Source organism: Talpa occidentalis, unplaced genomic scaffold (assembly GCF_014898055.3).
Source record: "Talpa occidentalis isolate TD23 unplaced genomic scaffold, MPIMG_talOcc4v2.1 talOcc4.8, whole genome shotgun sequence".
Taxonomy (NCBI): Eukaryota; Metazoa; Chordata; class Mammalia; order Eulipotyphla; family Talpidae; genus Talpa; species Talpa occidentalis.
Window position 1 is genome coordinate 82794995 of NW_023605194.1, and position 144179 is coordinate 82939173.

Below are 144179 nucleotides of genomic sequence, written 5' to 3' on the forward strand. Positions count from 1 at the left end.
GGAGAGGATATCAACGGGAATTCAGAACTCTTTGCCAAAACTCTTTATAGCATACATATACATAAGGCATTTTACATGTAATACTATAATTTGGGGGACAAATTAAAGATACTCAATTTGAAGTAAAACAATAGAAGTTAATGGTTCATGTATTACACCAATTAGATATTTATATTAATTATATATTACTGAGCAGACATTGAAAGTTTGATTGATCATGTTTCATATTCTTTAAATTGTGAGATGGAATAAAGTTTAATCAGTGACAATGACAGAAAGGCCACAAACAATTGAGTACATTGTGAACCAGGGTACACAATTGGTTTCCACCTCATTTTGCATGGAAATGACGTAGTTCCAGGTTCTCTTCTCTAAGGGTAAGCCCAAAAGAAGATACAGGATCCTTACTCTAGCACGAGACAGAGAAAAGTGCCACAGTCTTGGTTGTGTAAATAACATATAAGCAACTTCTAGAAACTTAACATAAACTCCATGGACTTATGTTCAAAATAATAAGGGGATACAAGACAGCATTAACAACACTGTGAGACAAAAACAGGTAAGAATTAAGTTTCCAATCTAAAAATGTTGAGTATATGTTAACCACTATACCTCAGTAAGTCTCACACGGAAACTATTAACATGCCCAGACAATCAGGGAGAGCAAAAGTTCTCACTTACTATAAGTGTAAATAAACACTTTATTTTTCACTAACTTTCATACCTAAGGATCATATATTAAAAAACTGTACTGAGTCCCTTGAAAATGTCTATTTTACTCAATGTTAGGGATCCAATTCTCACTTTCATAGGATTAAAGGAAGGCTCCCCACTTATAATCACTGATTATAACTCAACTCAGTTGGGAGGCATTTTCTGAACTCAAATGGCCCGGTCCTTCATTTTAAACAAAAAGGACAAATCAAATTGGAGAAAATCAAGTATACAGGATAGTGTGGCCCTGTGTTGGGTGTCAGACACAGGACAGTCACTCCATCTTTGATTTTTGAAAGAGTTTTTTAGAAGGCTTTGTATTTCTTTTAGGATCCATAAGAGAGAAAGTTGGTTCTGGAATTAACATCTGAAATTTCAGCTCAACTGATGGTTTCAAAGAGCAAATGACCAGTTCATACTAAGAATTACAAGGTAAGCGAAGGCATTATTACAGTATCCTTACAGTACTAAAAAGAACTGTGCCCCCTTTTAAGATAGAACAATTTCTGAAGTGAGTCAATAAGACCAGCTTTCATAAAAGCATTTACAGGTTTCATTACATGTCACTGTACTCTTAAAAGCCAGGATGCATGTAATGATATGCAAACATCTCTATTTCATATCAATGTCTTTGACTAAAAAAAGGGAATCAAAACTTGTTTGAGGGGTCAGATGTCTTGGAGGTGAACTTTCACAAGAACCTTATTCATTCACTGGTATTTAAATAAGTTTATAGGAAAGTCCTCTGAGCTAGAATTTGTTTTCTGCAGTCTACAGAAAGAAAGCTAGTCCACTGTATAAAGGTGAGTGTTTTCACTGATTTTTCTGGAGCCTTTGTCATATTTCACCAAAAAAAAAAAAAAAGAAAAAGAAAAAAAGGCATTGACTTACCAAGGGAAATGATTTTAAGAAAAGAGAAAATAGCCCTATTTTATGTCACTGGAAATCACTAAATTATTAAGAGACCACAGGCATAGCCTGACTTCCCAGCACCTATCACAACTCAGCTTCCATATGAACATTGATTGTCAGGAGTTTATGCTGAGCTGATTAAACTTAACCCATAACAATTCCTCTCTCAGAATCAGACTGAACAAAAGTTAATAAAAGTAAAAAATCTATTATTCCTGTTAGCTTGCCTCTCTGTTGTAAAGAAACTCTGCTCTCTAGAGCCCAACCTTACCCCAAACTTGCTGACTTTTTACATAAAATACACTGAAAAACAGATTTACATGTCATCATATTTGAAACTGCTATTTTTTATCTGTATGGAATATCCAATAAATTAATCAATCTCTAATTTAAAATGTATAGAGATTGCCCTTTTTAAAAGTATGTACTGATTCCTAGTCTATCCAGATAGAATCTCACCAACAGAGCTGTAAAGGGAAACAAATTTGCAGTAACGAGTTATTCTTTACCGATTGGCTGACCAGTTGACAAAGAGTTGCCCCCAAGCAACTCTGCCAAGTGTTCAGGAAGCAGATTGGACAAGAATAGTGCTGGTTTGAAGTGTATTATGCAGGAATGTGAGAGAACCAAAGTAAAAACTGATATGGATAGTGTTCTATTTTCTTCTTAAGTATTAAATCATCAATACTCAGTGCCTCACTGTGATGTAGGAATCATTTTTATGTCTGTTTTAGTTATGAGAAGACTGAGGGGAAGCAAAGTTAATTAACTCAAACAAGAGTAAGTGATGACAGTTAAGTAGTAGAACTGGGATTTAAACTCAGGGAGCAGACTTGGGAGACTGTGCTCCCTACCATTGTGCTTTACTGCCATTAAAAAATTAGAAAGTCAGGGCCTCCCCTAGTGGCGCAGCGGTTGGGCGCTGGGCTGTGAAGCTACCTGCAGCCTCTTCAGCACCAGTTCAATCCCTGGCCACCGGCAAGGGTCCCATCTTGCACGACAGACCACTCCTGCCACGCTCGCTGCTCCCCTCAGCAGTGTATTTCATCATTCTGCCTGTTCTGTTCTCCGCTCTGGCTCTGGTGAATTCTCTCACCCTCCCGCACTTCTGACTGTACCCAGTGCTTGTATAAATAAATAAATAAATAAATCTTTAAAAAAAAATTAGAAAGTCAGTAGTTCTTGGACTCTAAAAGACACTAGAATCAACTACATTATTCTGTTATAAACACTGCAAATTTGCTTAGGTCAAGTTCTTCTCCATTTTGAACCCATTTTATGTTTCTTGTTCTATGTATGACATATCCCAAACAATGAATGTATAAAAGGTGAAAAAAATGTTCCTAACATCTTCAACAGGTAATTTAAAGCTTCTGTCCATCATTTTTTTGCTGAAAGGATTAACCATAAAATAGAATACTATTCGGTAATAAAAAAGGAAATAGCTACTAATATATACCACAACAAGCACCATAGTGAGTAAAGAAGCCCAACACCAAGCTACAACAGTTCTAACACCTATGCTATAGGATTCTATTTATCTGACATCCTGCAAAAAGCAGAACTGTAGAGACAGAAATCAGAATACAGGGGAGAGGTTGATGAAGGGGAGTAATGAGAAATGGACACAAGGGAAATCTGGGCAGTGATGGAAATAATTTGTTATCTTGATTGTGATGGTGGCTCTTACTGTATTTTTTTTGTCAGAACTAGAAACTTAAAAAGAATCGGTGGCTCTTTCTATAGAATGTATCTGAAGAAAATGTTTCAAAATTAACAATTATATTCCAGGGGCTCCCTGGTAGCCTAGGGATTAATTCTCAGCGCTATCACCACTACTCCCCTCTGCAGTAAAGCAGCCTGAGTTCGATGCCTGGTCAGGGAGCTGACCCACATATGGTGCAGCAGACCTCTCCTGTCTCTCCTGCTGCTCTCCTCAGCAGTGTAGTTCAGTCATTCCGCCTCTTCTGCTCCCCACTCCATCTCTGGTGAATCCTCTCACCCCTGCACCTCTGGCATACACCCCAGTTCTTGTGTACAAAAATAAAAAAATAAAAATCTTAAAAAAAATTATATTCCAGAGTAGTTCCTAAATAGCCAAAATATTGAATATACACTTGTAATATAATACAAAAGTTTCCACTCTATGAACTCACATACATTTGACAAAGAATTTAACTGATTTGCAGAAATATGACTGAACTTTCATTGACCATCAGACACATTTGGCTGACTCAGCAGTTTTCTCTCACAGTATCTCCTTGTTCACAACAATGAAACAACAGTTAAGGAGTATTGGTCATATGGAGAAAGAAGCCTGCAGTTACATCTGTGACTGGAAATCATAGCCAAAGTTATATAAAGCAATTTTACTTCCTAAAGAAAGATAAGAGTTCATAAACAAAATAAGACTATGATTAGGCCAGGCACATTTAAGAAAGGAAAAGGTTGTGTCCATTTAGATAGGTTATTTTTAGTCTACAGCTGCAAAAATAAAAATAATCAAAAAAAGAAAAACTAAAATCATAGTAATATAAAACCACTACGTTTTATTATATATTCATCCTGCATCACCCATCTTCATCCCTCATAAATCTAGGCTAATGAGGAAACCATCATCCCAAATATAGCAGATGATGATGTCAGAGGGAAAGAGATGGGAAAGTCCTTAATAGATGTTTACTCTTCCAAGCATGCAACACACGTGATCTCTGCTCACATTTCCTTAACGAAGAAAATCTTGGTCAACTGCAAATTCAAATAAGCAATGTGCATTTGAAAATAATATATATTCTGGGTTTACTGCTTGCTTTTTTTCTCTCTCTAGCTCTTGCTGTATAGATATACAATATATACACTTATGTGTGTATATGTATGTACGTAAAATATATGTAATTTGATATTTATATATACTTATATTTTGATATATATTTTAATCAAGTTGGTTGACAGTGCTATTGAGATATTCTACAATCTTCGTAATAATATTTTTTTATCTATAACACAGAGAATTTAATATTAGTATCTTCAATTACCATTGTAATGTTTTTTTATTTCTTCTTTTATGTCATTGTGTTTTATTTTAATTATCATTATCCATTCATTTTATAGCTCTCCTATTAAGGAAATAAACATTCAAGACTTTTATATGTTCTGGATAAACTGACCCTTCCATCATTATGAAACATCCTTTTTTTCCTGGTGATTTTATTGTCCTATCTGCACGAGATATATTTTTCCATTGTTTTCACTTTAAATTTTGCCTTAATATTTAAAATATATATCATTTAAACTATACATAAATATTGTCTTGCTTCCTGGAAATTTGACTTAGAAATGTTTGGATTGTTTATATTTCTTGTTATTATCAATACAGTTGCTGAACTCTACTATCTTTGCATTTGTTTTCTTTTTGTCCATTTGGTTTTTCTCTATCCACTACTTTCCTGTTGTCGTCTAAAGTTACTGTTCATTAGTGTTCTATTTTATCTCTACAATAAACTGATTCCACTTTAAGTTTTTTTTCAGTTTCACTATGACTTACCATGGGTAACTTACCACATTCTGCCTTGAAATACTATTATACCAGTTCACATATAAAGTGAAGAGTCAATTAGACTAATTTTCCTCTTTCTGTCCCTTGTGCTATTGTTCTTGTCACAGCCTTTACTTATACAAATACTACAAAGCCCAAAAACATTAACATTTTTACTTTAAATGCTGAATTATATTTTTAAACATTCAATTATCTTTTAAAGAATTTTTTTAAAATTTAACCATTTTCCAGGGCTCTCAATTCCTTTGTGTAAATCCAGATTTCTCACTGATTTTCTTCAACATGCAGAATTTCCTTTAACATTACTTCTACTATGCATCTGGTGACAAAAAATTTCAGATTTTTTTCATGTAGAAAAGTCTCTATAACAAGTTTCATTCTATAACTAAGGTGTGAGACCTTTACATGTTCTCTAAAAAATGTCTGTGGTATTCAAAAAGGTCTCTTGACTCTGACTGGAAGGAACACAGATGTCTCCCAGGCTTATGTGAATTATGGTTTCATCTACGCTGTTCTTTGTTTAGCCTTTGGAATTTCCTTCCACTTTGAGGGCTTCTGGAGCTGTTTCTTTGTGTAGATCCTGTGGAACCTGCCAGAAGTCACATGGACTCCATCTTGTCTCTGCCATATTGAGCCTTCTAGGTGAAAATAAAGCAGACTGACTTAGCAAATCAGTAAGTACCCAGTAACAAGAGACCACCTTTGATGACGAAAAAGACCCAACACTGTAGCTTTCTGAATGAAGACCCTTGTCATTCAATCCCAGACAACAATACACTAGCACATCAACCTATATATAAAGTGTCACAACAAATAAGTTCAGACCACTCCATTGCCTGACCCTTTAAACCTCCCCTATGGCCTGACCATAAGGGTGCACGCACCTTGGGACTGTTCCTGGGTCAAGGACCCAAATCACGATTCCTATTCTTTCAGAAGCTCCTGATCATATGACAGCCTGATTATTTCTCTAGTGTTAACAATCCCAGTAGTCCCATATCAAAGAGATATTTCATAAAATTCCTCCAGTTTTCGAGGTGTTTAAAACATAAAACCTGGGTCTACACAGTTACATCCTCAGCAGCAGCTTGGTCCTTAGTATTTCAGTTCTTTGTGAGGTAAAATACCTTTCACCTTAAATCTCTTTTCTCATCATTGAACTTTTTCTCATGTAGAATATATATTTTCTAATTCCTCCTTTGGTAAATTGTCCCTCCTAGAAATAAATAATAAACACAAATTAAAATTTCCAACCTTTAGGACTTAGTATTTTTGCTCTTGCTGCATGTTTTAGCTCACACATTATGGCTTACATTAAATATCCAAGCACTTTTAAATATGAATATGCCTTCCATCTAAAACTAATAATTTGCTCCAGTTATATGTATAATCCACATTCTGTGCTCCACCAATAATTCCTTTATTTTCTTAAACCAAAATGAAGGAGTACAAATTTAATTTAATGCTCTGTTCAGTTTAGACACACTCTATTGAATTCCAGATTTAATTTTCACAGAAGTACTGCTAAAGCTTATGCTTTCATTAATTTAACAAACACCTTCTCACAATCCATGACATAGTACTGTCTATACATGATTAAAGGGATAGTCGACTGCCTAATTTAATCTGCAGTGAGCAAACAGAAAGAGGCATACATTCTTTCTTTACTGTGGAGAAGAATGTACCTGATTTTACTACAAATATGTAACTTTTAACTTAGTCCAAGGGAACTCACTGGCAACTTAAATCCTGCTCAGTAGGAGAATAACACTAACTGTCTATACCATATTATTTCATACACACAAAACAAAGTTGTTTAAGTGGAAATATTTTGTCAGACTCTATCATTATCAAAAGTCACTGGAGATTATCCTGTAGAAAATGATATTTTTCATAGCTATGTCTTTACTGTTCCAAAATCTAAGTTTAAAATATATGCATTTGCGCCAGAGTAGTGACAAGGGACTATCATCAGTGTGAGTTGACAGCTCTAATATTTTTTTCCACATGTCAAATGACACCCCTGGGGGGGTGGGGGAAGTTATCCATGCTTCTATTTCAACTATGTAAGCATGTTTTCTTGTGAGCAACTGTACTTTTAAGAAAAAAAAAAAAAAGCTACCTCACATTTTAAAAATAATTCTATAAATCTACTCACGTACATCTAATTCAACTCGGTAACTAAAAGACAATTTCTGCACAAAAAGAAATACTGCAAACAATGCCTCCTGCACTTGTTGGCAATGGACAATCACACTGGTGATAAAAGGGCTTGCACTCTGTGGCGGTGTTACCTCACTAGACCTAGTGACTGTGGACTATTGCATGTTGCAGGTCCAGGCTTCTTCCTTGGCTCCTTCTTGCACTCAACACTAATTCACTGTTTTTCTGCAGCTGACTTTAATCTATTTTGCTATGAGAAAGTTCCTTGTTGAAAATCAGAAGATCATGCAAGCAAAAATGAAATCATGTACATGAAACAGAGAAGGAAAATTTAAAAGTAGAATCCAAAAATTACTGTTGTCAAAGTCCCTTCTCAGATGGAAGCCCCCTAAGCTAATTCCATCATTTCTGACATTATACCATGATTTATTCCCCAGAAGGTAAAGTTTATTTCTACCATATCCCCATTTCTTCCTTGCAAATACAGAAACATTCATTTCCTCAATTGCTTATTGGATTTGTAGAAGCAGATATTTTTACCTACTATACAGGAGGGTGATATATGAAATCGAAATGATACTTTACTCAATAGTTTTTATAATAGTACTGATTCATAGAACCAGAAAATAATCATCTTTGGCCAAGAGACTATCAAACTAAGTACTTCTGAGGAAAAAAAAAAGAATTCAGAATTATTTTGTGAACACAGAATCAAAGCATGGAAAGGGGGACACAAAAATCAAATGTTTACTATCAGCCAATATAAAACCTCCTTCTTTCCATTTATACTGGTCATCAAAATGAGCTACACCATGCCTTGAGATCATTATATTCTCCCATAAGTTTTGTCATGTTGTATAACTATTTAATGTTCATGAAATATTTCCTGATTTTGATTTCTTTTTGACCCATTGGTTGCTCAGGAACATGTTTAATCTCCACATATTTGTCAATTTTCATTCCTTCTTATAGTTGGTTTCTAGGTTCATACCACTGGGATCAGAAAATATGCTAGATATGGATTTCAGTATTCTTAAATTTATTAAGACTTGTTTTCTGTCTTCATGTGAGACCTACTGTGGAAAATGTCCCATGTGTGCTTAAGAAGAATATGTATTCTAGGGGCTTCCCCGGTGGCGCAGCGGTTGAGCGCGGGGTTGCGAAGCTGCCCGCAGCCTCTGCAGTGCCGGTTCGATCCCCGGCTGCTCCCCGGCCACCGGAGGAGGGTCCCACATGGCGCGCAGACCTCTCCTGCCGCCCGCTGCTCCCCTCAGCAGTGTACTTCGGTCCTTCTGCCTGTTCTGCATCCTGCTCTGATTCTGGTGAATTCTCTCACCCTCCCGCGCTGCGCTTCTGACTGTACCCAGTGTTTGTATGAATAAATAAATAAATCTTAAAAAAAAAAAAAAAAAACATTAAAAAAAAAAAAAAGAATATGTATTCTATTGTTGGATGGAAGGTGGAGTATATGTCTGTAAGATCTATCAGACTGAACAGATAATTTAAGTCCAATGTTTCCTTAATGATTTTCTGTCTAGATGATCTATCTATTATTTAAAATGGAATGCTGAAGTCCTCTATTATTGCTTTGCACTGTATTTCTCCCTACAGATGTGTTAATGTTTGCTTTATACATTCAGTTACCCATGTTGGATGCAAAAATACAATTGTAATGCTCTCTTAATGAACTGACCCCTTATGATTATTATAATGACCCCCCTTGGTCTCTTTTTACAGTCTTTGGTTTAATGTTTTTTAAGTATAGACAAAATTTATAAGAACAAGCAAAAGCAGTTTTCCTTTTCTAAGGAAAAGGTTATGGTGATAAATACCCATATTAAAAAAATAAGAACGATCTCAAATAAACAACATTACTTTATACCTCAAGGATCTAGAAAAAGTACAACAAACTAAACCCAAAAGTAAGCCAAAGGAAGGAAATAACAAAGATCCAAAAAGAAACAAGTAAAACAGAAAACAGAAAAACAAAAGAAATGATCTATGAAATTAAGTGCTATTTACCTGAAAAGTAAAAAAGAGAAATCTTTTTCTAGAAAACCTAATAGAGAATGCAAATAAATACCATCAGAAATTAAAGAGGAAAATTACAACTAACGTCATAGAAAAACACAGAATCATAACATTACCATAATAATTACATGCGAACAAATTGGACAACCTAGAATGGATAAATTCCTAGAAACATGTACTGTAGCAACATGAACTATAAAAAAGTAAAACAGGATCTCCCTGGTTGCTCAGGCATTTCATTGAGCGCCGCACTGTGAGGCTGTCCACAGCCTCTGCAGCGTGGGTTCAATCCCAGCCGGCCGGCGAAAATCCCACATGGTGCAGCAGACCTCTCCTGTTGCTCCCGCTGCTCCCCTCAGCAGTGTATTTCGTCAGTCTGCCTGTTCTGTTCCCTGCTCTGGCTCTGGTGAATCCTCTCACTCTCCCGCACATCTGGCCTATACCCTAGTTCTTGTATAAATCAATAAATCTTTAAAAAAAAAAAAGTAAAACATATGAACAGACCTGTAACAAGTAATGAAATGGAATCAGTAATCAAAACTGCCCAACACAAAGCCCAGAAACATATCTTCCATGCAACTTTAATGAGGTCAGCATTACACTATTACCAAAAACAAAGTCACTACAAGAAAATGAAACTACAGGCCAACATACCTGGTAAATGTTCAACAAAATACTATTGAATTTAATTCAACAACACATTTCAATGATCATACACCATGATATAGGGGGATTTATCCCAGGAAAACAAGGATGGTTCAACAACAACAAATGGATTGATATGATATAACCATTAACAAAATGAATAAAAATCATCTGATGATCTCAAAGATGCACAAAAGTATTTGACAAAATTCAATAGCCTTTCATGATAAAAAAGCCTCTCAACAAAACAGGTATAGAACAAAAGTACCTCAACATAACAAAGGCCACAACTAACATCATACTCAACAGTAAAATCCTGAAAGCTTTATCAATATAAGATAATTAGTAATTATGCTCACCATCACCACTTTTGTTCATCACAGTACTATCAACAGAAGTCCGACTTAGAGCAACTAGGCAAGAAAAAGAAATAAGACATTCAATTTGGAAAAGAAAGATTTAAACTCTCTACTTGCAGATGACATAAAACTATATATAGAAAAAACTGAAGATTCGATAAAAGAACTATTAGAACTAATGAATGATTTCAGTTGCATTTCTCTACATCATTAAAAAACTATCACAAAGAGGAATTTAAAAATCCTATATCCAATAATACCAAAAGGAACAAAAAGTTAATAATAAAGTTAACCTATGAGGTGAAAGATTTGTAAACTGAAAATAACACACAACTAAATGGAAAGCTATTTTGTGCTCATGGATTGAAAGAATTCATATTTATAAAGTTTGCATTACTCAGTCATCTATAAATTTGATGCAATCCCTATTCAAGAGCATTTTTCACAAAAAAAATGAAAGATAATCCTATTTTGTTTGAAACTATAAAATACCCCTTAATAACAAAAGCAATCTTAAGGGGGGGAAAAAAAAGCGCAAAGCCAGAGGTATAAAACTTCCTGATTTCAAATTATATTACAAACCTACAGTAACCAAAACAATTTGGCATTAGCAAAAAAACTAAAAGACACAGTCCAATGGAACAGAATGAAGAGACTGATGCAACAGAAGAAAAATTAACTTACAAAAAAGGAACTAAGAATATTACAATGGAGAATGGATAGTCTCTTCAATAAACAGTGATAGAAAGTGTGGATAGCTAATAACACAATGAGAGTGAAAATGACCTCTACCTTATATCTTAGAGAAAAATCAACTTAAAATGATTAAAGATGTGAATGTTAGAGCTGAAAACATAACATTTCCAGAAGAAAACAAGTGGCTAAGCTCCTTGTTATCAGTGTTGTTGATTATCTTCTGTATCTGACACAAAAAGCAAAGACAACAAAAATAAACAAGTGGGATGATACCAAACTAAAATGTTTCTGCATGGCAAAGTACACTGTCAGCAAAATGAAGACATGGCATAGGAGAAAGTATACGCAGATTACATACTCAATAAAGAGTTAATCTCCAAAATATGTAAGAAACTTATATATTTATCCAAAATATGTGAGAAACTTTCACAAATGAATGGGAAAAATGAATTAAAAATGGGCAAAAAGGCCTACAGACATTTAAAAAAATGTAGATGGCCAGCAGGTATATTGGTCAGGTGTTCAACAATACAAATCACCAGGGAAATGCAAGCAGGACCACTCTAAGAAAGAGTGTGGAGAAAAGGGAACCTTTACAAACTGTTGGTGGGAACAAAAATTGGCACAATCACCAAGGAAAAGAGCATGGAGGCTCCTCAAGAAATTCAAAATAGAGATTCAACATGATCCAGTAATTCCACTTCTAGGTATATATCCAAAAGAAATAAAAATAATTATCTTAAAGAAATATCTGTACTCCCATGTTCATACCAGCATTATTCTTAATAGCCAAGTTATGGAAATAATCTAAGTGTTTATCAACAAATGAATGAAAGTAAATTGTGGTATGTATATATATATATATATATATATATATATATACATACATACATACACACAGTGGAATGTGTATGGAATCCAGCCTTTTAGAAAAGGAAATCCTATCATTTGCCACAAAATGAATAAACCTAGAGGCATTATTTAAGTGAAACAAGCCAGACAGAGAAAGATAAACACCACATGCCATCACTTACATGTGGAATCTTAAAAATAAATAAAAAACCAGCTCATAGCAATGGAGTGGGAAATGATTTCTAGGAACTGGGGTTTAGAAAAATACCTAAGTTTGGTAAAAGAGAACAATCTTTTAGTTGTAAGATAAATAAGCTATGAGGATCTAGAGTGTAAGATGGTGACTGCAGTTGATAATTCACTATTGTATAATTAAAATTTACAGATAGAACTTTAATGTTTTAATCAAAGTGTGGCTGGTACCCAATAGAACCTCGTACAGGATGATGGGTGCCTTGCTGGTGAGTGATACAGTCACATAGATCTGAAGGGGCATGGTCCTATACACCAAAATCATATATGGTGTTTAAACCAACAGTACATCAATAAAACAAAAAAGGTCAGAAAGAAAGAAAAGCCAGAACACTCTCTTCATATAACCCCTGAGACTTTTTGCAGTATTTTTTATTTCTTCATATTCTTTCACTGCTGACTAACCCTTTTCCTGAATGAGAAATACATGAGTTCTTTGAGCAGATTATTGCATTCAATGTACTTCAGTTTTAAATCTTGTTTTTGCCTTGAAAACCAGTCTGTTTCCTAAAGTTAATGGTGACTCTCTATTGTAATCCATTATATATTCATTATGTAATTTGACTTTCAAAAAAAAAGCAGCTTTAATTTCACATTCTTGAATCTTTTTTTCTCCCGCAAACATAACAGTGTATTCTGTTAAAAAATAGACACAATAAACTATTCACAACTTTTACCTTCCTGTCACTATCACAAATACTTGATTTCTGCAGGTGTAGCCCTGCTTCAAATTAAAAACAAGCAAAACAGAGATGTGTAATTCCTTGGGGATGTGTGTTTTTCCTGCTTGATTTGGGATTTAAGTAATTAGACATTATACCCAGGTATGATTTGACAAGGTCATTAAGCATTGTTTAGACCCAACTGACCTTGGGTGGGAGAATTAGTTTTAACAATTGGGAAAACATCGACTCCCTGAACATTTTTCACTGAAAGGGTTTCCTCTGGAGATTTTTATATCGCATTTTGGCGAACCAAAGTTTAATCACTCTACCTTGTTAAAACCAGCATTTTTGGTATTTGAAATAAATCTTCCAGGGAAGTGAAAGAGACACAAACCCTGTCCAAAAAGTCCAAGTATCTGGACCCAAATTCTACTTTGACCATTCACATGTGCCTTGAACATTCTCTCTCTGGTGACTGATATATACAGGATAAAGAACTTAATATATAATAAAAAACTTTTATTAGATGATAAATTTATTCAAGTTATTGAGACTATGCAATATCAATTTTAGAATAAAACTTATTGAAAAAAATCAAAAGCAGTAATAAACATTAGCAGGTTATAAGGAGAGAAAAATTATTTGTCCTCTTCCAATTTTTCATCTATTTGTTCATTATTTAATCAAAATATATAAAACTATTAAAGGAAGACAAACTTTTATTGTAAAGTAACATTCTTTTCCTACTCGTTCATGGTCAATGTGTGCACACTGTTACACATTTTTATTCTTACTGAGGCTACCCTGCCACCATCCATCAATCTCTACAATGCCTCCTTTCAAGGTCTCATTCCTTTAGTTAGTCTTTCTATGAGATTAAATTATAGTTAAGTGTTAAGAGGTATCCAGTCTGGCATATGAATTACAAATAAAAATCATGATATTTACTAATTTTCCTGTGCTACTGGTGAGTGCAGAAATATAATCCTAGTATATTTATATATGTATGTGTATATATTTATGCAATTGTAACAAAGCAGTTCAATGCTGAGAGAGCATACTGAAAAATGATTCTTAAATAACTGTATGACAATATCAAAAAAAATGCATCTTGACCTTTATCACACATACTAAGCAAAACTTATCTTAAAATCATTCATAGATCCAAAGACAGAAATTCAAATGTATAAAAAATATAGATGAGAACATACAAAAAAATTGCAACCGTGGGGATAACCAAAGATATTTTTGATGTGACATGGGAAGCATAAACCTTAGTAAAAAAAATGTTGATAAGTTTATCAAGATTTAAGTCTCTTCTATATACTGCTAAGGAAGTAAGAGATAAGCAAGTGACAAGAAGAAAATATTCTATAAATATCAAAGAATTTGATCTAGAAAAATATGAAAAACTCTTACATATCAGTAAGAAGATGAAAAGTACCCAAGATTAAGAGTGGAACATTTCAACAGACATTTTACAAAATAACACAGTGGCCAAAAGAATATAAAAAGTGTTCAAAATGATTAGTCATCACAGAAACAAACACTAAATCACGATGAGTTATCACTTATACACTCACTGGAAAGGCTAAAATTTAAAATCTGACAAGCATCAAGTGGTGGTGAGGATGTAGAGTGATAGAACTCTCTTACTTTGCTGGTGGCAACATTAAACAGTAAAAACACTTCAGAAAACAGCATGACAATGAATTATCAAGTTAAATATATAGTTATCCTTTGACACAGCCTATTGTAAAGTACTCCTTATAGACTTGTCCACAAATGTTCCCAACAACTTTACTGATAATATTTAAAGAGAGGGAACAATTACCTATCACAGGTGAATAGGTGAACAATGTATAGTTTATCCATACAATGCAGTATCACTTAGCAATAAGAAGCCATGAACTACTCACAAACACAATCTGAATGATCTCTCAAATATTATGTCAAGTAAAAACCTCAGACATAACAAGCCCCAGTTATGTGAGCCTCTAAGGAAAGTGCCACAATCAATTGTGACAGATTAGATCTCTAATGGTTGTTGAAGGTCAAGGGCTAGGATGGAGAATAACCCGGAGAGGACACAGGTACACCCTTCAAGGCTGTTAAAGTGCTCAAAAACTTGATTATCATCATGATTACAAAGCTATGCCTTTGTCAAAACTCATCAGAATCTACACTAAATATGAGTCCAGTTTATTCTTTGCACATTACACATGAAAGAGTTGTCATTCAACAACAAAAAAGAAACTAAACCTAATTTTTTAAAAAAAAATCTAATATGTAGAGTAGATATTTTAGAGACCAGGCTAGTCTAAACCCTTACTCTAAATATTTTTTTCATTATTTACTGACTACAGGAACTACATACCTTCAAAGAAATTCTGTCTTGAAATCAATTTAAGACCTTGCTATTTGTAATGATTAAAAATTCTATAAAGACAAGTTTAAAAGGTGATATATGTATTCCAACTGGTAAATAAGAAATTTATTGCATAATCTTAGATTTTTGTAGATATATAACATTTATTAGATAAATTATTAAATTTTTGATAATTTTACAGGTATTGTCACAGAACTCCAACTAAATAACCAGAGTGATAGCAGTAATTTCGTATACTAAATCTATGATTTAAGATAGAACAATTCTGAATATATTAACAAGCCTCATTTTATGTACTATCATATATATGGATATATATTACACCATAATAAATACCTTTATTTTTAGCCCATCACAAAAACCTTATTATACAATGCAGAATCCTCTGTTATTTAAAAATAGCAAAAATGAATCCTCTGTCATTTAAAAATAGCAAAAATGTATGTTATATTCATGTCATTACTTATAATGCATAGCAAGGACAGAAAAATATTGTTAAATATACTGAACTATTGCATCAGTTTTTATTGCTCTGTAATAGAAACCCCAACTATAGGCTGACAAAAGCCACCATTTCATTTGCTAATAAGTCTTTGGGTAAGCAACCTGAGCTAGGCTCAACTGAACAGATGTTTTGGTCTCGCCTACCGCAATTTGTACAATTACAATCACCAAGCAGTTCAACTGCAACTCCATAGTCTAAAATGACTTCAAGAACTTGCCTGCAATTAATGCTGAAGTTGAACTGGGCCTCTCTCTCATCATCTCCCACCTTCCAGCCTCTTTTATCCATATCCCTTCCTTCAATCTTAAAAATGACTTCATATTTTCCATTACTCCTACTTTCCCACTTATCTCCATGTCTGTGCTTACTCAATCCTCACATCTGGATTTTTTCCTTGTATATCATTTTCTCTGATCTTCTTTTGACCTCCTATACCATAAAGTTACTCCTTTCATAATAACTCAACATACAGAGTATGTATGTTACAGACTATTTTATAATTAAATATAAACATTAATCTATCTCTTTTTTTGAGAGGGTGTCCTTTTTATGTTTGTATCTTTTCCTTCCAACAAAGGATCAGACACATAAAAGCAATAAATGCTTAGTAGGTAAATGAATAAATGAAAGATAAATTTGTAAAACTAGACGGTGGCTCTCTATTTTTTATTGTAGTAGATAAATAGGAACAGACATCTAATAAAAGGCATAACAGATGTGTGAGATTGTAACAATCTTCTTAAAGAAATGGCTGTCTACATATGACTTGAAAATTCCACAGGGGGAAAAAAAAAAAAACAGTGAAGCAACAGAACAAGTTTATGTGACTCATGCAGCCACGCACTCATGTATTCAATTCTGTGTGGTACTATGGGTGGGTCAGGCACTGTCTTTGTTTACAAAGGCACATTATTATAATCTCAATAAAACTAATTCACATTTGATGACACCCAATGATTTTAGCTAGCAAGATCAATATTATTATCAATATTATTAATATTATATTAACAATCAATACTATTATTAATGTTGATAATAATATATTCATATATTAATAATGATGATGTTATCAATAATAAATCAAACAATATTTATTACTTTTTATGTTAAAGAATCACTTGTGAAGGTTCAAAGCCAGGGTTGACATTAATACCTAGCCAACTTATGCAGGACCATTGCAAATCCACATCTAATTCTAAAAGCTACAAAAGGGCCTCCCTGGTGGTGCAGCAGGTTGAGCGCCGCACTGTGAAGTTATCCACAGCCTCTGCAGCACAGGTTCAATTCCCGGCCGGTGAGGGAGCAACCCACATGGCATGGCAGACCTCTCCTGTCTCGCCCACTGCTCCCCTCAGCAGTGTCTTTAGTCATTCTGCCTGTTCTGCTCCCTGCTCTGTCTCTGGTGAATTCTCTCACCCTCCCGCACCTCTGTCTGTATCCCAGCTCTTGTATAAATAATCAATCTTGTATAAAAATCAATCTTTAAAAAAAAAAAATTTTCCACTCTTAAAAATAAAAGCTACAAAAGTACCAAATTAAAGCAGGATGTTTATATTATCTTTGAGAGGCACGTAAAATATCAACTTAAGTTCAATATACTCTAAAATTGAAAGGAATTTAAAATTTTATGGTTTATTAAATGGATTTCAATACATACATAGTTTCAGTCATTCTCATTTAAGCTCATCAAACTCAAGTGTATGGAAAAGAGATTTATCCAAATTCTTTAATCCCTGCAGGTTTTGACCACTGAGGTTTCACTGAGGAAATAAACCATGAAATATATATTTAACTCTTTACATTACATATGCAGAAAACTCAAAGCACTAAACCTATGATATAAATATACCACAAAATATTAACTTGACAGGTGTTTTATTACACAAAAAAGAGATCTCATTTCCAAAGTAACAATAAGGGTTCATTAACTCAGTAACAACAATTCCTTAATAACAGAAGTTACTAAAAAATTTAAAAGTCCACTTATTTCCTTTAATTTTATAGAATTGGTAAAGAATATTACTTACCATCAACACCAACCATTCTTTTTTTTTGAAGTTTATTGAAGTTGTTCATATACCTAGAAAATTGTTTTATTAGTTTTATCTCTGTTGAAAATAAACCAGAAAACTAGAATATTATTTTATCATCTAATAAGGAAAATAACAGAAATGCCCCAAGATTATGTAATAAATTATTTTAAAACACTGATTGTTCTTAAGAGATCCACAATGTAATGAAACCACATGTTCCCAAAGGCTAAAAGTCAAAATCAACAAGCAACTATAAACCAGAGACACACTGGCGGGGGCGGGGGTTGGGGGGGGAGAGCGGTGGGGAAAGGAAGGACTAAAGAAAGTTTTTGCAGAAACAAAATATCTAATGTAAATTTCATAAAGTACATAAAGATTTCATAGAGTCCCATTTAAAGAATATAAAATATAGGCTACAAGCAAAAACTGTCAATCTCCTTTAAATTTTGTCTAATGCTATATTGTTACCATCACGTTTCTGCAACATGTATTTTTAGAATCTACCTGACATCTGTAATGATTAAACAAAATCCCCCTTCTCCTAAAGTACTTAGCTTTAAATTGTTTTTGCTTGTTTGTTTGTTTGGGGTGAAAAGTTCTTTTGTTTAAAGAAACAGTCTTCTTCAAAATTAGGCAAAATCTGACTCCTTTTGGTTACTTCTGAATTTACTGTTGGTAGTTAGAAACAATTTACTCTATCTTTTAAAAAACATATTAAGGCAATTATTATAGCCCTCAATTTATTAGAAATCATAAAAGTGGTTTTCAGTTTTTCACAATTTTAATCATAATTTGCAGAGCATGAGTGCTTCACAAAGACTATCAGTGGTTTTAATTATATAGATCACATATACAATAGAAATATTTTGGATAAAGTTGTTTTCCATGCAGATGAAGCTTACTAATTTAGGTAAGGGCATCTGATGATTATATATGTTAATACTATAGATATATGTATTAAAATCTATTCAATACATCATGTTTTACATTATATTTCCTTTTATACAAAGTACAATGAACATAAACTGATTCACTTGAAGTGATAAAAGGTCAAACACTTCTAAACTGCTGCCCCTAGGAAGATGAATAAAAATATAGGAGGTGATCTATTTCCCATGTCTTACCCAATGGAACACACACTTTAGCCTTGATCTTAAAGCAGAAGACACTTATTCTATCAAAAGTGGTAGTAAATAGCCTTCAACATGGTCAGCCAATAGCCCAGATACAGAATAGAAAAAAAGGCAGTATTTTCAGGATTACACAGATAGAAAGTAAGACATTTTCAGGGATATAAAAATGGGAGTGGACAGAAGAATGTTGTGGAATACAGTTTAGACTGGAGAACAGATGACCTGGTTTGAGTCAAACACAGTCCTATCACCTTGAACATGTCACTTAGCCACCCTAATCCTGTCTCCTCATCTGAAGTTATTTTAATTTTGACATCTATCTGCTAGCATTGTGGTACTTAATGAGAAAATCTAGTGTATTTTATAATTGTTTTATATATGATTTGTTAATATACTCAACAGAGTAACCCAGTATACTTCTATTTTTTTAAGTTTTTTAAAATTTATTTATGCATATAAGAACTGGGGTGTAGGCCAGAGGTGTGGGAGGTGAGAGGATTCACCAGAGACAGAGTGGGGAGCAAAGAGGCAGATCTACTGAAATATACTGCTAAGGGGAGCAGCGGGCGAGTCAGCAGAGGTCTGCTGCGCCATGTGGGTCAGTCAGCTCCATGTCCAGGGAATGAACTCATGCCCCAATGGATGGCCATAGTTTGATAACACTGAGATTTTCTCCCCTGTACCACCACGGAAGGCTCATATAGCCCCATTTTTTTTAACATCACAATACACAATTTTCTATTTCCCCAAGTAAATGCTGAGCTTCTAAAAGGCAGGAACTAGGTGACATTCATGAAAATATCATAGTGCTTACTAAACATTTCCTGAATAAACTTGGAGTAGCTACTGATCTAGAGTACTAGAGTTTTCTGAAATAAGGAAAAAAAAGATTCTAAAAATCTACTACAGACCAGTTAGACAGTAAAAGTGTGCAATTCACAAAATTAACTCACATATTACTATGAATTTGTAGGGTAAATGGTTTTCAGGCTTTTCTGCCCTCCCACCATTAGGATTCCCCCTGCCTGATGGGGCACCTGTATTTGTTACATTGTTGCAAGCTGACTTGTTTACTTCTGTGGGCCATGGGAGAGGTATTGAGTTAGTCACCAAAAGAACCAGAAGCAGGAGCAGAGGCAGAAGAGAAGAGAGAGAGAAGGGGAAAGAAGGCCAGAGAAGCCTAAGGTGAAGACTTGCTGGATGCTTGGAGGCCTTGTGGCCTCCTGGCCCCCCAGCACCCCTGCCTGCCATGTACCTGGTTGTAGCACTACATATAAGAGCTCAATAAAAGCCTGAGAAAGCCACCCAGGACTCCAGGACTCTCCTTTACTGGGTCTATGGAATCATGAAGAACCTGACCCGTGCCCCTCCTGGCACTACAGAATTGAATCATATTTAATTATATCTGGTCCAAAGATTCATATCAGTTCCTTAATGAGAAGTAACTAGAAGTTAATGTCTATATTATAATATATTATTATTGAAGACATTTGCTTTTCCTCTCCCATCTGCCCACCCTGTCATAGAAACTCTCCCTGGGGGAGGATTCAACATCTCATGTTGTTCACAAAATCTGAAATGCACACATAATAGATGTGTGTATTTCATCACGTCCACTGAGCTGAGCCTTAAACCATAAAGATTATGGTCACCATTTTTTCCCAGGATGCCTTAAGACCAGCAATTGCCCTGATGGAAAACCCAGTCAGCACAGGTGCTGGAGTAGAGATAACATGGAGCAGAGAAAAGGCCAACCCATGTTAGACAGGAAGACAAAAATCTAGCCAGCCGGGGAGATTCCTATATGGCGCGCCAAACCTCTCCTGTCTTGCCCACTGCTCCCCTCAGCAGTGTATTTCAGTCAGTTTACCTCTTCTGTACCTTGTCTGTCTCTGGTGAATGCTCTGACCCTCCCCCATATCTGTCCTGTACCCCAGTTCTTGTATGTATAAATAAATAAATCTTAAAAAAAAAAAAAACTAAAACTTGGTGTGCTAAGCAATTGAGATTTTAGGGTTGCCTGTTTTCAAAGCATAACTTCACCTAAAATAACTGAGAAAATAGCAAAACCTCACTAAATATGATTTGTATGTACTTGTGTATAATTATGTTTAATTGTATGAGAAAATGCCTATAGTTTTCATTTCACAATGTGAGTTCATGCATTCTATGTTAGTCTTTCAGTTATTTTCATGAACCATCTTTTTTAAAAAGCTTCTGACATTGCCCAAAAAAACACATCTGATTGTTGCTAAACAGTTATTAGGATGCAGTGTGGGAACTGGGAGGGAAATCTATAAAGAATTCCCTTACAGAATTCAGTTAAGGAATATTTATCCTTTCTGGGTATTAATCCTCCATGTCAGTGGTATATGATTACATTTATACCTTATCTGGTTCCTGAAATGATTAAAAGAAGTTTATATATGGTAAATAGGACATAAAAGGTCACCATGTAATATCATATGTAAATGTGTCCCCTTTAGTAACATGTAAATACTTCTGACATCTGCAATATATATTTTTTAGTATTTTATAAATATTGTTGGGGGCCTCCCTGGTGGCACAAGGGGTTCAGACACAAGCTATGAAGCTGTCCGCAGCCTCTGCAGCACGAGTTTGACCCCCCAGCCGGCCAGGAAGCTACCCACATGGCACAGCAGACTTTCCTGACTCATGTGCTGCTCCCCTCAGCAGTGTACTTCAGTCAATCTGCCTGTTCTGTTCCCCACTCTGTCTCTGGTGAATCCCCTCACCCCCCACACCCCTGGCCTGTGCTCCAGCTCTTATATGCATAAATAAATAAATAAATAAATAAATAAATGTTGTTCAATTCATCATGAAACATATGCCGGTCTTGTCTCTATTTTCTCATTTCAAAGCAGAAAACCCAGCATTTTTGTTTTGTTAGAAATACACAAGAACAAAACAATTTTGGACTAAAAAAACCCTAATGATAATATATAGATATAATAAAGCAAATCAACACAGTAAATTGAATTATATGATATGGTTGAGAAGTGGAGAATTCCAGTTAATTATCTTATAATAATTACAATTTTGAAGTAAAGAATCAACATTATAAAGCATTTTCACACAATTAATTTGAATAAAGTTTTGTTTTTTTGATGACACTGAGTAAATTAATGATTTTTAAGGTACCTCTGAGATATTTTGTAAACATCGTTCATCATTGTACTTGTAAGGACACAAAAGTGCCAGTTACCACTGTGTGCTCCGAATTGATTAAAAAGCAAAATGAAAATCACATAAAAGTTTTCAATATAATAATTATTAATCAGTTACCATGAATATTTAGAAGCTCATATAACGCAGACTGTAATAATGGTCTCTGAGACAAGTTATGTATTTCTAAAATGTTGATAGTTCTCCATATAAAAAGTCAAGTTTTCAAGACTATGTTTTGCCCAGAATCATATCTTTTCTGCTCCATAAACACATAAAAATGAATTTGCTCCATTTCCCATTTTAAAAGTCACTGAAATTATAACGTCAGCAAGAATTGGGTGAAATGCTCTGGTGAGGGAACTTATAGTAATATGAAATCATTCAGTGAGTTGTTTGATATTTCACAATGATTCAATTTTATACTACTGGGTAATCCAAATGAGCACAGGAAATCTAGTATTACAGAATTTTCCCTGGGGCAGTTCTACAGTATCTGCATATTACCTCTTATTGCAGAATAAGAACTTGCATTAACTATTGAATCATATTCAAACATACTTGTGTGATTTTACTGATACTTCACTAATTTTAAAATGGGGAAATATTGTTATAAAATATTTTAATGATCAACAGGCAAATACAAATAAATTTTTGAGACTATTGTGAAGAATAGAACAAATCTAAAATTTTTCATCCAACTTCACAGAATTGACAAATTTCTTGGAAAATGTTCTTGGTTGATCTGTCACACATCACAGAAATCACACTGACACACTCCTACCCTGATGGTGGGAAAGCAAACTAGTCCAACCCCTATAGAAAGAAGTATGGAGGTATCTCAAAACACTAAAAATGGATCTGCCATTCGACCCAGAAATTCCACTCCTAGGCATCTATCCCAAAAATTCAAAACACTAATTCAAAAGGAAGCTTGCACTCCCATGTTTATTTCAGTGTTATGTGCTATAACTAAACTATGGAAACAACTTAAGTGTGCCATAACAGGTGAGTGGGTCAAGAAGATGTGGAACATACACAAATAGAATACTACTGAGGGATCAAAAAAGATAAACTCATGTCATTTGTGGCAACATAGACGGAGCTTGAAAGGATAATGCCGAGAGAATTCAGAAGACAAAGATAAATACCAGATGGTGTCACTAATATGTGGACTGTAAAATAACTAAATTAATAGTCAAAGACAAACTGAAAAACTAACCCTTTCATAGCTGACTACAAAACTGAAACACCAAGGAGATAGGGGAGAATAAGAGGGAAGAAAGCACAATTGTCTATGGTGGTGGGATATGGGTGAGTTGGTTGTGGGTTGTGGGTACAATATGGTGGTAATACCTGATTGAGGTTCCCCGATATTACCTCAGTTAAAAATAATTTAAAAAATAAATAAAAATAATAAAGAAATCACCCTGACTTACTAGCAAATGTCAACCTGCTTTCTACATTCATTACTGTAAGGAAGACGTACATTTTTAGACCATATCTAGGCAGGGCTATTGTTTATCCACCATGGAGTTATGTTTTCCTTTCCTCTCAGGTTATCACTTATGTTTTCATAATTCCTCTCAATTTTGTATCCAGCAAGACACAGAATGTGACCAAAGGGATTATATATTCTATCATATTCACCACCCTCTCTACACTAAGTTTTACTGTGTATGAAGTTAACACAATATTCCTAATGAATCAGAAGGCATAATGCATTAGAATCCTCTGGCAGAAGGGATTTTCTTTAAACAGCATAGTCCTCCCTCAGACTCTGATTCACTTCCCTGCAGGAGGATGATTTCTTCCTACTGCCAGTTAGAAATCTCTGTGACTGAACTCCATCTTTACTGATTTTTTTTTTTTTAATCACACTGCTCTTGTGTGTGGGGACAGAAAAAAATGACTGAGAACCACAGTTCAAAGGGAAGCTCATGACTCCTCTCAACCCACTCTCTGTCCCCATCCAATAGTCTGTCTCCAAGGAGAAAAGTGCTGCTAAGGTTGAACAGGTTTTAAAACATTCTCTGTGTCACCATGGGGAATTATTAGTCACATCAAGTTTGGATTGAACATGATCCTCAGATGCTTACTTTTTGTTCTCTAGCAGCTATCTGTGTTACTCCTGCATCCTAGATGAAACTGCCTTGAGAATAACCTCCTCCCCATTATCTCTGTTGACAACTAAATATTTAGCTCCCCAAAATTTTTCTGTTGAAGTCTAAGCCCCAATGTGATGGTATTTGAAAGTGGTGAGTTGCATCATAACAGTGGAGTTCTCATGAATGGGATCAGCGTCCTGTTAAGAAGAGGCTGGAGAGCTAGTACACACTCTTTCCACCACGTGAGGAGTCATGAACCTGGAAAAAGACCATCATCAGAACTCAATCATGCCAATACCTACCTTGATCTCAGACTTCAAACCTCCAGAATACTCTGAGAAATTTCACCCCATTATATTACTAAATTATAGCAGCCACAACTAAGAAAATCCTTAATCCAAGAAACACCTGGCACAGGTGGTGCTGTCAGCACATGGCCAAATTTCTCTTGATTTCTTATGTTACCATATGATGAATTCATCTTTCTCACACTGAAGCAATCATACCCAGATCTGAGATTTACATTGAAAATGCAGAAAGGAAGATCAATTTCTTAAGTCAGCTTTGCTTTTAAGCCATCAAGGTTGGCATTCCTTCTCTCCCTAGAAGTCGCATTTCTTCAAAAAAAATTTAGTTGGTCTAAGCCTTCCCCAACCACCTGATCCTCAGTGACCAATCCTAAATTTGGAATTTCTAGGTAAAATCATTTTTCATTTATTTGGATGTTAGTGCATACTATTTTTTATTTGTATATATAGACAAGTATATGTAGACTAGTACCTCGTGTCTAGGATATATAGTCTAGTCTACAACTAGTAGGGCCAAATCAGAATCATTTAATATCAAGCAACATCTGTATATGGACAAATTCATCAATATCTGCATAAATAATAATGACAACAATTTAATGAATATGAGGAAAATAAAAAAAAATCAATCATTTCATGTCTCTTGGTTCTATTATAAACCTAAAATAAGACCATACTTTATCCTCTTATGTATCATAATAGTATGTAATACTCAGCAGTGAAAATGTTTAGTCATTATGGACACACCAACTGGTCCATCAACCACAATTACAAAGATATAATGATTTATTCAACTAAAATTACTAACTCTATATCTGTGTTAGTTCTCTGATAATGAAGTATATCCTTATATTTTATACTTTCTACTATATAAATTTATTAATTTTAATGCTATACACATAAAGAATCTTGAATGGTGTAGTAATAAAATACATTTATTTTGGTGTAGAAATAAAGTAAATTCAATTTGGATATTATAGAGAATCAAAGGAAAAAATAAAATATATCCCTATAAGAATAAAATTTATGCAGTTAAAATTATTAATAGAATTATAAGCTACAATGATATTTAGAAATGTTTGATGGAAAGTTTAGTCTTATATTTCACCTCAGAGACACTATTTATTGTTCAAGGTATAGAAAATAATTATTCATTACCATATATAATTACACAATTCATATTATAATTACAGGTTTAAAAAATGTTTTTTTTACCAGATATTAAGATTTAGATTGAGTTTTTCTCTTTTGATATCTAGAAATAAACACAATTTTTATCTTAAAAAAAATCTAGGTGATAGTTGGACACTGAAAAGCCAAAAACAAATAATCTAGACTCAGACCTTGACACCCATACACACATAACAGCAAATAAGTTACTCCCATGACAACAAATAACTCCGAATGGATCACAAATCTAAATGTAAACTATGAAATTATAAAACTCTTATATAGGTAAAACCCTAGATGGCTTTGTATAGCAATAAACTTCTCAACTGATAAGGGACTGATCACAAAGATATACAAATAACTCACAGGACTCAACAAAAACAAAATAAACAATCCAGTCAAGAAATGGACAGGGCCTCCCCTTGTGGCACAGCGGTTGAGCACTGGGCTGCGAAGCTTCCCGCAGCCTCTGCAATGCCGGTTCCATCCCCAGGCCGCTGGCGAGGGTCCCACATGGCATGACAGATCTCTCCTGCCACGCCCACTGCTCCCCTCAGCAGTGTATTTCGTCAGTCTGCCTGTTCTGTTCCCCGCTCTGGTGAATTCTCTCACCCTTCCACACTTCTGACTGTACCCAGTGTTTGTATAAATAAATGAAATATTAAAAAAAAAAGAAATGGGCAGAAGAACTTAAAAGACATTTCTCCAAAGAGGAATGCAAATGGCCAACAGGCATATGAAAAAATATTCAACATCCCTTATCATCAGGGAAATGCAAATTAAAAGCACATAACCACACTGAGATACCACCTTACACCAATAAAAATGCACATATCAAAAAAACAAGCAACAACATATGTTGGCGGGATGTGGTAAAAAAGGAACTCTCCTACATTGCTGGTGGGAGTTTAAACTGGTCCAACCACTATGGAAAGCAGCCTGGAAGTTCCTCAGTCTACTAAAAATGGAGCTACCATACGACCTGGCAATTCCACTATTAGGGATCTGCCCAAAGGACACAAAAAACACTGATTCAAAAGAACACCTAGCAATAAACTTCAAGACACAACACTATGAAAGAAGTAACTGGTAAGTAGGACTTCATTAGACTGAAACATTTCTGCTCTGTAAAAGACAATGCCAAAAAAAAAAAAAAAAAAGAACAGAAGCCACAGACCAGAGGAATTACAAAAAATATGTGATTCAGATAGTTATCAAAAGTATATAAAGATAATTAATGCGGAGCAACATGGCGGCGAGGAGACGCTGCGAGTAAGATCTCCCATTAAAAAAAGTGAATAGGGAGGAAAAGCGGCAGGTCCCAGTGAGAACTGGGACAGGGAAGATAAACGGGTGACGCCAGCGAACTGCCCCAAGAAGAAAGTGGCCATAAAAGAGGACTAGAAGGGAGGGAAGCGCAGAACCCTGCTCCCCTCCCCCGCCCACAGAGGCGGCACTCTCCAACCGGCAGAGAGGAGGAAACAACAAACCAAAACAACCAACAAGAACAAACGACATAGCAAGCAGGACCGTGAGTGGAAAGGAACTATTGCAGCCACCACACCCCGTGAACGGGAGCTGAGGCGAACCCTGCAGGATTCGCCGCGGCGGCGAGCGAACGGCTCCGGGCGCCATTAGAGAAGAACAAAGACCCCGGGAGACGCGCACCCAGCCCGGGCTGCCGGTAAGCTGGCGCGGAAAAGCGGCTCGCTCGGCGCGCTTGAAAAGCAAGTGCAGACCGGGATCGCGGCTGCCCAGGTCCCCGCGCCTGCGACCTAGGCTTGCGGGGAGACGACCTAGGCTTGCAGGGAGACGCGCGGAGGTCCTCACTGAGGTGAAGGTCCCTCCCTGAGTGAGCAGGAACCAGGCGCCCAGGCACGGGAGCGGTGCAAAAGGCGCCATTCCCGCGCCACTGAACTGGGCTACAGCCCGCGTCCTGGAACTGAGGGCTTTGAACTGAGACCCGGGGCACGAAAATTCGGGGCGTGGGTTCTCCACGACGGTGGGGCACAAGGCAGACACAGCACCCCAAAGCTGTTGAGGTGTACCCTACCATTCCCGCTCTGTTCTCTGTCCCACGGGGTGGGGGGAGGCGAAAAACAGCCCCCCAAGGACAATAGGAGAGATCTCTGGCGCCACCTAGCGACCAGGAAAAAAAAGTCACTAACACCCTATAAAACAGGACATTTCTTAAGACTGCTTGAAAAGGGCAGAAGGTTTCTGGAGGACCCAGTGGCCAGCCGGGAAGTTATTCCACGCCAGGCCCCTTCCGACCAGCAGTCTGAGCCCACAGAGGGAGCAGGCACCCACGTCCGGGGCAGACCGGGTGCGCAGAAGAGTGTGCCTGAAACCGGAGGCGCAGGGACTGCATCCCGCTTCGCCATTTGAGAACAGGGACATTTCTTCAGTAAAAACTGCCTAAAACCAGCAGAAAGCTCCCCCAGAAGACAGAGATGGCTCCTGGAAGAGCCAGAGGGGAGCGGAGAAGTTCACCCAAGATGTCAGTCAGTCCGAGCAACACAGTGTCCCAACGCATACGACAAATTAGAAAACAGACAGTAGGGAGTAGAAGAACCACACGCAACCTAAAAACTCCTCAGGAAAGAAGCACACCACAAAAAGAAAACCACTCCCCAGATTGCAACGACAGCAACTTGGAAGAACTTCTGAGCCTTCCAGAAAGAGAATTTAAAATTGCCATGATTAAAAAAGTGATAGATCAGAAGAAGGAAATTGAGTCCCTAAAGAGGGAAGTAAGAGAAATGCAGGAGATCAAAGAATTAATGGAGGAACTAAAGAACTCTGGGAAAAGCAATGAAAGCAGAATAGATGAAATGGAAGAACGAATAAGTACTCTTGAAGACACAGAAATAAAAAGAACCAAAACAGAAAAGGAAAGAGAAGTACGAAGGAAAAAGAATGAAGAAAGACTTCGGGAACTATCTGACTCCATGAGGAAAGGAAATATAAGAGTTATAGGAATTCCAGAAGGAGAGGAGAGAGATGTAGGAACAGAGAAAATATTCATGGATATAATTGAAGAGAACTTCCCAAATGAGAAGAAGGAGCTGAAAATTGATATACAAGAAGCAAGAAGAACACCAAACTTCCACGACGAAAGGAAAAACACAGCAAGACACATAATAGTAAAGCTCCCAAGAATCCAGGACAAGGAAAAAATAATGAAGCTGACAAGAGGGAAGAAACAGATAACATTCAAAGGAAAACCAATCAGGCTGACATCAGACTTCTCTGAAGAAACATTACGGGCAAGGAGAGAGTGGAGGGACATAGTCAACAGACTCCAAGAAAACAGATGCCAACCAAGAATACTCTATCCCGCAAAGCTCTCTTTCCTCCATGAAGAAAGAATATGGACCTTCCCAGACAAAGAGAAACTCCGGAATTTCATTGCGACTAAACCCCCACTCCAAAAAATACTACAAGGAATCCTAAAGCCAGAACCTCAGAGGGACGAATAACAACGAAAGAAGACCAAAAAAAAAAAAGTTATTAAAAGAATAAATAAATAAAATCAAAGGAAAGACAAACACAATGGCAAATACAGATGCTAACATATCAATATTAACTCTAAATGTAAATGGACTAAACTCTTCAATAAAAAGACACAGAGTTGCAGCCTGGATTAAGAAACAAAACCCAACCTTTTGCTGTCTCCAGGAAACACATTTAGCTACAAAAGATAAAAATAGGCTCAAAGTCAAAGGATGGAAAACAATCCTACAAGCAAATGGGCCAAAAAAGAAAGCAGGAACAGCTATACTTATATCAGATAAAACAGACTTCAAACTCAAAAAAAAAAAAGAGACCCCAATGGTCACTACATTATGATTAAGGGGACAATACTTCAAGAAGAAATAACACTCATTAACATATACTCACCAAACGAAAGAGCACCAAAATATATCAGACAACTGTTGTCCTCTCTGAAAACAGACATCAGAGAAAACACATATGTAGTGGGAGACTTCAACACACCACTATCAACAATGGATAGATCAACAAGACAAAAAATAAATAAAGAAACTAAAGCTCTAAATAAGGACCTAGAGCATTTGGGCTTAACAGACATCTATAGAACACTAAACCCAAAAAAAACGGAGTACACATTTTTCTCAAGCGCACACGGATCATTCTCCAGGATCGATCACATACTGGGGCACAAGACAAACATCAACAGATACACCAAGATTGAAATCATACCAACCATCTTTTCTGACCACGAAGGCATCAAACTAGAAATAAATCATAAAAAGAAGGCAAGGAACTATCCTACCTCATGGAGATTAAAAGCCACACTACTGGAAGACCACTGGACTAACGAGGAGATCAAAGAAGAAATTAAAAAATTCTTTGAATTGAATGACAAGGAGGACACCAATATCCTAAATGTATGGGATTCAGCAAAAGCAGTAATAAGAGGAAAATATATAGCAATAGAAGCTCACATCAAAAAACAAGAAAGAACTCAAAGAAACAACCTAATCTCGAAGCTCAAAGATCTAGAAAAAGAACAACAAAAAAACCCCAGAACCAGTAGAAGAAAAGAAATAATAAAAACCAAAGCAGAAATAAATGAAATTGAAACTAAAAAAACAATCCAAAAGATCAATGAAACCAAGAGCTGGTTCTTTGAAAAAATAAATAAAATAGACAAACCCCTAGCCAGGCTCACAAAGGAAAAAAGGGAGAAAGCACAAATACACAGAATCATAAATGAAAGAGGAGAAATCACAACGGACACAGCAGAAATCAAAAGAATAATCAGTAACTACTATGAACAGTTATATGGAAACAAGTTCAACAATCTAGAGGAGATGGACAAATTCCTACAACTCTACAATCACCCAAAGCTAGATAAAGAAGAAATAGAACACCTAAACAGACCAATTACAAGCAGCGAAATTGAAATGGTAATTAAAAACCTCCCCAAAAACAAAAGCCCAGGACCTGATGGATTTACAAATGAATTCTACCAAACATTCAGAGACGAATTAGTGCCTATCCTTCACAAACTCTTCCAAAAAATTGAGAAGGAAGGGACAATACCAAACACGTTCTATGAAGCCAATATTACACTAATACCAAAACCGAATAAGGACAACACAAAAAAGGAAAACTATAGGCCAATCTCCCTAATGAACACTGATGCAAAAATCCTCAATAAAATTTTAGCTATCAGAATCCAACAATGTATCCATAAGATAATTCACCACGACCAAGTTGGATTCATTCCAGGGGCACAAGGATGGTTTAACATCCGAAAATCAATCAACGTTATCCAACACATCAACAAAAAGAAATATAAAAACCATATGATAATATCAATAGATGCTGAGAAAGCTTTCGACAAAGTGCAACACCCATTCATGATAAAAGCCCTTGAAATTCTTGGGATACAAGGAACATACCTCAACATCATAAAGGCCATCTATGACAAGCCAACAGCCAGTATCATTCTCAATGGTGAAAAGCTGAAAGCAATTCCATTAAGATCTGGAACAAGACAAGGATGTCCACTCTCACCACTGCTTTTCAATATAATACTGGAAGTCCTAGCCAGAGCAATAAGACAAGAGAAAGACATCCAAGGAATCCAAATAGGAAAAGAAGAAGTCAAACTATCACTATTTGCAGATGATATGATAATATACATAGAGAACCCCAAAATCTCCACAGAAAAACTAATTCAACTCATCAGTCAGTTCAGTAAAGTGGCAGGATACAAAATCAACACGCAAAAGTCAGTAGCCTTCCTATACACAAACAATAAATCTGAAGAAGAAGAAATCAAAAAAACCACCCCTTTTATTATCGAAACAAAAAAAATCAAATATTTGGGAATAAATCTAACAAAAGAGGTAAAGGACCTATACAAAGAAAACTATAAAACACTGTTAAAAGAAATAGAAGAAGACACAAAGAAATGGAAAGACATCCCCTGCTCATGGATTGGAAGAATAAACATTATTAAAATGGCCATCCTACCAAAAGCAATATACAGATTCAATGCTATTCCAATCAAAATCTCAATGGCATTCTTCAAAGAAATAGAACAATTATTGATGAAATTCATATGGAATCACCAAAAACCCCGAATAGCCAAAGCTCTACTGAAAAAAAAAGAAGGAAATGGAGGCATCTCACTCCCAGACTTCAAACTATACTACAAAGCCATAATCATCAAAACTGCATGGTATTGGAACAAGAACAGACATACAGACCAATGGAATCGAATAGAAAATCCAGAAATAAACCCACAGATTTATGGTCAACTAATCTTTGACAAAGGAGCAAAGACTATGCATTGGAGCAAAGAAAGTTTGTTCAATAAATGGTGCTGGGAAAACTGGGTTGCTACATGCAAAAGAATGAAGCTTGACCACTACCTCACACCATACACAAAAATCAACTCAAAATGGATTAAAGAACTAGACATAAGACCTGAAACCATAAAATACATAGAAGGAAATATAGGCGAAACACTACGGGATTTGCATATCAAAGACATCTTTACAGACACATCACCCAAAGCAGTGATAGTGAAGAGAAAGATAAACAGCTGGGACTACATCAAATTAAAGAGCTTCTGCACAGCAAAAGAGACAATAACAAAAACAAAGAGAAACCCCACCAACTGGGAGAACATTTTTGCACCCAACACTAATGATAAAGGACTGATCACAAAAATCTGCAAAGAGCTGATGAGACTCAGCAACAACAAAGAAAATAATCCAGTCAAAAAATGGGCAGAAGAGCTAAAAAGAAACTTCTCTGAAGAGGAAATGCAAATGGCCAACAGACATATGAAAAAATGTTCAACATCACTTGTAATCAGGGAAATGCAAATCAAAACTACCATGAGATACCATCTCACACCAGTGAGAATGGCACATATTAAAAAAACTAGCAACAACAAATGTTGGCGAGGATGTGGAGAAAAAGGAACTCTTGTGCACTGTTGGTGGGAGTGCAAACTGGTCCAACCACTATGGAGAGCTGTGTGGAGATTTCTGGACCTACTAAACATAGAGCTTCCATATGATCCAGCAATTCCACTCCTAGGTATTTACCCAAAGGACACAGAAACATCAATTCCAAAGAGCACCTGCACTCCTATGTTTATAGCAGCACTGTTTACAATAGCTAAGCTTTGGAAACAGCCCAAATGCCCAAAAATAGATGACTGGATCAAGAAGATGTGGTACATATATACCATGGAATATTACTCAGCATTCAAAAAAGATAAACACATGCAATTTGCAGCAACATGGATGGCACTGGAAGGGATCATGCTCAGCGAAATAAGCCAAAAAGAAAAAGAAAAATACCGGATGGTCTCACTCATAGCAGGAATCTAGAAAACTTAAATAAGGGACCAGGAAAATGAATATAAGAAAGTGAAAATCAAAATCAACAAAAAACTATGAACCAGAGACACTTTTTGGGGGGTGGGGGGCGGGAGGGGAAGGATTGGGGTCAGAATGGGGCGTTTGCAATTGTATGGGGGAATATAAAAATAAAATTTAATATTTAAAAAAAAAAAAAAAAGTATATAAAGAACTCTTAAAACTCAACAATAAGAAACAGCCTGATTTAAAAATATGCTGAACACTGTAAAAGACTCCTAAACCAAAGATGTACAGACGGTAAATAAGCACATGAAAAAGTACTACACATCATACATCAGCAAGGAAACACAAATTACAACAAAGAGATACTATCACACTTCTATTAGAATGACTAAAACCCAGAACACTAACACCCCTCAAATGCTGGTGAGGATGTGGACCAAAAGGAACTCTCACACATTGCTAATGGGAAAGTAAAATGTCCAGTAACTTTGGAAAGAAGTTTGGTCATTTGTTACAAAACTAAATATACTTTTATCAGTACAGCAGTCAGACTCCTTGGTATTTCCCTAAAAGTACTGAAAACTTCTGTCCATACAAAATCCTGCATATGGATGTTTATAGCAGCCTTATTCATAATTGCCAAAACTTGGAAGCAACCAAATGTCCTTCAGTGGGTGAATAGATAAATCAACATCCAGACAATGGCATTATTCAGCAGGAGAAATAAATGAGTCATCTGTCATGAAAAGAGATGGAGGAAACAACTGCATATTGCTAAGTGAAAGAAGCCAATCTGAAAAGACTATACACTGCATTATTTCAACTATATGGCATTCTGGAAAAGATAAAAGTGTGGAGACAGTAAAATGATCAATGGTTAGCATGAGTTGGATGAGGACAGGAGAGATGAACAGGGAAACACAGATGATGTTTAAGGTCGTGAAAATGTTCTGTACAATATTGCAACGATGAATACATGCCATTATACATGTGCCCGAACCCACAGAATGAACAACACTAGAAGTGACTCCGTATGCAAACTACAGATTATGGATGATGAGAATGTGTCAGTGTAAGTTCATCAACTGTACCAAATGTACTTCTCTAGTGGGCGGTGTTGGAAATAAGGGGGGGTCCATGCCTGTGTGGGGTGGGAATGGGGTGCATACGGTACTTTGCTGTGCCTTTCCCTCAATGTTGTTGTGAATATTAAAAAGCTCCAAAAAAAATACAGGTCAGAGTTTCAAAAGAACTCTCCAGTAAGGATTTTAGAAGCAGATTTGCTTTTCTCAAGAAGGTCAATACACACGGAGCCAACATCTATTTGTAGCAACTGACCTGACCCTATGCTCCATCTAGTCGAAACATTGGCCTTTTATTAGCAATTCTCGGTTAAAATCCCATACTATCCAGAGGTCTTTAAAAAAATAGATTAATTTTCACGGGAGCATGTTTATTCCCGTCTCTTTCATGTAACAGAAAGAGTACACAAGGTGGCATGTTTGAAAGGAAAGAGAATTATCAGGAAAAAATAAATGTGAAAGTTAAGTAGCTAAATAAAACAACATAAATTCTTAGCTTAATGAAAATTGGGAAGTTGTCAGAAACCTGCTATAAGATACTAGTCCACTTTGTATCCTATTCTTATAAAGAATATTCATTAAACATCTTTCACAGTGTTAAATACCATTTTAGGTGATAAATGTGTACAGATATACATATACAAAGAGGCATATCTATGTGTTTAAGTATATATCCCATTCCATAGAAAACTATACCTACAGGATAAATTAGCAGTATTATAAAGCACCCCATGTACTGTACCATCGGAACAGACAGATTATACTTCCAGGAAATACTGCCCTTCCTTTTGGTTTCCTGTGTTCTGACTTCAGGTAACGATCTCAGATTTGCAAGTTCATTTCAAATTGTTACTTGATGAAGACACAACATCTGAAGTGCTGCCATTGGCATACAGATTTTAACAAGGTAGAACTTGTGCTGTGTTGAAAGCTGAGTTACGGTTTTAAGAAGCTCAACTCAGATAAGGAAATCAGAGATCAAACAGTGAGCAGAAATCACCTTTACCTGTAAAGGTCACAGACATTGTCTCCTAAGAGACAGCTGAGTTTTATAAGATCAGAAATTTGAAGTAGAATCAAAAAAAGTATAAATTAGCAGCAGCATAAGGAAATTAGAGGATTAAAATAATTTAGAAGTACCTGCTGGACAGTTTTGCATGTTTAAGCAAGGTATCTTATTGTTGTTATCAACTTAAATGTCCACTTATAAAATTGTCTTTCCAAGACTGAGATAGAGTGAAATATGAAACATTAGAATAATAAATCACTCATTTTTTTGAGTAAAGATTTTATTTATTTATTTATGCAAGCACTGGGTACAGTCAGAAGCGCGGGAGGGTGAGAGAATTCACCAGAGCCAGAGCAGGGAACAGAATAGGCAGACAGACGAAATACACTGCTGAGGGGAGCAGTGGGCGGGCAGGAGAGGTGTGCGTGCCATGTGCGACCCTCGCTGGTGGCCAGGGATTGAACCGGCGCTGCAGAGGCTGTGGGCAGCTTCGCAGCCCAGTGCTCAACTGCTGCACCACCAGGGGAGGCCCGAAAATCACTCATTTTTTTATGGTAACTACAATGTAAACTAGTGTTAACACAAGTGAGTCAAGCTATACAGTCATAAATATTATAAAAATTAAGTTATTTTATTACAAGAATAAAATGTGACACAATACAAATGTGGAATAAGCCATGGCAGTACAAGTGAAAAGGAAAAGTCTCACCTGCTGTAGGGACTGAGATCCAGCCACTATTTTTCCACAAGAACAATCCCTATCACAGTATAAGTTATTGAAGGAACCATCTTCTTTCCGTTGATGAAAGGCTACTTCACAGACATGAATACTCAATGGACCTGTTCCTAGACTTTATTCTGCTACACTGAGTCACTATCTGTGCCAGGGTCAAATGTCCAGAGCTTTAGTAAAACCAGTCTCTGCCTACATTGCTCTTCTTTTTCAGATTTTTTCCATTAGTGTTGCATTTAAATTTCCAGTTGAACTTTATTTTCAATGTTTAAGTTTCAAAAATCCAATATTATAGACTTTATAAATTTAGGAAGAACATAAATCTTCCTATTTAAATATCCCTTCGAAAGACTGGGGTATTAATTAAATTGAATAAACTTGTCAGAGTAGGAGTGGGACAGAAGCTATGTGATGAGAGTGGGTTATAAAACTGGTCCATAAACATATGCCATTTAAAAATAATGTAGAATTCCTCATAGGCATCTGTAAAAGCAGTCTGTATACCTACCTAAGTCAACAAATATTGACTATAATAATATAATATCCCAGTGAGAAAACATTTGAGCTTCTTCAGATAACAATGTTGCTACTATTAAGAGCTTATCTTTAGCAGATCCTTAACATTCTAAAATTATACAACCAGAAACCAACATTTTCCTAATAAAAGGCAGGAAATTACTTGATCTCACATACACAAAATAATCCTAGCATGAAATTGGACAGTGGCATTATAGGAGACCCAAATATAATAAAATATATAAAACAAAAGAATCATACTCTTTGTATCACATTTTATGCAGCATATGTGTCTATCTGTTAGTATAAAGAGAAAAACACACTTTGTTAACAGGTTGCAAGGAACAATAACAGATTTGGAAACAGATATTAATGCCTGATCACTCTGCAAGATGCTCTTTGTCAAGATGATTTCTACTATGACACGCAGGCAAAAAAAATCAGAGAGCAAAATGGTACAATAGCTCTGGATTTGAAATCAGCTTCATGTTCTAATTATTCAGTTAGTGAACTAACTTCTGTGAACTTCATCAATAAAGTAAGAATGATGGTATCATTCCTGTGGGGGCCTCCCCTGTGGTGCAGCGGTTGAGCACTGGGTTGCGAAGGTGCCCACGGCCTCTGCAGCACTGGTTCGATCCCCGGCTGCTCCCCGGCCACAGGAGGAGGGTCCCACATGGCGCGCAGACCTCTCCTGCCGCCCGCTGCTCCCCTCAGCAGTGTACTTCCATCCTTCTGCCTGCTCTGCTCCCCACTCTGGCTCTGGTGAATTCTCTCACCCTCCCGTACTTCTGACTGTACCCAGTGCTTGTATAAATAAATATATATATATATAAAGTTCTTGTGGGCATCACATGAGATTATATGCTGAACTTGTTCTATAAGAAATCAAAGTATCATGCTGACTATAAAATCATTTCAATTTATTGATAGGCAGATCTTGGTTTTGATCAAAACTATTAGAATATTTCTGAAAAGGCTTGCTGTCCCCAGTAGATCTCAGCTGACTTTATGAACTAGGAAACTTGGTGCCTCAAACTGGCCTTCCCAAAACTCCAGTGGGAGCAGCTAAGGGATTTGGAAACTGGTCTTACCTTTCCTTGCTGTTGTTTCTGTAACTCAGGAATCTTTTCCAGAAATTTCTGCATTGCCTCTTTTTCCCAAGCAACATATTTTCTCCCATGTTTAAACATCAGCCACCATTACGACTTTTATTAACTTAACTCCAAGCAACGTTGGAAAGGAATAGAGCAACCTGAGGAGGAGTTAACTTTAATTACAAATTTGAAAGCCTCTTTAGTCAGGTATATCACATCCAATCCCATTACCTTTGCTACTTGGGTCATTTGAACAATTCTTGATCTAGTCACTGTCACTAAAATACATTCCTCAACTTAATTCCTGCATGTATCTTGCTAGGCTGCATGCTAACAGTCAGCCTATTCAATCCATATTGTGTGGAATTTGAGACTCTACTAAAGACAAGGGCAATTTCTTTATCAAGAAAGGTTAAACTAGTTCATTTGCCTTATTTTAATCAGAATCAAGTATGTATGACAAGCTGAGGCAAATCATCGCTGCTCAGGGGGTTGATGAAATATATTTCATCCCACCTCAAATTGTTTGTTTTTCAGTTCATCAGGAAGCTCTCAGGAACATTGCATATACACTTGGTGCACTTTATTTGAAGCAGGGAATTAACACTTAACATTTCTTCAAGGTTGAGTAAAACAAATTTATACAGCATTCACCCCGCACTCCTTCATCTTATGTTGCCTGCCGAAAACGTGTTTCAGTTTGTCAATCCAGGGCACTCTACTGAGAACATTTAACAAGAAAACTGTTTTCAAAAGATGAATTAAAGTCCCAAAGTCCCAGCAACAACACACTTTTCCCATGAAAAGTGACACCTAAATTTTTTGTGTGATAAAGCACATCCACTTGTTCATAATGGGGAGAGGAAAGCTAAACAATCAGTACTTCACAGACAGAATTAATGAAAGGGATGGTATTATCACTAAAAATGGCCAAAATAAGGAGTTTTTTACAAGTCTTTAGATCCTGTGTACCAGCATTCCCATCTGTTAACTAGAAAGACATACTCAGCACTCACAGGACCTCATGTAGCATATTGACCATTACCAAACCTAGAAATAAATACTCTCACTTAAAAATATTCTAGTCATTTGTCTTAACATTATGATGTAACTATCTTTCCATGAACAGAATCTGAGGTTGGTATTGAATTTTTTTTTAGTTATCTTTTGAATTTTAATTAAACTTTTTGTCCTTGTTTTGCTTTTAACATTGAAGTAGAGCTGGTTGAACTTATTTTTGTATGCTCATGTTTATAGTGCTTGATAGCAGCTTGCTTGCTCCAGAAAAGTATTAGAAACTATTAGAAACTCAAAAACAATGGCAGATTTGAGATAACTATTAGTGAGAACTATATCTCCCTTGAGAACTCAAGGAAGATATATCAGTAGTATAAAATTTAAAACTACAGCATTTAATTCATCAGCTTTCTAATAGAATTAATGCCATTTGCATCAAATAGTTCTAGCCACTAATAGAATACTGTCATAGTCTCACTTGAAAACATAAAGAATATGAAACTCATCAAGTCACAAAAATCTATAGCTACCTCAGGCAGATATACTGAAGGATAAAGAAATAAATGATAATCCAAGAAAGACTGAGAAGATCTGTAACATGAAAACCCAAGACTTAAAAAAAAAAAAAACCCACAGAGACATACTACAGGAGAGGCTGAGGGTCAGGGATCAGAGGGAGGGAGGGAGGAGCACAGGGGACTGAGGTGATGGTGCACAGGTGCAATGGTGAAGCAAACTCTATGGGGACTACACCTGAGGGGGTGGGGGGATGCAAATATTGTTTAACAATGTACAATGATGTAAAAAAATAAGAAAATTAATTATTAAATATGTGTAATTAAAAATTTAAAAACCCACACATTTGCTGTAACACAAGATGACCCTATATTCTTCATTATACTCTGATCAGCATTATAATTATTCATTCAACAACAAGCACCAATTATTGATTGATTCCTAAGTGGAGGGTGCCATGGTCCCTCTCACCCTAACCATTTTATGAGGATGACAAACAAGTATCAATTATAATACGGCCTCCTAGGCCATATAGTAGTGTCGTCAGCATCTGCGGAACCCTCAGGAGGAAGAGGAAGGAAGAGAAAATTTGTCTGTTTAAATATTTTTTATTTAAGAGATAATTGAGACCAAACCAAGTCAAGAGTGGGGAAGGGGGGTACTCCAAGCAACATGCTCACTGGTTATGATAGAGAAAAGAGAATGAAACTCAATCCATGGATGAAAACCCAGGTATAGGTGGAGGGGTCAGTAAGGACCAGGCATAAAATTATTACCCGCTATGTGCTACATGGAGTTGGGACTTTATCCTGACAGCCCACGAAAACCACTGAATAACTGCTCAAAAAAGTTTTAAATTTAGTAGGATGTTTAATGAAAATTAAATTGAGATTTTTAAGACTAAAGATGGGATAAGATTCAGGATCCATATTCATCAGGAAAGGATATAACAAATTCCTAATTGTAATAATGTTTAAAGCTTTGATGCTTAAAATATAAATCCTCAGCTAGCTAGAACCCTTGGCTACCTAGAATTCATCCCCAAGTGTTACTAGATATTCCAAAGTCAGGATGTAACAATTGCTGAGATCAGAGAATTACTCATTTTTCACCCTTTTCATAAATAACTCTTAATAACTGAGTCCTTTGCATTCTATAATTCTATTATGTGAAAACATAAGGTGGCCATTAAACAGACATCACTGTTAAGGAGAAAATTTCAGTAAATGGGTTTTTCAAGTGAAATAAACAAATTAAACATTCTTGTTCCACTTAACACCAAATACAAGCTTTCAATTATTCCGCATCCTGATTTTATTCTTAAATTGTTAAATTGAATGTTGGCTGAAGACAAAATAGATGACTATTGGCTATTTGAATGAGATTTCAGTAATATATGGTAAAAGAAATAAGATATTTAAGAAATAGATGTTTAAGGTATTTTTTCTTTTGGAAGTTTTAGATTTAAAAAAAAATGAAAATACAGCCCAGGTGTCCTTCTATACCTTTCATCCTGCCTTTCCTCTTAAGTTTTTCTAATAAAGAGAAATCAAAGAATTTCCTTTTACAGCTCTCTAGCAATTTTTGTTTAAGATGCAAGTGTTCATTGCTCCAGAAATTAAAATGCCCAGAGGAGAAAGTCAGGTTAGCTGCAGAGCAAAAGAACAGAAATCTCTAATGAGGGAGATAACTTTGATTTTAAAGAAAATTGCAATGTATTATCAAATGTTCAGATATTATCACAATTTAGATGGATCAAGTAATTCCAATTATGTGTAATCTGTAATTTATATCCTATATTCCTTTAATGCATATTCACTGTTTTTATGTAATAAAGTTGCCAATTCATAAATTGACTTCAATCTACGATTATAAATCTCTAGAAATATTGTCAGCAACCTACAGAGATAAAACCTGAAAGTACCTGGGTTTTAAAACTGGAAAGGTTAAATCATGATGTTTCTGCACACAGAAATACCACTAACTGGTATTAGAGTTTTGTTATATAAGATTTTGGAAGACTGAGGGTTTTTATGTCCATCTGGTTCATATTCTGTGGTAAACAAAAAACTGAATAATTACAAAAATTAATATAACCGCTTTGGATTTGCTCTAATCAGTAAAGAAACACTTAAGCATCATGAAAGTTCCTGTCACTGTTCTGATTTGTATTTTTCCTGCATTAATTAAAAGTTGGTTTTAATCCAAGTATCAAAGAGAAAGAACAGAAACAAACACTTTAGGAAATTAATAAGGTCATTCAAGGAATCCTGCAGTAAAACTTTCAAGATGTTATTTTGGAAGGTTTTTTTTTTCCATTTTTTTCAAATACAAATAAATATGATGGTACAACTTTGAAACTTTAGAAATGCAGATTATGAAAATGTTTTCCAATATATGTGTATCTTTCACCCAACACTTTTTAAGGAGAGCTAAATGACAATTTTAAATATTAGAAAATAATATTCTAGACAACCAACAAAATCCACACTTGGGAAAACCATGTATGAAGGTGTGGGGGGCCAAAGAGAGAATGGGAGGGAAGAAGAGGGGCAATGGGGAGGGGTAAAAGTAGAAAGAGGGGGAGAGAGAAACTATACATTAAAAGATTCTTAAGAAATACAAGTAATCACAATGTAGAGCCTCCTGGTGGTCTAGGAGTTAAGTCTCAGCACTATCAACACTACTGCCTGAGTTCCATCCCCAGTCAAGGAGCTACCCACATATGGTGCAGCAGACCTCTCCTATCTCACCCACTTTCCCCTCAGCAGTGTATTTCAGTAGATCCACCTGTTCTGCTTCCCACTCTGTCTCTGGTGAATCCTCTCACCCCTCCATACCCCCTGCACCTTTGGCCCACACCCCAATTCTTCTATACAAAAAGAAAAACAAAATAATACAATTAATCACAATGTAGTAAAAATAGGACTTCATCTGAATTCCAGCCCAGACAGATGATGTTTAACAAAATATTTAAATAAACAAGGAAATATGAATGCCAGACATTAAATAAGTAAATATTAAGAATGTAGCATTAAGGTGTAATAATTAGAGTGTGGCTATTTTATTTCCATCATTTAGAGCTAAATACTGAAATGTTTACAAATGAAATTATGTGATTTCTAGGATTTGCATAAAAATAATGAAGGGACAGAGTAGGATAGGGATGGGTATTAATAAAATACTTCTCTCTATGAATCAAAAATGCTTGAAAATGAAGACGATGTTTGAAATTTTCTCTAACAAAACTCAAAAATGTATTCTAGTGCCAGTTCTATAACTTAATAGATACAGAGCCATTAGAAAACAAAAAAAATTGTTATTTATTAGTAAAATGATAGATGGAATCCAGTTAATTCATGCATTTAATACATTTGACAATACTATTCAATCCAACTCCAAATGAGATTTTTCAATTTTTCAAAATTCATCACACTTGCTATTAAAAAATAGAACTATCATCTACTACTCTGCAAAAGAACACTGAAAATTATTAATTTTATTTATTCAATTAACTAATATTGAATATCAGTCAATATACTAGAAAGAAAGCTACAAAGGTGAAAATAAAGACACTGAACCTAAATTCATTGTCTAATTGTGTGTGACATTAAAATGACTGTTAGGTGAAACTCAAAGTAACAACTGGATGTTTCTCTACTATAGGAAAAAAAACAGGTTCCTAGCTATTCTCCCTCAAAAAGTCTCATTCATGATAAATTGCTTTTTTCTGAAAAGAGGGAAGTTCTCATTCATGGGGGAAATACATCTGAAGGCTCAAGGCACAGTCCTAGATGATTTGGGTCTTACTGGCAATGTCAGCCTTCTATTTTAGAAATAAGCCAGCAGTGGTAATCATGCCCCAAGCCACAGCGAATAGGTCTGAGCTTCAACTCTGAGGTCAGAACGAAAGCTCTTGCTCAAATGATTCACACAGGGCCCCCAGCAAGTCAGGCCCTGGGTTTCCTGATAGCCATTTAATTAAGATACGCACAATATCCTTTCCCTACTCTTCCTGAATGAGGACAAAACAGTGTACGTAATGCTCTCTCTTCCTCCTTCCCTCTTCCCCTCCTCTCGCCTGACCCTATACAACCCAGATTAAGAACTTTAAAATGTTCGGCTTACCTGGCTTATCTCAACTCACTGCCTGTGTACTGCGACAGTCACTGATTTCTTAGACTGTTGAAATGCAAAATATTCTGTTAGGAAAACAAGACACATTACATCATCTTCCCTAAGTTGGTTTTCTTTTTCTATTTTAAGAAATGTTTCGTTACAATGTCTTGGCTTGTGGGGGGGGGGCGACAAATATAAGGAGATGCCTTATTGAAAGCAGTGTATGACAAACTCAGATTTCAAGGACATGCGAGATCAAAATGTAGATATCACAGACTCAAACTTACAGGTGCATCGACATTGGAGTCTTCCCGTGACTACTCATCTACAATGTAAGCATTCCTTTTTTTCTGCTGGTTCACTGAAGGCTCCTGAAGTTATAGATATTTTAGTAGTTTCTATCATTCTCTACACTCTAACATCATCTGAAAAATGTGATGGTTTCTTTAAAGCTTCCTCTGATAGAGGAGCAGTTTTTATTTTGTTACTATATACAAGGCAGAGAAGTGTAGAGGCATAAATACTTTGTGACTGTTTACTTTAAATATTTTAGAAGCCTGTCACTGATCTGATTCTATATAGCTCAGCTTTCCTTGACCCCTACTTTCACCAAATTTCCCTGTTACTCTCTTATTATTAATCTCTGCCCTGTATCTAGCCCCATCAGCACCACTTTCATAGGCTCCTGATTATTTAACATTGTGCTATTTCCTCAGTAATGCATATTTAATACTTTTTCTAAGCTGATCATTTATTTGTGTGAAGTGTTGGATTCAGAGAATGGAATTGGGTAACTCTGCAGCACATAACTAGAAATGGTTTCCTAAATTCACAATCATGGATACTCCCGAGCCCCCAGAAAAACAGTTTCTTCCTCTACATGTTCTCACACTTTAACACACATCAGAACCAACTGGAGGGTTGGAGAGAGGCCAGAAAATTCACAGGTCCCAGGGAGGCATGTGCTGTTACTAGAACCAAGCTTGGACAACTGTTTTAGGTACATCTATGATTACTTTGTCTCTTTCTCTTGGTTTACATCCAACTTATTTAGCACTTACTCCCATTTTTTCCCTATATATGGAACAGTGCAACAAAATATAGTCATAAAGTATTCATATTCCACCCACAATAGGAAAATGTTAACAATATTCTATGATATTTTATTTAAAATACCCTAATTAGGGGCCTCCCTGGTGGCACAAGGGGTTAAGCACCACGCTGTGAAGTAATCTGCAGCCTCTGCAGCATGAGTTTGATCCCCGGTCAGCCAGGAAGCAACTCACATGGTGCAACAGACCTCTTCTGTCTTGTCCGCTGCTCCCCTCAGCAGTGTATTTCAGTAGATATGCCTGTTCTGCTCCCCACTCTGTCTCTGGTGAATCCTCTCATCCCACACGTCTCTGGCCTGTACCTCAGCTCTTGTATGCATAAATAACCTTTAAAAAAAACAGCCTAATTATATTTCAAAGAGTACCTATTTATAGGTAATAATATAGTTCATACTGGTAATAAAAAAAAAATCTGATACCTACATTATCTGTTATATTTAGAATTTAGAATTTAAATTATACCTAAGAGGTAAGTTCAGTTTTATAGGTAAGCAATCTGGAGTCGGTTTAAGAGAGTCCTCCATATCAGCTAATAAACAGAGCTAGGACATAACCTTAGGATTTGAATAGAGGATTTTCACTGTAGTCCTCCCTATAGAAGTATGATCCTCAGATAAGCAGTTCTGGACTCACTGGGCCAGATTCAAATGCATAATCTGCATTTGAACAAGATCCTGGGCAAATTATGTATTTCCCCAGTGAAGTACATTACAGTTTAGAAACATATTCCCTGCCTCCCTACAAACATCTTTCCCCACCAATTTGAGGATTGGTGTTCACTTTTCAGTACAATTTGGAAACTTTTTCAGTTTATAAATCTTAGTGAGCTTGTATGCATGGTTTAATTTCTTAAAAGCCAAAACAATGTGCAAGCTCTATTAGTTGTCTTGTTAATATTGCATGCACATCTAGCGATTTAGAGATCAGAGATAGATACTAATGTCTTCAGATAATTTTAATTGCAAAAAAATGGGAACAAAGGTTAAGATTTAACTGAAGGTTAAATGATTTTGTTTTTTACTCTTTTACTGGAGGTTGTTCATATTCCAAAGCACATCCCAAAGGATCTCACATAAGGTTACAACCCAATAGCACCTGTTTATTTATATTAAATAGAACAGTAGATACAACCCGTATCTATAGTTTTTTTTTATTCCTTTTCAAATTAAACATAATTGGATTAATCCTTGTTTTCAAATAAAATTCTTCATCAAAGATGAGCTCAGATAACTTATAATGAATTTTATTTTTCAAGTTAAAGACTCAGGCTATGCAAAACTGTATCAATACTATGCCAGAAGACTTCAAACAAGCATGAAGATATACAAAGTAAATTAAATTTTCTGTTACTATCTCAGACTCATGACCCTCTCCCTCAACCTTTCATCTAAAATTGCCACAAATGTTCTGTAACTGGGTCAAGGCACATTGGCTTGGGGGAAGAAAGACATATTAAAGAACATTCAATTATGTCTCAGACATAAGGAGCAAGTGAAGCAAATGTAATATCCTGTCATAAGATTGGAGCATAATTTTCCGCTGTGTCCCAGCTTTCAGCCTCAATTGTCAACATGTGACTATCTTCCCTGACACCAGGAACATGCTGCCTAAATTGCTGAGACTTATTTTTATTCAGTATTTGTTCTGTTCCATATATATTATTTGTCTTGTCTATAAAATCAGTCTTTCCATGAGAACAGTGTTGTTTCCATGTATTAAATTCTGAAATTTGCTGCACAATTCTAATATCTTTGCTATTCCTCAATATTATAGTTTGATTTTCCTTAAAACTAGTGGAGCGTGCTTGCCAAATTTACTGTATCACATGAGGTCATAGTGAGATGGCATTTGGAACTCAGGAGGTCAGCGCTGAATTGCCTACCCAGGGCTTTGACTTACTCCAGGTCAACAGGAGAAGTAAAGTAGAATAGCTGGCAAGCCTGGCTTCATCATTCATGGCGTTTCTGCTAAATCATTTGCTCCTTGCTGACACATTCCCCAGCTTCTTATGTCAAATATCCCAAAACCACCATGTCTTAAAGAATACACATAACCTAGACATTCAGTGAGCCAAAAGTCAATAAATAGAAAAATGCAAAATAACTCAGATTAAAATATAAGGCTTTGGGGAAAAGCAGCAAGTCTGATTATGTGTAATGTAACATGTAAGTGCTGAGTATTAAGACAACCTGTGAAGAGAATTTGGATGTAAATACTTAGTCAACACATTCTGAAAACAATTTCCAAACATCTACTAAATCACTGATAATCCATGAAAAGATTTCTATGACTAGATCACTGAAAACACACTGTGAATCAATAAAGAGTACCCTCAAAAAAAAAAAAGGAAGGGGTTCTTAGCAATTAAAGGTGGGTGTGAGGTAAGTTTTCACTAGACTATATTGAAGAGAAGATTCAACTCCTTGACATTTCAGGAGCAATGAGCCATTGACCACTTCCTTACCCTGTCATTGAACTTGACTTAGACAACTGGATCTCCATTTTATTCTCAGAAATTTTAAATTAATAAGCACTGGTTTTCCATTCATCCCTATAAGTTTCATTACTCACCAGAGGTTGAAAAACATTAAGTGGCTAGCTGTCAGATGAACTTAGAATCTAGCCTAAGCTACTTGTGTTCCAATATTCAATGAGCACAAATTTTATGATGAAAAAGCATAATTAAAGGAAACAATCTATTTGATTATTTCCACCCAATTCTCACCTCTAAGTGCTGGTGTGCACGCATACTAGAGGGAGAGACGTGAATTTCTGCAAGTGAAATGAAAGTGACAAATGGTTCCATTCAGCCCTCAAACCACTCCTCATTTATAAAATGTGGATAATGAAAACTCACCAATGTGAATAATGATAACTCACTGGTTACACAGGTGAAAACAGCAACATGTAAGTGTTCATAGCCTTCTTCCTCTCAGGCTACTCAAGGAGGATTCTTGCTATGAGTAACAAGATAAACTATATGCCAAGAATTTCCTAAGCTTTGGTGACTTCAGAGGCAGGCTCCTAAACACTGCCACTGCCATGTTCCTCAGGACGGGCGCGGGTGATGCAAAGTGCCATCTTGGAATATTTGGAGTTTAGATCATAAAAGTGAATAAGGTTTTTTCCTATTTCAAATAGTGTAGAAGCAAGGCAAAAGAGAGTGTAAGCACACCAATCTGTCCATCTCCATGACCTTGAACACATTATCAAAACATTTCCAAGCTCTCTCCATCTGTCAAAATAAAATAATGACAGCACATTTCCCATACAGTTATTGAGCATCCAAAATGACAAACTATGGAAGGAACATGGCACACTGTCAGCAGTCAATAAACACTAATTATTAGTAATCAATAATCCATGAGCACATAAAGCCACAGATACCTAATAGGTTTCTCAACTAAACAACTAAACACAGTGTTTGCTCCCCATGGATAGAGAGCTTAATGGAAACACAGCAAAGCTGTCAAACTCTAAGTGTAGTCAGGCTTACTTCATGTTTCAAGCTCAAAATTATATTTGACATTTCATTTAAAAATATCAGAGTAACTTAATGCAAGCCAAACCCCCACACTCACTTTAGAAAGATATAGTTTTGAAAGGAAATAGTCTTCCCCATCATTTGGAAAACCATAAAGATAAAACAGCTTTTCGAGACATTTTTTCTTGTATGACCCAAACTGCTTGCAAATGCATATTATTTTACATTATTTACTGATATACTAAATGTAATAAATACAACTACACACTATGACAAGAATGCTCACCTACAGTAAAAATGGATTTCAGATATGATTCAAAGTGCTGAGAATTGGAATTAGAAAAACTCAGTTCACATGCCTATTTTGCTCCCTATTTGCTCTGTGATTCTGGAAGATCGTATTTTCCAAATATGACTACAGTAATGCCCCCCACTCCCTGTGTTCCTAATACAGTGTACCCCGACATTGCTCCAGTAAGTGCTAAGGTCTACAGCCCTTCCTCTGTACCTGAGCAGACCTTTTAAACTGTCTCAACCCAAATCACAGAGCACCTACAAAATAACACTGGTAACTTTAAAGTCTTTATCACAAAAATGCCCTATCCTTCTGCTTTGCTTTCTTGGAGGGCAGGTTCTTAGACCCAGCCCCCATGCTATGAAGAAGCCTAAATTAGTGCATGTGAGAGCACAGGAGAGCTTGCTGGCAGATGTTCTAGTCAACAGATGAGCTGAGAGCCCAGTTATCAGCAACAGCAGCTACTGCACACATGAACCAAGATGTCTCTGAAGGGTTACAGCTCATACATGTGTCATCCCAGCATTCTAGTCTTATCAGCTGGGCCCCCCAGAGCTATTGTTCTCACTGTGTCCTGTCTACATTCCTAACTATACAGTCCTACAAGACTGCTAAAATGTGTTTTGTACACCACCAAGCTCAGGGATGACTTGTTAGATAGCACTATTAATTGGAATGTTAACCTTGAACCAAGAATGTAGCCCTATGACCTTCACTTTCCTAAATCTTTAACTCGAGGAAAACAGCACCAACAATAGAGGACTGAGACAGACTATATAACACAGGTGAAAACAGTAACATGTAAGTGTTCACAGCCTTCTTCCTCTCAGGCTACTCAAGGAGGATTCTTTATGTTCATCTGCTCTGAGGGATTTGCGATAGTGATTAAGATAATGAATTAAAACAGAACACTGGAAAAGATGTGATGAGATACCGAGAATAAAAACACCAAAACTCCTAGAGACTAAAATATCCAGCAAGCTAAAAAATGTTAGGAAGTTTTGCTAAGGAAAATTTCACAATAAAATTTTAGGTAATTTTGTTATGTATCTCATTGCCATGTATGTTGAAGATATTTCTAATTATCTTCAAGAAGCATTGGGATTTGGGAGATGCAGACATTTGTCAGTGCTTTATGTAAATATTTACATTTATATTGGATAGGATACTCACCTGAAATCAAGAACAAGGGGACCCAGTTTTAGTTGAGTTTCAGAAAGACAAACACATTGCACAATATATAGTCAATAGAAATTTGGTGAATAGCACCTGATGTATTAATCCAACAATAGGAGAGTATTTAATTATTAACCTTAGGGTCTGACATAAAACATCAATTTTTTTCATTTACACATAATTTTACATCATAGCACCTTATCCCAAAAGAAAAGTTTTATTTAAATTTTATTCAACTTTCTTTTTGCATCAAAAATGGGTTAATTCCATAATGAAAAGGTGTTAAAATATAGCTTGTTTTGACAAATATTAACTGAGTGCATTTTAGCACTATTACTGCTAAAAGTTGTGCATGCACCAAGAATAATCCAAAGAAAGGTATATATGTGTTGTTTCTTTCCTCAAAAGGTCTACATTCTAGTTGAGATTAAGAGCAAGCATAGGAACAAGTAAATGACATCTGCAAGAGTCATATCATATTTTAAGCCAAGAATAAAAGACTACGTAAAAAATGTCGAAAGAACAATACAGATCAAAATTTTAATGCATTCAAATAAAATACTGGCCACATTCTGAATTTTTTTTTTAATTTCCAGTACGACAAAGTGTTTAATGTGTCCTTGAAGAAGAACTATTAGTTTTGTGGAAAAGAGGGGTGAAGTCATTCCAATCCTGGGCATAAAGCTGAAAAGCTATGTTTTGAACTGGTAGGTTGGTTTCTTGCTTTGCTTTTTGTAAACTGGATGAAGCAAAAAAGATGTACAATAAAAGAAATGTTGAAACTGTGAAAACTTGATCCAGCTTTAAAATATTTCCATTGTCCAGAACAGTCACAATTCTACAAAAAGTATTTGGAGTGCATTATAGAAAGAGCTTTCTAGTAAAGTCTGGAGAAAAGGATGGGTGCAGATTAAGAATGTTTTTCTATTTTTAGGGTTGAACACAGCTAAATGTCACTGCTTTTTTCTCTAGCTTGATATGTGCCATCTGTTGAATTCTTCATGCTAATATTTAGTCAAATTAGTAAGAATTTTGATTTTTCAAAGCTGAAAAATATGAGTGCCATCTTACAGCAAGCACGAGGCTGTTCAGTGATCAGAACCAACACCAAATCAGCTAATTCACTTGAATGCAGTATTACTTAACTGTGTGCCAATTATTCTGAATACCAAAGACTCCTTAGAAATAAGTATTTTAAGCTAAACCCAGAAAGCTCCTAAGTTAACATCATCAACATCGCAACTGTCTACATTAGAAAAAAAATTTTTAATCAAAATTTTCAAATCATAGAATCACTACTTCACATTCCTCCCATTCTACACCCAAAGGAAGCTACTTTGAAATGCAGACAATTTGTAAATAATGTACTTATTTACACACACATTATGTATGTACTATCTAGTAAAATACTACTTTCATATATGTAATAGATTTGAAAGCAAATTCACATGAACTGTCCATAGAATTTTTTCATGGACATTATTTAAGTCTATTATCAAAATTTCTTTATCTAAGTCTACTAGGTGCTGAGTAGAACTTTGATTATATTCTCTTACGCTATTTTCTAGTAAGTTGTTTCACGTTATCATTTCATCAAATAGCAGCAACCTTCAAATCAGTCTATTGTAATATATGCCGGAAAGTAGCATGTAAATATACATGAGGAGTCAGGTGGAAGGTCTTTCTAAGGCTGCTTTAAGCACCTAGAATAAAGGGAAAATGATTTCAGCAGTCAGAGAATCAGCAGGGACAGGAATGTGCCAGCTCTGATTAGAAGCCTTGAAAGCACTAACTGCAGCATCTCGAGGTAAAATAGGATTTTCAATAACTCACCCTGCATCACAGCACTTGTAAGTGGTGAGAGGTGATCGGAGGGGGAAATAGAATTTGACCTTTTCTTAGTGAAGTAAAAGAAGAAGTTCATCCATTGAACTGGAAGCTTTTAGTGGAGTTACTGGAAGACAAATCTACATGCTTGAAAGGAACAGAAAGTGCAGAGCTTCACAGTTTTATCAGAGAAGGTGCTTCAATCAGTTTACATTTGATTGAAACTCAAAGAATTCCTACAGAAGCACTGAATAGTCACTTTAAGATTCAAAATGTCTCCTAAATTTCTCTTTATTAAATTCAACATACATAGAACATTGCAAAGTGCATTAAGTCCTTCAGAAACATTGTTACATTTTAAGGCAAATCAAAGCATATTAAATATGATCCCTATAGAGGAAACATAAAAATGAAACTTTTGAGATGTTCAAATAGATGGCTGCCATGCTCTGAGGTGTCAACAAAACATGCCTCCTTCCTCTGTCCATGCAGCATTGCCACTACTTTGGTTTTCATTTCATTGGAAATTTTTGGTGTTACCTCCAGTCTCAGATCTAACTCCCAATGGATTATCTTATCTGAATTGTCCATAAAAAATTTTTATATTTTAAATCAATGTTGGTGTTGAAAATGTATAAATGTACAAATGTTAATGAACTATTTTTTTTTAGGTTTCTGGTGAAGTGTTAGCTTCTTTGTTAAAAAAAAAATTAAGTTTTAACAACTTCTGAGGTCATCTTTCCCTTATCATTTTAATGAGGGTAATGATACAAATGAACATAACTGGAGTGGAGTAACTGTTAATCAGCCGGACATGAAAAACAACTCAAAAGAAATGAAAGAATTTGGTGTAGGACCTGAAACCATAAAATACACAGAAGGAAATATAGGCAAAACAGTCCATGATAAAAGCTTCAGAAATATCTTTGCATACTTGTCCCCAGGGGCAAGGAAAATAAAGGAGAATGTGAGAAACTAGATCAAACTAAAAAGCTTCTTTTCAATGAAAGAAAGAGTAACCAAAATGAAGAGACACCCTACTAAATGAGAAAATACTTGGACCTCATTGGGATGGATCACAGATCTACAAAGTGCTCATACAACTCAACAAAAACAAAATAAAGACCTAATCAAAATATGGGAAGAAAAACTAAACAGGTACTTCAAAAATGACATGCAGATGGCCAACAGGCATATGAAAAAATATTTATCACTTGTCAGGGAAATGCAAATCAAAACCACAATGAGATACCATTCAAGGGTGTGGAGAAAAAGGAACCCTCTTACATTGTTGATGGAAAATGGACTGGTCCAGCCCCTAAAAAAAGCTGTGTGAAGGTTCCTTAAAAGACTAAGAATGGATCTGCCATACAACCTAGCAATTTCACTCCTAGAGATCTAACTGAAAAACACTAATTTGAAATGAAACCTGCATCCCTATGTTTTTTTCAGCACTATTTAAAATAGCCAAGATATGGAAACAACTAAATGCTCCCAGACAGATGAATGGATCAAGAGGAAGTTGTTATATACACAACTTCATACACACACACACACACACACACACACACACATAATGGAATACTAGTATGTGATCAAAAAGGATAAACTCATGCCTTTTGCAGAAACATGGATGGAGCTGAAAGGGATTATAAGCAAAGAAAGCCAGAGGAGAAAGATAAATACTGGATGATTTCACTTATATGTGGAATAGAGAGAAACCAAACTAAGGGATAGGCAAAGACATACTTTAAAAAAAAATCCCTGAAAGCTGATGATAGAGCTGAGGCATCCAGGGACAGGGAGAGGTGAAAACAGCATGGGAGTGGGGTGAGGGGCAGAGGATGGGGGTCACAATAGACCATGGTGCATGATAAGTGAAGGACTATGGACACTCTCCTGGTGAGAGAGCTATAGTGACCACAGACAAAGGGGGAAATGCTATACTGTCATATAATAAACAAGGATTAAAATAATGCTACTTCATTAAAAATTATTTTAAATGATCAAGTTAATCTGTATCTTAGAATGCATTTTCTATAATATAAAGCAAGCAGAACTAATCTTCATTTTGTCATTTGATGTGAGTCATCACTGATGCTTTGCTTTTTATACAATGTCTTGCACCAAATAGGCAGTAAATTTGTTTCATGAGTGAATAATAAAAATGACAAGGTAGATAACAGACTGAATCACAATACTACTCATCACTATAACATATTCACCAGAAACCCACTTAAGAACACTTGCAAGCTAAGTATTACAGTCTACCCAAAGCAATAAGAAATAGGCGAAACAGTGTAAATCAATCAAGCAAGCAACTAGGAGCCAAGTGAAGCAATGACTGGATATAGGGTTCAGAAAGATAGCTTCCCAAAGATATCCATGCCTTAATCCCCAAAACCTATGAATATGTTACTTTACCTGGCCAATGAGGAAAAAAAAAGTTAAACTTAACTAATTATGGATCTTGAGATGGGAAGATTATTCATCTATGTTTTCTGAGTAGATGCAATTTAATCATCAGGATCCCCATAAAAGCAAGGGAGGAGTGTCAAGAAGAGCTGAGATGAGATCACGACAGCAGAGGTTTGTGTGGTGCTATTACTGGTGTCACATTTGGAGGAAGGGGTCATGAGCCTGGGAAAGCTGGCAACCTGAAGAAACTGGGGAACATGAGGAAGCAAAAATTTTCCCCAAGTCTCCAAAAATAGTTGCGCTGACACCTTGGGTTTAGTCCAGTGAATTCCATTTTAGACCTCTGTCCTCCAGAAAATGTGGCTTAAGCCACAAATTATATGGTAGTTTGCTAATAAGAAACTACACACTGAGCTATTCTTGATTTTTAAATCTGCTTTTAATTAAAAAGATTCATTTCATTTAAAAACACAAAGAGCAAAACAATACAAAGAAATATGTGAAATTTTCTGCTCTTTCCATTGTAAAGGATACTAGTAACTACAATCAGAGATAAAATGCACATTAACTGTGCATCTGAACAGTGTGTCTCAAGCTAAGAGACTCTATTCATCTATGACTTTTAAGCCAAATTAATTAAATTGCAAATGCCACCTCACCATCTGAAAGTTTCCTATCTTGCTGTTCAAAATGTGGTTAACAGAGAATACTTTACATTTTCAATTTAGTAATGACTACTTTCTTTTTCTCTTTGGCAGATCCTAATCAGCAAGGGAATTCATAATTAAAAATAACTCTAAACCTTGAGAGATAGAAAGTCAACAGTTCCACGTTTCATATAAATATGCAAATTTTCTTTATGACTCTTTTAAACGAACCTGCCTTCTGCATTGTGCAAGAATGATAAGTATCCTATCGCACTAATAACCTTTCAATATTATTAACTATGTTTTTCTTTTTGGTCTAAAATAAGGACCTGGTTGCCAGTTAAGAAAAATCTCCTGAGAGGAATGGTAGCTAAATGGTGTTTGTTTTTATAAACACAAAATATGTCATTAATCCAGTTTTATCCCAGTGAGGATAGTTGTTTACATGCATTATGTTGATTTTATTGTATCTTATTAAGGAATAATGGCAAACTAAAGCAACTACATTAACACAGTCTTGTAATAAAAAGCAACATTTTCGCTATTCTAATTAGTTAAACTCATTTTAGGAGAGAATGAAGCCAGATATGTTTGGTTATGTTTGAGCAATAAAATATGTAAAAAGTAATGCCTTCTGTTGGTATTTTGCACAGGTGTGTTAAGCTCCTGTGTGACTGAGCCAAAAGCAAGGGCAAATATGAGCTAAAAACAGCTGGTCACTCCTCAAAAGTTTTTCTGACAGTGATGTGCTTCTCACCCCCCCCCAAAAAAAATAGCTTACTAACATCATATATTGAACTAATTGCTCCCTTTTGTAATTAATTTGAAGTGTTGTTGGCCACTCACCTTGTCATAGGACCAATATAGACACAGTTAGTTGCACTGGAGCAGTTACATACCTGTGGATTTGGATACACATGTGTAAAAACCCCAAGGGTTTTGAAAAATTAGCGCACAGCAATTGTATCTTATCTCAAACACAGCTACACATATTTTTTATGACTTCCCTTCCTTTAATAAATACAGTGGGCATATCAGTGTGTTCTTTTCTGTTTCCTGACACCTGGTACTTTTCATAATCATCATCCTTCTTCTTTACAAATTATGAATGAAATCTACTCTGCTTGCTAAGGGTCTTTTGAGAACAAAAGTGGTAAAGACATTTGCATGGAAACAGTTAAACGATAATTAAAAAGGTTACCTTTCTTTTCTATTAATTGTAACTATGAAATTAGATTCTTTTTCTTAATAAAGAGGATTTTTTTTTGCCTTTACCCTAAAAAAAACAAAAGGATGCTATTGATTTAATGGAGGATTTTTATTATCTTGATTATCACAGAGCTTACATGTTGATGAACCATGATGTACCAGTGCCAGAATAGAGTTCATTGCAGCATCTGGCTAATCTAAGGTTTACAGTTTATATCATGCTCATGGTCCAAGGGAAACCAGTTGATCTCATCAGAATCACAAGTCAATAGGTCTGTGTATGAGAGAAGTACATTTTCCAAAGACTATGGTAAAGGTGGGAGTGACTGAAAGCTCAAGAATGAACTAGGGAAGAAAATGGTCTTAACCAAGCTAAACGCAAATTGTTTTACTACCTCTTCTTGATACATGTGAACCAAGTGCTATTAGACATAAAAGACATGATTTACTTACAAGTTTCTAAGACAAACAGGTTCAGGAGAAACAACTACAAGTGGAAAATCAGACCAGGTGAAAAACAAGCACAGTTTTACACCACTAGTCTTTATAACAGAGGGAATTTCACATACATTTTATGAACTCTCTATGCAGAACAAAGCTAAGCATGAACTCTGAAAAACTTTTCTCAGCTAATCATAACACCACAAAGTTGCTTTTCCTTCTTAAATATCACTATTTCTTTTTCATATTTGTTCCATGTGATTTTCTGCCAAGATTCTAAGCTCACTTAACCTTCTCTTTTTGGTTTCCTCAATAAGAAAAAAAAATTCTGACCCTGTAAGTTTCCCAGGTAATAATTACATAATATATGTAAAATAAAAAATTATGTGGCACTTAGTTGTAATACATCTAAAAGTTTCTGTACATGAATGATATACCCACTGTCTCACTTTCATATATTTTACTTCAGACCCTTTATACTCTAAATTCAAATGTGTTGCTAAAGACATATTTGTACTCCAGTGACCACTTATTGACGCAATACTCCTGACTTGCTCTCATGATGACAAGACACTAGAGACAAATGAAAGCATATTTTTTGTGATGAATATTCATTTAACCCACATATTTATAAAGAGCTTCAGCATAATAAATAAGCTTTTTCATGCCCATTTTAATTCTGGGTTCATTTGCTTTCTCTACTGCCATGACTTTAGACAAGGTAAATTCTGTACGTTTGTGTGACTTGGGAAGTGTTAGTTTCATCTTTATCCTACATTAGCTTTCTTAAACACAAAATACAACTCCAAGAACAGTGATTAATTAATTCACAGATTTGCCATCTGTTTCATTCAAGTCCAACAAGGTAAGAACTGACAAATGTGGACTAAGAGAACATGAATGTTAATGAGGTTGTGATTCTACACTTTCAAACCAAAAGAGCATGGTGAGCTTTGCATGGGAGCCACGGGTGTGCCAGCAAAGAGGTAACAACTACTATTGGAAGTTTAGAAAGGGGCACCTGGTTTTAGTGTTTTTCTATTTTGGAAGTGTAAATATTCTCAAGGCTAATTTCCAGCGATCAACCTAATGTTACTGATTTCAGAGTTGAAAAACGATGTGTGGAACAATTTTATAATATCTTCTCTATAAGGGTACAGTGCATGTGAATTCAAGACCACAGAGAATAACTAAATGTAACAGAATAATTAGGAGTGATTATTATTTTTTTAAAGATTTATTTATTTATACATTTAAGAACTGGGGCACAGGTCAGAGATATGGGAGGTGCGAGGTCCCGCCAGCGACAGAGTAGGGAACAGAACAGGCAGAGCAACTGAAATACACTGCTGAGGGGAGCAGCATTTGAGTCAGGAGAGGTCTGCTGGACCATGTGGGTAGCTCCGTGGCTGGGGATCAAATCTGTGCTATAGTGGCTGCGAACAGCTTCATAGATTGCATCTTAACCCCTTGTGCCACGAGGGAGGCCCAGGAGTGATAAATTTTTAATATTAGTTTTGGTTTTTAATATATTTAAATGTAAGATTATGGATAATTTTAATAACAGCTATGCTGAACAACTAGCTCACAAAATTCCTGAAAGTTTGTCCAGCATCTCCTACCAGCTGACATTAAGTCAGGTTTTATGAGCTGCAGCTACCATTGCTGTTAGTCTGTATTTTACATAAAATATAACTGAGCTACATTTATTTTTATGACGAAGTTTTAATTATTAAGATTAAACTCCCTCACTTTTCTCCTACTCAGTCACTCACACTTACATATTTGCCCATACACATATGTCTAGTTATTTATTTATATACACTTTGTCCTATTAAATTTAGTGTCTATAGCATGAGTACTGGACACCCAGTGGATATCAATATGGAAGTGCTCAGTTGGCAATTTTTCAATGTTTTATGGACTGAACACAAGAAAACATTGCTTTCTAGATTTATTCTATGATCATGAATTACTGTCATAGGTTACTCAAAAGAATAGAACAGTGTCATCATTCTTTGTTAACCAGCTAATACTGATTATTTACTGAAAACATGCATCCTAGTATGATTCCTAGGGAGAATCTTGGAATCTGAGGTCATAAACCATAGCAGGCTTTCCAAATATCACAGCAATGTTTTGGTTTTTGTTTTTATGTGGAGGGCTTGAGTTTTGCACCTCCCTCATCCAGTAAACCTTTCAGAAACCCAGATTTCTCTCCTCTGACTTCCACCTCTCTTGCTGCTCTCTTCTTGTCACTGATCTCATTTATCCACAATATTGGCAGCTAATGGCTGTTTTCCTTACCAACATGCAGCCCCATCTCTGACCTAGCACTCCAGTCCAGTTCCCCAAGTAGCTCCTCAAAGGTTTAAATGTTTAAAGCTGTGAATACTTTAGGGAAGGGTGTCTGTGTTATTTACAATTCTACAGCACTTTAGCAAAGGCACAAAGCCATAAGTTACCATTTAAAAGTCATTAAAGAGGTAGAATGGGAGAGCATTCAAAGAGAAGGATCATGTGTTGTCAAAATAACTACAATTCATAGAGAAATAAAAGAAGGTTTTTAAGATCAAAATCTATGCCTGTCGAACATATTTCACAATCTTGCTCCATTGAGATTTTCTATAAGTGAAATTTATCATATGAACAAGTTTTTAAGACATGTAATTCCATAAAGGTGGAGTCTACTAATCAAAAATACTTGCGTATAGTTATTTAAGAAACTGCTTTGACCAAATGAATGAACTAAAAAGCCTATTAGACTATAAGACCAATTAAAGATTACCAAGAGGGAGGGGGGAGGGAGATGATTAAATCAAGTACAACTGTATAAATATAGAATTGGACAGTTAGAGTTGACTTAATTTAGCAAGTTATGTTATGTAAAGTTATGATACAGTTGCTTAAATATAAAGTGCATTAGCCTTCAGAAGATAAGTATTTATTCCTTTCAAAAAAATAAAAGCTTATTTAACTTTGTAAGATATGAAATTGTTATTACTTTTTTTCACAAACCTATTAACAAAAACTCTTGATACTTACAATCAAGCTAAGTGAAGAACAGGGAACCTTGAGAAGTAGAATCATGTCTTTCATCACTATATGTTTGTCAAGAAAATGATTGCTTATACTAATTGAGCTGACAGATATTGAGAACCTTTTTAGGGTAGCCATCAGTCCAGGCAGCAAAGAACAGCAGCGGATGAGACAGGGACAATCTCTTCATGAAGTCACATCTTCAGTTCTTACGAGAGATAATTTAAATTTCCTCAATTTTCAAAATATTAAAATGCTACAGTCAATGATGTAGAAACATCATACTAGGTGAACCCATTTCTTCTCTGAAAAATCAGATGACTGATACATTTAAGTATAGATGATGGCAAAGATTACCTGGATCTAACAAGTCATTGATGCAGTATCTCTCAGGACATGGCTATAATTATTCCAGACCAGTTAATGGTCTAGTTTTTATACAGATGCAAGTGGAAATTTCTGTGTCAGGTAAGTTTAAATAATGTTGATAAATGTGAATATTTGCTAGCATTTCCAAATGCTTTTATACATATCATATTTTATGTATGTAAAATTGGTTATATACCAGCTGACAGATATGAAAATTAAAGATCATAATCTTGCAACAAAATGACAAAATTCACATCGTTTGAATAAATATCAGTAATTGTCTCCACTGCACCATTCTGTATTATATATTTCACTGTCCGTTTATAGTTCTTCCTTCAGCATCTTTATTATAAGTAATAGGAGGCTACTAATAAGTAATAGGAGGCTACTGCCTTGTTTACTAAAAATGCTGTTTCTTCATCCAGATTTGGGTGATAGTTTTCAAGCATCCCTTAAAAAAACAACCCTAAATTTTAAAAATTGTACTATGGAAGTGTAGTATGTATACAGAAAAGTTTACAAATGATCCAGGATTTATCATAAAGTGAATGTATCAATGTAACCACCACTGAGATGAACAAGAGCGCCTTTTAGAAGGCTTCTCCGCATACTGCTCCCAATCATTACCTCTTTCCTCCTCTTGGAAGGGACCTATGGTAATGTCTCACAGGTAGTATAATGGAAACTATAACAATGGGAGTATGCAGCATGGATCATTTTGCCAGGTTGCCTTTGCTCAAAAGTATACATGTGAGGTTTAGCTATGCCGTTGCATATAGCTTTATACTGGTCCATTTTCATTGTGCAGAGTATCCCAGTTATATGAACCTGTCACAAAAATTTATTGATTCATTTTACTGTTGAGGGACATTTAGGTCATGTTCAATTTAAGGTGAACCTGGATATTGAAATTATATTCATCCTTACACAAATCTTTCTGATGTTCATGGAATATATTTTTAAGATTTATTTATTTATTTATACAAGCTCTGGGTACAGTCAGAAGCACGGGAGGGTGAGAGAATTCACCAGAGCCAGAGCGGGGAGCAGAACAGACTGACGAAACACACTGCTGAGGGGAGCAGCAGGCGCGGCAGGAGAGGTCTGAGAGCCATGTGGGACCCTCACTGGAGGCAGGGATCAAACTAGCGCTGCAGAGGCTGCAGGCAGCTTCACAGCCCAGCACTCAACCACTGCACCACCGGGGAGGCCCTGCTTGTTTCTTTTTTTAATATACATCCTAAATTTACTCTTGAAGTAACAGATTTCTAATAGAGGAGATAAAATGAAAACTAAATAGTCATTGGCGGGTGAGTGGGGGTTTGTGTATAGAGAGGGAGAGGGAGGGAGGGAGGGGGAGGGAGGGAGAGAGAGAGAGAGAGAGAGAGAGAGAGAGAGGAAAGAGACACAGCACAGTTAACCCAGGCAATCAGAATTCCTAATTCCTCTTAATTTCTTAATTAAAGATGTTGAAATGGAAAAACACAAGAATATGCCTGAATCTGAATTGGTCTCCAAAGTAGTATCAACATTACCTTGAAGTATAATCACCATGTGCCAAATACTTTAAATTAGCTTAAAATTTTCTTAAATCCCAAAATGAAGGCTATTTCAAATTATTTGGCAATTTTTCATAACTGTCTCTTTAATTCTTATCATGCAATAACCTTTATTTTGACCACATCCATCACTTGGTATATATTTCTTGAACTGTTGGTTTCTAAATATCCCTAGTTTTAAAGAAAAATTGCACTTTGTTGGCTTTTTCTATGAGAATTTGTCAAAATAAATATTAAGTCTTTCTGCATAAATATCTCTTTTGAAGTATAGTGATAGTATGATTTGGTGGTTGGAATAACAAATTGAAGATTGTGGCAGATAAAGTTCCCATTATGGATGTCTTAATCATTAAAATACCAACCAGAAATAGTTTCTGAAAGGAACTGCATCAATTAAACTCTGCAAGAAAATGGCACTTAAGGCTCATAGAAATTAAATTTCAGTGAATTCCAACATTTCATTCAGAATCTATGAGAATAAATTAAGTTTAGTAATCTGACAGCTAAAGCACTTAAATAGTATTAACCTTTCTTTTATCCTGTGTCCAATGTTTGGGTTCCCACTGTTAAAACAAGTATCCAAGTACATACTTAAGGAAATCAAAAGCCTGAGGCTTTTGATTATTAAAAGCATTTACAACCACTCTATCCATTATCAATGGATAGTGTGTCATGTACTCTCAGATGCTTATCCATCACCCACTCTTTAATAAGTTGCTGTAGTAAGTTTATTTTAAAAAAAAATTAAACATTCCCTAGAAAGTAATACAAGAAGAATATAGAAGACAAAGTCAAATTTACACAGGTGGCAAAACACCTAATATTTTCAAACTCATGATAAAAAGCCAGCAATGGAGATGCTAAAATGATAAGACCAGGTTTTTCAAGTACTACTTGAGAGAAGCACTACCACTTAACTGCAGATACTCTGATTAAATGATTCATTTTTAAGGTGCTGTTTAAATATAAATGCCCCTATTCGCATGATGAGAAAAAGCTTCACGTATCACCAATTACAGTGACCTTGCCCACCAGTGATGGGGAACCGAATATAATGCACTCTAAGCAACAGCCTACATTATAATATGGACAGGATTAGACATGACAGAAAATTGATCATTTTCCAGATAGTTTAGGCCAGTCACATGGTGATCAATCAGGCTGTTGTACAATTGATGACACAGAGGTCAGACAGTCCACATAACGAGGTTCTTTTTCATCACACTACAGTTCACCCAGGTAATTCAGTCATTATGACAGCCAAAAATGTGTGATTGATTAGGCGATTTTCAGTTCTATTCTGAGACAGCCTATATTAACCCCATTGTTTACCATTCAGTACATTACTTTTTCATTTGAAATGAAATTGTCTCTAAGTAATAATTTTTGAGGCCAAGTAACTTTAATAGCTACTCAAAATGGAAATGCTGCCTAATAGTCATCAATCCAGCTTAATCTTACAACTGCTTAATCTACCTCCACATGTGCTTTGATTTCATAATCATTAACAGTTAATACTAGAGCAAAAGAACTCAGGTAGTGCAACTAAGTTTTCCAATAATTTTGCAATAATTAGAGGGGAAATACTATTCTATCTTGATTTATAAAAATACAAATTGAGTTAATTCAAATAATCCAGATTTTAAGAAAGGTTTTTAATTATAATGTAATTGAGGGGTTTCTTTCAATTATGAAGATTTCCTGAAGAAAATGCCCCTAAAGAGACTTTTAACAGACTCATGAAGCAGATGACATTGCGGGGTGTTACTCCAAGCAAAGCAAAACTCAGGAGCACAGCTATCAGCACATCCAACAACACGCTGCACCTTGAGCACACAGCTGAGTGGAGTGAGGCAGGAGACGTGGCCCGGGAGGCCACAGGGTTCCAACATGAGAGAAGAGGTTAAAAGTGCATCGCTGCACTATGCTGCCAACTGATCTTTAAATAAGAGATGCATTCAGAAGCACCATTTTAAAATATCACCCTACATATCATGTGGAGGCCTGATTAAAGTGGGATGTGTCTGTGTACAAAAAAGACCTGCAGGAAAGACACTGTAGTAGACTAGGAAAATGACAGTTAATTCTTGAACTCAGAGAGTAGTTGGAGATGTATAGGAAGATTCAAACAGTAGTTGTTAAAAAAAAAAAAAAAAGTTGAGCAAGTCTTAATCAAATAAATATGGACAGGGGAAAGAAAAGTAGAATGGCAAAATGATACTTCAATTTTTGCCTCTCAGGTAAAGACATTCTTGCTTTGAGTCTTGAAAAATGTAAGGTGCCTGGAAAACATCCACATCAAAGTTTTCTGTAGGCAGTAAAGTTTGAAGGTCTCAGGCAAATATGTGAGCAAGGCAATTATTAGCATGTAAATGGTCATTGTAGACTGCAGGTAGACTGCATCACCTCAAAAATGTCTAGTAAAAGAGAAATATAAATTAAGATGAGGAGAATACACATAATATCACAAAACATCAAAATAGGGAAATGAAATAGTGCTATGGGTATGTTTCACCAGATAAGTTTTGACATAATTGTAGTGGTAGGAAGTAATTAGTCATTTTGACAGCCAAAAATTCCTGGTTGTTTAGATAAGTACCAGTTCTACACAGCAGGAAGTTTCCAAGCATCCAGAGAAAAGGAGAAGTATAGGTTAGTGGGAGTCATGAGTGGTGGCAATGCCAACAGCAAGGTAGGTACAACTGAGACAAGAAAAAGCATGTACATCATAAGTACGTCAATGTGGAGATCTTTGCTGAATTCAGCAGTGGAGAGTGGACCACCATCCAGATCATACAACTTGATGCTGTTAAGGGGTGATTTTGTCTCCCAAGAAGATATTTGAAGCCCAACATTTCTGACAGTGCCACAGAAAATGACCTTATTTGGAAACAGGGTTGTTGGCTATGTAACTACTTGAAATCATACTGTATCAGGCTGAGTCCTTAATCCAAAATGGACTAATATCTTTGTAAGAAAACACCATCTGAGGACACCTAGAAGTAAAATGCCACAAGAACAGAGGCAGTGACTTATCTGCAAGCCAAGGAATACCTAGGATGGACAGCCAGCCACTGCACAAACTAAGCTGAGGCAAAGAAGGAAGGATTTGAGCCACAGTCTCAGAGGGAGTAAAGGCCTGCTCTCACCCAATTTCAGACTTCCTGCCTCCAAAACTGGGAGAGAATCAATTTCTGTTGTTTCAAGCCACCCAGTTGGTGGTATGTTGTTAGAGCACTGGGAAATTGACACAACCCTCAACTGGGGTCACAGCACAGTCCTAGGGGAAGGGGACAGGTCTATGCCCAAAATTCGAGACCAGTTCCCCTGTGGTCTCATGGCCCTTGCATGGTATTGTGCTTGTGATTGGATTTTGGCAAAGGGCCCAAGTTTAACAAGTTGAACTGAGAAATCATTTTTCTTTGTATTTTTATTCACATGATGTCAATAAGCAGGTTAACTGAATTCACACTTTAACAAAAATATATCTTTCTGGTCCTAAGCTTTGCTTAAAGTTTGTTACACATGCAAGGTTATCTGGATAATTAAAGTCATTTCCCAGAAGATTTGGGTCAGAAAAATAATTAACCTGCATTATCTAGGTAATAAATTAAAAAAAAGAGGGATGGTAGTATGTGCTTTTGACTTGTATATAAAAATGCTTTAATTTTCAGTGACTTCTGATGCATAGACCCAGCTCCATTTGAAAAAATAAAAATGCCAGGATTTCTATAAAGCTCATTAATTTACAAAATTCTTATTTTTACTATATTCATTAGCCCCCCCATTTCTCACTTTTCACTTATTATTTTCATTACACTGTAGATCCCCTAGCTGTGAAGAATATGCTTACAATTTTTTCAGCTACTCCACTGTCTCTCAAAGTTCTTAGAATAGTCTATGTGTTTTATGTTTGCATTCTTTTAGGAGAGAAAAATATGTATTTCAGTAACAAAAAGAAATATCCAGCACCCGAGGCAAAATATAAGAGGAGAACAACTCAACAAAATCTAACTTGCACAATAAATCTGTTCTGTCAGATCTTTGACAGGCATGTTTATGTTGACCTCTTTCTGTTTGGAGAGCGAGGAAAGAAACTAGTGTTGATCAAAGGTTGTAGCAGAATAAAAATAAATTGGGATATAAAATAGCCACATGGATTTCCCCCACAGCCAAGACTGCTTATTATTTTTACTTCACTATGCTTACAAAAGCAAAATGCAATGAATTACTCTTCATATTTTCTTAAGAATGAGAGAAATATTTGTATGAAGATTAAAATAATTGGGGGGCCTCCCTTGGTGGCGCAGACGGTTGAGCACAGTGCTGTGAAGCTGTCCGCAGCCTCTGAAGCACGGGTTCGATCCCGGCCGGCCAGCGAGGATTCCACATGGCACAGCAGACCTCTCCTGTTGTGCCCGCTGCTCCCCTCAACAGTGTATTTCCTCAGTCTGCCTGTTCTGTTCCCTGCTCTGTCTCTGGTGAATCCTCTCACCCTCCCATGCATCTGGCCTGTACCCCAGTTCTTGTATGCATGAATAAATCCTTAAAAAAATAATAAAAAATAAAATTAAATAAAAAATAATTGGGAAGGCTAATGTGATAAATGTTTCCATGTTAGATTTCTGGTCTTCCTATAAATAGGCAAAGTAGTTTTTTGTGGCCCAATAAAATCTCCAGGCTATTGACTCATCCTCTACTTGGTGTAACAGCCAAAGAGGTTTATATTACGTCTATCTGTTCACTCCAGCAAAGTCTTTGAACATTCATTCAAAATATGCTGTCTTATTAAACATAACTTGGAAGCCATACAAAGAGGCCCACTGATAGACGTGCATGTGTCCTCTGTTGTATGTTTGGATGCTGCACAGAATCAACCATACAAAACATCCTATTACTGCCTTTGCAATAAAACACATCAGAGTCTTGGACCTCTTCTAATCCTCTGAAGGTGATAAAGATGTAGTTATATAGAAAACAGACCTGAATTTCACAAAGCACTCTTAGAAAATTTTAAAGATAAAATGTGTAGGACAGAGGCAAGAAAAAGGAACAGAGACCTGAAATAAGGATTATTTTGCATCTGTGACATTTCCATTATTCTCTCAGAAAATGAATCATTACAATCACAATTTTTAATATAGCAAGGTTTTGACACAAAATGTGAAATAAAATTGTTAATGACAATAGCTATTCTAAGCTGGAATTGTGGGTTTCATTACTAAGTGAGAACTGCTTCTTGGTGGTCTGGACACATTTGGGGCTTTATCCATGCAGAAAGCGACCTGCACTATAGCGTCTCAGCCTTGCAGCCAGGTACACAGGAAATCGATAGCCATACGACCACTTGAGTGCCTTATACGTAGCCATCACTGTGCCGGGTGTTACAGTGATCCAGAGAATTGGAAAGACATTATCAAAAGCAAACTACACATTCCCTAGGAGAAGCATAGATTAAAGCTGGTAAGAGAGAATACTCATTTTAGTTCAGAGAATCAAGAAAAGCTCTGAGTGAACTAAACTTGTACTCATTTCACAATAAATGCATACATCAAATCACTGTGTTGAATACCTTTAACTACTAAAATGTTGTATGTCAATTATATCTCAATAAAACTGGGAGGGTGGTGGGATCTGGGGAAGAGGTCACATTTTAGCTGACTGAAGTATATATAAGTTTCAAAGATAAATTAATAGGGATATAAGAGCACCTTGGGCAAAAGGTATTTGTAGAAAATGAGAACTATAGGAACATCTAGCTACCTTACTGTAAATGAGAGGATCATAGAAGATGCTTTATATGAAACTACTATCTAAATCTTGGAGAATATCAGGGTAGACAATCTGAGTCCACAAACTTCACAATTCCTTAATTTTCCAGTTTGTTCCCATCAAATCCCTGCTTGGGTAAAGACTTCTTTAAAGAAAATCACAAAACTTTGTGGAGAGACATAAATGATTTTTAGGAACTTGAGAAATACTGTTAAGATGCAGTGCTATTTAAATTAACTTACAAATTTAACAAATTTCAATAGATAATTTTTAACAATTGATGAAACATTTTAAAATTAAGATCAAAAAGAGGCTAATTTTTTTTTAAATAAGATTAGTAACAGAAATGCTAGCTTACATTTTTGAAACACATTGTAAAACCTAAGAGTTACTCTCATAGGACAGGGTCAAAAAGACCAGTACAGTTACCCTCATACCAAAACCAGACAAAAAAAAACAAGAAAAGATACAAACCACTCTGTCTGAAGAACACAGATACAAAAAGCCTCAACAACATACTTAGGGAAAAAAATAAACAAGAAGATCTCTTCACTGAAAACACAAGTGAAAGAAAGTGAAGAAATAATTAGAAGGAAAGATAGTTTGTGCTCATGGGTTGGAAGAAAATTGTTATAGTGTCCATACTACCCAAAGTAATCCATAGATTCAGTGCAGTTGCTAAGGTATTTTTCACAGAAAAAGAACAGTGCTAAACTTTGTATGAAACCACAAAATTTACTGATGAGTCAAAGTGATCTTAAATAGGAACAAAGCTAGAGGCATAATGCTCCCTGATTTCAAACTATATTACAAAGGTAGTGTAATCCCAAAATACATAATATGGGCATCAAAACAAGCACACAGGTGAATGGGACAGTAGAGGGAGCACGGAAATAAGCCCCTGATATGTAAGGTCAATTCATCTATAACTAAGGAGCCAAGCATAGGCAACAGGGAAGAGTCTCCTAAATACACGGTTATAGGAAAACTAGACAGCCACCTGCAAAAGAATGAAACGACCCCTCTCTTGCACCATACACACAAAAAAAATCACTCAAAATGGATTAAAAGCTTGAATGTGAGACCTTAAAACCATAAATCTCCACAAAGAAAATACAGGCAGTACATTCCTTGACATCAGTCTTGGTATTAATTGTTTGGATTTGACACCAAAAGCAAAGCAACAAAAGCCAAAATAAACCAGTGAGACCATCTCACACTACAAAGAGAACCTCTGGACTGTTAGGAAAAAAGTAAATTAGAGCAGCCACTATGGCCAGCAGTGTATTTTTGAGAAAAACAGTTTCTGAAAAGATTAAAAAGAACTACCATATGATCCAGTTACTCCACTTCTGAGTACCTACCTGAAGAAAATAAGAACACTGATTTCAAAAGATACACACCTGTCCATGTTCACATTAGCATCATTTACTACTATAAACAACCTAAGTGTCCATGAGTAGACAGAGAACACATCAGTGTTACTGAGCAGACAGAGAAAATACACACACACACACACACACATACACGGATATTATTCAATCATATAAAGAATGAGATTTTAATATTGACAGTAAATGAGTAGATCTTGAGGGCAAAATGCTAAGTGAAGCAAGTCAGACAGAGAACGATAAATACATACTAACTTACACACAAAATTGTAAAAAAAAAAAGTTTATAAATACAGAGAACATGTATTTATAGAGGAAGGGGCTAAGAGGTGTGCTAAATGAGTGAAGGGAATCAAAAAATGTAAATTCCAATACAACATGAGCTACTACAGCTATTAATATTGTACACATGGTTCATGTCCTGTGATCATTCAACTTAACATTTTTTCCCTACTTTAAGATGGTACAAAAGCAATACACATTGACAGAAGCCATACTTCAAATTCTGCATGTTGATTTTTCTTTTTTTTATTATTTAAATTTTATTTTTATATTCCCATACAATTACAATCCCCTTATTTTGACCCCAATCCCTCCTTTCCCCAGCCCCTACCCCTCATAAAGTATCTCTGGTTCATAGTTGTTTGTTGATTTTGATATTTTCTTTCTTATAGTTATTCTTTCTCCTGGTCCCTTATTTAAGTTTTCTGAAGCTAGCAATATGCGGTACCACCACTCTCAAGGTACCAGACAGCAGTTCCCAGGGAGTCACAGTATCATGGGGCTACAACCCATATCGTCCAGCTACCTAGAGCTGCATCAGAAGAGAGAAATTGATGACCCTATCACTGTCAAGGTCATCAATTGATAACCCTATCACCCATCATCAAGTAATTAATTTTAGTTCAATGCTTCAAACATCCTTCAAGTCCACTGTGCTTCCAGCTGTGTAGTACCCTGGTGAGAATTCATCAACCATTCTGTTTTTCAGTACAAGTATTCAATAGAATGCATCAGATATTCACATTAGAAAATAGGTTTTGTTTTAGGTGATTGTGCCCAACTAGAGGTTAAGTTAAGTGTTCCCAGCACATTTCAGGCACATTTCAGGTAGGCAGCCAATGGTAGCCTGAGCTATGGTGTTTGGTAAATTACATATATTAAATGTATTTTCAATGTAACAGTTTCAACTTAGAACTGAATCTACAGAGATATAACCCCAATCTAAGTTGAGGAAGCCCTGTATTGTATATTTGAAAGTTACTGAGTACACCTTTTAAGTTCTTATCACAGGGGAAAAAATTGTATTAACATATGTATGGTGATTTATTATTCTGATCATTTCACAATAAATAACAAATATCACATCATTATTCTGTATACTTAAAACTAATGTTACATGTCAACTATATCTCAATGAAAAAGAATAAAAAGAAAGATCTATTAAAGAGACTAGAAAGAATAAAAACAGAGCTAACTAGTCCTGTCAGGTAAATGTCACAATTCGAATAATTTGGGAAAGATGCATTTATCACTAATTTTTGTTATAGTAATAGTGTTCCCACCAGATAGACAATGTTTGTGGTTTGTAGCTGATCTGAAGCAAAATTCATTAAAGGCTTAACAAAAACAACCAATTTCTGGGTGGAGAGAGCTAATGTATTGACTACAAACCAACTACCTAAACACAGTAAGGCTCAGTTTGGAGCACCCTGGACCTGAATATGAAGATATGGTCTGTAGCAGAGACCCAATGGCAAGTCATGATGCCAAACCAACCCCCAATTAAAAACATTTGTGTGCATAGTGTATGTGTGTGTGTGTGAATATATATATATATAATTATAAAGCAAAACTCATAGCTGCAGATATTGCTGACAACAGATTTGGCAGACAAAAATTTCAACAATATTTATCTAAGGATAATATGGTCAGTTATGGAGTAAGCTTGGCTATTATGGCTACCCTGTCTACTCAGAGGAACTATGATATTGAGAACAAGAACCACTGATGAACATTCTATACTTCTGTGTTTCCCAGGTTTTCCTCTTTCGTCCATTCCCAAACTGTGAGTTCCCTTAGGGTTAGGTGCTTGCTTCAGTTTCGCTCTCTCCCTTCTTCCAGAAGAAAACCTGACACAAGGTTAGACATTAATGTTTAATGACCGTATGAATTAAACTTGAAGCTTCATGAGACCCCTAAATATGGTTTACTGTATTTTCCCCTAATAAGAAGCAATTGTTACTTATTTCTTAAACATGAGGATGCCTTTTTTCAGAGGGGGACGTATGACTTCATAGTTCTCAGGGAGTACATTGCTGATGAATTACAGAATTTGTTTATATACACACAAAAAATCCTCATATATTATGATTCTAGCCAATAAATAAGCAATAACCTGAAAGAAAGCCTACGTTTTCATGTATCAGGGTTACCTAGGTACATATTGTAAGACAAATATTATCAAGGTAAATATTAAAACTAAGTTATGTTTCTCTTATTTCAACTACCACTTATAAAAAATAGTGCTTATATGTGTTACACACATGTATGTATGTTGATATGTGTGTACACACACACACACACACACAGAGTTGGCCTTTCTATCTCCAAGGTGCACATTAACAGTTTCAACCAATCATGCACAAATCAGAAGAACTCACCATGCAGTTATGCCTATAAAGGTAGCATCTTCACTGAACATGTACAAACTTTTCCCCTTATTCCTGTAACAATCCAATATAACAATTATTTACATTGTATTTGTTATTATAGTAATCTAGAGATGATTTAAAGCATAGGAGGGTCGCTCATAGGACATATGCAAATACTACACCATTTACAAATGGACTTGCACATCTTGAATCCTCAGGGATCCTGGAACCTGGGGTCCAAGTATACTGAAATATGATGGTAATGCACGTGCGCGTGTGTACACACACACACACACACACATACACATACTCTATTCCCCTAGGTTTTACACTGTTAACAGACCTGAGATATTTCAAATTACTGTTATAAAAATGCTAATGCTAATTTAGTATTTTGAAGTAAAAAATGTAAGTTCTATCTCCAATAAATACAGAAGTAATAAAGAACTGAGATATAAATTGAGTTTTCTCATTCTGTTCACATTAATGTACCCAAAAGATAAGATTTTTAAAATGTGAGTCTTTACAGAAAAGAATAGATTTCAAAAATACTAATTTTCCTCTGAATAAGCACAAAAATCTAGTTATATACAATAATTGCCATGGAAAGCTAGTGCCTCACAGTGCAACTTCAGCAACCCCTGCTCCCTTTCACATGACTCCAGAACAGTGTCTCCCTTCACTTGATTTATTCACAACCTTATCAAAGACCAATGATAATTATTATTCTTCCAGGGCTCTGAGAGAACAGTGGAAACATTTTACTTAAAAGAGTCATTTCCACAGACCCATAACCCACCACAGAAAGCAGCCAGATCTTTACTCCTTTGTTGAGTGGTTGATAAGGAGCAGAACAATAGCTAACTATTCTGAAAAGCTTACCATGTGTGGATACACACACACACACACACACACACACAATTTTTATATCTATAAATACTATAAAGAGATTTCATGCACCAATTAATCTCCTACATAACCCTACTAGACTGTTCTTATCATGGTCTCCATTTTAAGAATGAGAAAGCTGAGGTCTATAGGATTAAGAGTCTAGAATTAACAACTGGCCATAACTGAGATTTAGTTACTGTGACTTCTGAACTGACATTATTAACAACAGGCTCCAATGCCTCCCTCAAGAGGCAGTCAACCAGCCAGCACTTCAAGGCAAGGCAAAAAGAGTATTTTCCTCTGTCCTTCTTTAATGTATGCACATTTACATAGAGGCATTTCTATTTTTACCTGGTTAAGTGACTGAGGACTATCTCTCCCATCAAATGATATCCCCCATGTGGTTGTATACAATAAACTTATTAGTGGTAAATTTTTCTCGGGTAAACTTGAGCTCTCACAAAAAATGGCTGGTCTCCATGAAAAACCACCTTTAATGTGTTTCAGTCATAGCAGGTACAACTGGATATTCAAGGTGTCTCATTACAACCCAGGAGATGAAGTCTTCTCTTTGACCACAACTGTATCTCCTCATTTGCTCCTATTCAATCCCACTGGCAATTAGATGATTTCCATATCAATCTCAGAGTCTGGTCAGAACAGATTCATTCCTATGTTATTTCTTTACACAAACTGCAAATTCAGATCTCTCTTTAAAAGCATTAAAAAGGAAGGAAGGAAAAAATTTAACACACACAAAGCCTAGAGGGAAAAAATTTTTCTTACTAAGAACAACAATGCACAGATCTAGATAAAACAGCACTTTTTAATACAAAATCAAAGTAGTGAACTTGTATGTGCTTATACTTTGCCTTTCTCAAGAAAACAAGTAGACAAATACATAAGCAAGCTCATTTCAGCTAGTGAGAAGTGAGTGGTATGGAAGAAATAAATAATGTAACATAAACAAGGATGACAAACAATGGCTAAGGACACAAGAGGTGAGAGGTGGATGGTGAGGAACAAAAGGGGCAATTCTTATTAAGCAGTGGCTTTTCAGTTGGAATCTAACAAGTGAAAAAGGAGTCAACCATTCAAAAGTCTAGGGAACAGTATTCCAAGCATTACCTGTTATTCCTCTATGTGACCCAACAAAAAGGCATTTTAGAGCCAAGGACACATTTCACAGTTAAGGTTGCTCAGCCACCAAGATATCAAATGATTCACCCAAAGCAATCCACCAGGATTCCTCTCAAAGATGGGGCAGGGACCATGCCTCATGCCAATTAGGCCAGTGTTCTTTATAATAAAACATTAATAAATAATAAAATAATAACATCTACTGGCCATAAAATCCATGTTACTTTTCCATGAGGAGTTGTCCAGATGATTAAAGTAACTTAATAACTCACAAGTTGTTTTTCTTACTCTTTCAGTAACTGAATCCAAAGCATGAATCACTCACAAATGAATTGTGGGAACTTATCTTTGAACAACCAATAATATGCAAGTAAGTAGTATGATAAAACTTGTAATTCCAGGTTTTAGTATGTCATATTTCTGCAATCCTATTAAATTTGTTTTTTATTAATCACTGTTAAATAGACATTTTATAACAAAAAATAACATGTATTTTAAATAATAAACACAATTGTGATCATCAATTATATATAAGATATAGAAAATACATTATAAAGTAACTACTCAAAAGTATAAATTTTGTGTTTATAAACATAATATTTATCTTTCATAAATGGTTTATGTGATTTACAAAAAGAAAGTCAAAATAATAAGTTTTTAATACACTAAGACAGACCACTTGCAACCCACTGGTAGAATAACTACTTGTTTTTAAGTACCCTCAAATTATATCTTCAAGTACTTTAACAACCAGAACACAGATTTGCAAAATTTGTATACTGCTATTTATTCTCTACCTCCTACCTTCATACACACAGATACACAAAAAGCCACACCTACTACTGTCCATCTTATTCTCTATCTTACTACCTTCAAAAATCAGCAGAGAAAAGAGAGGATAGGATGGCTTATGATTTCTGTGTTGCTGCAAAGACGAGAACTACAGAAAATATAATAGCCAAATTGTTCAACATATAATACAAAACTGATTTAAAAAAATCGTGTGGGTGTGCTTAGGACAGGAGGGAAAAAGGGAAAATAAGCAGAGAAGCAATCTTGGAGAAGAAGGAGCTCTTAACATTCACCCAAGAAAGGCTCTTGGAAGACTCTCACTCAACCTCTGTCTGCTATCTCACAGTAAAATCTGGTCAGAATACTCTAGCGAAGTTCTATTATTCTCTAAGTACTCCCAAACCATCCTCTTGATCACCAAGATTTTAGAGTTCTGTGTTCTGATAACTGCCATTTTAGTTAAAGTGAGTCAATGGGGATGTGAAGTTAAGTGTGTGAAAAGAACCTGAAGTGCTTTTTTAGTGGTTGACTCACTTTTAGTACATTCTAGTGTTGAGCAGAAAAGGGTCTCTGTGGTGAATTTTAGAGGGTCAGCACTTGCTCCCCCACACTTGCTGAAGATATTTTGCTAGGGTACTGATTACTTTGAAGCAAACCAAACCACTGACAGAGACTCTACAGAAGGTCCATTTTCCAACACCTCGGTAACACATACCTGGGTCAGAGTAACAGATTTGAGGAGAACCAGTTTGATACATGGAAATCGCTTGGATTCCATCTTTAAAAAAAAAGGGGGGGGAGAGGCTAGAAATCTTGCCTGTAACACTTACACCTATGTGCCGGTCCTGCCTGCAGGCCGAAGGGGTTCAGGAACATGGCGGAGGGGCTGGGGATGAAAAGACGCGTGCACTCTCTTGGCTGGAAGCAGGAACTCTCTTTATTTTAGGGGAGGGGCTATCTCTCGGAAAGCCTGCGCATGCACTTTACGTGGATTTGCAACATCCGGTTACTGTTGCATCAGCCTCCGCTTTGGGCGGAAGTGACTCATCTTTGGGCGGAAGCGACCACCACCCCAGGTCCCCCTGCTGGTGTAAGCCTGGTACTGACATCTCCCCCGTTTTTACTTTATTGATGGGGGGGACACACACTGGGCCTGTCTTAGGTTGTGGCAGTCGTACTCACGTGCTTACCCGTCATAGCCACCCACTACCAGGATCCTAGGTAAGGTAGTGGAGCTGCCTTAGGTTGCTACGGGTACACCACCATCTTACCCGTCATTGGCCTACAGGTGGTCAAGGGCAGTGTTTATCCACACCCTGGGATTTTCAGTGGGCTGTAATGGAGAATAGCGTACGTTTTGGAGAGCTACTTGCAGATTTTTCGTCTATTCCACTGGCACCACGTCTATTCCACTGGCACCACAGGATGTAGAAAATGATTTCCAGGCAGAAGAGGATTGTACCTAGGAGTGATATTGCTTCCCCCAAGGATTTTGTACTGAAGCACGGATGTTGTTAATGGTTAGAATTTGATTAGCCAATTGTGCAGTAAATTGAGTAAGTTTGGTTCCACGGGCCGTGCAGGTAGGCATTAAGGGTATGAACTTGAAAGGAATAGTTGAAAAGGATGGCAGTTGTAACACACATGAAGGCATAGGTAGGAATACAAGGAACATGAGCAGTTAAAGTCAGTAAGTCAATTTCTTCCTGTATTAAGGAAACTTGTGGATTCAACTGGAGTAGTCCGACTGCGAGATGGTTGTTGATGGAATTTTGTGTGAGAAAGGTGCTGGAGACTCTGGAGTAGTCCAACTGCGAGATGGTTGTTGGTATCTGCATTGAGTATGAAGTTGGATAGATCTAGGCCACTGACCAACGTGGCCGCAGCTGCCAGCGTCGAGAAGACGGAGATCAAGGTGCCAACATCCAATGCCGGACCTGCTTATCGATTTCAGATGATTACCTGAGAAGTAGACTCAGACACATTGACAGGCATAATAATGACCTTAGGGAAACGCATGACAACAAAGGAATTGCTGAGGGTTCTGGACCAACAAGAGGAAAGGTGACAGCTACAATTGAGGGAGGATTGACTGTTGAACGATAGATTGAAAAACACTATAGAAGGGAGTCCAGTGGTGGAATTGGTAGACAAGAGTGACAGGAGAATACCCCCCTTTCTGGAAACTGGCAGAAGGAAAGGGGGATTATTAACTATTGTCCAATGAATCATGTTGCAAAGGAGGGGGGGTGCTGGGCTGATGGCTGCAGAGCCGCCGCCATGATGGTGCCTGTAACGGTAGCCCTGTCAATATCCTTACACAAGCGTATGTACCCAGAAATATCCTGTTTATCCTTCCATGGGCGAATGGCCTCCTGGCACCATTTGTTAGCATTTTCAAACGCCAATTGTTTGACTAGTATAGAGGTAGGCTCGCCCTCACCCATAATTCTAGAGGCTGCTGTTAGAAGGCGAGCTACAAAGTCAGCAAATGGCTCTGAGGGGCCCTGGAGGATTTTTGTAAGTGATTGGTGAGGCTGTCCCCTGGATCCCAGTGCCTTCCAAGCTGATTTTGCAGCCAAGGCTACTTGTGCAAAAACAAAAGGATTATATAAACATTGTTGCTGATTGGTACTAAAATTGGGACCCTCCCCGGTTAACATTTCTTTAGTTTGTTGGGGAAAACCTCTTTGAATATTGGTTTGAGCATACTGGTCACAGAGTTCTGTAAACTGACCCTTGCACAAAAGATAATCCCCTGGGCTCAAAACCTTGCGGAAAGTGTCCTTCCAGTCATTGGGGGTCATAATAAAGGTTTCAAAGGTGTCTAACATTTGGTGAACAAAAGGGCTCTGAAGTCCATAGTCTTTGATAGATTCTTTTAAGTGCTTGAGGTCTCGGAAAGACAGTGCCGAATGTTGCCGGACCTGCTGTCCCTGATCATTTTGAACAACTGAGACCGGGCAGGCCAGAAGGGATTCCCGAGAATTTTCAGAGTTGGAGGGTAAAAATCTTGAAAGAACAGAAGTTAGGGACTGTATAAGCCCAGGAAGGTCTGGGTCAGAGCCATGGGAGTTAAGTGGAGGGGCAGAGGGGAGAGTGGTGGGGAGGGATGCCGCCGATTTTTGGTTGATGGATTTTTGGTTGATGGGGGTGGTCTATCATAGGGAGGTGGATAGTTTGTATTGTCCTCCACATTCCCCTCATCTGAAGAGGAATCTACCCCCGGATTTGAGGATTGAGAAGGGAGGGTTTCTGTGGCTGAGCTTGCTGCAGCCGAGTATGTGGCAGGCTTTTTGCTTTCGGACTGAGCTGCAGAGTGCAATACCTCAGCCACTAGTTCATAAGCAGCTGCTCCCCCATCACTAAGGGCATCATGGACTAGTTGCCACACAGAAATAATATGGGGGGGAATAGTTTGGGGTCCATAAAGGTCCCTGTAAAGAAGGAAGTCTGCTTTGACCTTTTCCCAGTTTCTTACTGAGACGGTGTCCTGCTGAAAGAACAATTTGCTGGTATTTGCGAGGAATGAGACTAGATCATTAAGGGTCTGAACCTTAATGGGAGTTCCATAATGTTTAAGCAGAAGTTGTAGGGCTCTAACAAGTTGGCCCTTGGACATGGTATTGCCCATGATGCCGATCACTTACCTAATCCTTACCTTACTGATTGATCGGTCCCTCAGAGGATCCCTCGTACTCGTGTCCCACGTTCCGGCGCCACTTGCCAGTCCTGCCTGCAGGCCGACGGGGTTCAGGAACGCGGCGGAGGGGCTGGGGATGAAAAGACGCGTGCACTCTCTTGGCTGGAAGCAGGAACTCTATTTTAGGGGAGGGGCTATATCTCGGAAAGCCTGCACATGCACTTTACGTGGATTTGCAACATCCGGTTACTGTTGCATCAGCCTCCGCTTTGGGCGGAAGTGACTCATCTTTGGGCGGAAGCGACCACCACCCCAGGTCCCCCTGCTGGTGTAAGCCTGGTACTGACACCTATGTAAACTTAGAAAAGTAAAATTTAATTTCTTGCAAGGTCTATTTTCTCATTTTTTAAGCAATAACTAATAACCAAATTTTGCTGGGCTATTTCTATGATAAAATGAGAGAACATATAAAATGGTTAGTGAAATTTGAACATCAGGATTATTTCTAAGTATAATTGGTTAAAAAAAAGGTGACTTTTAAGTGGTTAAAAAAAGGTGACCTTCTCATATTTCTTCTTCTAGTTCATAGAATGAAAATATTCAATACACCTGGTTTGAGATGCTTCACTGCATACACTATCACAAGTCCCTGGAGGAGACATATGCGAGCAAATAAACTGTAATCTCTTCAAAGGGATAATTAGACCTTGGAGCAATAAAGAATGGTATTTGGAGGTATCTCCAAGGAGGCATCTCATCTAATGCATACTTGTAACCATGATCCATGGTCAGGAAATGTGTACAGAAAATCAAGGCAGCATCAACTGAGTCAGGAGAAATTACTCCCTGTGAACAGTCATGTCAGCTATACTCAATTTTACTTTCTCTAAGGACCCACTGCCCTATCTTCTAATGCCCACCCTTGAAATTCTGTAAATATACAACACCCACAGCAAAGGTAAGGCTAGGAAGGAGTGCACTCCATACGTTCTACTTCTCATACTTGATACAGACTATGATATGTATCCATCCTGACCAGTTTGCTACTGTCAATATTTTCAACTATTTTAAACTTAAAATAGATGACTGGATCAAGAAGATGTGGTACACATACACAATGGAATATTACTCAGCAATCAAAAAAGATAAACTCGTGCAATTTGCAGCAACATTGATGGAGCTGGAAGGGATCATGCTCAGCGAAATAAGCCAGAAAGAAAAAGAAAAATACCAGATGGTCTCACTCATAGGAATTTAGAAAACCTAAATAAGGGACCAGGAAAAAGACTAATTATAATAAAGTAAAAATCAAAATCAACAAGCAACTATAAACCAGAGACACACTACTATGAGGGGGTGGAGGGGAGGAGGGTTTAGGGTCAAGATAAGGGGGGTGGGAATTATATTGGGAATATATCCAAGATGAAAATGCATACATTGTGCAAAAATGAAAAATGATGCAAAAAATACATAAAATAAAAAATTATTTTTTGGTATTAAAAACTAAAAAAATAAGATATCCCTGTATAACAATATCCAACAATATTCATTAAAAAATTAATACATAGAATGTAATGGTCTAATGTATGAAAAAGATTTGAAAAATAGTGTTTCATGAGTAAAAATAGCCAAGATTTCCACGCATGAACTGTGACTTCACCTTAAGCTACCTATGAAATCATGGAGAAATTTTTAATTATCCAAATGAACCATAGGTAGAAAATTATCAATATGTTTCAACAATTAGCTTCATTTTGTACATCAGTAAGTGAGACTCCTGGGGAGCACTAATTCCTATTCCAAATAAAGACTGTAGAGGAGAAGTCTAAAATAACACTATTAACTGATAATGCTAGAATATTCAAGCAGAATGGTCAGGAATTATGGAGGGTTTGGTATTTTATCCTAGGCAGGCTGCCATGGTTCCATGGCTTCTGGTTGAATATGAGACCCCTGGGTCAGAGAATAAGGACAGGTTATCTCGGCAACAGCAGTAGTCACAATGTTCTGGCAGCATTTGTACTGGTTCCCCCAATTCCAGTTCCCACGGAGCAATCAAAATAGACTCAGGTGGTACCTGCACATTATCAGTTGTGCTCAGAACACTGAGGTTAGTGACCCATTCATAATCAGCTGTAAGGGTGCCTTTCCTTTGCACTGGTGAGACCAATGAGCACATCTACCTTTTCCTTCAGAAGGACACACATTTTCCAAAACTCCTGATTAAACAAATATTGAAACAGCTCAGAACAAAGACAGTCAATGTCTAATTCTCCAAGGCATGAAGAAAAACAAAGACACATAGAGTATTGTTTCCCAATGACATACTACCTTTTCAAAGTTCCCATCTATTTGCTGGCAGTAATTACAAATAATGATAGGCAAACAATGATGATCACAAAAAATGGTATGGAGCGCAAACTCAAACCACTCTTCAGCCCTGTTTGCCCCGCTAATAATTGGTAAATAGACAAGTCTTTTTTTGTGTGTGCTGGGATTTATGAAGTATTTAAAATGCAATAATTTTGTGGTAAGAGTAACCTGGAGACTATATTCTTGTGAAAATGTTTATGGAAATTGATTGCCAGCTAAACAACAAAAGCTATATTAAAGTATCAGTTATTACATGCCATGACATCAGCATTTTATTCATGCTCCCTTGTAACATCTTTTAAGATGAAGAGCTAAAAACAATATTAAATGACAGAATTTCTGGCTAAAAACAGCTGTCCTTTTTCTGTATTAAACTGACTGCTTCCAAAGCATCACTCTAAGAGGCAGCCTCAGCTCACTGTACTACTTCTATGTCAGAAGAAATTCTTACTGAGTTTGAATGAAACAACCTTGGATTGGACATAATTAATCTCCATATTTGATAAGTCCTTTTGACTTTCTATGGGCAAGTAACAAAAGAAGTTCTAATTGACTGAAATTCAAAATGCAATGCTGATATGAAATACCCGCTAGCAGATAGGTGGCCTATTTATAATTCTGTTAAATCTGCCAGCCATACCCTAATTCTTAGTGTCAAAAGACAAGATTAGTGGGTGACTCCTTACAGCTGAGAGCACCTCATATGATTTTGATTAGATGACTAGAAGACAAAAAAAACTCTAGTCTCTCAGTTTTACATAAATTGCCCCCATAGCACATTGTGCTTGCTCTATTCATTTAATTCCTTATAAATGTATTTTTAAAATAACTCCACAAAATACATACATTCAAAAATTTTGCTCATTACCTTACTATTCTAAAATGTGAACAAAAGTTTAGAGCAAAAGTCTCCTTTTACCGAAAGATGCAGAGTTTTAAAGAGGCGACCAGGAAAGCTTGATAGCCTGTTAGCTTCAGATTGCTTCATCTACCTGACACGATGTGCAGCATTTTATGAGATTCATTCACTAAATTACACTTGATGTATATAGGCCTCATTGATAACTACTTTCTCAACCCAAGATGGTAGAATAGCAGTAGCCTAGGATCCTCTCTTCCTCCGCAGACAGAGGCAACAACAAGGGAGCAACAGCAATTGGAAGAGCATGGAGGGCCTGAAGACTGGCATCGCCATGAGCAGGTAATCTAGAGACCACCAGAAGCGTTGCACCAACAAGCAGTGTGGCCAGAACAATACTGGGGCACTGGGGATGACTCCTCTCGCCTGCCTGGCACCTGTGGCTTCCCTGAGTTCCCAACCCACAGCAGCAGGGCAAGCACACACACTCTCCAAGAGATCAGATTGCCGGACATTGAGCTGGTGGCACATGGCAGCTACTTCGGTGTCCCCAGAAGCACCAGCCCCTCACTGTCTGGACTTGCAAAGTATCTGGACAGCCTAACTATTGTGCAATCTGCACCTTCCCCTGGTGCCTATTGGCAGGTCAAGTCCACAGCCCCTGGCTACCTGGCTTAGAGACGAGCCTCAGGGGAAAGAAAGGCACTGCAAAAGCTGCTGTGGTCAGACCTAGGCTGCAGCTGCAGGGCAGTGACCATTTAGGGCTCTGGGAGAGCTCCCACTGGCACAGTTTGCCTTGACCAACTTTGATCAGATCATTATAATGAGACCTTAATAAATGTACTCAAAAGTTTTTCATATTGAAATGATACATTCAATATAATAAACTTTGTTAGCTTGATATTTTAAGGAGTAAATATCTACCATTCTCAGTAGAGAGAGATGAATGGTATCAGCAGCTTTTTGATAGATTTTGATGAGAGTGAAGAAGGAACCAGATACCTGGATGAAATGTGTTTGTCATACCAAAGAGAAGCAAGTTTTTCAAATGCATGTCTCACCCAAGTCTCAAATTCTTTGTTAACAGGACAATTTGCTTTCATTAAGTGCAGTTCTCTAGGAGATACTGTAGAAGAAGCCAAGTCACAGTCAACAAATCCAAGTCAAGCTACTGAGGTTCAATTACAGAGCTTTTATTTTTCTTTTGACTGAAGGAAAACATGTCCAGGGCTTCTAAATACTAAATAGTCTGACTTATACCAGTATTTAGTCTGGCACCAAACTTCCAATGGAATTCAAATCCACGAAGAATTTTATTCACAGAGGCCTCCCAGTGGAACAGCCCTTCACTTCACCTACTCAGTCACCCCAAAATGTCCTGTTCAATTTCATTGCTTCATTAAAACGTTATTTTTTTTTAATTTAGAGAAAAGCCTGCCTTCTCTCTAGATAGTCTAGATGGTCTAGAAAAGAATGACAGGTAAATTGAGAAGTAGTAAATTATGAAGAGAAAGCAAGAGAAAGCAGCCTTTCTCCACAAGTGTCCATGTAAACAAATCTACAGGATACACAATCAAGATGTCTGTACTCAGAAAACACAGGGAATAGGTTTCTCCAGAGAAACTCATAAGCAGCCCTCTACCCTCCCCACAGAATCAGTGGTGAACAAACTTAAAACCACAGTAAAGGAAAATCAGAGCACACACCAGGGACAGTAGATTATGCCCTAAGCTCTCAACTGCAATCCCCCACAGTGGCACAAATGAAGTGACCCAAAAGCTGACCAAGCAGGCATAGTAGTATTTTCATGGGACATATCAAAGGAGAATATTTGGTGGAATATTCAATATTGAGATATCAAGATTCCAGATAGAGAATATTCAATAGTGTGAAAACCATAAGGCTAGTTCATAAAACTGCATGAAACTCCAGGATCAACATGTGCATAAAGCAAATGCACTTTGCAGAGGGAGGAGACCTGTGCATTCATTTATTCCATGCGTTGTTTGCACACTTGATAGCCTTAACTATATCTTATTTACCTGCATTAGGGACATGATCCTGGATTTTAAATTGTTTTGGACTAACAGCAAGTATTGTTTCACATTCTCTAAGTTCCAGGCCCTCTCCCAAGTACATCTAATGTTGCCTCATATGTGCCTAACATCAATCCCATGAAGTAAATACCTTTATAAAAATTTCCTGTGTTAGGAAGAAATTGACACAGGGATAGTGAGTATATTTCCCCAAACATACAACTAGTGAATAGAGTGGCTGGGACTCATACCCAACCGCGCTGGCTGAAGGTTATGGTTTCATCATTGAAAATATTCCGTTTAGAGAATGATTTGATCTAAGAATTTACCACAGGTCCATAGTTCATGAATCTGGTTACCTCAAAGCCTTTACTAGCATGTACACAGTCTCACTTGCTACATAAAGAGATGGAAACCCAAGTTCACAGCTATACCTGTATGTGAATTTTTCTCACCTCTAGCTTTCCAAATATAAATGAAGAACTTTAAAAGCTACAGACAGAATTCACTTGTGCCCACAAATTCAGACTTTGCAATGAATTCATAAAGATGCAACAGCTTTAAAAATTCTTCTTCCAGTATGTAAATATCAAGTATTTTTCTTTACAAACTTTTTAATACACTGAGGATGTACTGCTGTTCCCAAGACACACACATTTGTACATACATATATCCTGCACCTGGCACACTGGAATAATGTCAACTGTGTTTACTTCAATAATTACCTTCAAACAAACATATGTAGTGATTTTGTCTGAATGTCAGCTCCCACATGACACTTTTCTTGTCTAGCTGAGGCCTTGAGGATATAAATGAAAGTATCGAAACCTGGGGAAATTCTAATACAGTCCCCAAAACATTGAAGAGATATGAAATTTCTAAGACTTCCCCAGAGGTAATGCAATCTTCTTTTCAAACAACACTCATAACAAGAAGGCAGTTGAGTCATACAAGGAAATGGTCATTAGAAATGACACACTGCATACTCCATTAAGCCAGCAGGAAGTTATCACTAAAATGAAAATAAAATATTTTTATGTACACCAAAGACACAGATTTTTCTAGCTGTATCTTCACAAAACACAGATGTCTGGGTCCTCTCCAGAGACTCTGATTTAATTAGCTCTGGGTTTGGCTTGAGCATCCTGAATATTGTATAGTCCTCCGGGCATTCTTCATGTCTAGTCAATGTCGAGAATTATTGTTCTAAAACAACAATTAGGTGGGCATTTGATCTCATGACCCTTTGGAAACAGGGTCAATATAGAAATTGAGAACTATGGACCATGACCATAACTAATGGGTGATTAATATTTTAAGATTCTTGCTCACCTGGTTCTCCTTATGTAAGCATTTAGATAATGTAGGTTCTCTTGACTTTATACAAACATAACCACACCTAAGCCAGCTGGGAACCATTAACTCATGTGATAGCTCTTAGGGACTCCCCAAACAGGGCTGGCTTCATGGAATCAAAAGCTCTCATTGCTTTTAGAAGAGGATCTGGAGTTACCCCTGTGTAGGGGCAGGTGAAGGTTTTCTGCTCCAGCAGACCGGGTAAAGGAGGAGTCAGTCCTCAGTGGTTTTGCAGGTCTTTTATTTGGATTTACCAGGTATATGGCAGGCAGGGGTGCTGGGGGGCCGGGAGGCTGGCAGTCCTCCCAGCCCCCAGCAAATCCTCACTCTATCTGGGCTCTCTGGCGTTATCTCTGCTTCTCTTCTTCTCTTGGCTTCTGTTCGTTCTTGGCTTCTTCTCGGCTTCTGCTGGCGTCCCTGTGATGCTGCCCTTAAAAGCCCAGTCTTAGCCCAGGTGAATCCCATCTACCTATGCCCACACCCTACTCCAGATGCCCGCCATCAGGCATGCATTCAGGACCGCAAGGATCCATCATCTATCCTGATGGTAGGAGGGCAGAAAAGCCTGACATTTTTTCCTTACCCTACACCCTGTGACCTCATCTCCTCCTGCTCCCTTCCTCAGTGTGTGCTGCAGTCAGTCCACTTGACTGGCAGTTTCTCCAGCACACATGTCACTTCACACTTTAATTACACTCAGTCAATTGTCCCCCATGGACTAGGGATCAAAACTGTCAAAATCATTTTGAATATATGTGCTTTTACTAGGTAACATTAATAAGCATTTATTTATTTTTGTTGCAAATTATTTTTGCATTAGCCAGAATGAATCCTAATATCTGAGTGCAGAATGGAAGGGATTACACGAAAAGGGGCCCCTGTGGTGAATTCCAGCAAACCACACTGCACCACCTGGTCATACATCTTCCTCTGAGAGATAGCTGATGGCCCGGACGCTGTTCTTCTCTGCCTTGGCACCTAAGTGAAAGACGTCACCTTTACCCATGGTCTAATCACCAAAGTACAGCAATAGCCCACCTAACTGCAAGTAGGCTGAGCAGTATGTGAGAGACTCAGCACTTTTTTTTTAAAGATTTATTTATACATACAGGCCAGAGGTGGAGGGAATGGGAAGTGAGAGGATTCACCAGAGGCAGAGAGGGGAGCATAACAGGCAGAACTACTGAAATACACAGCTGAGGGGAGAAGCAGGTGAGACAGGAGAGGTCTGCACCATGTGGGTCAGTGCATGGAGGTGACAGTGCTGAGACTTAACCACTTATGCCCCAATACTCAGCACTTTCAACCACTGACAGTCCCACACTGATGAGTTAGTGATGCCTCTATGGAACCAGAGAATGGGTTCCACATGGGCTTCATGGGCCATACTAAGAATGCTGGACATGATTGTATTTTCCTTAGACGAATTAGTATCCATCTCTAGTTCTCTATGATAATTTCAAACACAAAAATAGACACATTATTTGGGAAAGAAGTATGAAATGTACATTTGGCTGATTATGAAATTATATATGGTAAGATATAAATTAGAAGGGCCAAGGTCCCAATGCAGTCTTTCTATGGGCCAATAGTTTCATAAACTGTGCTCATCTGGCTCATACCTGGCATCTGATAACAATGCTGAGACTTGCTGCTGTGGTATCATAAATCTTTCAATGCCATACCCAACAGTGAAAGTCCATGCTTTACTGTGAATCATTATTGTTTACCAGGAAATTATGCTTTCTGATCTAATTTTTTTTATTAATCTCAGCTTTGAAGACTCCCAATAAAATAGACTTAGCATTCATTCACTACTTCCCTTACCTTTTTGGGCTATTTTTCATAGCAAAAAAAAATAATAATTTTCCACTGTGACATATGTCTATAAAATTGAAAATCTATGTTTAATGGATACCTGCCATATATAATTTTACTCAAAGTAATTAAGACCAATATATTTCAGTATTTTTAAACTGCCTCAGTTCCTTGCCAGAATCAGAATTAAATCACTATCAGAAACAACTCATGCACAACTTTTCCAGCATAGTTACTCAGATTAGTCATTGTGACTATAGGTATCAAATAAATTTGATTTACTGGTATAAAGGAAACTAATGTGAGTCTTGTAAAGCATATTACATCATTTTAACAGAAACATTTAAATAATTTTGGTGTCAATTACCTGTTGCTAGTGGACAATATGGACTCAGTCAATTATAAGGAAACTTGTACCATAATTTATGGAAAATTCAGGAGTTAATTAGTTTCCATACTAAAGTTGTCTGATGAGAAAATGAAAAGGAAAGAAGTTTTTTCTTCAGTAAATAGCAGTATAAAACATGTGAAGAAAAAGACTATGTTTTTTTCTAAGTGCCAACGTCCTAATGGAAATGTTCAATGTAGACTATGTAGCCGATTCATAGGTACAATAAAATTTTGTTTTAAAAATGTCTTGAGTATGCACTTTCCTTCAAGAGTCTTAATACAAAAATATCTGTTGAACTTAATTACATCTTCCAATACGGGGGCATTTTCCAAAGTACTGAGGTTATAATGTAATTTTATTTAATATAGATGTATGTCCTTTATGGCATTACAGCTGAGTGTATGAATGATAAAAGGGACAGAAATTTAAAAGGCTTCACAAAGCCCCTAAAGATAACTTCTGAAGCCTGAATAGCAGACCATTATTCAGTGAAATGTCATGTTCTAGTTGGATTCCAAATGGAATGAATTATCGCCTCTAAAGAATTTTAATCCTGTGGTTTACTACACCATCTATACTCAACATACCAGCATAAACCATGAGTTCTTCCATAATTAAATTCAAACCAAACTTTTTCATTTAAACAGAAGAAACAACACTTTCTTTCAAGGTAACACTTGTTTCTCACACTCCTTCACATTGACATTAGTTGTTATTCTGTGGCAGAAAAAGTATCCAATTCCTTTCAACTTCCCTTCCTGACTGAAACCTGGATCTCCCCTGCATTTCTTTCTCTTTAAAGGCTGTTTCTTTTCTCAGATCCCACATTTCTCAGGACCTAATGTCAAGGATAATGTTCCTTATCCCCCATAGCTACCTCTCTAATTGTGGAAGTCATGTAGGGTCTTAGAGCTCATTGGAAAGCTATTTTTGAGAGAATCAGGAGGGCTTGGAGTCTTTTAGACAGAGGGAATGACATGATCTGACTTGCTTTTAAAAGGACAGTTCCCCATGCAATGCTGAGATAGACTGCAGGGACAAAAGGGTAGCAGCAGGCAAACAAGGAGACAACTGCAGTAACTCGAGGGAGGAATGAGGGTAACAGTGAAGGGAGGGTTGGGAGGTAAGATTTCAGATCTACCTTGAAAATTAAACCACCAAAATATTTTGACTAATTACATGAAATGTATGACCATGTATAGAAACTGTGAGAGAAAAAGTTAATGATGACTCAAGGTTTATAACCTGAGCAACAAAAAATAAATAAATAATGGAAGTGTCATTGCCAAATTTGAGAAGGCTTGGGTGGAACATATTTGGGAGGGAAGGTCAGGGATTTCACACACGGCCACACTAAGATTGAGCAATAAGATTGAGCAGGCTGCTGTATCTCTAAGGTGAGATGCAGGCGACAGCTGTATGAGGTTGAAAACAGGGAAGAAGTCTAGAGTGATATAAATTTAAGATATAAGGGATTTTCAAGGATAATTGTGATTATATCTGACTTTCACCTTTAACTGACATTCGAGTATAATCCCAAATGAAGTCCTATTCCTTTATACCTTGTATTATTACTTTGAAAAATCATAACTAATAATTACTAAATTCAGTAAGAGATATATCAGAATTAGCATTTGTTCTAATTGCTTTAATCAAGCATTTTAAAATAGAAAAGAATCATTTTCTACCTATTGTAATAAAAATTTAACTTTCTAAGTTGATGTCAGTTGAGCTTGACTGTGAAACTCTTTGATTAGGGGCCAAAATGAGGCAAAACTTAAAAGTTTGAGTAGATCTGATTTTACTGCAGTGGGTCACCTAGTCATTTGCATAAAATAAAAATATGGATCCATCTTTAAGAGGCAAGATGCCTGATCTGGCAGCATGTCACTACAGTAACTATGTGGATATTATCCTGTTACCATGATCAATTGAGACTATCTAGGCAAATAATACAGGCCCCAACAGAAGTGCTATTTAAAGAACATGAGAATATTCATCAGATATTGAACTTAAAGGTCCCTTATTATTTACCAATGATGCATCACAATGTTTTCTCATTGCTGATTGAAGAATAAAACTTTCCCTATCTACTAAAATAAAGAACTAGCATTGGGCCTCCCCTGGTGGTGCAGCGGTTGAGCGCTGGGCTGCAAAGCTGCCTACAGCCTCTGCAGTGCCGGTTTGATCCTGGCCACCAGCGAGGGTCCCACATGGCACGACAGACCTCTCCTGCCACGCCCACTGCTCCCCTCAGCAGTGTATTTTGGTCCATCTGCCTGTTCTCTTCCCCGATCTGGCTCTGGTGAATTCTCTCACCCTCCCGCGCTTCTGACTGTACCCAGTGCTTGTATAAATAAATAAATAAATCTTTAAAAAAAATAAAGAACTAGCATTGATTAAAAATTATACCACTCCTCCCAAGCCTAAAAGGAAAAAAACACAAAGAAAGAATCCTAAGTCGCTATCAAATGCAAAATTAGATTGAGTTTTGTTTAGGGAAGGAGAAAAGAAAGGACAGAATTAGTTTTAATAGTATGTGTTCAGTATACAAAGTTGGATAGTAAATGAAAAAAATCAAGTGATTATTATTTAACAGGGAAAATACTGTGCCTATTTTGCCAAACAACCACAGAAAACATCTTATTCCTTGAAGGAGCAGAGATATGTTGAAAGAACATTTAACAAATATCAGAAATCCAGACTATGCTCTTAAAAGGTCATTTGTGTTTTGAAGAAACATTTTAAAAAAATAACACTGATAAACAACAAAACGGACAACATTCCAAATGGCAAAATTGGATCTAGAGGTCTTGTACTTTTCCCCAGTTACAGTTCAGAACAGAATGTGAAATGAAAATATTACTATATTAGAAAATTTCTGTATTTGCCAGTGATTCAAAGTAATGAAAAGGCTAAATCTGGCCACCTGACAGATCTTGCTTTTATTAGAGTATTCTGGTTTGGTAAATTGGAACTTGAGGCAGTTTATCTTCAGTGCAATAATACCAGGTTATATGGAAAAATAATAAAAAGTGGTGTTTCTCTTTTTCTGTGAGCAATTTACTTTTGGAGGCTGAATAACTTGCTTCACATGAATTATGCAGTTCCCATTGTCTTACTGGTATAATGGAAGAAGGCAGTCACCACCACAGGATTTACTGAATCTGGGAACCAAAGGCAAAACGTATTTCCTTTGGCATTTGGAGAAGGGCAGAGTATGTTGAGCCGCATTCATTTCACACAACCTAAAATGCATAACTATTTAATTATTATAAAATATGTCTTAAAAAGAAAAACACAGAAGAGTTCCAGAAGGTACAGTATCTCACAAGCCATACATTCAGAGGAACAAAACTACATAATTTTTTTTTTTAGTTTTCCTAAAATTGAACTGAATCTCTACCTCAAGCTTTCAGTTCCCTTGAGAAAAGTAAACTTCCTCCAGTCACAGTCTGATCAGCCTGCTTATTGTATTATCTAAGATTTAAACCCAGCTCAGCTTGAGCTCCTCCCTATCCTTCCCTTCCTCCAGTAGTATGGGGTCAGTGTGGTGTGCTCAGTTTTGATCGGAGCTGGTCTTTCACCACCAAGATGTCTGACCACCCCATCACTGAGTGTGCAATCAGACGTCATGACTACGCCATCTCCACAGCTGTCATTCAGGGTCTGCAACCAGTACTCCCCCAGGCGGAAATACTCGGAGGCTGTTTTGTTCACCATCTGGGCTCAGTCTAGATGTCTGCTTCCCCATGCTGTGACTTGGGGCCTTCTGCAGACCAGCAGCTCTCAACATCATATCCACACTTCTCTGGGCCAATTTTGGGAAAGAATTTCAGTGATCTTTGTTCCCCAGTGGGGTTATAGTCTGGCCCATCTACCTTGCCAGTCCCTGCAGCCATCTCTGCCCAGCTCTCTCCACAAGTCTTTTTTTTGCCATATTTACAGTTTCTTAGTCAGCCACAACATAACTTAGGCTAGTACTTGTCTCTTTTGCCAATCCCTGTAACTGACAGAAGTTAATCATCTTCTCCCAAGGGATTGGAGGCAAATGGAGAGCAACACATACTAGCATCTTACTCTTATTTAATGGCCAAACTTGCCTCGCTTTACCATTATTTAGAGACCAGTTATCCTTAACAGTCCTCAATTCATACATTCTCCCTACATCACTCCTTTCTTATGCCTCATTGTAAGTTTTAGATGTGAACTGCTAATGTTATAACATCCAGTTGAACAGTTTATCTTAAGAACCTTCCACTCCTCTCATTTGGGACACCGATAGCCTTAATCTTTGTAAAATTAAGTAGAATCACCTGATTTAGAGAAAATAAAGTATTTAATACTTGCATTGACATTTTCTCTATCAATATATCTCATTGGTAAGAGCTTTGAAGTCAGACAAAAATTATTTTCAATTCTAGTCCTTTCATTCACTCAGCAAACATAATATTACATACTTACAAAGCACCAAAAAGTACAGTTGTCACTAGGGATGATAAAACAAGTATAGCACTTATTCACCATGAGTCTTACATTAATCAAAAACACCACAAAAGTAAAGACATGGTTATATATTGTGCGTCATGAAATCAAAATCAGTGATCCTAATTCCACGTAGGACTGAGATTTCTATAACGATCTTCTGAGAACTGAGAAAGGAAATGAGTTAACCAGCTGAAGACAGTAAGAAGGGTAGTAGGGGGGAGAACACCCTTGGCAGGCGAACTCCAATGAAAACGAGGTGCCTGCAGTGCAGACATCTATAGACAGAGTCAGCAGGGCCAGGCCACATATGCTCGGGAGGAAGGAGAGCCAGTGGGAAGTTTTCTCCCAGAGAGGAAAACAATCAGATTGTCATGTTCTTTTTGTTTTGTTTTGTTTTTTTTGTTTTTTGTTCTTTTTTTTTTTTAAGAAAACCTCCAGCTGCAATGTAGATAGGCAGTGACAGAGAATGTTCTGGTCATTTGTTTCTTCCTCTCCAAAATAAAGATAGTAATGCAAAGGGACTGCTGTGAGGATTAACCAAGACATGTCAAACACTTGGCACACCTGACACAGAGTAAATATTCAAAAAGTGTTGTTTTTATAATCATCAATGCACAATTTTATAAGATGAAGATTCAGATTATCACCAGGCATTAAGAGGAAAGATAATCAGCTTTGTAGTTGTATGCACATCTGTAATTAAGGATTTTCATTTATTGGTCCTGAGTTTCCTAATCCTTTCTGCAACAACATTCCTTCAGATGCAAAGAGGAATAATGCCACAGATCTTATAGTGCTACTATGAAATATGTTGGTGCATGTGAAAGCCTAGAACAGGGCCAGACAGTCATTTTGAACAAAGGTCTCCTCCCTCCCCTCTCCAGAAGAATGAACTCTCCAAGAGCTATTTGGTACATCTGTGAGGTTATATCATGTATAATTTGATGAACTGCTGCTTGATTATATTTATTGAAAGATTATTGGCCTGAAAACATTAATTCCATTTCCCAAAGTACCCAGATTACTATAAATTTGCAAGGCTGGAAGAAAGGACAAGGGAGGGAAATAAAATGAGTTGTCTCATTTTAGCAGAATGCTAGGCATCTAAAGCAAAATGGGACAAGAAAAGATTAGGAAATAAATTGCACAAATTTCCCAGTAATCATTTAACTCTTGGTGAAAAATAAAAAGGCAGACTCCTTAGCGTTGTCTTTGATACACACATTTTTAAACTTATATTTCTCTAAAGGAAAAGTTGTTTAGAGGATAATTTACAGATGCTTCCAAACTGCTAACTACTTTCATTTTGTTAGTTTTATGGTCAACAAGTCTCTTCCAAGAAAGGAAATGAATACTCAAAATCTTTAACAACAAATCTACTTTTCTGTGAGAGACACCGTAATTGAACAAATGGGAATAAATTCAGTCATTTCCATGGCCTTTCTGGTCAACCTTATCCTCTATAGTATAAATTAGAGTGGCAGATGCACTGGAAGTTTTCCATGCTGGTTTGTTAAAAGGTGAGATGCATGATGCCTGCAATATTGCAAACCAGACAGGGGTGATTTGGCCTTTCCCAGGTCTATGGGCCAGCACTAAGCATAATTTAGAAGGAAAAGGCCTCTTACCCAATCACTCAGTCATTCGGCCCATAAATCTCAGAGGCCATTTAGATTTCATGTAGGTTCTGGGAATGTGGTTCAGTGCCAGCATTCACAGCTACAACATAAGGGCAAAAGCCATCAGCAATCATATAATCAGAGGCATCCATTTTATAAGTGAAAACTCAGAAGTCTTTTCCCAAAGGCTTAAGTCTTTGAGAAAAATTTAAAACTAAAACCACGGTGATTATCCTCCATCCAAACAACAAACCAAGCCCAAGTAACGTAGACAATAATGAAATATTTTCTTGCCTACCAGCTATATTCTCTAATTTCAACTTCAATTTCAAGCATTACCATTACTTTGTCTGCAGACCTCAGAGTCATTGTTTCAAAAAAAAAAAAAAAAAAACTTTGCATTCTCTGAAATTGAGATGCATCCTATAATTATTAAGTACATTTAACAGTGCCTGCTTTTCTGTACTGTTGATTAGCCAACAATATATCTATGGAGCACTAAAATCAAGAGTCAAGAAAAAACAGATTCTTTTTAACGATAGGAAAACAGGGACTCATCAGAAGTAATCCAAATCCACACAGTAGCTGAGAAGTAAATGCAGCAAGAAAGCAGACTCATGTGACACTGAAGCCCTGAGGTCTTTCAACCAGCCTGGAAATTTCAGTAACAGTCCATGTCGCCTCACGGACCTTTCATCTGCTGTTTGCTCTGGATCTGGCCACCCTGGTGCTCTCCCTAAAAATGATTCTATGAGGAAGTGCACTTCCTTCACTGGGCAGAGTCATGCATGTTAGATGGCACAAGTCATGGAACACAATTTCATTCATTTTATCTCTGTGACTGCTTCAGAAGTGAGCAAAGTCAACTGCAAAGGATGGGTTTCCCCTGGACACTGCAATGGGTTCAGGTTGGAACAATCCATGTAATGTTCAAGAATTTTGCTAGAAAAGTGTGGATGTCTATGACCTTTCCTGCCCTGAATGTGAATGCAGAAGCTCATAGCCCTGATGACAGCTGGCAGTCATTCACAAGCTCGAGCGATACCAGCCTGCAATCAAAGCAGACACATGACAAAAGGCAAAGCAGAGACAATCACAGAGAAACTGAGCCAAAAACATTACTGTGCCAAGTCTAAATCCTGACCTGACTCCAGTGGCTGCATTTTCCATTATTTGCAGCCGGTGAAAAAATTCTACCCCTTAGGTTGAACTCTAGGTTCAACCAATATCAAGACCATTCAAACCAATCATCTTTAAGATGGCCAAAAGCTCAACAGAACCTTATGTCCCATCTAAGTCCAAATGCAAACATGGAACTCTACTCTCTAATATAATTTTATAATCAAGTGTTCCAGGAAAAGTCAATTTATATTTTAGCTTATAGTCTATGATTTTTCAAAAATTTGATAATGGTGACAAATCTCATGCATATCTTCAGTAGTGATTCCATATACATAACAGAAAATCAAATTATTGTACTTTCACATGAGTTCTATTGTTATGTAAGGTCAAAGTATATTTTAAAGTCCTCAATCAATAGTAAATAGGGAAAATTGTGGATAAAGTATTCCTCTGATATCCCTCATAGTTTTTTTACTCATTACCCCAATACAGACACCCCCATCCTTGCGTTATTGTAAGCCCAGTGGTCCTCAAAGTTCTGCCTGGTTCACTGGTTCTAGAGATACCCCCGATATGTCCTCTCTTCATCCTCTACTAGAAGAGAACTAGTTTGTGTTCCACTTACAAAATACTTTGCCTCCAACATCACAAGGTTTCATATTTTCACATCAATTTTAGATGTGCTATTATGATTATGTGCTATTATGATGACTGGACTCACTCCCCTCCCCCAGCCAGGCCTCCTCACTCCCCCTAATAATGTATAGTCATTTTAAGAGTGACCATTTGTACATAAAAACAACATGTTCATTTTCTAGCTAGTCTAAATACTACAAATTTCCTTACAGTCAGAAGTAAAGAAGCGAAATGAAAACAATCTGGATAGTTAAGTATTTGGAAAGTAAGTGGAAGGTTTCACACATCCCTTAAATCATACTGTACATATTACTGTCAACCATGTGAGAGAACTCTAAGAAATAAAGATCTTCAGGTCCTATCTCTCACTCGTTTGTTCTGCTCCAACTTTTTTATGATCTTCCCATAATGGAATTATAACACAAATATCTAACAAAAACTTTTTAGTCAGCATTGCTGATATAATAAATAACTCCTAAATCTCACTGGCTTTTAACAACAAAAATTGATTTCTTGGTCCTGTTATGTGATGGAGGCTGTGGGTTGGTCATAACCACTGCAACTTCCATCAACTCTCTATCAACACTTCCGTGCTACAGGTCTTGCTCTGGGACACAGACTGAAGGACTGGCTGTTTGAGACATGTTGTTTTTAAGGCACAGAGAATGAAGCAGGAGCCAAACACACAATGGTTCTTTAAGCTTTTGCCAGAAGGTGGAATAATTTGCAACTCATTTGGCCAAAGCAAACAGCACAGCCAAGTTCAATTTCAGGGGAGAGAAGTGTATTCCTTCTACAGTAGAGGATACCACAAGTTACATGGAATTGGGCATAATGTCTAACCTCTCAAAATGAAGGGTGGAATATGTCACCAGGGACAAAAATGTGAATTACCCAGAGAAGGAAATCTTTTTCTCCTGGTTATTTAATTTAGTTCTCTGTGGCACAATGGTTAGATGGGGTCCAAACCATTTCCCATTACCTGCTTGGCATAACTGGGTTACATTTCCCTGAGCATTACCTAAGCCTTGTGTCTGAGTTCTGGTGAATGAAATGTAAGCAGAATGATGTCAGGCACTGACACATTTGTCCTCTAAAATACTCACACACAACTCTCCATTGTCTTTTTCTTCCAACTACCCAGAGAAGTCCAGAGATACAGACGGAAGGAGCCAGTCTGAATCACTGCTTGAAGGAGAGCTGTCTGAGGGCACACATGCCAGACCCTCACGTGGTTAAGAAATCAGCTTTTATTGCATTAAATAACTGATATTTTCATTGTTTTTCTTGGGGGAGAGCTTATTTGGGCTAATTCACTGCACAAATCTAAAGACCTCTTCATTTTTATATTCATCTTAGGGAACTGACAGTTTATCTGTATGTGAGCTATCCCAAGTTATATTATTTTTATTTTACTTTATCTAAGTTGGTAGATCACTCAAAGAAGGGATTTCCAGATTGAGGGAGAATGCTTGTATATTCGAGCTACTCCTAAAATGTAACACATCCAGGTATTATACCCGGATCCCCCCAATAACAACACTAAGTCCCTTCAGGATGCTGTGGAGAAATCAACATTTACTACTTACCAAAAAATCATTTTCTCTGAAAAAAAAAGCTAGATTTCAAGGTCAGCATCAATTCCAGAAATAAAGTTCTTATGTCATAAGGAGGTAGCAAGCCAGGACTTGCATCAGCAAATGAGCACAGAAAACAATGGCCCACAACCCAGGTGGGCCTCTGGTGGTACACTTTTGGTTAAGAAATAAATGAAGGGTGAATAGATGTATTTATTTCTTACTCCAGGCTTAAAACCCATCTGAAGTGGTATGATTAAGATCAGAGCAGTTAAACCAGCATCTACCCCGCAACTTTGTAATGAGAATTAAATGAGTAAAGCATTTAGAATAGAAGCAGGCACATAATAATAAAAAAAATGATAATTTTTTTAAAGTGTCCCATTTTAGAATTAAGGAATTTGAGACTCAGGTAAACTATTTTTCCAATATCAGGTGACAAATGACTAACATAATTAGAATTCAAATTGAGAGACCATTAATTCTTTGAATGCTATATGTCTTTTCAAACATATTGGTAAGTACCTAAACCAGACTTTAAAACCAGGATACTGTTCTTTCAGGAACAAAACTATTATTCTCCCAGTTACAAAAGTCCTTCTGGTTTGAAGGCCACCCAAAACTGAAATCTCTCTCATAGGACTCAACATGTTTTTGACTCTAGAACCCACAAAATTTAGCATATTTGTGTTAGTGATGACAACTGACTCACTCTTACTCCCAAGATAGACCATCCTTAAGCGTCTCCCTAGGTAAAGCTAGGGAGCCCTAAATGAACTATGTAATGAAATGAAACCCACTGGAAGAATAGTATTTAAAACAAAATGTCAACCTTGACTATTCCATAGATAGCACATTAATGAGGTTACCTACACGGAGAAAGAGCCCAGTCTTCATTTCTCCTGGTTTCTGTACTTTTCTTCTGGGGAATTTCTCCTTTGCCTCTTGCGACTCATAAGTTTCAAAATGAGAAAGTATATCCATTCTTTTTAATATAATGCTTCTCTTCCCCAAGTGTTTTCCTTTAAGGATAATAAATTTCTTATTGGAAATTGAGTCTTGACATAAGACTTCTCAATTTGCTAGGAAGGGAAATATACTATGGAAGTAGGTGCTAGAGCAGAGCAAAGCTCCATCTCATGAGCCCAGGGTTTAACAAAATCAAGACTTGTCTAAAGAAAATCAGGGAAATATTAGTCTAGTGAAAAACAAAATAAAATTCTTGCCCGCTCAGTTTCTGGCCCGTCTTGTTAAAATCTGCATTGCTGGAGGATCTGTGAAGAAGAGCAATTCTTGAACATCTAGTGCCAACTCTGCCATTTATCTTCTTCACTCACAGACCCCCTCACAAATATTTACTGGTTGTAAAAAACCTAGGCTTTCTCTTGTATCCTACACATACCATTTTATCTGCGCAAAGACTCTCATTCCTGTCTTTGCCACATAACAGTTTCGTGTGTGTGTGTATTATATATTTTTCATTTTAAATTGACGTACTTTGGTTTTGATTGTATGTGACTGCATGTGATTCAAAGTACAGGTTCACACCTCTTCAGTATATGTTACCACACCACACCCACCACCAAAGTACCAGTTGTTGCCTAACCGTTTCTAAGCTCCATCTTGGTTTTGGCTTAAACGCCATGTTCCTACCACTCACAACATCCACACCCAGCTGATACCTTGGTAATTCAGTCAACAATGTCTCTTTCTAATAAACCCCAAAAGGACAGTGTGATATCTATCACATGCAAAAGGCTCTTAATAAATATTTATAGTATGGATTAAAATTGCATTGGCAAGTGGGATATTATAATTTTAAAAAAGCTTAATATGTGAATGTCATGTTCTGCTATTTAAACTTGGGATTAATATTATAGAAGATTTCCAAAATAAACAGTTTGGACAAAACATGCATCTTCGCAATTTGAAAAGCTCACCCCAAAATCTGAGGATTGGAAGAAGTGGAGCCATTTAACATTTGGTTAAAAGACATAAGGCAAAAAAAGATGATATGCCCATTTTTCTATTAAAGCATAATTTTTTTGGTATTCTGCACAATTCTTTACACTCTAGTTACAATGGTATATGTGGGTAGGAAAAAAGCTCTGACATTTTATAAGTCAACGGTCTGGTGAACAGTGTTGAAAGTGCTGGATTGAGACTCATATTTAAATATGTGTTCAGTAATTTTGCCTGGTTTCCTATTGTTGTTTTGTACATCCAAGACAATCAATCAAAAAATACAATAAAATTCTGATGAGAGGGCAAGAAATAACCTTTCATGACAATGTCTAGGCCACATATGATTTGTTTCCTGAAATTGAGGTCCTAAGTGACAATTCTGTTTTTGACCTTGTATTTCTTCGAGGTTTTATGTCTGTGCTTGTAATGAGTTGCCCAGCCTTGGTCTTGGTCTCTCCTGTTCTGTGGCATGTCATTATCTCTTTCTTGTTTCTCTTCTGTTGTTTCAGTCTATGATTTGCAAGGGCTTGTTCTTTTAAAGCACTTTGTTATCTGACACAGATAGCTTTTTTCCTAGGTATTTTCTCTCCACAATTCTACTTCCAACTAACCAGAGAAAATGTCACTTGAAATATATGGGCCTGTTTTCTCCTCTGATATGGGAAAGAAGTATATTTACAGCTAGATCCACTAAATAAATCCAGAGGAAAAAAACCTTAAGAAAAAAAAAGCATTAAAATTTCCTGTAAGTTTTCTAAATTAGTAAACATAGACACCATTTAATTTCTAAATACAAAGGAATCACTTACCATTTTTCCACAATGCCAGAAAGTGGGGTAATCCTCTTTTAATAATGTACTTAGCAGAGAACTGTTATAAATAAATGTGTTAAAATTCTGATGTTGTAGGACTATTTCTTAAAATATAAATAACAGAACGGAACATTAGCTGATCTGTCCCTATGATTTCAAAGTCAGTCAAGTGTCCTGAACTCTTCAGGAAGTTATTATAAACAGCAATGGTCGTCACATTAAACTACTTTTTTAAGTTGGAGCTTTCTCCTTTTTTTCCAAGATCCAAGTAACTGGGAACTGATTAAATATAATCTAGATGGTATCACTTCCCATCTAGAGTGTAATCAACAGCTTCCTAATGAATTCAGTCTTTCTCTTCATTCTGACTTTTCTCCTGAAAATAGTTCTATAATGTTCCCTCCTCAGTCAACTTACAGTGATCCCCTAGCTTTTACAGTATCAGGTCCCATCTACTTTATCTTGTTTTAAAGACCTTCCAAGATTGAGTCTTCTAGTTTCCAACTGAGCTCAAATCAAAGTCTATGTTTCTATATCAGAGTTATTTATACAATTTCTAATATTACTCACTGTGATTTCTTGTAAGCTAAACAGATTCCCAAAATAACTCCCTTCTATCTACATGATTAATTCTTAGAAACAAGGACGTTTCACACATCTATTCTCTCCAGGGCACCAAATACATTAAGGAGAAAAGAACAAAGGAGTGAGAACTTTTCTTGCTAGACAAAGATGTATGTCTTTGCAGGTCCATTGAATAACGGAAGCATCCTAAGCATTTAGCATACATCTGTGCACAATAAGTACACAATGAATGTTTATCATTAGCACTATGTTATTTAATCCTCCCAACAATGTATAAGGGGATACAAGTGAAAGAGGACATGATTGTCCAAGAGACATACTAGGAAGTAGCACTGGAACATTGTGAACTGCAGTGTTTCCCCTAGAACTTGACAGAAACAACTCAAAAATGCTTTAAATAAAACATGAGGTTGTTATTTCAATAATAGAGTCCAGAATTGTAGTGACTCCAGGAATGGTTAATTCAGTGGCTCAATAACATCATCAAGGGTCAGGTACTCATTTTCTTTCCAACCTACCTTTTTTAGCTTGATGCTGAGGCTAGTATCCACCAGAAGCCAAACACCTGAACAGAAATTCCAGCCCAATCATCCAGACACAACCATCCAAACAAAGAACATATACTTCTCAGCCATAAAAAGTCTCCTCCAGAAATTCCCCAGCAGTCACTCAGTCCTGTCTCACTGGTCAATGCTTACAATAACGGCTAACAAGAAAAATGAGACCATAATGATTAGCTTGGGCACAAAACTATCCACCTCTCTCAGGAGCAGGCATAAAGCTAAGTTTCTCTGAAGTGTGTGGAGCAGAGAACCAAATCCAGGTTCTATAGAAAGGAAATAGAGGGGGGAAATGAATGGACGGGGGCGGTGAGAGGGGGGAATCAACAGGGCTTGCGTTCCCTATGCTGCCTCAATGATGAGGCAAATATTAAAGAAGTATCAATTGTCTAATGGAACATGCAAGTATCTATGATTATTACAGAGAAAGAGGGAAAGGTCAGGGAGGGCTGAAGAAGGGAGGGAAGAGAAAGGAAATAATGAAGAAAGTAAGGAAAGAAACAAGGGAGAGAAAGTCCAAGTGAAGGTCAGTTTGAGTCATGTTAACCATGTTTGTGTGTGTGTGTCTCCCTCCCACAGGCCATGGAAGTACGTACTAACAATCATAGAGCTCTGCAAGAGGGTCTGGCCTACTAGACAGGCTTTCAGGGGTTAAAGTGATTTCAATCCCATAGGGAAGAGATGGTAACCATTCTTAAGAGAGTGGACCATCAAGAGCTAATGAGGCTGTCAGCACCATGAGCTAAATCCAGGCATAGACAAATCAAAATGATTCGGCAGGAGGCATAAATAACAAAACAATGTCTTCTAGTAGGAAACTATAAAAAAGGGTGAAATTTGACTGATTTCATTCTTAAAAGTTATCGTCTACAACTACAGAGAAAGATAATTTCCTTAAAGAAGGGTGACAAAGAGGAGGAAGTGATGTTACTTAATGAATGTTTCATGTTTTACAGTATGCTAGGAATCCGAGTGACACCATAAACAAAAAAGTTAACTTAAACAGCAATTATCATTGAATACAGATAAATTTTAATAAATAGAGATTCCAGATTTGCATAGGCCTGTAATTCAAGGCTTACACAAAGATGGTCAGAGATGCCAAAACCATCTTGGCCAGTCCCATAGATGCTCCACAGGTTGAACTTGGCCTTTCTCTTTTTAAGTATTTTTCTGGACTACCAGAACATGTATAAACTAGCTCAAAGCAGAAGTGTGTCTCTGATGCCATCCTCTGTGCTTTGGAGCAAATGTGGGGACCCAGAAAGCTGAGGGTCATGTGCCACACATGCCATCTGGGGAGACAGAGCTCCTGGACAGAAGTCCCCACAACACCAATTATTAGTGTCCACCCTACCTGCTCTGACCCATTTAAGTACTCTCCTCTGTGAAATTAGGATAGTCTCACTGACTGACCTTTAAGATATAGAGGATAATTGTGTAAGATTTTAAACACTAAGTGCCTGATCCAAGCAACATTAGATGCCATTATTATCATATTAACAATTGTCAATCACTCATGAGCCTCCAACCCAATAAGATTTTCTTCTGAAAATGTTTTCGCTTCCTTTCTTCAGTGAGAGGTGTAACAAAGCATTAATAAAACTCTTCCAAATCCCTGGACATTAAGTAGGTCAAGATATCTAATCCCCAACAGTCTTCTAATAAAGCCAAGTCAGGACAACTGAAAAAGTCAGGGGTCAGCAGACAAGAATGAGTCTCTAGAAGTCCACTACAGTATCTGCTCCCTAGGAGCCCTGTGGTTATGTCGGTATCCCACACAGTGTTCAGTGGAAGCAATGAGTTTATTTAGAGTATCTATGCTCCCTTGCAGCAGCAAACACTTTCAATTGGCTATTGAATATGCCAGGCAATTTGCATCTCTAGAGAGCAAGTTAAGGTTGGGTTTCTGCTGAACGTTTTTTTAGAGTAACTAACACATCTGTCAAGGAACAGCTCTTAGGAAGAACGTGCTCACCACTTACAGATTTTTCTTAAATAAGTAAGCCAACCCTTTTCATTACTTATCAAACCATGGTTTGGCTGTTCTGAAGAAAGAACCTGGGGAAATGTGATTTTGGAAAACTCAGATCATTTTAAGCAGACCCAGTGATCCAGCTTGAACATGGCAATCCTGCCCCATGTCATCTGTACTCAGGCACATGGAGTACTTCATGACACCCCAAATGCATTCCTTAGGGACATCCTCTGCCATACCAGGGACTGCCAGGGAACTACGCAAATTGAGCTGTAGAGCCTGAGCATGGGCATCTCACAAATCATGAAGATGAATATACAAATTATACATCAATGATATCCCAGGATCACAGTAACATTAGTAATTATGGGTTTAGGAAAACTTGGCAGCATCAAATGGCATGAATGTCTGTACAGGGCTAGTGAATTGAACTGAGACTGCCAATTTTTGCAATCTTTACATTTGAGGCAAATTTTTTTCAATCAATTCCATTCACTACCTACAAAAAAATTTAATTCACATTTAAATCCCCCATCCTTAGCCAGTTGATTAACTAGTGTTTTCATTAAATCCTTTAGCAAATTGTGTCTTAGATAGTTCAGGTTACCATAACAAAATATCATGGAGTTGGGTGGCATTAAACATCAGACATTTATTGGTGATAGTTTTAGAAGCTGGAAGTCTGTGCCCCACTGCCAGCTTGGTCAAGTTCTAGCGAGAGCTTGCTGCCTGCTTTGCTGATGACCATCACTTTCTGACTGTGCCTTCACATCACAGAGAGAGCTCTCACCCTCAGAACCTATTCTAACCCTCATTATCTCACAAAGGCCCCATCTCCAAATACCATCACAATGAGGGGGCAGGCTTCACTGTATGAATTTCAGGGGGAAGAGAGTTTTCAATCCATCACAAAAGTATATGTCAACTGTAGCCTAAAAAAATGAAACTGAGTTACACTATTGAATGCCCACACCTGTTTCTATGACCAAATATTTGTATATAAATGTCAATAAGTAGTCCCAAAGTTTAAGGAAACAACATGAAATCACATTTATTCAATTTCCTTATCATTATGCAATAAATGGATGGATAGGAATCATGTTTCCTACTCTTTTAAAAGTAATTAGTATTTTTTTCTCCTTGCAGTTTCCTATTCCTGCCACATTTATTTTGCTGAGAATCACACAATAACTTTTTGTTGATGTGAAACAAAGAATAACGCACATCATAAGCATAGTAATTAATGGGTTTTCACAAACCAAACCTAAGTCACCAAAAGATAGATCAACAAAATAAAACAGCAGCATGACAGAACCAAGCCACCAACCACAGGCCCTCCCAGATTCCTGCCGTTACTCCTCTTAAGAGGACCTAGCAGCCCTAAGTTTAACGCCACTAATTCATTTTGCCCTATATTTTGTATTTAATTAAAGGGAATCTTACAGATGCTTTTGTTTTGTATCAGGCTTCTTTACTGTAACACTTTATTTCTGAGATACACGGATGTGGCTGTATGTTACAACAACACTTGGTTTATTATAAGAGCTGCAGAATATTTTGTTTCATGAATATGTCAAAAATAATTTACTCATTTACTGCAAATAGGCATTTGGTTAATTTTCAGATTGAATAATGCTAATACAAATATAATGATACATGTGTTTTGACGAATTCACACATTATGTGTTCATATTTATCAGGGAAGCTGCTGGGCCACTGAAAATACATAGTTTAAGGAGAGCTGCCCATTCCTCTGTGACTAGAGCAATTTACGACAACTGACGGAGTTTTCTATTTCCACATCCTTGCTAACACTTCCTATCTCGTTTTCCATTCTGCTGAGTGTGTAGATTATCTCATTACAGTTTTCACTGCGCTTTCCTTATGGTTAATGAAGTTGAGAGCCTTTTTTATGTGTTTACCATTTGGTTTTACTCTTTTGTAAAGTGCTTGAATATTTCTGCCCATTTTTCTACTGAGTTTTCTGCCTTTTTTTCTTACTTATATATAGGTATACTTTGTATATTCTGGATAAGAATCCTTTGTCAGTTACATGTGTTACAAGTATCTCTCCCTACTCTGGCTTTTTTTATTCCCATAACAGGGTCCTTTATTGGAACAAAAAATTCAGTGTTAACATCACCCAGTTTATTTTTTCTCTATTTGTTTTCCATCCTTTATAAGAAATCTTTGCCAGTGATAAGGTTCTCTTCTATTTATAGTTTTGTTGTTTTACCATCCACATTCAAAACCATAACCTGGAATTTTTATGCCTGGTTAAAATATTGTTTTATACAGATATTTACATGATGTGGCATTACTTGTTGAAAAGACCATTCTTTCCTCCATCACACATGAGTGCCACCTTCCTTATAGATCAACTTGATGTCCCACGGTAACTGTTTTGAGACTTTCTACTCTGTTTCACTGATTTATGTATCTTTACAACACTATAATACCCCAGTTACTATAGCTATAGCTTTATATTGCCTTGATACCTGGTAATGTGAATACTCTAGGTTTGCTTTATTTAAAATATTTCCTTGTCTATTCATGTGCTGTGAACTTTCATGAAGTTTATAGAATTGGCTCATCAGTGCTTACACACATACACAAAAAAAAAATACTGCAGGAATTTTGATTATGATTTGCATTAAATCTATATAGAATTATAGAGAGCTGACATTTACTATACATAGTTTCCCAATCTATGAACACAGCATTTCCTTCCATGTGCTTAATCTTAATTTCTCTTATAAATGTTTTATAGTTTCATTTTCATTAGTTTCACTTCTAGGTATTTGAATTATTTATGCTGTTGCAAATGACATTTTTTTTAAAAAAGCCCTTTCCATTTGTAATTACTTTATGCTGGTATACAGGAATAGAATTAATTTTATACATGTCAATCTCATTTCTAGCAATCTTGCTAAATTCACCTATCAAGTTTTTAACTTTGTAGTTTCTTTCAATCTTTTTTGCATGTAGAGTCATATCACCCATGAGTAGTGATTATTTTATTGCTTCTCTAAACCTTTGAATTTCAAGGAAACAGAATCATGATCTCATTGGATTTCTCCTTCCATTCGGGAGAAATGGACCTGATAATACCTGCCTAGCAGTACTTCATCATTGCAATGGACAAGTGAATTCTATGTAACTTTTGCTCTTTTCCTTCCAAATGGGAGTTTGTAGTACAGCTAGTCTATCTTTGACCCATCATTAGTTGAGGGAGATAACTTGGCTGTGAGTTCCTAAATGGCCAGGCTGCCAGAAGTAACAGTCCACATCTCCAAAAGACATCAAGCTGGTTGCAGCAAATGCATAGGTTTTGAGTTGCTTCCCTTAAGCTGGGGGTCTGTATAACATTATTGATAATTCTATATTCTTCAATATTGTTCTTCATTGGTCACTTATCTCCCCTGGCTGTCCACTCATCTTTATGTCATTGGTATCAGCAGCAGCTCTTTCTCTGCCCAACTCTACGAGAGAGTTCTTCCCAGATTTTTTTGCTAGGTCTCTTCTACTTGTTTTCTTCAGTTCCACTGTTATTGATCTTATCTTAGGACTAGCTCCAAGTAGCTTATATATGAGATACCTAATCATTTTTTCCCATTGCAAGAAAGTTCCCTCATGAAGGTCAACCAGAATTTCAAAAGTAGCCTACTCAATATCAAAATCATAATTCCTTAACAAAACAGTTTTTCTGTTCTTTTCTATATTTTCTAAATGATGATACAATTATTTTCATTTATAATGCTCAAAAAATATAACTTGCCTTTTGGTTTTCTCTTCCTCATTCCTTCAGCACCTATATACAATTGAAAGACACTGATCCAACACCAAGCACCTGAGGTAGCAGAGGAGAAACATGCCGATCATGCCCTCCACAAAAATGGTTGTCAACCACTATCACATTTGTATCTCACTTCTGTTCTTTATTGGTCACTGCAATTATCTCAGGATTATCTCTCACCAAATTCTCAGTAACTCTTGGTTTTTCTGTAAGAGTCCCTTGACCTTCAGTCATTCAAACAAACAATTAAAGACCACTGTCCTTGAGTTGACAAAATTCTTTTTTGTCAGACACTGAAGACTCTAAATTTCTGGTATTTTTTTCCAACTCTGAGACTCCCACCCTCTTTCATTTCAGTGGGTAGTCTAACAAACTTGTTTTTCTTTCTATTCTGTCTACATTATATCCTCTACAAACTCTGCCTCATTTACAATTCTAATGATTGCTTAACTGACTTGCCTACAATTGTAGCCCCTTTTCCAGAAGGATATGTGAGTTTCATTTTCCTCCCCCGCTCATTTTAGAAATATTTCAATTTCTTACAATTTAGGGAGGTTTTATAAGCTGAAACAAATATAGTTTCCACACTGGAAAGTCATAAATAAGCTTCTTTGAATTCTGAGTTTACAAATTCTAAGATGTTCACTACTGGAACCATTAAAAGTCTATCTTCTCATGAACAGTGCACTAGTCATAAAAAAAAAAATCAAATCCCATCCAATCAACAAAGGTGTTGTACTATGTCTTTTCTTGAAGGAGGAGTGGTAAGGAAATTTATATAACATGAGGCAAGTCAAAAAATTATAAAATCCTCTCTCCAAAGATTTAAACCATATGACAGTTCATTTCTCTTTCCCTGCCCACCACACACACATCCAGTTGTCTTTTTTCTGTCTTTCTTTCTCTCCTCCTTCTCCCTAATTACTAGCTCCCTTCTACCCTGCCTCTACATCTTGTTCTTTAAAACCAACCCAAATGTTGATATGTCCCCTGACTCAATACTTCTTTTTTCCACAAAGCCTTGCTCATACCTGACCACCCTCAAAGATCACCCCATGTAATACCTGAACTTCCCACTTGCACTGATTCCTAAGCATTGCACTTTAGCTCCTATTCTGACTGCCTGGTGTATACACTTTTGACTTCACTGTAACCACCTCTGTCTTAACTCATCCCATCTTCTCAGCTTGACCCACAACCTCCTCTGCTCTCAGACTGTATAAATTGGTTGAAACAAGACTTGACTGACAGATTTAGAGCTTCCACATTATCAACTAGATTGTTTAACCTATAACAGGGGTGCCACAAAAGTTAAATTTCACAAAATTTTAATTTATGCAATAGAGCACAAATTTGGAATCATGTGTATTACATAAGTACAATTGTATTCCCTGTACCTATGAAAATATTTACAGTCAGGGAAGCTATGTACTAGCTATATTTTCTCTCAGTTGTTTATTCAATTTTATTCCCCATAAAATGGGATTACGATTATACTTATTGTGACTACTCACAGGGCTGGTAGGAGGTATGGTTAATTAACATTTGGAGAATGCTTAAAAATTTTTAGCTAAAGATATTCCATGGGTCTAAATCCCTGTATTTTATTCTCTAATAGTAGAGTGGTCTGGTTTGTCTGTTTGCATTGAAAATTGAAAGGCCATAAAGAATGGAAGCACATAAAAGACATTATGAATGTTTTCCTTAGATGCATTTATTCTTCAGATTTTAGAGATACTCATTTTAATACATATTTTGGAAGTGTGTTTAAGGCAGGGATGACTTCTGAATTATGGAACAATTTTCCTGAATTACTGCTAGCTGCTAGTATGAAAGTCAACTATTTTCTCTCATGAAGATTTCTTAAACCATACTAAATAAAGGAGCAACTTCTCACCACTTTCATTTAATGGCTAATTTAATTTTAAATATGCGCATCAATGAGGTGCTGTTATTATCTAAAAGTAATCATAATAATAACTTCTAATTAGGTGAATCAGATGCTTCTTTTCTAAAATTACATTATAAAATCTGTAAATTACCTGTTAGAGTTTAAGTACATATGCACATATCTTAACATATATAAGGTCCAGCATGTATATTCATAAATGCCTTTATTAAAATCAGGCCAAGATATCAATAACATAACAGAGCACTAATAATAGGGATACTTTCATTGAGGGAGAAATATCACTTCTATGAAATCTAAAGAGATCCCCTAATCAAAATAAATTTTAATATAATCTCTCCTGTAAATAGATGGAGATATTGTTGCAAATATCACTATTTACTACATAGATATATGCACATATACGTGACACCAGCTTTCATGGTAGCTTCTTGATCAAATATAAAATTTTAGCAGTATATATTTTCATATTTCTTGGAAAAAAGATTGACAAATTAAAGCACAGTTTAATCTCCAAAATCATATAGTCTAAACAAAACAAGTTTACCTCATAAGGTATGCCAATGAGCCCATCAATCAGAAGCAGTTCTTTTATTTGTATGTTCCTAGGAAACATTGATTTAAAACAATTTAATAGCAACAGCCTATAAAAACAACACTAGGTTATTGTTAGAGACATGTTGCTTGAATATTTGATATCCAATTTTAAAGGCTTAATTGAGTCTTATAAATAACAACAGCAAATGCTTACTGAGCTGGGTCTCCAGCTGCCCCATCCCCACTCCCAAAACAGGCTCCACTTAGGTTAGTGTCTCCTCGAGCTGTTCAGCCCGGTCCCTTTTAAAACTGACTAACTAGAGACAGAAATGAAGCGCTACACTGAGAGCACCTACAGCACTGCCATCTCCACACCTGCTCACTTTCTAGTTGCAGTCACACCAATGCAGTCAAGCTGGTGTCTTCTAGGCCCTGATATTTGTTAACGAAAGAATAGAACAGGATGCCCCGGTTCCTTTTAATTCTTGACAACCTTTATCTTAATGACACCCTCCAAAGCTATTTTAAACCAGATTCTGTTTTCCTCTCTCAACAAACTCTTACCAAATCCCTATTTCTTTAAGATTCCATTGATAGAGTGTTTCTGGCCTTTACCCAATTAAGTCTTCACAAAGCTTTACAGAGCTACTTCCAGCCTGCAATGTCTATACTGCCAAGGCCCCTCCAATCTAGCCCTTCTCAATGTCTGTTACACAGAACTGTGTTCCCAGGGGATGGTAATAGGTACCATGCAGAGAAATCTCTCTGTACTACAGGAATTCTGAAAGGTTTTAACATTGATATGCAGCGTGATACTTCAAGATGGGGATGAGATGAGTACTATTCCCCATTCTGATTTTAAGACTGATGCTCTTGCTTCATAGAGCATTTCATAGGAATAGTGACCCATAAGGCATCTTTGTGTCAAGTATTGTAAGCAATTTTTCTGAAATAAAATATACTGATGTGTCTACCTCCCTGCTGCTATTTTTCTCTCTAACACTCAGAATGTTTAATCCACAAAGGCAGACAAGCTTAAGCTCAGTTCTAGATACACAGAGGTCTGGGATGACTCAACATGAACTCATACCGCCGTTCTTTCTAATGTTTCAAGGGGCTCAAGTACTGGTCATGGGGCCTCTGCCAAACTGCTGAGACTAAATCCAGATTTGGCAATGTTGTCCCATAATGCTCTCTGTACCCAGCTCCAAAGGATAGCAATCTATAGACCTGGAGCTTGGAGTTTCTCATCCTTCCAAACTCTCTGTTTTGGTCAAGAGACAATCTCTGAATCCTGACTCTCAGGATGGAGTCCTAGCTACTGTCACCTACAAATCTGGATCTCTGGATATCAGATGTTCCACCTTGGCTGCTGTACCTGACACTGGTTTTTATCTTTGCAGTTATCCATATTACCATCTCAATTATTTTTGTGATATCAGGCTCTACCTGTAGATCTGCATTCTCAGTTCTGGCAGCAGGGTTTGCTGCTAATTCATATGCTCATTACTATGGACATGTCCAGAGCACCAACCCCAGGTCTTCTTGAACAAATTGGCTCCACTCTTCTAAGCCCTACCCCAAGCTACTGTACTGACAGTAAAGAGATAGATTTGAAAAAGAAAAATTAGCAAACATAACAACAATACAACTTCCAACTTATTACTCTCAATGGAGAATTTTTACTATTAAACCTAGACTCAAAAATTGTATCACCACCCTAGAAATGGTATCTAAAGAATTTTACTCAAGAACATTTTCTGCAGTGAAGAAAATGTCCAAAAAAAATTTTACAGCTTTACTGAGGTATTAACTGATACACAAAAATCTACCCATATTTAATGTACATGATCCGATGGGGTCACATACATGTGCTCACACATCATCACCACAGTAGTCTCAAAATTAAACTGCCAGTTTGGAATGTAATTGGGTAAATTTCCTAACAATATCCCACTATTCCCTTCAAAGTGTAGAAATTTGGGGACAGATGTCTATTGTCTTCTGATGCAATCCCACTCATTGGTTCTACATCAAAATGTAACAGTTTCTTAAACCATAAAGAATCCCCTGAGAAAATATCCTCATATGCAGTTATAGAATTATGAGATTTAAATGTGAAACTTTGGTGAAATATTTTGAAATGTTTACCAGTCTGTTTTTAACTCTCTCAATCTGGGACCTAATTCTGAGACAGGACTATTCCAGCACCATCCACACAAATTGTTTCCTCACAGGAATAATGATCCATCAGAAATGATAATGAGAACTCATCTTACTTAGACCATCACCATAAAAATATGGAGCCGATGGCTGGAGGCCTTGCCCATGCCCCTTCCACACCCTTCCAAGTACTAGTCCCTGCGACTCTGTGGCTGAGGGCTCCGATGTTTCAGACCTCAGAAGACTGCCAACAGACATGGAATTCACCTCCAGGAGCTGCCATCCGTGACTCTCAAGAATTGATGTCTAAATGACCCAACTCCCTCAATTCACTGGTGGGGTAAGTCTGATGTGTAAGTTTTGATCCATTTTATGGTTTTCTCAGGGGACTGACCTCCACTTATACACTGCTGGCTTAATAATGTCCTTTGCTTACACAGACAACTCAGAAATATTGCAGGCTCAGGTCCAGACCACAGCAATAAAGTGAATACTGTAATAAAGTAAGTCACATGAATTTTTTGGTTTCCCAGTACAGATAAAATGTGTTTATCCTATACTATGGTTTATTGAATGTGCAGAAGCATTGTGTCTAAAAAATGTACATGACTCAATTTAAAAACACTTTATTGCTAAAAGATGTTAATCATTGAAATGCAATAAAGCAGTGTGTAAAGAACAGGATTACCTGTAATTGGCTCCCCCACACTTTGCTCTGTATATTTTCCCATAATCTTCAGCCTCAGGTATGAGGATTCTTGCTGTTGTCTAGTTCATCATCTACCTAATTTACTCAGGTGGAACTGGTTTGCTTCAGAAAGTCCTAATTGATACACATAATCCTGGGGTGCTTGTTGATAAAACCCCCTTTCACTTTCAAGTGTCCTGATTTTGGTGATAAATTATATTGTCACCCAATTTTGTCTTTTTTCATTTGCTAAACTGATGGATAGACAAGAAGCTTATACATTTCTCTGCCAATCATTACAGTCTTCCATCTAAGACTTACCTAATTTCCCTAGTTCCTCTATCCCAGTTCTTCCCTGACACCTGAGAACTGACAAACCCATATCCTTGTATAACAAACTCTACAATTACTTACTGCCTTCACTGAGAATCACTTTTTTTCTGGTTTTATACAAAATGTGTAAAATTGGGGCTTTATTAATATCTCAAGGATATTACTTTTCAAAGATATTATTATATTAATAATACTATATTATTATGTTGATATAATATAATGTATTAATATATTAATATAATTATAATTAATATGTTGATATAATATATTGTTATATTTATATTATATTATTATATTAATACCTCAAGGATATTATTTCATAATGTTTCAAGGATAAAAGAAACTTGTCCAGTTGCATACTTTTAGGAAAACCCAAGTGATCTGAGCATTAAGGCAACCCTGGCAGATACGAAGGAAAAGAGAATAATCAGCTCCATGTGATCTAGAACAGTGAGGGATAGTTAATATCTGAGTCACGAGATCTACCAAAGGTGACAAAGATTCTATGTGGGTGTATGAAAAATAATACTATTTATTTTGAAATTTTATAAGCTGCTGTCATTTTTAGTTTGTCATCTTTGAAAATAATCTATATGAAGGAACAGCAAAGATTTCACAGAGAATAACATCTGCTCAGTGGCAAGTCACTGGCTAATGAATAGGAGTTCTGTTTCTCTGGTGCAAAATATGAGGAAGAATATTTAGATTTAGTTACAAAGATGAGAGAGCATATTGCAGTATAGAACTGAGTAAAAATCTACTTAATGGAAACACAGGTATTATGAAGAGAGCAGTAAGAAATATTTTACACCAGTGCACCTAATTATGTTTGACTAAGGAAGCTTCAGATCTACTTTTTCTCATTGCCTTTTTTAATATAATTGGGAAGGCATAATTTTTAAACTTGTCATGTTATCAATTTAGCTTTTGATTCAAATAAACAGACAAAAACTAGGGCCTCCCCGGTGGCGCAGTGGTTGAGCGCTGGGTTGCGAAGCTGCCCGCGGCCTCTGTGGCGCCGGTTCGATCCCCGGCTGCTCCCCGGCCACCGGAGGAGGGTCCCACATGGTGTGCAGACCTCTCCTGCCGCCCGCTGCTCCCCTCAGCAGTGTACTTCGGTCCTTCTGCCTGCTCTGCTCCCCACTCTGGCTCTGGTGAATTCTCTCACCCTCCCATGCTTCTGACTGTACCCAGTGCATGTAAAAACAAAACAAACAAACAAATAAAATAAATAAATAAAACATGCCTCTATAAAAAAAAAAAAAAAAAAGATTTAAAAAAAAAAAAAAAAACAGACAAAAACTAAATACACATCCACTGTCTCTATTATTGAGGGATTTCTTAGGAGACATGTCAGTATGTTTAAGTAAAAATGATCCAAAAAATCAATTATAGAAATAAATGGAATTTCAATATGCCTTTTCCATGTACATTATTTATTAAGAAACATGAAGACACAGAAATGTATGAGTAGATTTTTTCCAGAAAGATGTGCACCTGAAATGTTAATATTCTTAAATTATTGGTGATTTTTTTCCTATTTCTTCTAACATAAATGAAAGTAATGTCTTACTGTGTCTATTTTAAAATGCAAAGGTTCCAAATTTCAAAAATATTTGGAGATTTCTGAGACTAAGGAAATCTTTTGTAAGTTACCCAGATAATGTAAAAGAAATTCAAAGAGAAAATTTAACAGGGTTGGTTGAAAGGATAAAAAACTTTGCATAATTTTGAAACCTTATAATAAATTCCATTCGCAAATTTTCTTTAATTGGCCATTTTCAGTGAATATGCCTATACCACACATGACTACCAGCACCATTTAAGCAATAAAGCAATACACACAGAGCTATATGCTGCTTTTGGCCATAAACTCCCCACAGTTCTTCACACACTCGTTCCTGTTCCCTCTATTCCATATCCAAGCAGCCAGATGTAAACAGTCCATTGAAACCGGACAACACAGATGGTCCCCAACTTATAATGGTCTGAGTTGTGATTTTTCAGCTTTGCTTTGGCATAAAAGCATGGCCACCCAGAAGAATCTAGGGCTGCACGCACGCATGCTGCTAGGCAGCACAGCCAGGCAACTCCAGGTCAGCACTCCGCCTCTCAGTATTTTTAGTTAGCATGGATTTATTTGAATGTAACTTCATTCACACCAAGAAAGATTTATCTTACAAAGAATTTACATATGAGTCTGGATCCTTGAGTGACTGACTATATGGGGAAACCCTCCAACCCATCCCTGATGCCTAAAGTATTATGAATCAAGTAAAAGCTAAAACTTATTTAGTGCCACCACTACTATTTACCAACACAAAATGTCTCCAGATTTTAAGTTTCAGTAGGAAAGATTAAAATTTCCCTCCAAGGGGACTAAGCTGATTTACCTGCCAAGAATATACTGGAGAAATTGTTTAACAAGTTTAATAATTTTGATCATCTTTTTATCTTTACCAGCTTTGTGGAAAAAATGACATTGGATCATACCAATGATCTCTATTTCTTATAAATGAGTATGACTATCTTTGCCTAAGTTATATGGATACGGCTTTTTATTTTTTCCTTTATGTGATAAACCTATTCTCTACAGTGATGTTTTTCATACCGATTTCTAAATGGTCATAATGTGATAAAACAGCTATATTATGTTGTATCTGTGGAAGGCATTTTTCCCACTTTGTCTATTTGACTATGATAGTTTCTTTACCATGGAAAAAATTTATGATTTTGTTAAATATACTTATCAGTCTATACTTCTATAGCTTATACACTCTGTGCCATGCACAGAAAAGTTTCTCCCATTAATAATTTAATGTCCTATGCTTCTTTCCAGATCGTTTGTCCTAATTATCTCATGTTGCATAATAAATTACCCCCAAAATACAATGGCTTAAGATAACCACCATCATTGCAACTGTCTCTCATAGTTCTAGAGAGTGGGTGCCCCTGAACACTATAACTGTAAAAAAAAAGGGGGGGGGAGGGAAAACCTGTTTCTCACTTAAGACACTCACATGGTTATAGTCAGAGTGCCCAGAATTTGAGTTAACTCAAAGGGTTCTTCACTCATGTGTCTGAGAGTCGATACTACTTACTGAGAACTTTTCATGTGTCTAAGCAAGAATCTCAAAAGGGAAAGAGGAAGCTGCAGTTACTTAAGGTCACATTCTATTAGTCAAGCAATCACAAAACCAGGATTTAAGGAGAAGATTATTTACTCCACCTTTTGATGGGAGTATAAAGATTATCAGAGACATGTTTTGAAACTGCCATGTCTTGCTCTTTGTCGTTTCTCTCCCTGCCATCACCAAGCTTGAGGAGCTGGGTCCAAAGGCCGTGGTTGGAGGTGACTCCTCAGATTCAAGATGTCCCAAAAGGGTTCAACTGAGTGAAGTAGAATTCAAAGTTAGGTACTAGATGAGTGAGTTCTAAGATGAATGAACAATAATGAAGCATTTGTGTAAGCTTTGGGAGGAAAGTACACAGATATTAACTGTAATGATGTAACTGGCAACAGCAGCTAGTCTGCATGCAGAGAAAATATCCTTGCCATGTGACAGCAGCCAAGGAGCAAAAGATGACATTGTAACAGTGTCCCAAACCCAGCTCCTCAAGCAAGTCTGCTAATCCAATACCACCCAACTGAGGTAGATCCAACCATGGTACAGCCACACATCAACTTGTTCCCAAAAATGAAAAGTTAACTGAAACAGTCTAAACAACTGAAACAGGCCCAAAAAAGAACTGGGCTCCTGAAATTTATGCCTGATAGGTAGACAATCACTCTCTCCAGTCAAGACATCCCTGGTAGTTCCACCAGAACTGTGGCAGGACAATCAAGTAGTTGTTGCCACACAAGACGCAAACTTTTTAAGTGAAAAAAAAAGCCACATTGTTATACTTTTTAGCTTCTAATGGTTAATGTAAATCTTACCAAATAAATTTTGTGTGTCAGCACTTTTCTTGTCCCCTTCTCCTTGCTTCAAAGGCATGAAGGCATCAGACTATTGCAAAGAAGTGGCCACCTCTTCTGGAACATGTAGACATTTGAGAAATATTTCTGTTTGAAGAAGACAGAGGGAGAAACAAGAATTAAATCAGTGACAAACTGTCTTCAGACAGTCTAGCCTAGAGGAACAAAAACCCAGAAATTTGAAATCATGAGTTGATACTATAAAATTTCAGTAAAATGTAAAAAAGGCATATGTGCTCTTAACCTTGAGCCCCATGACTGACACTGTATATAGGTTTTGCCAATAGGACTGTATATGCTTTGACTGTTGGGCAGCTTCCAGGTCAAAACTCAAATGAGGTGACTTTTGCCTTTAAAGGTTTACTTGCCAAAAACCAACTTAATAGTCATGAGAAAATAACAGATGTCCTTACTCACAGTTCATATTTTAAGCCATTTAGTTTGGGGCTCTATATTACTTGACTGAACCTGAAACCAATGTGGCTTTAAGCAGTTGTGTGTACTTTGAATAGTTGCAAATAATGTAGATAAGCTTACTGAGAACTTATGAATGAACATAAAGGTATGGCATCACCCTTCAAGTTTAAAATGTTTGGAGCATTATAAATATTCATTTCACAACTCCATTGCCTAAAGATATTGGTGGTAATGGGCCCTTACTATATTTTGGGGGAGCCGTGTTGAAACATTAAAATTAAATGAAATTCCATTCACTTGTTAAAGATCATTGTTGTTGGTCGCTGTGTGGGACTGTGGTCCTTCAGTGTATTTTGCCTTTTGCACTATATTTTTGAAATTAAATTAAATGTGTCTTGAAAAAACAGTTGCTGTATTTTTATGGCTCAATTTTTTAAATATAATCTGTTTGCCGATGGTATAATTTGCATACAATTCACCAATGCTAAGTACACAATTGAATGAATTTTGATATATGCTATCATATAATCATCACAACCAAGATATAAAATATTTATATTATCCCTAAAAGTTCCCTTTTGCATTCAGTTTCCTCCTTCCATCCCCATTTCCAATCATAGAGTGACTTTCAATCACTCTAGTTTGCTTTTTCTAGATTTTCATATCAATGGAATCATACATTATGTAGTCTTTTGCATCTGGACCCCTTAGCATAGTGCTTTGCAGATTCATCATGGTGGTGTATGTTCAGTTCATTCTTTCATTGCATTTCATTGTATGGACATATTGTAACTAGTTCATCCACCCAACCTGTTGATGAACATTTTTGTTGGTTCCAGTTTGGGCTACCATGAATATAGCTTCTGTGAACAAGTATTTGTGTAGTAGTACCCATGTGGACATATGTTTTTCTATATCTTTGGCAAAAACTTGTGATTTGAACTGCTTAGTCATATAATAAGTAGATATTTAGCTTTGTAAGAAATCATAGGTCTTGGGCCTCCCCGGTGGCGCAGCGGTTGAGCGCTGGGTTGCAAAGCTGCCCTCAGCCTCTGCAGCGCCAGTTCGATCCCCGGCTGCTCCCCGGCCACCAGAGGAGGGTCCCACATGACGCACAGACCTCTCCTGCCGCCTGCTGCTCCCCTCAACAGTGTACTTCGGTCCTTCAGCCTGCTCTGCTCCCCGCTCTGGCTCTGGTGAATTCTCTCACCCTCCGCGCTTCTGACTGTACCCAGTGCTTGTATAAATAAATAAATCTTTGGGAAAAAAAAAAAAGAAATCATAGGTCTTCATTTTTTTTTATTTAAATGATTGGCCCACTAAAAATTTCTTTAAAGAGGGAGTTTATATGATTTGTTTCAAGGCAGCTAGTCAGTTTTCTGAGCCCTATTTATTGAATAATGCTTTCCTCACTGATTTACAATACACCTATATCATGTACCTAACATTTCCTAGGTATTTGGGTCTATTTCTAGACTTTCTCTTCCGTTCCATTAGTGGGGTGCTAATGCTGCTGAAACTCACACTGCTTTAAGCACTTGCATGTGTTAATTCATTTAATCTCCGCACCAATTCTATGTGATAAACACTATTCTAATGCCCTCATGAAAAAGTAGGGCAAGGGACCGACTTTAAGCACTATCAAGCTACCACTAGCCACTGCAGCATGAGTTCGATCCCCTGCCAGGGAGCTGATCCACATGCACAGCAGACCTCTCTGTCTCGCCTGCTGCTCCCCTCAACAGTGTTATTTCAGTCAACCCACCTGTTCTGCTCCCCACTCTGTCTCTAGTGAATCCTCTCACCGCCCCCTCCCCACTACACCTCTGGCCTACACCCCAGCTCATGTATGCATAAATAAATAAAAATAAATCCTTTGTCAAAAAAAGAAAAATAGGGCAAAACCCAGAAATACTAGCTAACTTCTCCAAAGGGTCACAACAAATGAAGTGGTGAAGATATAATACAAAAGGAGGCAACCAAGCTACAGAGCTCACGTGGCCAAGCGCAGAACAGCTCATGTCCTCCTATATGCAGCGCCCAAGGCTATAGAGACCCCCTGCATGAAGTAAGTCCTGCCACTATTTCTCTTCCCCCATGAACAACTTAATTGGTCTGGCAATTTTCTCCAAAGCATTCTTTAGGTATTTTGATTTGTATAAAATATGAATTAGATCAGGGAGAACTGACTGCCTTTGTAGCATGGAGTATATTATTATTACTATCTATTTCGAGATGCCTTTAATTTCAGAAATTTATTTCTCAGTGTCAAGTTTAACTTGATATACCTTCCTTGTGTCAGACAAATCTGGATATAAAAAGTGTAGTAACCTCGTTTTTCTCAAGGAGAATGTATGAATAATAGTCAGGGGAATTGCAATTCAAAGACCACTGTCAGGAACGTAACAGACAAATCTGTGAAGTAAGCAAAGTTCTCGACACGCACACATATATAACTTTTCAATCTCTCTCCATTTTGTAGTACACATGCTCTGAAAACACCATAGTCAGAGCCAGACCTCCCCAGGGGCAGTCAGTGTTACACACTCTTCTACTCCCCCATACTAATCTCATTTCATCCATGTTTTTCCAAATCTCATCATTTTCTTTCCTCTACAAAGTACACAGCCTGAGAGTTAGTTTATTTCCTAAATCCACCCACGTCAATATGCACAGGTTATAAGTGAACACCAGGAGCAGACATCCTAACAGCCTAACCCTTAAGCTCTCAGGAAATGAAAGCAAGATTAAGTGAAGTCTTTCTTGCAGTAATGTCCCTACTTTTATAATCTCCAGAAGAGACAGGAAAGAATTTCAGGTTATCTAAGTGGGAAGGCAGGGACAAAGTATTTGTAGGCTGGTAGGGCCATCCCATGCCATCATTTCACCACGATGTCTTTATGTGCAAACAGGCTCAGTCCTAACTTAATTTGTATTCTCCCTTCTTTGTATTCTCGCTTCTAAATGGAGGAAGAAATATAGATTCATCCTTAGTAGACTAGACAATTCTATTCGTGTTCTCTTCCTTACAGATAAATTACAAATTTCAGAGCAAAACATATTAAGAGAGTTGTAAGACACAGTAAATGGGTTATGGAAGATTGGTGATTTTTTAAAAAAATGCAAACAAGTATTCCTGAAAAGTCATCATCCATATATTATCTATAACTGAAAATACATCACCATCTTATCACCCTCAGTGAAAAGTAGCTCTGCCATTTAACTTAGTAGGTACTTCTTATTTAAAACATTTTCTCCTGGAGAATCCCTCAGGTTAACCACCGTCAGTGAGCCCAGGGCTATATGCTATCTATTAGAATGGTTTTTTCCTTCACAAAGCTTCATTGTAAATACCAGCACTTTACAAATGAGGAGCATATTAGGGTTTATATAATCTGACCACTTATTAAAATTTAATTATTCTCTGAGCCAAAAGTCAGGAAATCAGAGAGGGACTGTGACTTTTCAAACATGATGCAGCCAGTTAACAACAGAGCTGACATGGAGGTCCTGACTACCCACCACTGTTTCTGTGTGCTGCTCAGATAGTCCTCAGCTGACACTGCAGCCTTTCTAGTTCAAAGAGAGTTAAGTACAAGATAGTGTCTCTCTTATAAAAAATTCCTTTCCAAAATGGAAATAATGTTTCATTGAAACAAGAATGGGCAGTACCTTTTTATATGCTGTATTTATGCTATGATGTTTTATATATATAGAAGTGTGGCAAAGATGTAACCTTCAATAAAGTTTTAGTTACTCTGATGACTATGTTCTATAGATACAACACATAGCCTCTATTTCACTATTCAGCTGTATCACATATTCCAAGGTTTGATAAGAAGATAGATCTCATTTAAGTGTGCCATGGATCTCAAAAGAAGTGACACAAGGAATCTTCGGGAGGAGCTGCATGTCAGTTACTTTGATTGTGGTAATGGTATCATAGGAATTGGCATCTATCCAGAGTCATCAAATTGCATATATGTGATTTCTTATGTAAAATTATACTTCAATAAAGCTATTAAGAAATAACGCAGTGAGTATGAGTTCCTATCCAATCTACAAAAAAATAGTATCTACAGAGGAGAGACATAAAACAGCACTGTATTTGCATCCTTTTATGCTAAAAGGAGCATTAAGAGATGACTCCTATAGCAAAACCAAACTAAGAACCAGACAAAGACAACCTTAAAAGCTAATACTTAAAAACTGACTATAGAGCTGAATCATCCAAAGGGGGCAGAGACTGGGGGTGGGGAAGAGACAAAGAAGGAACGAAGCATAGTGAACTCTGGTGGTGGACTATGGGTGAGTTGGTGGCAGAGACCCTGCAGTGGAGATAACTGATGGGGAGAATCCTATTACCACAATTTAAATAACTTAACATTTTTTTGAAAAAAAAAAACACATTATCAGTAATTAGGTTATCACACACATGCAAATTTAGACTGAGCCTTTGGTGATACTAATAATTATCACTTTAGCAAGGAATAAAAAGGGATGATTCCACCTTTGAAGCAGAAGAAAGAACTCACCACACATCAAACAAACATGATTTCACCACTATTTCCCTCTTACTTAAAGATTATAGGAAGACCAAATTGGACTTAGAACCACCAGCATGCCAATTATCAATGTTCAAAATGGGCTAGATGCATTCACCAAAAATATAATCTCCTTTATACTGAATTGTGACAAATATTACCTAAAAGGTTCACACACAAATAAGTCTGTTTCACTAAAGACAAAGATTCTGTTAATGCAGGATCTCAAAAAAGCTGCATTTTGACAGATTGTTACTAATGTTCATGTATTTTGATTTTTCAAGACAGTCTGATCCTTGCACATTATAAAAATACTCACCAATTTTCATGATGAATCATGATTTCCCAACTGTGTGATTTATACCTTGCAAATGGTAGATACCATGTTGAGTCCCAGGTAGTCCACTGCACCACCCCACTCATCAAGAAAATTGTCCCTAATCATACAAAAAAGAAAGAAATCTGGCTCTGCTTTTATCAGTTATACAGCAGGAATCAAAAAACAATAAAAACCCTTGATTTTTATTCCTCAACCTGCTCTTCCCATAGTCTTTTCAAACTCAGGAAAGGACATTTCTTTCATCTTAATATTCAGGCCAAAAGCCTCAGTGAGACACTTAGCTCCACTTTCTGTCATACTCCATATTTATTTTTTTATTTCTAAAAAACATTCAGAATTCCTACTTCCAGAACCACCTTTGCCACTTCCTACCAAGTCACCATTTGGTAAGTGGAGGAGGAGGGACTACACTATTGTAACAACCGCCTCATCAGTTTCTCTACTTCCACAATCATACCTGTGGTCATTCTCCACAAATTCTCCACAAAGCAGCCCTTGTTAAAATTCAAGTTGTATTAGGTCATCCCTCAATTTAAAATGCTCTCATGGTTTCTCACTCACAGAAAATTCCTGTCTTCACAGTAACCAGGAGCCTAATCACTCACCACTGTCTCCTTTGTCATACCTCAAATCACAAGTCTTCCCCCTCCTTACCAAAAACCATTGTCACTGCAGGACATTTGCACTTGTAATGTTCTTTATAAAAACATCTGCTTGGCTCTATCCTTATCCTTCAGGTATCTCTCTTTTTGATCAACTTTTATAATAGTATATGCCCTCTGTCATTCCTCTGCCTGCCTACCATGATTTGTACTTCTTAACACTTATCACCTCCCAAGTATTACATATTCATAGATTTATTTTCCAAGATCAGTCTCCCTCCCACAGGAACACATAAGCTGCCAGGAGCACACACTAACTTCAGACAGAAAGAGAACGGCTGTGAACTAAAAGACAAAGACATTTGTCAAATGACTGAATGTATGACTTTATCTGTCCTCTATCTTCTACTTCTTATCTATGACATGCATCCCTTTATTTGATAGAATATCTTATAATTTATACTGTTCCATAAGTTAGGCCTCTCAGATTCATTCTAAAATTAGACAATGTTAGTAATTTTGAATCCATTTGGTTATCACAATACCAGAGTCCAGTACAGATGTAGAAACTGAGACATCTTACCTAATGAAAGGATAACTTCCATAGCAGCCCAAGCAGTGTAATCTCCAATTAATTGTCCCAGATCTCCTATTGTTCATAATTTTCTCTTATTCATAGGAATTTATAATAAGTAATATACACTAGTATTGCAACAGGGTGGTCCCCATGAAAGGGGGAGGTTCCCTGCCCCACCCAAGGGAGGGTGGAGCTGAGCAGGGAGAGAAGAAGCTGAAGAAGAGACTGAGGAAGGAAGCAGGATGGAGCCAGAAGGAGACCTGGAGGAGGCTCATGGAGCCTAGAGACATGTGAAGAAACTGCGCTTGTCTTTTGGTCGTGGACTGGGTGACACAGATGTGGGTGAGACCCGTGGGGAGGTGACCATGGCAGCTTTTATCTTGATGTTGATTTTGCTCTTTTCCTTCCGGGCTTGTCCGGTTGTTTGTGACCCTTTTCTGTGGGTCCCCACTGGAAGATGCTTTAGACTTGTAGCAGGCTTTGGGGCCTTGTTCTGGGCCGATCCCATTTGGATGGAGTTTTACCCACGAGGGGATGGGTAACTTTGGGTGCTTCATTTAGAAACTAGACTCTTTGCCTTACCTGTATTGTTTCCTAGTTTTATTAAAGTTCCTTCCCATTAAAGTCTCATATGTTTTGTGTTGATGCGGCGGATGGCAGAACCCATTTAGAATAGGCAGGTTTGCGGGGTTTGGGCTGCCCCTCTCCCTGTCCTATAACAGTATTAATATAAATCAGGGATACACAAGGCTTTATTGTTGTTGTTGCTATTAAAGGCCAGTAGTAAATATTTTAGCCTCTGAGGATTATGGGATCTCTGGCATAAATATTCAAATGTGCTACAAGAAAGAGAAAGAAGCTATAAATAAATGCACATCAACAGAGTAGATTTGGTCTGAGGTCTATAATTTGCTAAATTATTTAAAAATTGGTATATTTTTCAGCTGGGGTGATGGTGCACAGAGATGAAAAGTCAGGATATGATACGATTTTTAGGACTCTTGAATTTATTTGCAGTAACTTTTTTGTATCTAATCACCTAAAAGGTTTCACATGAACCAGCTTACTTTCTAGAGTCATCTGTAAGGAACTTGCCACTAAAATGACATTACCTGACTGTCACCTACAATAGTCAGAAAAAAAATAGGATAATGTTAGTCATTCTAGACAGATGTAATCAGTTAACATTTTTTTAAAAATTAATGACTATAGGTTACAAAATGGATATCATGGGTGTTAGCTTTCAGCAAAACATTTGATATAGTGCCGCCCAAAGCCTTAATTTAAAAATTCATTGAAATTGACTTTGATAGGATGACTCCTGCAAGGATTGCAAAACTGTCAAGAGGAACACAAACAACAGGGCATGAATGATAAATAACCGTCTGTCATGTAATGCGGAAGGTAGCTAGCGTGGTGCCCAGGGAGGGGGCTCATCCAGTTCTTAACATTTTATTAATGATCTGGAAAAGTAAGTAAACAGAGCTTTTTCATTACACTTGCCTATGAAGATTTGAGGGAGAATCGTGCAAACCAATGACTAGCAGAATAAATATGGAGAGATTACATTAAGATAAAGATGCAACTGTGAAATAATACAAGTTAATCTTTTCTGAGCTACGTTATTCAAGGAGATGAGCACAAAAATAGGGAAAAGAAATTTAAATGGAGTTCATTAAAAGATAATTCCATTTCATGACAGAAATAATTGTTCCCTGAATAGGAAAATATCTGAAAAAGAGATGTCTCTTGGCAGCATCTGCGTCACTGACTCAGGAGACGCAGGAAAATCTAAGACACAAAACCTCCCAATTCCCTCTTCAAAATAATTTGCTACAATTATATAATAGAAGAGTAAAATTTTTATCATTGTATTTTTAAATGATCTCAACGTGCTCACTGGGTTTAACCCACACACGACAAATACACTGTATAAAACTCTTAACCCTTTGTCTTGTTTCTTTTGGGTTTTATTATTGTTCATTTCTGTCTACAAGCCAATTCCTTAGGATATTGTCCATGTTGTTTCCTAAGCCGAAACAGTCAAATGTAAATTGCTGGGTAAAACTGTCTGCATTTCTGGCTGTAAATTAAAAGTCCTCCTATAAATTCATGGCTCAAATGATCTACCAGCTACTGTTGTATTAATTTTGTTACTGAATGCATTAAGCAGCAGCAAATTCACTTTCCTGATAACATGATAATTACTTTAAACACTGTTCAGGTATTGGCACTACATACATAGGGATTCATTTAATATTTAAAGCCTATTTAAAAGCCAAAGATTTATGTCTGGTAAATGACCTTTCTAATGTGAAGTTATTTCACCATACACTGAAATTACAACTACTGTCATAAAAACAGACCATCTAGGATTGAAAATTAGGGGGAGCTATGGGCATCCCTAGTGACCTAGGGGTTAAGTCTCAGCTCTATTACGCCTCCAGCCTGAGTTCAATCCCCAGCCAGGGAGCTGACCTACTCCCCTCTCCGGTCTCTCCCACTGCTCCCCTCTGCAGTGTATTTCAGTCAATCCACCTGTTCTATTCCCCACTCTGTCTCTAGTGAATCCTCTCACCCTTCCACACCTCTGGCCTATACCCCAGTTCTACACAAAAATAAATAAAATCTTTTAAAAAGAAAGAAAGAACGTTAGGGGACATAGGGCAAAGCTTAAATTTTGAGCCATGTTCTTTACAGACTAAATTTTAACACTGGAACATTTCTTTTCAAGTAAATTGACCTCTACCCCCACCAAAACTCTGAATGTATCAAAAGAGACTTCCAGGCCTCCCCAGTGGCACAGTGGTTGAGCGCTGGGTTGTGAAGCTGCCTACAGGCTCTGCATTGCCAGTTCGATCCCTGGCCTCCGGGCGAGGGTCCCACATGGCGCACAGACCTCTCCTGCCGCCCACTGCTCCCCTCAGGAGGGTACTTCGGTTCCTTCTGCCTGTTCTGCTCCCTGCCCTGGCTCTGGTGAATTCTCTCACCCTCCCGCACTTCTGACTGTATCCAGTGCTTGTATAAATAAATAAATAAATCTTTAAAAAAAGAGAGAGAGAGAGACTTCCATTTTCTGGACTAACATGTGAAGAATTTAGAAGTTGTCATTGCCATACCCATAAGAAAAAAACAGACAAACATGAAAATCAATAGCTCTTCTTAGGTCAGAGAACTGATGTCACACAGGTCAAACTGCTGTCCAAAATGGAACAAAAGCATACTGGGAGAGCAGCCCAGGAGCCCAAGCACCACCCACCCCCCAAGTCAACATCCATGAGGACACTTAAACTGTAATTGACAGATTGCTGGGGATGCAATACAGATTGGTTTGAAAGATAAACAACAAGGTCAGCTAGTTATGGGGGTCCCCACATTTTCCTGAGGTTCTTATTGTACAGACCAGAGAAAAATCTCCTCTTGCTCCCGAAAGAGGAACAAGGAATAGTACCATTTTCAGACATATACAGAACTCTCTGTTGTCCTTTAGAAGACTTAGTCCCCAGAAAATCTATTAATATTTCACCAGATCCTAGACAACCCTAAGGAAGGGAAATAGTCAACTCTAATCTCCCACACAGAAGAAACAAGGTACCCATTTCAAGCCCCTTATAGCCTTTAAAGTGGGAAAAGGCTCACTGAAAAACTGCAATCTATTCATATAAAAAGTTACCCCACACCACATTTTACTACCATCAGCAAAGGTTTAGGAATAATAACAGAATTAAAGCTAAAAGAACAAGTCTCAAGCCCTGTTTAAACACATTCTTAAAAAATCCAGTCAACAGAGAAGACAAAACTAGGGACATTAAATGAAGTTTTAGACTGACTCCACAGCCACATCAAACGACCACTAGAGAAACATAAAAGCTCACACTGATGTTAAAAGTCATTATTTTCCGGCTGGCTTTTAACAAAACATTTTGCAAGTGAACATCAGAGCCATTTTTAATATATCACAGAATTATGGAATTATCAAATGGGAAATTAAATACCTATTATGTGAAGGGCTCCAATGGAAAATGTAGATAACATATAAGAAACAAATGGGTAATGTAAGCAGAGTGGAAACTGAGAATCAAAAGAAAATGCTAGAACCACAAAACCCTAACAGAAATGAAGGATGCCTTTGATGGCCTTATTGATTGGGCATGGCTAAGGAAAAAATAGTGAGTTTAAAGACATGTGAACAGAAACACCCAAAATTGAAATGCAAAGCAAAAAAAGAATGAAAATACAATATGCAAGACCTATGGGACAATTACAGAAGATGCAATGTAAGTGTAATGGTAATATTGAAAAGCTAGAAGGAAACAGGAAATACCTGCAGTTAGAAAACAAACGAAAGGGAACCCACTCTGAGTAAAGGGTAAAAGGCTTTCATTTCACCTTATCCTTTTAGCCTCCCTTAAAAGACTCAGAACCATTGAGGGCTTCTTGAGGGAATCTACTGAGAAGGGGCATTTGAAGTCATTTCTTGAATGACTCCTTTGCTTAATTTAATCTCCTTTGCTTCATTTCTTGAGTCCTTTAATCTCTTTTGTGTGCCTGTTATATACACAAGATCTCCTACAATACTGACTTAGTGGCACCTAGACAATAGGCATCCATAACACCCATTGTATGCATCTATCAGTTGTATTATCCTTGAGTGAGATTAAGTGCAAGGCACTTATTTACAACACAATGTGTTCATAATAAATTTATATGCTATCTTCACATGGATTAACAGAGAAAACACCATGTTTTGATAAAGTAACAACCTTACTTTATTTAACTCATTGCAGTTATTGAACCTTATAATTTGTGGCATTAGGACTTGTGACTTTTAGTAAAAATAAAGCTTGTATTTCCATAGAATATTTTAATAATTACCGGTGATTTTTTTTCACTTTTTAAAACTTTTTTTTTTAAAAGATTTATTTATTTATTTATACAAGCACTGGGTACAGTCAGAAGCACGGGAGGGTGAGAGAATTCACCAGAGCCAGAGCTGGGAGCAGAGCAGGCAGAAGGGCCGAAGTACACTGCTGAGGGGAGCAGCGGGCGGCAGGAGAAGTCTGCGCCCCATGTGAGACCATCCTCCTGTGGCCAGGGAGCAGCTGGGGATCGAACCAGGGCTGCAGAAGCTGCGGGCAGCTTTGCAACCCAGCACTCAACCGCTGCGCCACCGGGGATGCCCACTTTTTAAAACTTTTTAATAAAAGAATACTTTAGTTTAAAACACATAAAGATAGTACAGAGAAGTCCCTTACCCCTCACCCAATTTCTATTATCAACATCTTGCATTAATATGGCATATTTGTCAAAATTAATGAGCCAATGCATCTTTTTTTTTTTTTGTGGGACCCTCGCCGGTAGCCGGGGAACCAACCGGTGCTGCAGAGGCTGTGGGCAGCCTCGCAGCCCAGAGCTCAATTGCTACGCCACCAGGGGAGGCCCACCAATGCATCATTATTAGCTAAAGCACATATTTTATTCAGATTTCCTTAGTTTTGTCCTAATTTCCTTTTTTTATTCCAGGATCCCACATGGGATACCCATTGACATTTAACTCCTGTGTTGCTTGTGTGGCTATAACCATGTCCCAGACTTTCTTTTAGCTGATTTTAAAATTTTAGTCAGATATTTAGTATGGAGAATTTCATCTTTGGGGGTTTGTCTTTTTTTTCTCATGATTAGACTGAAGTAAAAAGTTTTAAGAAGAGTATCAGAGAAGTAGAGTGCCATTCTCATCATAGCAAACATGGCTTATCACTATGGATGTTAACTTTGAGCATTTGGATGATGTAGCTTGTTAGATTTCTCCACAGTAGTAACTCTTTTTACCCCCGCTTTCTGTGCTCTTGATAAGAAAGTTACATGCAGTGCACACTTGCTTGAGTTATATCCCATCTCACTTCCTTGAAGATAGAGCAACTACGTAAATTATTTGGAAGTCTTGTGCATAGTCTATTCTCCCACATTTTTACTCAATTATTTCCATCAATATGGATTGATGGCTATTTATTTTATACATGTTGTCATACTCCAATACTACTACATTTTGCAGCTCAAAAATTGCCCCAGAGTTAGCTAGATAGCTCTTTTAGTTGTCTTCTGTGTACCTTTGACATGTTACAATCATTGTGTGATTTCCTTCAGTACATCCTTACTGTCTCTCCATACAAGATGCTTCATGCTCAGCTTATATATTTCTGGCCCTGGTTTGGAATTTAATATGCCTCCACGGATCCCAGGTTCCATTTAATGGTAAATGTCTTTAGAAACCAAGTTCTGAAAATGACGTCTGCTGGCTGCTACTGAGATGTTATTGCATCAAGGCCCTGTTAGCTGACAAATCAAGGAAATTTATGTACCTTTTTTCATGACATACACATATCTAGAACTCTCTTTAACCACCTCTATGTGTGTGAAACTGAGGTGCATGTCTCAAGCTCCTATATATATTAACACAATTTCATCAGCCAGATCTTTTCTATAATATCCTACTACAACAGTGAGAAATCCAGATCACATCATCTGCCATACATTTAATCAATTATTCAACTACCATACATAGGTATAGCAATATCAAAATAGTTCACCCCATACCCATAAGGAACAATTTTATCAACTAGAATATAGTGCTATGTATAGCTCCTTTTTTGTCTGTCCTATAGACTGAAGTTACTTGGGTCATTTTCAAAGTTAAATTTAATACTTCAGTAAAACTATTTCATTCACATGTAATACAACTTGATTGTTTTGCCACATTATATACCCTAATTGGAAATCCTCACTGTGTAAATGATTTTTCAAATCTGCACCTATTAAAATAAACTCAATACTATTAAATTATCTGGGGTTTAACAAATGTGTATTACCTAGTGCAGTATCTTATGGAACAATTTCACTGCACTTAAAAAAAAAATCTAGGGCCTCCCCAGTGGCACAGCAGTTGAGCGCTGGGTTGCGAAGCTGCCCGCAGCCTCTGCGGCGCCGGTTCGATCCCAGGCTGCTCCCCGGCCACTGGAGGAGGGTCCCACATGGCGCGCAGACCTCTCCTGCCGCCCGCTGCTCCCCTCAGCAGTGTACTTCGGTCCTTCTGCCTGCTCTGCTCCCCACTCTGGCTCTGGTGAATTCTCTCACCCTCCAGCGCTTCTGACTGTATCCAGTGCATGTATAAACAAAACAAGCAAACAAATAAATAAAACATGCCTCTATTAAAAAAAAAATCTACTGGACTTTACCTATACAACTCTCTCCCTCACCTTCCTCCATTCACCTGAAAATCATTGATTTAGTCATTCTACATAGCATTTATTCACTGTAGTGGGTGAATAATGTGTTTAATTATTGTTTAATTTGTATTCCCCTAAGACAAAAAATGTTGAACAACTTTTCATATACTTATTTGCCAGCTACATTTCTTGCTAGAGAGATCTCTCTTGAGATCTTTGACCCATTATTTATTTAGGTTGTTTGCTATCTTACTGAGCTTTATGAATTCTTTGGGTATTTTAGGTAAAAGTTCATTAGCAAACATGAGTTATGTCAATATTCTCTCCAACTCTCATGTCTTTGTTCCTCAGACCATGGTTTTATTTTCCCCCTAATTTCAGAATGCACAGGAATTTTTCTGTTGTTGTTGAAAGGTATATTTGTTGGATCAGGTATCAATAAGTGACGCAAGGAAGTCCTGAGTGTGAGGATTATGTTCATCTGCAAGAACAGTCTGTGATTTCTGTGCTGGAGCTATATAGGTGCTACAGAGTCCTTGTTTTTGTCTTTTAACTCTGGGCTTTTCTACCTTCTCCTTCCTCAGAATGTTTGTGCCTTGTAACTCTCAGCGATCAAATTCACAGCCCAGAATAGTACAGGTTTTGTTACAGCTCCAGTGATACAACTTCCCCTTCCTGTTCCTCCCCTGCTTTCTGTACCTCTGTTCCCTCTCCTGGTTGACACTCGCAATCCATCTCCTGAAAGACCTGATGCCTAATGACATTTTTTCTGCCTTCTCCCTTGAGACAAAGCGGGAAAATCTGGAGGAGACTGGAATGGAGGAATTTCTAGGCCTTGGTTATGTAGACAGTTCTTGCTGTATTTCACAAGGACTACCCCTCTTTCTAAGAACCATGAAGGCATATTTCACTACGATAAACTGGAGAGGGGGGAGCGGGGCTCAAGAGAGAAAGCCCCTAACATTGTTAGGCTCTTCTAAGAGGACAGCTCCTAGAATTTTCTCATTGTCATACTGATCTACACTGAACCTCTAGCAATTTGCCCAAATTACCATGAAGTATTCCTACCAGTTTCTGGCTCTAGCAGCTTCTGCTCCAGGTAAGCAGATTTCAGCCAGGATTTTCTAGTTGACTTGACTTTCCAGATTTCATAGCAGCAGTTTGATTTGCAACTTCATTGCTCTGATGAGTCTAAGAGAACTCATTGATTTTCAGTTTGTCTAGCTTTTTCTTGTAAGAACAGAAATGATGACTTACAAGCTCTTTATATCATAGCTGAAACCAGCAAGGTTTTCAGTTTTCACCTTCAGTTTAGCTTCCAAAATAGGACACTTAAAATAGAATGTATAATTAACTTCCTTTTTCTACATAGAAAGCAAAGCAAGCAGTATAGTACAGTGTGAAGTAAAGAGCGTAGCTTGAAGACAGATTGCCGAGATTAAAAACCTACATGCGCTAAGCTTCCAGGGTCTAATGGGTGAAATGAGAACCAACAGCCTACTTTATGGCTTCGTGGCAAGGAAGCACAGTATCTGCCACACAGCAACTGCTCGATAAAGAGTACTGGTATTTACGTAAGAAAGTTAAATTGTTCCATATGTTTGTTGACTAATTCAACTATGTCAGTTAAAAATCAATAAACTCAAATTCAACTTAGAATGGAGCATCCCAAGGTGTTAATGAAGGTCAGACATGAGAGTATGTGCTGCATGTAGGTTCCTATCTGCGTATACATTATAGTCCAAAGCAAATGCAAAGTGAAGGGAAGAAAACAAAGTAGATTTGTCCCCAAAATATCCCACTTCAGCCTTTACCAACTAAGAGAGTGATAGACTTATTTAACAATTTCTCCAAGACCAAAAAATTTTAGTATCTATTTTAAATAAAAGTAAAGTTAAATGGAACAATTAGTCAGATTTCACTGGTAAAACTTCTCTAGTTAGGTTCAGATAAATATATTAAGCATTCCCAGAAAACCAATTTCTTGGAAGACAGAAGTCTATCTTTAAATTAAAAAAGAAAAGCAAATTTAATGACACCGTATGAAAATATACCTCAAGTAGGTTTGACTCTCCTACCTGCTAAGAAATGTCACACCGACAAATTAATATTTGAGTCCTTCAGAAAGCCCTCAGGAAATAGCCAGGCTGCAAACTCCTAGCAGCTGGTAGACAATCAGGCATAGCCAATGTCTCCAAAACTATTTGGAAGATAAGGAGGGTTTATCCATTTATCAGTTTTCCAAAGAATGGGCAGAGGAGATACTCCAAGTCTGACAGGACCCATAACCTAAACAGGAGGTATCATAAGCTGCTCTGGAGAGGTTTTGAAGGTAATAAAGCTTGTGTGCCCACTGCAAGTGGTACCTCTGTGCAGCATTAAGAGGACTTGTACCCTATGGCTGTGTCTTTAACACTTTCAGTCAACCGCTACACAACTATACACTGAGTAACAGTCTTACAGCAGGTCTGGGCAACACCAGGGCAAGTCAGGAAAAAACATGAATCACCAAAATGGCTGTGACTATATGAGGCTGCTACCATTTTCCTAAATGCGGGATGATATCACCATGCAAACCAAGAAACCAGTGTCTGCCCTCACCCCATCTGAAAAGACTCCAACCTGTGACATCTAGAAATCTTCTGCACTGGCTTCCCTCAGGACTTAAACTCTTTTGCATCAATCTTTAATCTTATTTTATTTTGCATCCAAAGAAATGTCACTTATTGCTTGGACAATGATGCCTCTAGAAATTGGATACAACTGCTTAGTTGAACTGATCTATTCTCAGGACTGAAAGACTGATTCTAAGAAATAATGAACAACTCAACTTCTAAATTGTGAAACTAGTTCCATAACCTGTACTGTAGGAGAACAAAAATCTGTCACCCCAAAACACTTTTCTGGCAAGAAGTTTACTTCATAGGAAGGGTTAGGAAAGCTGGGCAGAAGTTGCTTTTGATATTTATTTTTAAGACTTCTTCTAAGAGCCTCTACCTGGAAGATCTAATCCATTTATCAGTTTTCCCTAGAGAAGACAGATATACACCCTAACTGAACATCCCATTTCTCTCCATAACCTCCCTTGTGTTAGCCAGTCTGTTTAATATGGTGTCTAAAGTCATGTGGGTGAATTGCTCAGTCACGCTGAGTCTCCTCCCATGTATACTATAAATATACACATTGTAATTAAGCTTCTACATAGCATTGGCACTCAGTGAAAAATAGTAAACCCTGTCTTGTGAAACAATTTGTGGAAGATGCAGTCCCCTGAAATCTCTGGGAAGTCCCAAGATGCATACTCAGCTATGTCTCAGGGGGGCTCCATCTAACCCCTGGCAGCTGTCTCTTCTTTCCTTATCCACCATGATCACTGCCATTGATACCACATCAAAGATGATCAATCTCACCCTGAGAGCACCTTCCACAGATGATCATAACCACTGTGATGCAGCCAAAACTATAGAGAGCTTCTTCTTCTGTAGTTTCCAATATAAATACTGTCCTTCTACCAAATGGTACTGAAATTTCAAGATCCTCTCCAGTGAACGGTGGGGAATCCCCAGAAATGGGATAGGCAGTCCTGAATAGATACCTACTGTATTTCAAAATGTCTCTTCCTTTGAAAGTAGGGGCTTTTTAATTAGGGAACACATGCATGACTATTACCCTCAGAATAAAAGTTCTCAAAGTCTTAATGAGAGAGTGCCTTTGGAATGCCACTTCAAAATATGATGAGATTGGGGAAGGTCTGGTAGGGTTTGGAGGCACAATCAATAATCTTATCTGAAATTGACAGACAGACAGACATATACACACACACACACACACACCCATATTTCATGCCTCTGAACTAAATTTAAACAACTACTCCTACTTCATACCAAATCCTAACATTATAGGTATGTTTTATTCTGTTTTTCTATGCATTTAAGGCAAAGTAATTATAAATCTTTGGATTCCAGTTATTAATAAAACTAAACTGTAAACAAATGAGAAGCTAGATGCCATCATTTTATAAATCCAAGAAAGAAGAACTTTGGTCTCATTTGGATTCTTAACAATAGTAGCCTACAGTGAGGAATTTGAGTTCTCAATGACATCGAAATCCGTAAGAGGAAATCACCACAATTTCTTTCATTACCATTTGAAGTATAAAGTCCCATAAATATCACAGATTGCACAGTTCAAACTACTATGGAGGTTAGAAGTCATCTATCTCATTTGACAGATGAGCAAAACATGACACTCCAAGATGAGGGCTAAGAATCACTTAAAGACCAAATATCACTTACTGGAGATAAATTCACTAGTGAGCTACTTCTTCATAGGAGAAGGCTACACCATTATTTAAGATACTAATATAGTTTAATTGCATTTAATCATTCTATGCCCCTTCAAAAGAAAGTGATTTCAAGATCTAAGGATGTTTCCATTTCTCTGAAAGATGCGGCAATATCCCTGAGATCTCTCACGAGGTAAAAGCATATTCCATTTGATTCCAGCTCTCACATCAGAACTCACAGAATCTTATAATTCTTTTCCTATAGGAAATACAATTTTATAGCAGTCTTCATCTTATAAATGGAGCTGTTTAATTTAGAGCCCCAGAATGATCCCAGTGTGTTCACAGCACATTTATTGAATTTATAACTATAATGCCTTTGGATATGTATTATATTTGCCATGTATTCTATTGATCCATTGAAAATATTTTGCTTCATATAAGAGGCACAGGGGACATTCATAAAGAAAGTGAAATGTGCCTTATACTTCAAGTTCTAACATTAAATATAATGGATTGCTAATATGATGAAAGATTGAACCAATACCTGGTATTTTAGTACTAGTTATCTATAATTGAATTCAGTTGTCCCTTTTTTTGATACCTTAATGCAGCTGACATTAAACTGAAGTACAAATGACACTGGGGCACACAGGACTCTCCAAATAGTGTGTGGGAATGGGGAGTTTTAAAGAAATCAATTTCCAAACTTCCTTCACTGTATGTACCCTTCCCTAAAACTGATCTGCCTGCACACTCACTGAGATAAAGAGTCATTCAAAATCAACTTTCACACTTCCTCTTTTATAATCACCTTTTTGCTGTTTTTCAAAAGAAATCATCGTCCTGGTGTGTGAAAACTACTGAGGTAGCAAACAAGTAGAGATACTTGAAATTCTGATGCTGAATGTAAGAAAATGAATCGCTTTAATGACCAGTAACATCATCTTGCAAGTCACATGTGTCCAAATAAATGTTTTGATTTTAACAAAATTGGAGCATCTAATCAGCAATGTCAACTAATAAGCCACTAAATAGATTGTTGATTAATGACTAGGTGATGTTTGGCATATAACCTGAAACATTTCTAGTATGAGTGTCACTGTCACAAGAAACCCCTTCCATTGCCATGATTCTTTGGCATTCACATCCATAAAAGTGAAAACCAGGATCAAAGCTACATCTGATTCTGCCCTCCATCCACTGCCAGTAATGTTCACGTGCAAATTTATGAACTTATTGAAAAAAATCAAATCCGTCCATTTCATTAAAACACACTTTTAAATAGTAATTTGCATTTAATAGTTCAAGAAAATTTACATTTATATTCTAAGGACCAATTATGCACTAATGACAACTGAAATCATAATTTTGGGACAGTTAAAGGAATTTTCTAACTAAATATGAGGTGATGAATAAAAAGTTTTGAACAATGTATAACATAAGGATAAATGTTATGAAGTAAGCTTATGAAAGCACAGAAAAGGAAAAGGTACAATTTCTGACTTATTTTAAGGTATTAAGGTGGAAATCAAATTATTAGGACATTAGGTTAACACTGGATAAGGGGCATCATGGAAAATTTTTATTTTTAAATGCCCCAATATTGACAGCATACTGAAAATATTTATCTAGGTTAATCGATTTATCCTTTGTGAAGATTCAAATATATGATGGAAACACTGATATGTCAGCTCATGAAAGAATGAGGGGCAGTTACCCAGCGATGGTGTCCAAAGGTGCATCAATCAGCACATTTCTAAGTAGCATGTCCAAGCCTCCCAAACATTGGCTTGCAAACTTTTTGCCACAGCACTTGTTATAGTTCATCCACTGTCCTAATTCCTGCACCTTCAAGAGGCAAGGAACCCTGAACCCCTTGTTTCCCACAAGGAAGGAGCCCCTGTATTTTGCTAAGTGTCTCAATTGTATTTCAACAAATAAAACAGTAAAAGTATTTTATACATGCTCTTTTATTTTCACTTAGGAAAGACACAAAATGCTCCACAATAAAAGTTCTAGGTATGCAATTTGGCAGGTATCCCAAATCATTTTGGATTTCTCATCCAGTTTATGCATAACCAGTTTTAGAAGGAAACAGGAAAGAATGAGACAGAACCTACATATGACTCACTGATTCAGCAAATATTTGTTGCATACCTTCTACTTGCCGACCTTATGCTAGGAGTTGAATGTTGGCAGCTGGGGTACAGATTCCTACTTATTTGTGATGGAGTCTGCTTGCACAATTCCTTATAGATACTGAATTAATCTGAGAAATGTTAGATATCACAAGCATTTGCCATCTAAGTAACTTAATTTTACTATTTGGTTTCCTGATAGGTGGGCACTATGTCTAGCACATTTCCCAAGGTATTCTGCCTGATGGCTGGGGTTTTGGGGTAGAAAGACCAAATACACTTTTAGAAACTGGCCTGAGACACTCAGTTTACTTTTTTTTTCTGAATTTTAAAAGCATTCCCTTTTTGACTTTACAGAAAGCATAGCATCTCCCTGCTTCAGTTACCATAAGTCCTGAATGAGAAAATATACAAATTAAGAATTTTCTACTTATCTTACTTTCTCAAAAAAATATAATTACAGAATGCTAGCATCATAGTTATTTTGATTAAATTATTAAATTATTTATCCAAATGTTGAAATATGTAACTAATTCTTCACTATGGATACAATTCTTTGGAAGAAAATTACATCACAATAAATGAGTCTGCCTTATTGGGTTAATTTTTTACCTTAATTTTTTTCATTTTTACTACTTCTGCTAATATTTTTTATTTCATTATTATTTTTTATTTTATATATTTTTACATCATTTTTCTACAATGTATGCATTTTCATCTTGGTTATAGTCCCTGTAAAATTCCCACCCCCCTTTGTTTTGATCTTACTCTTACAGTTGCCTATTGATTTTGATTTTTACTTTATTATAATTAGTCTTTTTCCTGATCCCTTATTTTGGTTTTCTAAATTCCTGCTATGAGTGAGACCATCCAGTATTTTTCTTTTTCTTTCTGGCTTTTTTTTTTCTTCAAGTCTTCCCTGTTCCTAGGATCTAGAAGCATGCAAATAGCTGCTTCTCATTCACTTTGTCCAAGTAACTTTTCTTCTTATAGTCATGTGCTTGTTTTTCAGAGTTTATTCCTGATTAGAATAATATCCAAATGTTGGATAATCAGAGCTTATTCCTGACTACTACCACCGAACATTTCCCTATGTTCTCAAAGAATCTCTTCCAGACAACCAGCTTATGTCCAGAAAGTAGCTAAAATACGTCCTTTCATGTTAAAATTCTCATCACAGAAGTTAAGTTGTGAAACTCAAAACTAATTAGGAAACAAGCATTTTTTTAAAGATCTATTTAGTTATGCATACAAGAACTGGGGTATAGGCCAAAGGTGTGGGGGTGGGGGGGAGAGATGAGAGGATGCACCAGAGACAGAGCGGAGAGCAGAACAGGCTGATCTACTGAAATACACTGCTGAGGGGAGCAGTGGGTGAGACAGGAGAGGTCTGCTGCACCATGTGGGTTGCTTCCTGGGCAGGGGTTGAACTCATGCTGCAGTGGCTGTGGATAGCTTCATAGGCTGCATCTTAAACCACTGCGCCACCAGTGGAGGCCCGGAAACAAGCATTTTTATAAGCATTGTTCACTGACTGCATCTGCTACTGATTGTGGATATAAAATACGCTTAAGAGAAAAAGTTATCAAAACTGGTTTAGGTGCAAGACCTATACAAGGAAAATTACACAGCACTGTTAAAGAAACAGAAGATACAAATATATGAAAGACATTCATTCACTATTCCTGGATCACAATCAACATTAATAAATGTTCATCCTACCCAAAGCAACACATTGCAATTTCATGAAAACCCTCAATGACATTCTCCAAAGCAATTCAACAAATATTGTTGAAATTCAAACGCAATCACAGAAGAACCTGAGTAGCTAAAATTCTCCTGACTAAAAGGGGGAAAAATAGAGGTATTAAACACCCAGACTTCAAACTATACTACAAAGTCATATGTTTACTGGAATAAAAACAGACACAGACCAGTGGAGTTGAACTGAAATTCCAGAAATAAAACCAGACATATATGGTGAACTAAATACAACAAAAGAGCAAAAAATATACACTGTAAAATGGAAAATCTATCTTAAAAAAATGGTGTTGGGAAAACTGGTCTGCCACATGCAAAAGAACGAAACTATACTACTAAATTACACCATACACAAATGTCAACTCAAAATGGATGTAAGAATTGAATGTAAGACCTAAACCATAAAATATATACAAGAAAACACAAATACTCCATGACACAAACTTCAGCAGCACCTTTGAGAACTCATCTCCAGTAGCAAGAAAAACAAAGGAGAAAAGAAACTGATGGGACCACATCAAACTAAAAAACTTCATGCAGCAAAAGAAACAGCAAAGAAACACCAAAACTGAATGGGAGAAAATATTGCAGACCGTACATTTGACTGATAGCAAAAATCTACAAAGAGCTTACACCACTCAACAAAAACAAAGCTAACAAACCTGTCAAATGATGGGCAGAAGAGCATATGAGAAACTCTTCAACATCACTTATCAGTGCAATGCAAATCAAAACCACAATGAGATACCACCTCATACCTATGAGAATGGCCCATATTGAAAAAAAACAGAAACTACAAATGCTGGTGAGGATATGGAGAAAAAGGAACCCTCTAACACTGCTGGTGGGGATGTAAACTGGTCCAGCCACTATAGAAAACTGTGTGGAGTTTCCTCAAAACACTAAAAATGGACCTACTATATGACCCAGTGATTCAAGTCCTAGAAATCTACCCAAAAGACACAAAAACACTAATCCAAACAGAAACCTGCACTCCTACATCTATTATAGCACTGTATACAATAGCCAAGACATGGACTTAATCTAAATGTCCCACAATGGATCAAGAAGGTGTGGTATAGATACACAATGGAATGCTATTCAGTGATCAAAAAAGATAAACCCATGCCATTTGCAATAACATGAATGGAGCTAGAAGGAATTATGATAAGTGAAATAAGTCAGAAGGAAAATGATAAATATTGAATGGCTTCACTTATATCTGGAATATAGAGAAAGTCAAAAAAGGGTGAGGAAAAGACAAAACTTGCAAGCTGACTATAGATCTGAAGCATACAGTACAGGAGTGGGAAGGAGTATGTCAAAACAAGGGAGACAAGAGCACAAGAGGCTGTGGTTGATGAATCATAGGTGCTGTGGTTGTATGAGATCTACGGAACTACACCCAAACGGAAAAATCAAATACTGTCCAAAAATTAACAACACTGTAAGAAAAAAAATTTAACCCAGGATGAAAAACTCACAATTACAGTAAACACACACACAAGGTTTTTAACTCATATGGTGACCTTTTAACTGAAAATATTCAATTAAAATATTATAGATGATCATCTCAAAAAACAGAATTGTTTCAAAATAAGGAATTGTAAAATAAATATTTAGAATCATTTAGAATCTTTTAAGTCCAATAATAAAAAAACACTGAATAGAAAGAAGTTTTTAAGTAAAAATGAAATGCTCTTTCTGCATGCCATTGTGGGAAAGAGGTGAAGCTTGCTAGCAGAAGTCATCAGTTCCTACAATGTTTTAATAGGATATAGCTAAAATCATTTCCATATTTGTGACTATGATATATTTAATTCAAATTTAAAGGTACCTCTCCCGTTAAATGTCAAGACATTTAAAAACAATGCCTCAATAACTAAAAGGAACCTTTGACCTTCCCTTATTAACTCTTCTGACTTTCTAGGTAATCATTTCAGATTAAGAATTATCACACAAATGGACATAGAAGTGGTAGACTCATGTGCATCCTTCCTTATATGTATTTTTCTACCCATTTCTGAATGTGAAAGACTTACAAAGAAGTAAGCCTTTAAAGGAGCAAATCCATCTGCTCTAGTACATGTTTTCGCAGCATCAAAATGTTTTTTGGGGAAAGTAATTATCCTTATTTAATGCTGTATATTTCTGTAGGAAATCATCCAGATGTACCTGTCTGTCTTCCTTCTCACCATCTCTCTAAACCAGGACACAGAAGATACATGGGCAACTTTGGCAAACCGCCAGAAGAGGAAAGTTGCCATAAAAGAGGATGAAAATAGAGGAAAGCTCAGACCCCTGTTACCCTCCCTCACCCACAAAGCGGGTATACTCCGACCAACAGAAAGAGAAACAACAACAACAATGACCAGAACAAACTTCAGATAAAGCTGAACTGCAAGTAGAAAGGAATTACTGCACGCACCACACCCCACGAACAGGAACTGTGGAGAACCATGCAGGAATTGCCACAGAGGTTAGTGAACAGCTCCGGGCATCATTAGAGGAAGATAAGGACTCTGTAGAGAGACCTGCAAATAACCCAAGGCCAGCCCAGCCTGTAAGCTTGTGCAGAAAATCGCCCGCTCGCTCGAAAAGCATATGGGGATCGTGGCTGACCAGGTCCCCATGCCCACGACCTAGGGTTAGTGAGGAGACAGGTGGGAACCATCACTGAGATGAATGTCCCTCACTGAGTAATCAAAAACCAGTAGCCCAGGCATGGGAGCAGGGTGCAAAAGGTGCCATTTCTGCAGACACTTAACTGGGCTACCCCCTGCATCCCGGATCTGAGGGCTTAGGAACTAAGACCAGAGGCACAAAATTCTGGGTGGGATCCCCACTACACACAGCACAGAGCAGACACAGCACCCCATGCCGTTGAGCCATTCCATGCCACCCCCACTCAGTTCCCCAGAGACCCACGGGGAGGGAGGGGGGAAACCACAGCTCTGGAAGGATACTAGGAAAGCTCTCTGGCGCCACCTAGTGATCAGAGAAAAATCCCCAACTTCCTGATGGAAGTCAGGGTTTCCAAAACCACCCTCAGGCTCTGAGAAGGGATGGGCCACGCAAATGGGAGTAAGAAGGGAAACAAGGCGTGGAGTAAGACCCCATTCTGGAACTGAGCTACAGGATTCAGGGTATGGAATGCGCCATAACAGCGGACACTGCACAGGGTGATAGCCGTCGTTTTGGATCTGAGACCCTGAGATTGACAACTAGAGCGCAGAATTCAGGGCACTGGATCCCACAGCTGCGGGCACAGCACCAGGTGAACACAGGGCAGACACAGCACCCAGCATGAGCAAAGCCCCTGTGTCAAAGGGCTCCCCTACCCCCACTGGTTTCTCAGAGAACTACTGGGAAAAAGCACAGGTCAGCCAAGTACAGGCCTCCAGCACCACCTTGTGACCAGAGCAAAATCACCAGCTAACTGATTCCCTGCTGGAACTGAGTAAATACCAAGGGAGGGAATGGTAAGAGATGGTGCCCAGCAACACAGCCACAGCATCAACACCCTGGTGGAGTCTTGGCCTACCAGTGCTGGTCTCAGTCTGGTAAACAGTCTCTGACACCCCTGAAGGAGCAATCCAAAGAGATGCCTGCCAACACCAGCAGCACAACGTCCCAATACATAGAACAAATTAGAAAGCAAACAGCAAGGAGAAAGAAAAATACAAATAACCAAGCGAGCCCACAGGAGGACACACCACAAAAAGAAAATCAGTCACCAGAACTCAACAGCAATGACATGGAAGAAATTCTCTGCCTGTCAGATAGAGAATTAATAATCATCATGATTAAAAAGTATAATGAGATGAGACAAATAATCAATGAACTGAAGAATGAAAATGAGACCTTAAGAAAGAAAAAAAGAAAAGGAGGAGACTAAAAGATTACTGGAGACAAAAAGCCCTTGGAAAAACATTGAAAACAGTACCGAGGAAATGGAAGAATGGATCAGAACTCTTGAAGATACAGAAATAAAAAGAACGAAAAGAGAAAGAGAGAGAAGTGCAAAGGAAGAAGAATGAGAATACCCTTAGACAATTATCAGACTCCATAAAGAGGAAATATAAGCGTTACAGGCATTCCAGAAGGTGTGGAGAGAGACAAAGGATCTGAGAAATTATTCAAGGAGATAACTGAAGAAAACTTCCCAAGCATGAAAAAGAAGATGAATATAGACATAGAAGAAGCAAGAAGAACACCCAATTACCACAATGAAAAAAAAAAACTACAGCAAGACACATAATAGTAAAGCTTGAAAGAGTCCAAGACAAAGAAAAAGATAACGAAACTGGCAAGGGGGAAGAAACAGATATCTTATAATGGAAAATCAATCAGGTTAACTAACCTCAGACTTCTCTGAAGAAATACTACAGGCAAGAGGAGTATGGAGTAACATATTCAGGATCAGACAGCTTCACAAATGAATTCCACCAAATGTTCAGCAGTGAATTAGTGCCTATCCTACACAAACTCTTTCAAAAAATTGAAAAAGAAGGAATACCACCAACTTTGTTCTATGAAGCCAACATTACACTAATACCAAAACCAAACAAAAACAGCACAAAAAAAGAAAATTACAGGCCAATCTCCCTAATGAACACTGATACAAAAATCCTCAAAAAATCCTTGCCAACAGAATCCAACAATGCATCAAAGGGATAGTACACCAGATCAAATGGGATTCATCTCAGGGGCACAAGGATGGTTCAACATATGAAAATCAATCAGTGTAATCCAACACATCAACAAAAAGTAAAATAAAAACCATATGATCATATCAATAGATACTGAGAAAGCATTCGACAAAGTCCAACATCCATTTATGATGAAGGTCCTTGAAATTCTCAGGATAGAAGGAACATACCCTAACATGATAAAAGCCATATACCACAAACCCACTGCCAATATTATTCTCAATGGCGAAAAGCTAAAGGCCTTTCCTTTAAGATCAGGAACAAGGTAAGGATGTCCTCTCTCACCACTGCTCTTCAATATAATAGTGGAGGTCCTATCCAGGGCAATAAGACTCTAAGAGAAAGACATACAAGGAACCCAGACAGGGAAAGAAGAAAAACTGTCACTATTTGCAGACAATATGATAATATACATGGAGAACCTTGAAAATGCCACAGAAAAACTACTCAAAATAATTAACCAATTCAGTAAAGTAGCAGAATTCAAAATCAACACACAAAAATCAGTAGCCTTCCTATACACAAGCAATCTGAAGAAGAAATCAAGAAAACTATCCCTTTTATAATTGAAACAAAAAAATCAAATACTTGGGAATAAACCTAACAAAAGAAGTGAAAGACCTATACAAAGAAAATTATTAAACACTGTTAAAAGAAATAGAAGAAGACACAAAGAAATGGAAAGACATCCCCTGCTCATGGATTGGAAGAATTAACACTATTAAAATGGCCATCCTACCAAAAGTAATATACAGATTCAACACTATTCCAATAAAAATCTCAGTGGCATTCTTCAAAGAAATAGAACAAATACTGATGAAATTCATATGGAACTACAAAAAAAAACACAAATAGCCAAAGCCCCTACTGATGAAAACAAAGGAGAAAGGAGGTGTCACACTTACAAACTTCAAGCTATACTACAAAGCCATAATAATTAAAACAGTTTGGTATTGGAACAAAAACAGACACACAGATCAATGGAACTGAAAAGAGAGCCCAGAAATAAAACCACACTTATATGGACAACTGATATTTGACAAAGGAGCAAAGAATATGCAATGGAACATGGACAGTTTGTTCAATAAATGGTGCTGGGAAAACTGCACCACATGCGAAAAAATGAAACTAGACATTACCTCTCACCGTGCACAAAAATCAACTCAAAATGGATAAGGGAATTGGACATAAGACCTGAACCATAAAATATATAGAAGAAAATATAAGTAAAATACTACAAAGCATACATCACAATAACATCTTTAAAGACTCATCACCCAAAGCAAAGATAGTCAAGAAAAAGATAAACACCTGGGATTACATTAAACTGAAAAGAGTACAGCCAAAGAGTCATTAACCAAAACAGAGACACACCACACAGTTTGGGAAAAAAATCTTTGCACTCCATTCAACTGATAAGGGACTGATCATAAAGATATACAAAGAACTCACAGGACTCAACAAAAACAATCCAGTCAAGAAATGGGCAGACAAACTTAAAAGACATTTCTCCAAAGAGGAAATGCAGATGGCCAACAGGCATATGAAAAAATGTTCAACATCCCTTATAATCAGGGAAACGCAAATCAAAAACACATTGAGATACCACCTTACACCAATAAGAATGGCACATATGAAAAAAACAAGCAACAACAAATGTGGGCAAGGATGTGGTGAAAAAGAAACTCTCCTACATTGCTGGTTGGAGTGCAAACTGGTCCAACCACTATGGAAAGCTGTCTGGAGGTTCCTCAGTCTACTAAAAATGCCCATATGACCCGGCAATTCCACTCCTAGGGATCAACCCAAAGGACACAAAAACATTGATTCAAAAGACCACCTGTACCCCTATGTTTATTGCAGCACTATTTACAATAGGTGAAACCTGGAAACAACCCACATGCCCCAAAATAGATGACTGGATCAAAAAGATGTGGCATATACATACAATGGAATATTATTCAGCAAACAAAAAAGATAAACTCATGTCATTTGCAGCAACATGGATGGAACTAGAAGGAATTATGCTCAGTGAAATAAGCCAGAAGGAAAAAGAAAATAACAGATGGTTTCACTTATAGCAGGAATATAGGTGAACCAAATAAAACATCAGTGTAAAAAAATAATAACAGTACAAAACACAACAAGGCAAAAAAGAGACAATTATAAGTCAGAGACATACTGCAGGGGAGGAGGAGGGAGAGGGGATGAGAGGGAGGGAGGGAGGAGCACAGGGGACTGAGGTGATGGTGCACGGGTGCATTGGTGAAGGAAACTCTATGGGGACTACACCTGAGGGGGTGGGGGGGAAGCAAATATTGTTTAAAAATGAACAATTATGTAAAAAAAATTTAAATTAATTAAAAAAATAAAATCATAGGTCCTCCACTGGTGGCGCAGTGGTTGAGCGCTGGGCTGAGAGGCTGCCTGCAGCCTCTGCAGCGCTGGTTTATTCCCCGGCTGCAGCCGAGGGTCCCACAAAAAAATAAAATAAAATCATACTTAATCTCTAAAAAAAAATTCCATTGTGCATATGTATCACATCTTCTTGATCCAGTCATCTATTTTTGGGCATTTGGGTTGTTTCCAAAGCTTAGCTATTGTAAACAGTGCTGCTATAAACATAGGGGTGCTGGTGCCCTTCTGTATTAATGTTTCTGTGTCCTTTGGGTAAATACCTAGGAGTCAAATTGCTGGATCATATGGAAGCTCCATCTTTAGCAAATTGAGGACCCTCCACACAGCTTTCCATAGTGATTGGACCAGTTTGCACTCCCACCAGCAGTGCAGGATAGTTTTTTTTTTTCTCCACATCCTCGCCAACATTTGTTGTTGCTAGTTTTTTTAGTATGTGCCATTCTCACTGGTGTAAGATGGTATCTCATGGTAGTCTTGATTTGCATTTCCCTGATTACAAGTGATGTTGAACATTTTTTTCATATGCCTGTTGGCCATTTGCATTTCCTCTTTGGAGAAGTTTCTTTTGAACATGGACA